Here is a 117516-nt window from a genome sequence, read left to right on the forward strand (position 1 = left end):
CATCCACACCCCTCTATATTTCACCTGCATCCTGCAAGGCTTTGTACAGGCCCCATATTATGAAGTGCACGGCGTATTACCATACCTCCCAACTTTTGAAAAGCCCAGGGAGGAACAATGGCAGCAGTGCGCTTAGCACACCAACATTCTTTTCTTACACTAAGCCATCCCTCTAATTTAATGCTTATCTATATACTCCCAATCCCATCCAGTCTTCCTTGGGTCTTCACACAGTACTTATGCCCCTTTTGTGCCTCCACAACATAGTTATGACCCTTTAGTGCCCCATACAGTAGTCATGATCCCTTACCTCTTAACAATAGTTATGCCTCCTTATTGCACCCACACAGCAGTTGTGACCTATTGCTTGTTTGACTTCGCCTCTGCCTCATCATTCGGTCCTGCACTGTTGCTCCTGGTTACGACTCGGCCTGCTGACTATGTCTGTACCTCTGGTACCTTGCTCAGGTACCTCCTCCGCCTGGATCAGCTGCCTTGTGTGCCAATTCTCCTCAAGAGGTAGCGACCTGGTGTTCCCCTCTGGAAAGTCTATCCCCACCATCAGGGATACTGTCAAGAATGAGAGGTTCACTTAGACAACGCCCTTAGAGGAGGTAGGACACATGGCACATTGGTTTCACACCCGTTGGTTTGTGACAATTTTTCATGTGACAACTCCTTTAAGTTATAAACATAGGGAGAAGAGGCGTGCTCACTCACATTGCGCCTGACCTCTGCATGCTCCATGATTGCTGCTCTTTCATCGCTCTGCCCCTATACTGCCGCACACAGGTCTCTCACTGAGCCTGAACCAAGCATGGTCCTCTGTGCTCCTCCCATACCTAGTGATATTCTCCAGACAGCAGTGACGACCCCTTTCCTACATGCCATGCTGCTGCTGTTGTTCTGGAGGAGAGCAGGAATGTATTAACAAGTAAAGGTCCATTCACCCGTCCACAATTCTGTTCTGTATTTTGCGGAACGGAATTGCGGACCCATTCAATTTTATGGGGCCATACTACGTGCTGTCCGGATCCGGAAATGAGGATCCGCACTTCCGGGTCTGCAATTCCGTTCCCGAAAAAAATAGAACATGTCCTATTAGGCATTTTCTATTATAGTGCCAGCGATGTGCGGTCCGCAAAATGCGGAACGCACATTGCCGGTGTCCGTGTTTTGCGGATCCGCAAAACACATACGAATGCGTGAATGGACCCTAATTGTGAAAGGAATCATCCCTCACTTGCTGAGCATGATGTGCTCACACTGGCTACGTGATTGACGGGGGGGTTGTGACGAATGGGAAAACACAGCCCAGTGTATAGTGGGACATTCAGCAGACTGCCTGGGACAGGTCCGCTGGATCTGGAGCAGCTAGGACCTATGGAATTAAAGTGTGAGAAGCAGGCATTCACCAATATTTTCCTCATGTACAGTAATTTAAATCTCTACCTAAATTCACATGTATAAACTAGCTTTATTTGTAGTTGCAGTTAAGCCACTTGATATATGTCACCGCCAGTTCTCTGAGAAGGTCTGGCAGAGACGTTCTTCTATACCTCTTGCATATGTTTCTTTGTTTTGGTTTCACTTTGTCATCTCCTTTCCTTCTCCCACTGTTACCTATTTACACTAATTGCCTCCCTTTATATTCCCTCCCATACTGCTGCTCACTTTGCGTTTATACTACTTCCTGATTGAAGTGTTTGTTCACTGCTGGAGACTTCTGTACTGCTTGTTCAAATAAGTCCTTTCATGTATTTGATTTCCCTTGCTGCTTGATTCTAGGTGACCCTGACTCCCTCCGTATTAAGTGCATTATCAAAGATATAGCAACAAATGCCTACAATCTGTTAAATAATATACCTTCAGAAACACAGTGGTGGCACATGGAAAATATAGACCCATTGGGGGGAAAGTGAAAACCCTCACGCGTATCGCTAGTGCATATACTAGCTTCCTCAGAGTGCAGGCGCCGTGAAGACCAGCGTGCTGGATGAACAAACGCACATGGCGCAAGATGGCGCCCGAGCGGTAGTCGACGCCGCGATGCTTCCAAAAAGCGGAAACACATCACGGCCACTGCCAACGCCACAGAGCGCCGAGCCGCACAATTACATCCCCCAAAGGATCACTGAAGCAAAGAAAGGTACAAATAGTTCCGGTATGAAAACAGGCAAAAAAATTGTGTAGAACAAATGTCAATTAAAAGCCCAATTCATAAGATAACAATAGTATCAAAACATGATTCAATATTGTATGCCATCAATCAAAATACTCCAATTCCTGGAGGTGAGTTGCCCTATTACACCAACATTTTACCATGTTATCTAAGGTGCATAAACATTTAGACAACCCACCGGCCGACCAATTGTGGCGGCATTGGGGGCCTATGTGAACAAGCCTGTATTTATTTAGATTTCTTTTTACAGTCTTTCGTTCTGGGACTCAAATCATACATTTGTGATTTCCATGCATCTCATACAGGAATTGAGGGATGTTGTCTTGCCGCCTGGCACTTTGATGGTTACATGTGATGTCGAGTCACTATACTCCAACATTTCCCATAGTGACGGGATAACTGCTGTCCAACTCTACCACTGCGATCCAGCCCACCACACTTTTTTGGTGAGTTTACTGGAATTTGTGTTGACGCATAATTATTTTGTTTTCAACCGGCGCCTGCACTCGCGCTCGGACCATGCACCGGGAGAATCCAGGTAATACCCATGTGCGCCCCCCCCCCCCCTCCTTCCTTCATTGTTTATGTATTTGACCACAGCCATATTCGATTATTGACTAATTATAAAGGCTATAATAATGTTGAAACGCTAATGCATATTACATGGACCTCTGAGGAAGCTAGTATATGCACTAGCGATACGCGTGAGGGTTTTCGCTTTCCCCCCAATGGGTCTATATTTTTCCATGTGCCCACCACTGTGTTTCTGAAAGATATATTATTGAACAGATTGTAGCATTTGTTTGCTATAATCTTTGATAATTGCATATATATTGTTTCAATGGTGTCTCTGGATGAAATTTGTACATGATTATTACCAATTAGTGGGGATTGCTCCATGAATAGATGTTTTTAATGAGTATGTTTCAATAAATTATGTTTTTATTTTTGGCGGTGGCGGTCTAGTTGTGGTATTCTTTACTTGGTTTAGTCTATGTTTTGTTTTTTGATACCAAGGCCTGCACTCCTTTACTTTGTCTATAGGTGTGCCCCCTGCTGTTTGTTTTATAGTGCTTCAAAGCAGATAATTGAAAGCGACCAACAGCCAACTAGACCCTATGTGCAGAAAGCCACAGGGGCAAAGTGAAATAGAAGTAGTAGTGCACACAGACGCTTCCCAGCCGTACAGTGATGGGAAGAGTGCAACCTTTCTTCTCTTTAGGGCACTGCCTGGTTCTGGGGTTTCACATGACTGATGGAGGTTTGGGTGCCCTTGACAGTGATAAATTGTGAGGTGCATGGCAGAGTCCTCTACAGCAGTGGAGGCAGTTTGCAGTAGAATAGTTCTTTACTGAAGAATCAAGTTCAAAAACATCAGTGACAGTTCTCAGCATGCATGGACTCCGTACAGAAGTGCAATTTCCACAGATCTTACAAGTGTCTGAATCATTATTCCTGAATCTGCACTTTCTCTGAAGCCTAAACATTCAGAAATAAGGGTGCAAACACTTCTCACTATGCAACCATGGGCAGATCCCAACTAGAGATGAGCGAATTTCATATTTAGTTTGGGGTAAAAGGTGAATTGTGTTATGGATTCCGTTACCACGACCATAACGCAATTCTATGACGGAATGCATAACCTTTAGAGGCATTCCGTTATTCATTCCGTCATATTAGAAGTCTTTGGCTGCAAAACGGATCCATCCCCGTTTCCGTTATGCAGGGGAGTCCTTATACTGAAATGAACTTTTGCACAATATTTAAATTTTTCGAGTTTTACCTGTATAGTATGTGGGGTAGAGATGCCATGGATAGCTTCTCCGGAGGTAGGCGGCCAGATAGATGGTCTAAGGGTCATTGGAGCAGTATTACCCAGTCAGAGGCTCAAGTAGGGTCCACAGGACTTGACTACATGAGGAGAATAATAGCCATAGTATCAAAGTAAATATAGAATGGATGATGGATGGGAGGGGAGAAGTCCCTAACCAAGGTAGGGAGCATATTCACCATCCGTCGTTTTCCGGGCGCCGCAGGATCACCCCTTCGGTAAACTCGCACAAGAGTGGGATTACCGGTACTTCTCCACTGCGGATGCAGTAATGGGAAACTGGATGACCGGCGAGGTACCTGCCAGCAGGTGGTGCTACTAAGGCCTCTTCACACTTGCGTTGTTGGGATCCGGCATGCACTTCCGTTGCCGGAGGTGCCTGCCGGATCCGGAAAAACCAAGTGTACTGAAAGCATTTGAAGACGGAACCGTCTTCCAAATGCTTTCAGTGTTACTATGGCACCCAGGACGCTATTAAAGTCCTGGTTGCCATAGTAGTAGTGGGGAGCGGGGGAGCGGTATACTTACAGTCCGTGCGGCTCCCGGGGCGCTCCAGAATGACGTCAGAGCGCCCCATGCGCATGGATGACGTGATCACATGGATCACGTGATCCATGCGCTTGGGGCGCCCTGACGTCACTCTGGAGCGCCCGGGGAGCCGCACGGACGGTAAGTACACTGCTCCCCCGCTCCCCACTACACTTACCATGGCTGTCAGGACTTTAGCGTCCCGGCAGCCATGGTAACCAACTCAGAAAAAGCTAAATGTCGGCTCCGGCAATGCGCCGAAACGACGTTTAGCTTAAGGGCCGGATCCAGATCAATGCCTTCCAATGGGCATTAATTTCCGGATCCGGCCTTGCGGCAAGTGTTCCGGATTTTTGGCCGGAGCAAAAAGCGCAGCATGCTGCAGGTATTTTCTCCGGCCAACAAACGTTCCGTACCGGAACTGAAGACATCCTGATGCATCCTGAACGGATTACTCTCCATTCAGAATGCATTAGGATAATCCTGATCAGGATTCTTCCGGCATAGAGCCCCGACGACGGAACTCTATGCCGGAAGAAAAGAACGCAGGTGTGAAAGAGCCCTAAAGTGGAGATCCACGATGAAGACATCCTGCTGCAGGATACAACCTGTAAAGTGAAGGAAAAAAATAAAGAAAAAAGGAAAAATATAAAAATTTGCAGCAAGACCTGCAGAGGACAGCAGTCATGTCTGACACTAAACTAAAACTGATTAGCCTAGTGCAGTGATGGAGAACCTTTTACAGACAGAGTGCCCAAACTGCAACCCAAAACCCACTTATTTCTCGCAAAGTGCCAACACAGCAATTTCTCCTGAATACTACAGTCCAATATAGTATATCTTCCATGTACTTTATCCTTTAGCTATAATAGCCTGCCTGCATTCAGTGCGCTGCCTGTGCTGTTCATAGTGGCCTTGCGCAGATGAATAGCAGAAGTCTAAGGCATATTGGTACACCCTAGACTTCATGCAGAGTGCTGCCTCTGGCACCTGGGAGGAGCCAAACATTTTTATATCTAGTGTCGCCTCCTAGTGGAAGCTGGGCATATACCCATGGTGCTGTGTCCCCCAATTACATTAATGAGAAAAGCAAGTGCTGCTTCTAGGGATGAGCGAATCGACTTCGGATGAAACATCCGAAGTCGATTTGCATAAAACTTTGTTACTTCACGAAGCAATAACTTCGGCTCATCGGAGCCAATACATTCTAATACTGTACGGAGCTCCTTCTCCGTTCAGTATTAGAACAAAGTTTTATGCAAATCGACTTTGGATGTTTCATCCGAAGTCGATTCGCTCACCCCTAGCTGCTTCCCTGTGAAATGAATGGGAGGCTGTTTTGAGGCAGAAACGATTCTAAATAAGCGCTGAAAAACTCTGTGAACTGCTCTAAGGGTGGTAAATTTGTGTGCAGAAAATCCACACAAATCTGGACTATTTATCGCGTTTAGGTCTCATCCTTCCAATCCCCATAAGAAATACGCAACAACGATTGACACACTTTTTTAACCCTCAATTGTTCTTCTACTACGCATTCTGTATTAAAGACCTGTGGTGACGTCACTGTGCTCATCACATGATACATCACAAGATCCATCACCATGGTGATGGACCATGTGATGAGCTCAGTGAAGTCACCACAGGTCCTTTGACAGGTCCTGAAGAAAGAACAGGAGACCGGCAGCTACACGATCAATTGGAGGAGGTGAGTTAATTATTTTTTTATTTTTAACCCTCAATTGACCTTGTACTAAGCATTCTGTATTAAAGAATGCTATTATTTTCCCTTATAACATGGTTATAATACAGTGAATAGACTTTCATCCTAGCAGCCATGCGTGAAAATCGCACCGCATCCGCACTTGCTTGCGATTTTTTTTTTTTATGCAGCCGCATTCACTTCTATGGGGCCTGCGTTGCGTGAAAAACGCACAATATAGAGCTTGCTGCGATTTTCACGCAACGCACAAGTGATGCGTGAAAGTCACCGCTCATGTACACAGCCCCATAGAAATGATTGGGTCCGGATTCAGTGAGGGTGCAATGCGTTCACCTCACGCATTGCACCCGCGCGGAAAACTCGCCTGTGTGAACCTAGCCTAAGGCCGAATGCACACGGCGGTGTTCCGCGGCCGTGAACGGTCCGTGGTATGCCGGCCTGGATTCCTGCTGACAGGAGCAGGAGCGCACGGCGTCATTGGTTGCTATGACAGCGTGCGCTCATGCCGCCGCTGCACTACAGTAATACACTCGTATGATCTATACCAGTGCATTCGGCCTAAAGCACAGTGTACCTTACAATTGTCTAATCTCATTCACTTTGCTGGTGCAGTGTTATGCCTCAGGCCTCATGCACACGACCGTTGTGTGCATCCGTGGCCGTTGTGCCGTTTTCCGTTTTTTTTCGCGGACCCATTGACTTTCAATGGGTCCGTGGAAAAAACGGAAAATGCACCGTTTGGCAGCCGCATCCGTGAGCCGTGTTTCCTGGCCGTGAAAAAATATGACCTGTCCTATTTTTTTCACGGCCAACGGTTCACGGACCCATTCAAGTCAATGGTCCGTGAAAGAACACGGATGCACACAAGATTGGCATCCGTGTCCGTGATCCGTGGCCGTAGGTTAGTTTTTATACAGACGGATCCGAAGATCCGTCTGCATAAAAGCTTTTCAAAGCTGAGTTTTCACTTCGTGAAAACTCAGAACCGACAGTATATTCTAACACAGAAGCGTTCCCATGGTGATGGGGACGCTTCTAGTTAGAATACACTACAAACTGTGTACAAGACTGCCCCCTGCTGCCTGGCAGCACCCGATCTCTTACAGGGGGCCGTGATCAGCACAATTAACCCCTTCAGGTGCGGCACCTGAAGGGGTTAATTGTGCTGATCACGGCCCCCTGTAAGAGATCAGGGCTGCCAGGCAGCAGGGGGCAGACCCTCCCCCCCCTCCCCAGTTTGAATATCATTGGTGGCCAGTGCGGCCCCCCCCCCTCCCTCTATTGTAATAATTCGTTGGTGGCACAGTGTGCGCCCCCCCCCCTCCCTCTATTGTAATAATTCGTTGGTGGCACAGTGTGCGCCCCCCATCGGCCCCCCCCTCCCTCTATAGCATTAACAACATTGGTGGCCAGTGTGCGGCCTCCCACCCCACCCCCCCCCCATCATTGGTGGCAGCGGTGTTCCGATCGGAGTCCCAGTTTAATCGCTGGGGCTCCGATCGGTAACCATGGCAACCGGGACGCTACTACAGTCCTGGTTGCCATGGTTACTTAGCAATAGTACAATAGTAGAAGATTCATACTTACCTGCTGCTGGCTGCTGCTGCGATGTTCGTGTCCGGCCGGGAGCTCCACCTACTGGTAAGTGACAGGTCTGTGCGGCGCATTGCTAAATGAACTGTCACGGCCGGACACGAACCTCGCAGCTCCCAGGTAAGTATGAATCTTTTACTATTGTACTATTGCTAGTAACCCGCTGCCACCAATGATCGGGGGGGGGGGGGGGAGATGGGAGGCCGCACACTGGCCACCAATGTTGTTAATGCTATAGAGGGAGGGGGGGCCAATGGGGGGCGCACACTGTGCCACCAACGAATTATTACAATAGAGGGAGGAAGGGGGGGGGGGGCGGACACTGTGCCTCCAACAAATTATTACAATAGAGGGAGGAAGGGGGGGGGGGGCCGCCCTGGCCACCAATGATATTCAAACTGGGGAGGGGGGGGGGGTCTGCCCCCTGCTGCCTGGCAGCCCTGATCTCTTACAGGGGGATATGATAGTACAATTAACCCCTTCAGGTGCGGCACCTAAGGGGTTAATTGTGCTGATCACGGCCCCCTGTAAGAGATCGGATGCTGCTAGGCAGCAGGGGGCAGTCATGTACACAGTTTGTAGTATATTCTAACTAGAAGCGTCCCCATCACCATGGGAACGCCTCTGTGTTAAAATATACTGTCGGAAATGAGGTTTCACGATCTAACTCATATCCGACAGTATATTCTAACATAGAGGCGTTCCCATGGTGATGGGGACGCTTCAAGTTAAAATATACCATCGGATTGGAGAAAACTCCGATCTGATGGTATAAAAGGGACTCCAGACTTTACATTGAAAGTCAATGGGGACGGATCCGTTTGAAATGGCACCATATTGTGTCAACGTCAAACGGATCCGTCCCCATTGACTTGCATTGTAATTCAGGACGGATCCGTTTGGCTCCGCACGGCCAGGCGGACACCAAAACGACTTTTTTTTCATGTTCGTGGATCCTCCAAAAATCAAGGAAGACCCACGGACGAAAAAACGGTCACGGATCACGGGAAAACGGAACCCGTTTTGCGGACCGCAAAAAAATACGGTCGTGTGCATGAGGCCTCATTCACATGTCAGTGTTTTGGTCAGTAATTTCCATCAGTGAATGTGAGCCAAAACCAGGATCGGAGCCTCCACAGACCTAGGGTATAAGTGAAAGATCTGCACCTGTTCTGTTTAGAGCCGCACCTGGTTTTGGCTCAAAATCACTGACCGAACACTGACGTGTGAATAAGGCCTCATGCACACGACCGTATTTTTTTGCGGTCCGCAAAACGGGGTTCCGTTTTCCCATGATCCGTGACCGTTTTTTCGTCCGTGGTCCTTCCTTGATTTTTGGAGGATCCACGGACATGAAAAAAAATGTCGTTTTGGTGTCCGCCTGGCCGTGCGGAGCCAAACGGATCCGTCCTGAATTACAATGCAAGTCAATGGGGACGGATCCGTTTGACGTTGACACAATATGGTGCCATTTCAAACGGATCCGTCCCCATTGACTTAATGTAAAGTCAGGAGTTAATATACCATAGGATGGGAGTTTTCTCCAATCCGATGGTATATTTTAACTTGAAGCGTCCCCATCACCATGGGAACGCCTCTATGTTAGAATATACTGTCGGATATGAGTTAGATCGTGAAACCTCATTTCCGACAGTATATTCTAACACAGAGGCGTTCCCATGGTGATGGGGACGCTTCTAGTTAGAATATACTACAAACTGTGTACATGACTGCCCCCTGCTGCCTAGCAGCATCCGATCTCTTACAGGGGGCCGTGATCAGCACAATTAACCCCTCAAGTGCCGCACCTGAAGGGGTTAATTGTACTATCATATCCCCCTGTAAGAGATCAGGGCTGCCAGGCAGCAGGGGGCAGACCCCCCCCCCCCCCCTCCCCAGTTTGAATATCATTGGTGGCCAGTGCGGCCCCCCCCCCTTCCTCCCTCTATTGTAATAAATCGTTGGTGGCACAGTGTGCGCCCCCCCCCCTCCTTCCTCCCTCTATTGTAATAATTCGTTGGTGGCACAGTGTGCGCCCCCCCCCCTTCCTCCCTCTATTGTAATCGTTGGTGGCACAGTGTGCGCCCCCCCCCCCTTCCTCCCTCTATTGTAATAAATCGTTGGTGGCACAGTGTGCCCCCCCCCCCCCTCTCCCTCTATTGTAATAATTTGTTGGTGGCACAGTGTGCGCCCCCCCCCTTCCTCCCTCTATTGTAATAAATCGTTGGTGGCACAGTGTGCGCCCCCCATTGGCCCCCCCTCCCTCTATAGCATTAACAACATTAGTGACCAGTGTGCGGCCTCCCATCTCATCCCCCCCCCCATCATTGGTGGCAGCGGGTTACTAGCAATAGTACAATAGTTAAAGATTCATACTTACCTGGCTGCTGCGATGTTCGTGTCCGGCCGGGAGCTCCTCCTACTGGTAAGTGACAGTTTATTTAGCAATGCGCCGCACAGACCTGAGGCTGTCACTTACCAGTAGGTGGAGCTCCCGGCCGGACACGAACATCGCAGCAGCCAGCAGGTAAGTATGAATCTTCTACTATTGTACTATTGCTAAGTAACCATGGCAACCAGGACTGTAGTAGCGTCCCGGTTGCCATGGTTACCGATCGGAGCCCCAGCGATTAAACTGGGACTCCGATCGAACTCCGCTGCCACCAATAATGGGGGGGGGGGGGGGAGATGGGAGGCCGCACACTGGCCACCAATGTTGTTAATGCTATAGAGGGAGGGGGGCCGATGGGGGGCGCACACTGTGCCACCAACCTATTATTACAATAGAGGGAGGGAGGGGGGGGGCGCACACTGTGCCACCAACGAATTATTACAATAGAGGGAGGGAGGGGGGGGGGGGCGCACACTGTGCCACCAACGAATTATTACAATAGAGGGGGGGGGGGGGGGCCGCACTGGCCATCAATGATATTCAAACTGGGGAGGGGGGGGGGATGTCTGCCCCCTGCTGCCTGGCAGCCCTGATCTCTTACAGGGGGATATGATAGTACAATTAACCCTTTCAGGTGCCGCACCTGAAGGGGTTAATTGTGCTGATCACGGCCCCCTGTAAGAGATCGGGTGCTGCCAGGCAGCAGGGGGCAGTCTTGTACACAGTTTGTAGTGTATTCTAACTAGAAGCGTCCCCATCACCATGGGAACGCTTCTGTGTTAGAATATACTGTCGGTTCTGAGTTTTCACGAAGTGAAAACTCAGCTTTGAAAAAGCTTTTATGCAGACGGATCTTCGGATCCGTCTGTATAAAAACTAACCTACGGCCACGGATCACGGACACGGATGCCAATCTTGTGTGCATCCGTGTTCTTTCACGGACCCATTGACTTGAATGGGTCCGTGAACCGTTGGCCGTGAAAAAAATAGGACAGGTCATATTTTTTTCACGGCCAGGAAACACGGCTCACGGATGCGGCTGCCAAACGGTGCATTTTCCGATTTTTCCACGGACCCATTGAAAGTCAATGGGTCCGCGAAAAAAAACGGAAAACGGCACAACGGCCACGGGTGCACACAACGGTCGTGTGCATGAGGCCTAAGGCATTAGGCCTCATGCACACGACCGTGCCGTTTTTCGCGGTCCGCAAACCGCGGATCCGCAAAAAACGGAAGCCCATTGTAGAAATGCCTATTCTTGTCCGCAAAACGGAGAAGAATACGACATGCTATATTTTTTTTGCAGGGCCTCGGAACGGAGCAACGGATGCGGACAGCACATGAAGTGCTGTCCGCATCTTTTGCGGCCCCATTGAAGTGAATGGGTCCGCATCCGAGGCGCAAAAAATGCAGCTCGGATGCGGACCACAACAACGGTCGTCTGTGGTTCTTCCGCACGTAATCCACAACGCATGCAGGAAGCCTAAGGTTACCTACAAACGTTACAAATTATGTGCAGATTATGGTGCAGAAAAGCCACAGTGTACAAGCAAAGTGCATGAAGTTAGACAAATGTAATATACACTTTGCTTTTTTCTGCCCTGCCGCGTGGATTAAGGCCACCTGCACACGTTGTGAAATATGCAGTTTTTCCACACAGATTTCCCAGATTACACAATTCTCATGTACACTTTGTGGATTTTTTCTGCACAGTTTTATGAGGATTTTTACCCTTTTCGGCCTCATGCACACGACCGTATTTTTTCACGGTCCGCAAAACGGGGTTCCGTTGGTCCGTGATCCGTGACCGTTTTTTCGTCCGTGGGTCTTCCTTGATTTTTGGAGGATCCACGGACATGAAAAAAAAAGTCGTTTTAGTGTCCGCCTGGCCGTGCAGAGCCAAACGGATCCGTCCTGAATTACAATGTAAGTCAATGGGGACGGATCCGTTTGACGTTGACACAATATGGTGCAATTTCAAACAGATCCGTCCCCCATTGACTTTCAATGTAAAGTCAGGAGTCCCTATTATACCATCGGATCTGAGTTTTCTCCAATCCGATGGTATATTTTAACTTGAAGCGTCCCCATCACCATGGGAACGCCTCTATGTTAGAATATACTGTCGGATATAAGTTAGAAACTCATATCCGACAGTATATTCTAACACAGAGGCGTTCCCATAGTGATGGGGACGCTTCTAGTTAGAATATACTACGAACTGTGTACATGACTGCCCCCTGCTGCCTGGCAGCACCCGATCTCTTACAGGGGGCTGTGATCCGCAGTGCTGCACCTGAGGGGTTAATTGTGCATATCATAGCCCCCTGTAAGAGATCAGGGGCTGCCAGGCAGCAGACCCCCCTCCCTCCCCAGTTTGAATATCATTGGTGGCCAGTGTGCGGCCCCCCCTCCCTCTATTGTATTATCATTGGTGGCCAGTGTCTGGCCACCAATGAAATTAAAACTGGGGAGGGAGGGGAGTCTGCCCCCTGCTGCCTGGCAGCCCCTGATCTCTTATAGGGGGCTATAATATGCACGATGAACCTAAAATGCACTCTAACCTTTACAGGTGAATGTATTGTGACTTTTGAATGCACATGTCCAACTGTTCAATGTTTCAGTACTTTTTGCACAACTTGCTGTTCTCTAACAAGGAGCTTAAGGGCAAAATTCACAACAGGTGTTTGATCCATGAATCGCCCAATAAATTTCCTGGTTCAATTAGAATTGGTATTTAAACAGTCCTCATTATGTTGTTCACATTTTGACATCATGAGACCAAGATGACGCCTAATAATTGATCAACAGTACCTCGCCATTGCGAGGCTTCAAGCAGAATGTTCTCAGATGGAAGTGGCCACTGAGCTTAGCGTATTATCAGCAGGTTGTATCAGAGATACAGAGAGACTGGAGGAGTCACAGAAAGGCATTGAAGTGGACGTCCTTTGGCCACATCCCACACTGATGACCGCTTCATTGTGAACAATGCGCTGCAGGACTGGATGATGAATGCCACACAACTCCACGCACATTTAAGGGAGGTGAGAGGCACCCAAGTGCCACGGCAGACAATTCAAAAGCGTTTACATCACCGTGGTCTCTGTGCTAGACGACCTGCAAGGGTACCTGACCACACACCAGGCACCGGCATCATCGTCTTGCATCTACGCTGAAGGAGGGACCATTGGGCCTCAGTGCTGTTCACTGATGAAAGTCGATTCACGCTGAGCAGAAATGATGGCCGCCAACGATGTTGGAGACTTCAAAGAGAGTGCTATGCATCAGCCACTGTTTGCCTTTGGTGGTGGTGGTGTTACAGTGTGAGCAGGTGTGTCTAGTCAATACAGAACTGCTCTACCCTTTGTGAATGGTACAGTGACAAGCCCATACTACTTGAATAACATAATTAATCCAGTCATTGTGCCTCTGCATGAACAACACAGGCCTAATTTCATCTTCATGGACGACAATGCACCAGCTCATCGAGGTCGCATCATTAGGGAACGGCTGCTGGAGACCGGGGTACCTCAAATGGAGTGGCCTACACTTTCTGCAGACCTGAATCCCATTGAAAACCTATCGGATTAGCTTATTCACTGTGTAGAGGCTTGTAACTCTGTACCCCAGAACCTCAATGACCTGAGGGCCGCCCTAAAGAGTGGGATGCCATACCTCAGCAGACAGTAAGTGGACTTGAGAACTACGAGACATCGTTGTCAAGCTGTAATTGATGCTCAAGGCCACACGACAAGTTATTGAGACCCTGACATTTTTGTGGGGGTATATCCACCAATATTGTCTGGTTTTGTTTTAATAACTTGTTGAGATGAGGAAATCACCACTGCTGCTTCTGATTAAATGCCATACTTTTATGTTGTGATATCAGTGTAGAGTGAACTTTTTACGTTTTCCATAAATTTCACCTGAAAACCAAATATTCCTAACTTTTTGTGAATCGTGTAAATCCGCAGGAAAACTTGTGCGGATCTTATGTGCGTTCACTTTGGAAATCCTCAGAATATATCACCTGTTTGTGCTATTCCAGGCCTTATATAGCACCGTTTTCCCCACAGACTTCAAAGGAGTTAACATAAAAAATCCACACTAAAACCGCTATAGTATGGATTCATATGGATTTTTTTTTTTATCATAGATTTTTTGCATAGAAATCCCTCATCACTCCGCCTGTGCGATATTACTGGCAGTCGTGTAAACCTTCCTGTCTCCCGCACATGCAGCACGCCCTCCCGTAACACAAGTCATCACTGAGCCCAATCAGCTGCCACAACGCTAAGACCCGCCCACGTGCGTAATAGACGTCCTGTACGCGAAGCCGCCCCCTCTCCGCAGTGAATCCTGGGAACTGTAGTTCTTGCTGTCTGTCAGGTCTAGGTACTTCTCAGTGAATAGGACTACAAATCCCATAGAGCGCTGTTTGTCCATGTGCTTGGGGCTTTGCAGTGCGTTGCATCAGCTGTGGTTGGAAGAGCCAGTGCCGGTTGTAGGTGGTGTGTGCAGAGAGCCGACATGAAGCTGTATGTGAGCGATGGGAACCCTCATGGGTTAAAGGTCCTGGCTGCTGCAGGGCTGTGGGCTGGTGGTGTAGAGATCCAGAGGTTACAGCAGGAGGGTAAGAGGAGCCTGTGTGCAAGCTCCAGACATGGCTGCTTTATTAGGATCGTGTGTGCAGCCCAGGGCTGAATCCCCCCCATCATCCTATCTGTAGGGTAATTCAAGGGGTTATGCTGTGAGGGCATCCTCTGTCCATATGTGTGACATCTAATCCTATACAGCATGTCTAATGGTATATACAAGGGACGCCCATCCTGCGACCCTCCAGCAGTTGCAAAACTACAACTCCCAGCATGCCCAGACTGCGTACAGCCATCAGCCTACAGAGGGGCATTGTGGGAGTTGTAGTTTTACAACAGCTGTTGAGCCGCAGGTTGGCCATCCCTGCAGTCTATACCATGTCTAATGCTATATACCATGTCCCAGCTGATCAGTGCTGGGGGAGGGAAAGACTGCTGAAAATTGTATTTTAATGAATGGATGATGGTTTCCACCCACAATCATATGTATTTCATTAAAGCCGTTGTCCCGGTTATTTAACCCCTTTCCGATACAGTGATTTTTCATTTTTCACCTTCCAGGAGCCATAACTTTTTTTATTTTTCCGTTCACATAACCGTACGAGAGCTTGTTTTTTTTTGCATGAACACTGACCGTGGGGGAGCCGCAGCGGATCGCAGACCCATTAACTTTAATCGATCCGCCCGTTCTGCAAAAAGATGGGACATGTTCTATCTTTTTGCGGGACGAAACCCCACGGAAGCCCTCCGTAGTGCTCCTGTAGGGTTCCGTTCCGTGCTTCCGTTCCGCATCTCCAGATTTGCAGACCCATTGAAGTGAATAGGTCCGCATCCGTGATGCGGAATGCCCACGGAACGGCACCCGTGTATTGCGGATCCGCAAATGCGGTCCGCAATACGGCAAGGGGCAGCAGACGTTCGTGTGTAGGAGGCCTTATACCTTACGTCTGTGGAGGCTCCTATCCTGGTTTTGGCTCACATTGACTGATGGAAATCACGGACGTGTGAATGAGGCTTATGATTGGCTACAGTGGTCTTGTGTGGTCTCCTCTACAATCGGGACAACGAAGTGTGGCACTTAATGGACAAGGTTCTGGATGGCGAGTATATTTTTTATTTTAATTGATTTAATATACTTTTTTTTAAATTTTTTGCAGAAAAAGTCGTGCCCTTCCTTTCACAAGCAAAACTGCCTGCCCTGGAGCTTACTAATGGGAATTACCTGTTCTCTGCCAATGCAATTTGCAGGTGAGTACTGGCATTGAGGAACTAGTTCTGCCCAGCCAGCGGGCACTTGAAGGGCTGTTCAGAAGATGTACTTGCACGCAGTTTTTTAACTTTACTATGTTCAGGTATAGACGTAGTGTTGCATTTCATCTATAAAATGAACCTTCAAGCTCTTAACGATAAATATGCTGCGTAGTTTGTCTGGTACCGATCCTGGGTTAACATCATGCATTGTAGTTCAGTGCTGAAATCTCCCAGCATTCCTGGCTGGCTCGATCTGTGCAGAAACTGTTGTGGTGCTGTACAGTAATCTAATGTGTAAGAAGATAAATGTCCACGTATACAATAAAACCCTGGTGCGTCTGATGACATGACTGTTTCCAGTGACAACAAGCAGAATTGTGAATGCAGCTGTGGATTACAATATAGGCGATCTATCTGACATATACGCTTTAAAGGGGTTCTCCGGTCTTAGGAGAAAATATTAACTCTGCCTACAATAAAGAAGTTATAATTACTTGCATAACAGATCCATCACACTCTGGTTCTCCAGGCCGGGATCAGTTTACCTGGCAGAGGCAGTGTCGTCATGTTGACAGCACGTGACCACTGCAGCCACGGACAAGAATAGGCATTTCTATCATAGTGCCGGCCATGTGTCGTCCAGTGTCTGTGTTTCGCGGATCCGCAATTTGCAGACTGCTTCACACTTGCGGACGTATGAATGGACCCTAAGGCCTCTTTCACACGGGCGAGATTTCCTCGCAGGTGCAATGCGTGAGGTGAACACATTGCACCCGCACTGAATCCGGACCCATTCATTTCTATGGGGCTGGGCACATGAGCAGTGATTTTCACGCATCACTTGTGCGTTGCATGAAAATCGCAGCAAGCTCTATATTGTGTGTTTTTCACGCAACGCAGGCCCCATAGAAGTGAATAGGGCTGCATGAAAATCGCAAGCAAGTGCGGATGCGGTGCGATTTTCACGCATGGTTGCTAGGAGATGATCGGGATGGGGACCCAATCATTATTATTTTCCCTTTATAACATGGTTATAAGGGAAAATAATAGCATTCTGAATACAGAATGCATAGTACAATAGGGAGGTAGGGGTTAAAAAAAAATTATTTAACTCACCTCATCCACTTGTTCGCGCAGCCCGGCTTCTCTTCTGTCTTCTTCTTTGATGACCAGGACGAAAAGGACCTGTGGTGACATCACTGCGCTCATCACATGGTCCATCACGTTGTCCATCACCATGGTGATGGACCATTTGATGAGCGCAGTGATGTCACCACAGGTCCTTTTCCTGCTGGTCATCAAAGAAGAAGACAGAAGCGAAGCCGGGCTGCGCGAACAAGTGGATTAAGGTGAGTTTAATTTTTTTATTTTTTTTTAACCTCTACCTCCCTATTTTAGTAAGCATTCTGCATTAAGAATGCTATTATTTTCCCCTATAACCACCATGTTATTAGGGAAAATAATCTACACAACACCTAACCCAAACCTGAACTTCTGTGAAGAAGTCTGGGTTCGGGTTTGAGTACCAAAACACATTAAAATTCTTTGCACTCGTGCGGAAAAATCGCGCATTTTCCCGCGACGCACCCACATCTTATCCGGCCCTCAGGGTAATGTCTGTTCTGAAAGAGGCCTCAGGGTAATGTCTGTTCTGCCTCGCCTTCATACCTCGTTCTTGTTTCTTGAACGCTCGGAGCATTTTCCTGTATTTCACAGGTATCATTTTGCTTTTCTCTCCTCTTACAGGTATTTTCTATTGGCGGCTGGAAAGGACCAGGATGACCTAAATAATCAGTGGCTGGAATGGGAGGCAGCAGAGCTCCAGGCATGATAGTACACAGTATTCTGCCACTTTACCGTTTCAGTTTGTATAATTTCTAGTCTGTAAATGACTTTCTTTTATGTCTTCAGCCGGTGATCTCGGCGGCCTTGTATGCCAATATAGTTCAGGGAAAGAAAAAGGAAGAAACTCTTGCAACAGTCGGCACGCAACTTGGACACATTTCTCAAAGTCTCGCCAAGAAACCGTATCTTACTGGGGTGAGTACAGCGCATATACATACATCGCACTATTACCTGCCCTTCTGACACAATATGGGAGATTTACTAAGCAAAAAGACTGGCGGACCTTCTGCGTGCAGAATATATGTGTGTTAGACATTATATGCTTTGAAAAATGTACGGCACTGAGAGGGTTTTTAAATATGGCGCCCACTAGCCGGCAGGTCTCTGCTGTTTCAAATGACAGAGGCCCGCGGCTGATGTCTGCGACTGGCAATCAATCGCAGACGTTTAACCATTTAGATGCCGCGGCCAAGCATGACTACTGCATCTAAATGGCGAAAAACCCGGAAGAACAAGCTTCCGGGTTAAGACAGGCTTAACCGTGCGGCGTTCGGGGACACCTGTCCTTCATTCTAAAATGCTGAGTCTTTCTTTTTTTTTTTTGTTTATTCAGATAATTTTTATTACTTTTTCAGTTTTTTAGCATCATCATGTTATGCTTTAAACAATAAGTACCCGTATATACTCGAGTATAAGCCGACCCGAGTATAAGCCGAGCCCCTAATTTTACCCCAAAAAAATGGGAAAAATGATTGACTCTAGTATAAGACTAGGGTGGGAAATGCAGCTATAATGCAGAGTGTATGTGTATATAATGCACACACTCTACATTATATACACACATCTGCAAGAGGGTGACTCCCTGTATTTAATGCAGAGTGTGTGCATTATATACACACACACTCTGCATTAAATACAGGGAGCCATCCACAGATCTCCCCCCTAAACAGTGCCATCCACACATCTCCCCCCTAAACAGTGCCATCCACAGATCCCCCTACAGTGCCATCCACAGATCCCCCTACAGTGCCATCCACAGATCCCCCTACAGTGCCATCCACAGATCCCCCTCCCCGACGCTCACAGCAGTATGCTTACTTTGTCTTTGCTCCGGTAATACAGGCAGTGCGGGGAGCGGCGCTCACTCACTGACGTCACGCGCCTTCTCCCACTAGGCGGCGCAGGCGCGTGACGTCAGTGAGTGAGCGCCGCCCCCCGCACTGCCTGTATTACCGGAGCGAAGACCTAGACTCGAGTATAAGACGAGGAGGCTTTTTGAGCACAAAAATATGTGACAAAAAACTCGTCTTATATTCGAGTATATACGGTAGATTCATTGTAAAAGACATACAGCAATTGTAGTATGGAACACGTAGATACATATTCAAGTTATATATCCAAGTATAGAGTATTGCAATACACAAGCACATAAACCGGTCAATAAAACCTCCCAACAGCAAGTAACCCCCCCCCCACCAATACCAGAGCAGGACAGAGCAACAATAATCCCAATAAGATTCCTCCTATAAGAATTAAAGATGTGTATCGTTGATAACACAAGGCCCTCCACTAATATTATAAACTTATTTTATTTCATCCCCCGGGGCGTCGGCACCACAAACCTTAATTGTAAACCATCGCACAGCACTGATTCCCATATGCACATATAAACACAATGCATCCATGCAAACTGTGGGCTGTACCATAAATCCATTTTGGTTGGTATGTTAATACCTTCGACATACACACCACACTAGCAATATCCACAGTACCCTCCCCCCGCTCTTATTCCTGGCCCATATCTATCCTCCTCGATCAGTGCATTTACACAAAGCGCAATAATCCTCTTGTGAGCGCCAACCAAGGACTACAACATCCAGAATTATCGATCCAGGCTCCCCATATCGCCTCAAATTTAGATAGATTATTTCTTTTTTGGTATACTCCTCTTTCCAGGCGAACTACCATATTCAATCTACTTACATACTCCGATATATCTGGAGGTATCGGTTGTAACCATTTTGCCGCTAACGTTTTCCATGCTTGGTACACTATTCTATCCTCTGGTATTATACCCAATAAGCACAACTTGGGGTCAGGAGCAAAATGGGCACTATACACCTTGTTTACTAAGTGTACCACCGCCCTCCAATATGCTGTCAATAAGGGACATGCCCATAGCATATGGAACAAGTCTGCCTCAGCATTCCTACATTTAGGACATTCCGGACTGTCTCTACAGCCAACTTTATGTAGAAACCCTGGGGTCTTATAGACTCTATGGATTAAATATAGATGGGATAGACGCGCCGCCTCACTGAGGGATAGATTTGGGGTGAGATCTAATATCTCCTCCCATTGCGCCTCTGTAATACTACCCACATCTCTTTCCCAGTGGTATCTAATTTTAAGAGGATATTTCTTTACAAAGTCTTCTAGCAAGGCCTGATACACCGTGGAAATCACTCCCTTTACCGGCCCTGCACTCACCGTTGCGTTTAGCAGCTGACTAGATTCAAACGTCACCGTAGCTATTTTAGACTGAGCCTCCAAAGCATGTCTGAGCTGCAGATACTTATAAAACTGTGTGGAAGGTAAGCTAAATTCAGAACATAACTGCTGGTACTGCTTTAGGATTCCATTTGAGTAGATATGGCCTAGATTCCAAATCCCTTTATTTTTCCCACTGTGAATACCCATTTAAGCCAACCAATTCATGGAGCGCCGGGTTGTTCCATATAGGCGAGATATTGACCAAGCCCGATATTCCTAGAATATCCTTTGCCTTAACCCAAACCCTTCTCATAAGTTGTAAAGTTGGAATACGCCCAGCTTCTCCTTTTACTTCTCCCTCTATGGCTGCTAAGGGGGAGACCTACCCGAGACCCACTCCATTAACTGACCACTCCTTCCCATTTCACCCTTTACACCCCAGCCCTTGAAATGTTGTAATTGAGCAAAAAAAAAAGTATAACATAGGATTGGGCAGTGCCAGACCACCCGCATTCTTATTTCTCTGTAAGGTCTCATATTTGATCCTACCTCTATTATTTTTCCAGAGAAAAAACGAAACAGCTGCTAAATCTTGTAAAAATAATTTGTAGGAATCCATACAGGGGAGTTGTGCAAAATATATAACAACTGGGGCGTCAGAATCCTCTTTAATAGGTTACCTCTCCCTATCATCGATAATGGTAACTTATTCCAGGTGGCAACCTTATTTTTGAACTTCTCTATCAAAGGCAATAAGTTATTAGCAATATATTCACCAGGGTCCATCGAAACTACCACCCCAAGATACTTAAAGGAATACACTACTTTGAGCTCATAGGAAATGGCATCATGCGCTTGTAAGTGCGGAGATATTGGGAGGATCACTGATTTATCCCAGTTTATAAAAAGTCCAGACTGGCCACCAAACTCCGAAATTATGGAGATTATAGAATCTAGGGAGTGAGCTCAATCACCTACATATATTAGCATATCGTCCGCATAGAGAGATGCGCGTTCTTCCATGGTACCCCTCTCCAATCCCCGCACCAATGGTGTGGACCTTAGCAGACATGCTAACGGCTCTATCGCCAATGCGAACAAGAGGGGGGACAGCAGGCAACCTTGCCTCGTCCCTCTCCCCAGAGCCAGTGCAGGCGACAGCTGACCGTTCACTCTAATTCTAGCCCTAGGCTCACAATATAGAAGCTTAACCCAATTAAGAAATCCTGAGCCAAAGCCCATCCTATTCATAACTGCCCAAAGATATTCCCACTCGACGCTGTCAAAAGCTCTGGCAGCGTCGAGTGAGACCACAGCAGCTCCACTATCTTGTCTATCTCTCCCCTCAAGCTGAAGAATAACCATCTGAGATTTAGAGCTGTGGATTTTCCAGGCATAAATCCAGATTGATCATCATGGATAATAGTTTGAATTACCTTAAGTAGCCGATTGGCCAGAACTTTAGCAAGAAGTTTTGCATCCACGGTCAGGAGCAAGATGGGTCTATAGGAGTCTACAAGAGTGGGATCCTTGCCTGGTTTGGGCAGCACTACTACCATTGCCTCTCTCATGGAGCAAGGCAATTTACCCTCCCGAAGGGCATCTTTAAAGACCATTAGAAGCTGTGGAAGTAATAGCTCCCCATGTTTTTTTATAGAATTTCGCCAGGCAGGCCATCCCCTCCCGGCGCCTTATCATTAGGGATAGATTTCAGCGCCACCTCTAGTTCCTCTAAGGATAAATCTTCATCCAGGAGCAGCTTCTTTTCCTCTGACAGGACTGGCATATCTATCCCTGCCAAATAATTGGATCTATCGGATGCAGTGGTGGCCAGTCTGGACCTGTACATCTCCCTAAAATGAGCATAAAACTCTCTCAGAATACTTTCATCTCCTGTTACCAATTGTCCCCCAGATTCTCTAATCGAGGCTATACAAGAAGGGCCAGATTGTGCCTTAATCACGGTAGCCAATAAATGTCCCGCACTTTCCCCTTCAGCAAAGTATCTCTGAGACGTAAAAAGACGTTTGTCCTCAGCTTTACCTTGTATGTTTTCTTTCAATAGATTTTGGGCTTCCTTCTAATTTGCCTCGTTAATCGAAGTGGCCTGATCTACATATTTAGCTTCTAACTGCGTAACTCTATCCGAGAGCTCTCTAAACAGATCCCGGCTCTTAGATTTCCTTACACTGATATGTTTAATATATAACCCCCTAACATACGCTTTTAGGGCGTCCCAAACTATCGCCACAGATGCAGAGCCTACATTAATAGCTAGATAGTCAGCAATGGCCCCAGAGATTTCACTTCCAGTATCCACCAACGTGAGCCAGAATGGGTTCAAGCGCCAAATAGGCCGAGTTATGTGCAGCTGCATTCCCACTACCAATGTCAGATATACTGCGAGGCAGATATGAAATCTCTTTTGTCAGAGCCACCAAGGCTGAGGATCCAATTGCTAAATCTATTCTGGATAAGGAGTTGTAAGAAGGAGAGTAACATGAATATTGACCAGGATGAATAGTTCTCCAAATGTCACATAGACTCAGCAACTGCTGGAGGAAGTGGATCTTTCTTTAGAGACCCAGCGTATTAGAACCGCAGGTCCTATGTCGACCTGCAGGTGGCAAGCCAACATAGGGTAACAGCAGATTGAGCTTATACTGTAGTTTTATGGAACTACAGTACGAATATACTATAAGAAGTCTTGCTAGTGAATATTGTAGCCTCTTAGAGGGGTGAAAAAAAGTTTAAAAAAAATTAGTTTAAAAAATAAAATGAAAAAATAATTTAAATCACCCCTTTCCCTAAAATAAATACATAAACAATAAAAAAAATACTTAACTTGTGTTGTGTTGTTGTTTTTTCCCCACTACCTTGTATGCCATATTAAATGGTGGCATTAGAAAGTACAACAAAAAAGTGATTAAAAAGTCATGCACATAATGGTGTCAGTAGAAACTACAGATTGCCCAGCAAAAAAATTAGCCCTCAAACAGTTCTGTAGATGTAAATATAAAAAGTTACGGAGGTCAGAATATGGTGATGCAAAGAAAAAGTATTTGTTCTGAATGGTTACCATGGCTGGGATAATTAATTTTTTTTTTTTTTTATATATATTTTTTTTTTTTCTGTTTAGTCTAGATTTATATGGTCTAAATTTAAGACCTTAATAATAAATCTGCCCCTCATCTGACATAGTCCCCCTGCCACTCACACTAGGTAATGGTGGTTCTAGCGATTACATACAGTGGGTCATCAGTATCTGGTCTTTTACAATCTGTGCACCAGAACAGTAAGTCTATGGCAGCTATGAAATAGCAAAGGTTTTGCCTTAGGGCTCATGCACACGGCTATTGCCTGGCCGTGGCCGTATTGCAGCTCGCATACAGCAGGTCCGCAATACACGGGCACCAGCCGTGTGCATCACGAACTGCAGACCCATTCAGTTCAATGGGTCCGCAATCCGGGAGATGCGGAACGGAGGCATGGATCGGAAGCACTACTTTTTTACTGTGCGGATCGCGGACCCCATTCAAGTGAATGGGTCGGTGATCCCCATGCGGCTGCCCCACGGTCGGAGCCCGTGCATTGCGGACCGCAATTTGCAGTCCACAGCACGGGCACGGAGCCCTTACATTCGTGGGCATGAGCCCTTATACTTCACCCTCATTTCTGGCGTAATTATAGTAAGTCTGTCTGTGGAAGGCCACGCCCTCTCTTACGAAGCCCTGCCTACTTTGAACAAATTTGGCGAGAGCTTATTGTGTAAAAATGTGCAACTTTTGCTAGTCGGAAAACTGACGGCCAGGATTTGGTAAATTCCCTCCAGTGTTTCCGTTATTTTCTGGCGCGCTTTTTTTTTTTTTTGTAGTGAAAACCTCTAACCATCCAGTGTGACTATGGTGGTCATTTGCTGACTTTAGTCTTTATTTGTAGGATGCTGTGTCCGTTGCTGACATCGTGGTTTGGGGGGCCATCTTTCCTTTTCTTTCAGATGTGTCTACTCTGTCGGGTAAGTTACAGCTTCGCCCCCATTAGTGAAATGGTTTCCCTGCTTAGAATGGAGGAAACTAAGGAGCTACTTTGTCTAAAGAGATTTGTAGTGACCAATGTGCAGATAAGATGACTATAGGGCACTTACTAATATAACCTTCGCTGATATTCTCTGCCGTTTGCTATATTTCATAAGCCACGTCCCCTCGTTGGTCAAATCTTATGTGCCGTCTGCGTAGAGGTCCTGTCCATAAGATGGACGCTGATGGGGGGGGTTACGTGACCAGACGCATCCGTCTCCTCCATTCAGCAGCCATGTTATGGACAGAACATCCATGTGGGCAACACAAAAGACTTTGCCAACAAGGGAGAATACCATATAAAATATAGAAAATGGCGCAGAATATCAGCAAAGGCCGTATTAATAAGTGCTGTATAGTCATCTTACAAACACACTGACCAACAGTAACCAGAAAGTGGCCAACCCCTTTATAACATCCTAAGGGTACTTTCACACTTGCGTTTTTCTTTTTCGGCAACGAATTCCGTCAAAAGGGCTCAGGCCTCTTTCACACTTGCGTTGTTGGGATCCGGCATGCACTTCCGTTGCCGGAGGTGCCTGCCGGATCCGGAAAAACGCAAGTGTACTGAAAGCATTTGAAGACGGAACCGTCTTCCAAATGCTTTCAGTGTTACTATGGCACCCAGGACACTATTAAAGTCCTGGTTGCCATAGTAGGAGCGGGGAGCGGGGGAGCGGTATACTTACAGTCCGTGCGGCTCCCGGGGCGCTCCAGAATGACGTCGGAGCGCCCGATTGGCATGGATCACGTGATCCATGCGATCACATGATCCATGCGCTTGGGGCGCCCTGACGTCACTCTGGAGCGCCCGGGGAGCCGCACGGACGGCAAGTATACTGCTCCCCCGCTCCCCGCTACACTTACCATGGCTGCCAGGACTTTAGCGTCCCGGCAGCCATGGTAACCATTCAGAAAAAGCTAAATGTCGGCTCCGGCAATGCGCCGAAACGACGTTTAGCTTAAGGCCGGATCCGGATCAATGCCTTCCAATGGGCATTAATTCCGGATCCGGCCTTGCGGCAAGTGTTCCGGATTTTTGGCCGGAGCAAAAAGCGCAGCATGCTGCGGTATTTTCTCCGGCCAAAAAACGTTCCGTTCCGGAACTGAAGACATCCTGATGCATCCTGAACGGATTTCTCTCCATTCAGAATGCATTAGGATAATCCTGATCAGGATTCTTCCGGCATAGAGCCCCGACGACGGAACTCTCTGCCGGAAGACAAGAACGCAGGTGTGAAAGAGCCCTAAATACCGGGAAAAGAACTGATCAGGCATATCCCCATGCATTCTGAATGGAGAGGAATCCGTTCAGGATGTCTTCAGTTCAGTCTTTTTGACTGATAAGGCAAAAGAGAAAACTGTAGCATGCTACGGCTTTATCTCCGGCCAAAAAAAACTGAAGACTTGCCTTGACTTGCAGGATCCTGATCAGTCTTACAAATGCCATCAGTTGGCATACGTTTTGCCGGATCCGGCAGGCAGTTCCGGCGACGGATCACTCTGCCGCAAGTGTGAAAGTAGCCTAAGGACTCCTTCAGACGAGTTTTCAAATGGACTACACTTGGTCATGTGGAAAGTTTTGTGATCGCTTACCCTGACAAAGGCTTTTACAGAGCACCTGTCGTCAAGATGAACACAATTAAACCAGGTATACTGCCTGGTAGGGTTGATCCTGCTGATTAAAATGGTACCTGTCTGTACACTTTTATTCTTAATGCAAATGGGTGACTTCAGTGCACGGAGGGGTGGGGCATAGCCCCTTGGTGCACATCAGTTTTCCAGTGCTGGTCACACCCCTTGATGCACCAAAGCCTTCATTTACATAAATAATATGAATCTTTTGCGTTTTTTTTATTTTGGGGAATGCTGCAACCGGTTTTCACAAGACAGGTATAATATAATTTTTTTAAGATGGGTTGATCCTGCTGACAGGTGCTCTGTAAATACATGGATGTCTGTTGTGATTTGTTTGAGGATTTGACTGTAGTGACTTTTCTTTGCAGAAGACCTGTGTTCACTAAAGAATTGGTTTAAAAAAGTGACTGAAATGGAGCCATGTCAAAAAGCTGCGGAATCGCTCCTTAAAGGTCAGGGAGCTTCAATATTTAAAGGGTATCTTCAAAAAATGCCGGCGCCTGTTACCACGTCTGCCCCCTCTGCCTGCAATGAGCCGGAGGTTAGTATCTAGTTGTAGGCTCTTCACCATGTGCCCAGTCAATGTATAAAAACTGTCCCTACGAATCGCTATCGGTGCGTTAATGCGTCTCCTGCTTGATGTATTACACACCGTTATATACAGTAATCATTTGTTTTTGTTTTTTTCAGGCCGGAGATACTACAGTCCTAACCATCTCTGAGGAGGACATTGCAGCTGCCACAGAGGCTTGGTCAAAGGGTCTTACTAATGCTCCAAGGCCAAAGCAGATACAGCATCCTATGTGAGTCTTTGTTTTTGGGCCTGTAATCTTGGACCGCGGCCTAGAACAGTTGCTGTGCTGTGTACTGCGCATGAAACTTTGGCCACACTTGATGTCTGACTCCACAGTCCATGTGAATGGTCATTTACTTAGATGTTTTGTCCAACTCGCCAGAACTACTGCCCATCAGCTGTTTTAAGAGGCCTGTGACGTCATCTCCATCGGTCACATGGCCGTTGTGGGGCTCAATCCTATTCGGGTGACTGAGCTCGGTACAGTTCTCATCCAGACGCTGCAGCCTCTTTAAACAGGGGTGGTGCTGGAGGTTGGATCTCCACCAGATCTTGATGACCTAGCCTGAAGATAGGCTATCAATATTTAATTCCCAAGTGTTTAATGACCTATCCTCAGGACATCTCATCAGTATTTGAGTGGTGGGGTCCAGCACCTGGCACCCTCGCTGATCAGCTGTCCGATGAGTGCTGCTGGCCTCCACACAGCTTACCAAGCCCACTGCTGTCCATTAGATCACAGATCAACCCCATTCACTTGAACAGGACTGAGCTACACCTAAGCCATATGGCCAATGAATGTGACATCGCTGGCCAAAAGAGGCTGCAGCGCTCACAGGCCTGCGCAGCAGCTTTAGTCCAGCCGATTCTCGCCATATTTGCTTGGTTGCAGTCGGACGTCCCCCTTCAGGCAGCTTCCAGCAATGGGAGATGTCAAGCGCTAGTATGAAACTAGCCTACCTGTGTAAAAGGCGCCTTAGCCGCGTTGTTATCCTGTTTTTGTTGAGTTCCATCAGTTTCTGTACGGCTTTCCTTTATTTTTCAGCTTTTTGTGCTGTCAGAAATGCCAGAAAATGGCAAGAACGTAAAGGGATCCTTCAGGATTCGCCAGAATCTGTTAGGGAAACCAGTCAGAATAGCTGTCATAGGTGAATGATACGAGTGTGAACAGAGAGTAAATGTTTTTTTTTTTTTGTTTGTTTTTATATGCTCCTGAGAAAACATTTATTCTCTGTTCACACTAAGGGTCCAGTTACACGGGCGTTGCGGGAAAATGTGCGGGTGCGTTGCGGGAACACCCACGATTTTTCTGCGCGAGTGCAAAACATTGTAATGCGTTTTGCACTCGCGTGAGAAAAATCACGCATGTTTGGTACCCGAACTTCACAGAAGTTCAGGTTTGGGTTCGGTGTTGTGTAGATGTTATTATTTTCCCTTATAACATGGTTATAAGGGAAAATAATAGCATTCTGAATACAGAATGCTAAGTAGGTGATCAATTGAGGGTTAAAAAAATAAATAAAAATAAACTCCCCTTCTCCTCTTGTTCGCGTAGTTCCCAGTCTCTTCTTTACTTCTTTAATGATGAGCTGTGGACTAAAGGACCTTTGGTGACATCAGATCACATGCTCTAATCACATGGTCCATCACTGTGGTGATGGACCATGTGATTGGAGCATGTGATCTGACATCACCACAGGTCCTATCCGATAGTTCATCTTTTAGGAAGTAAAGAAGAGACCGGGAACTACGCGAACAAGAGGAGAAGGTGAGTTTATTTTTTTTATTTTTTTTTAACCCTCAAATGATCACCTACTAAGCATTCTGTATTCAGAATGCTATTATTTTCCCTTATAACCATGTTATAAGGGAAAATAATACAGTGAATAGACTGTCACCTAGCAACCATGCGTGAAAATCGCACCGCATCCGCACTTGCTTGCGGATGCTTGCGATTTTCACGCAACCCCATTCACTTCTATGGGGCCTGCGTTGCGTGAAAAACGCTGAATATAGAGCATGCTGCGATTTTCACGCAACGCATAAGTGTTGCGTGAAAATCACTGCTCATCTGAACAGCCCCATAGAAATGAATGAGTCGGTATTCAGTGCGGGTGCAATGCGTTCACCTCAGGCATCGCATCCGCGCGGAATACTCGCCCGTGTGAAAGGGGCCTAAGGGTCCATTCACACGTCCGTAATTTGGGTCCGCATGCGTTCCGCAATTTGCGGACCCATTCACTTTTAATGGGGCTGGAACAGATGCGAATCCACATTTTCGGCATGCGTTTTTTCGGGATCCGCAATTCCGTTCCTGAAAAAAATAGAACACGTCCTATTCTTGTCCGCAATTGCGGACCAGAAAAGGCATTTTCCATAGCATCACCACGACGGCCATACAAGGAGATTGACCCCTGACCTCTGTAGGGGCACGAAGAAGAGAAAGGTTTAAATACCCTCCTCCCACCACCAAACACCAGTGTTTCCTGTCCCTACAGAGGACAGGGGCGGAGAAAGGTCTCCATGTGCAGCCGCCGTGGAGATGAAGGTCCTGAATTGGATGCGGAGTCGCGTACCTGCCCCGGCGGGACCCCCCTGTCAGCCCGCGGTCTTGTACTAACGCCGGGCAGGGGGGAAAGGGAGAGACTCGCCTCCGGTTGATCTGGGGCCTGCTCCTGAAGCGCAGACACCCGCTGGTTTACCAAAGCCACGGCCGGGTTGCGCGCCCAGCGCCATGCGGTGCTATACCAATTCGTCACTTCCGGCCAGCAGTGACGTTTCCGGAAGTGACGCGGCCGGCTTCTGGAGGCGGGCGAATTCAATGGATCCCTCCTGCGGTGAGTGCTTACTCTCTCTGGCTATCCTCCAGGATGTCTGCGTCTGAGCACACTGAGGCCTCTACCCTGCCGTCCGTAAGTTCCCCATAGGGGAGAGTTTTTTCTTCTTCTCTCACCTGGGCACACTATTGTGGATATTTTCCCTGGTTCTAATGGGTTTTTTTCTTGGCTGTTCCAGACTGCAAAAGATCCTCTGAGAAAGCCCAAGAAATCTTCAAAGTGTATTTCATGCTTTAAACTTTACCCGATGACCATCCTAAGAAGTTGTGCGGGGACTGCATTTCTAAAATTGTCCGTGAGGAACAGCCGTCCCTCATGGACGAAATTTAGATCTATGATGCAGGAAGAGATTAAGTCCTCCTTTGCGGCCATTTCTACACTTCAAACAGAGAAACCCATTTTAACGGAGCCCCCCGCCAAACGCCACAAATCAGGCGATTATGTTTCATCCGTTTCTGAAGATTATGGTGGTTCGGCTTCCTCTTCTAGATATATGGAGGATGAAGATAAACTCTGAGCGAGAATTTTCAGAGAGCAGAAGGAAATTTTATTTCTCTTCTGAAGATATGCCTGAGCTTTTAAAAGCTGTTAGGGCTACTATGGGGGTAGAGGAGGTGCATTCTACTCCATCAGTACAAGATGAGATGTTCGGAGGTCTCAGGGTGAAGAAGTCCAAGGTCTTTCCTATTAATGATAACATCAAGGGGATGATTTTGGATGAATGGGCAGATCCGGAGAATTGGCTAGGAGTTGCCAAATCCTTCCAAAACCGGCTTCTTTTTGATCAGGAAGAGGCTAGGACCTTTAATGCCATCCCTAAAATTGACGCCCAGGTAGCTAGGGTCCATAAAAAAAAACAGCCTACCATTTGAAGATGCCTCTCAGCTCAAAGATCCGTTGGATAGGAAGGCTGAAGGTCTATTGAAAAAGTCATGGGAGGCGGCCATGTTCACGCTTAAATCAAACATAGCGGCCACATCAGTTGCCAGATCTATGTACGTCTGGCTCTCAGAGTAGGGCTTCCAGCGATTCCACAACAACTGAGATTTTGAGTGCTATTCCCCTGTTAAAATCTGCTACTGCTTTTTTAGCGGACGCCTCCGCTGAGTCGGTATGCTTTGCAGCAAGGGATGCGGGTCTGTCCAATGCAGCTCGCCGTGCCTTGTGGGTTAAATGCTGGTCGGGTGACAAAGTGTCAAAATCCAGACTGTGCCATTCCTTTTTCTGGGGAGTATGTCTTCGGCCCAGAATTAGACAGAATCTTAGAAAAAGCCTCTGATAAAAAGAAAGGGTTCCCGGAGGAAAGTCTATGAGGAAGTATCCCTTTCGTGCCCCTTCCAACCAAAGTAATGAATACAGTGGTAAGGGCAAGTCAGGCCGTTTCAGTTATCCCAAAGGGGGAGGGGTAAGGCTCCCGCCTCTGCCCCCCAAAAAGGAAACGAAAATCAGTGACATCAGGGTAGGGGGGAGATTGAGGATGTTTTTTCCCCGTTGAGAGGAAATATCAAACTCATGGGCTCTGAGGATTATAGGGTCAGGATACAGAATACAGTTCTCAGATCCTCCCCCAAAAAGATTTATAGTCACCAAAATTGCGGTCCCAGACCCCAATCATCCTATTCACGTGGGCATTCGAGAACTACTCGCAAAAGGGGTAGTGGCGAAAGTACCACGATCCGAACAGGGAAAGGGGTTCTATTCGAACCTCTTCCTAGTGAAAAAGGAGGGATCCTATTGTACAATAATAAGCTTAAAGCGCCTGAACAAGTACATTACCTATCAGAAATTCAGGATGGAGACCCTAAAATCCATAGTTCCTCTGCTCCAGAACAATTCAGTAATGTGCACGGTCGATCTGACCGACACTTACGATCATGTCCCAATACATCCCAGCTCTCAGCGGTTCCTGAGGTTCGCGGTCAGTGACCATCTGGGCAGATTTCTCCATTATCAATTCACCTCTCTCCCCTTCGGCATATCCTCTGCCCCTCAAGTTTTTACAAAACTAATGATCGAGGTAGTCTAAGGAAGAAAGGTCTGACAGTTTTTCCATACTTAGACGATTTTCTGATCTCAAACAGTTCTGCTCTTCTTCTACAGAGAGATCTGAATTTCTTCCGTCAGACCCTAGAGGGATTGAGTTGGTTGATCAACATAGGAAAATCACAGTTGGAACCGACAACAAAGATCCAGTTCTTGGGGGTTATTCTGGATTCCCAGAGACAGCTAACTTGTTTGCCTCTGAGCAAGATACAGGACATCCAAAAGAGAATCTCCATCTTCAACTCCAAGATGTTCTACTCCATCAGAGACTCGGAGTCTCTTAGGGATCCTCACATCCTGCATACCATCCGTTCAGTGGTGCCAGATCCATTTCCGAACCCTGCAGATGTGGATCCTAAGGGTCTGGGACAGAAGGGAGTCTTCCCTAGACCAAAAGGTGATCATCCCTCAAAAGATAAAAACCTCCCTTCTTTGGTGGAAGAACAGGCTCAATATCTCCAAGGGGGTGACGTGGTCAAAGAATCCCTATGCCCAGATCACCACGGATGCAAGCCAGTACGCTTGGGGAGCGAAGGTCAGAGATGTTTACTACCAAGGAGTCTGGCCAAAATCGTTCAGTCTCCAGTCGTCAAATTTTTGAGAATTGATGGCAGTCTGGGAAACTCTAAAGCAAGCCAAAATTCATCTTCAAGGCCATCACGTAAGAGTCCTGTCAGACAATACGACAGTGATGAGATATTTAAATCATCAGGGAGGCACGGGATCAAGCAGCCTGCTGGATTTGTTGGCAAAGATATTCACCTGGGCAGAAGCGAATGTTCATTCAGTGTCTGCAGTCCACCTAAAGGGGTCCCTAAATGTGGAAGCAGACTACCTCAGCCGGGCAAAGATAGATCACTCAGAATGGTCCTTAAACGAGGAAGTTTTCCTGACTATGTCGGACAAATGGGCGAGACCAGCAATAGATCTCTTTGCCACTCGGGTAAACTCAAAATTGGCAGTTTTTTGTTCCCTAGATCCCAGAGACAGCCCGAAATTTCTGGACGCATTCTCTTTCAGATGGAACCGAGGTCTTCATTACGCTTTCCCTCCTCTTCCGCTAATACCGAGGGTGGTACAGAAAATCATTCAGGACAGGACTTCAGTCATTCTAGTAACACCCTACTGGCCAAAGGAATGCTGGTTCCCAATCTTGTGGAACCTTGCCAGCAAGAAGAGACATCCTTCACCAAGGTCCGATTCTACACCCAGACCCGGACTTCCTCAACCTAGCAGCCTGCATCCTGAGACCCAAATTCTAAAACATCAGGGACTATCGGATGCAGTAATTTCCACCCTAAAAGCTTCCAGAAAGAAAGTCACCTTTTCAACTACCTGAAGATCTGGAAACGGTTCTGCTCGTTGTCAGGTTTGCCCTCACCAAATACCTCCGCTCTAAATATCCAAATAATTCTGGACTTTTTACAAAAAGGATTTGACATGGGATTGAGACCATCCACACTCAAGGTCCAGGTATCAGCCCTCAGTTGCTTTTATGACACCGAATTGGCAAACCATAGGTGGATAAGGCGATTCATGAAGGCAATAACGAGGTTACGTCCGACTCTAAGGTCCCAGGTCCCTACTTGGGATTTAAACATTGTCCTTAGGGGACTATCACATCCTCCATTTGAGCCTCTGAGTGACTGCTCCTTGAAACTAAAACCTTACAAAACTGCTTTCCTGATGGCCATCAGCTCAGCCAGAAGAATCAGTGAGCTACAAGCACTATCGATTAGAGAGCCCTACCTACAGGTCTTGGACGACAGGATAATTCTAAAACTAGATCCGTGTTTTCTACCGAAAGTGGTCTTGAGTGTTCATAAAGACCAGGAGATCACTCTACCTTCACTGTTTAACAACCCGTCTAATGATTGGGAATCTACCCTTCATTCGCTTGATGTTAGACGGGCAGTGCTTGATTACTTAGAAACCACAAAAGACTTCAGGAAGTCAGATTGCCTCTTTATCCAGTTTGGAGGAAGAAACGAGGGTCAAAGTTTCCAAGTCCTCCATTGCCAGATGGATTAAAGCTACCATCGCTTCTTGTTATTCCTTACAGAATCTATCTTGCCCTGATAATATCAGAGCCCATTCTACTAGGGCAATGTCGTCTTCTCAAGCAGAAAGAGCGAGTTTCTCCCTTGAGGAGATCTGTAAGGCAGCTACTTGGTCCAGCATCCATACTTTTGCCAAGCATTATAGATTGGACCTTTTCAAAAAGACTGATATGTCTTTTGGACAAAGTCCTTCAGTCTGTGTCCCCCCTCTTAAATTCATATTTGATATACCTCCTTGTATGGCCGTCGTGGTGATGCTATGGAAAGCCGGAATTAGTACTTACCGGTAATTCATTTTCCATGAGATCACCACGACGGCCCGTATTTCCCTCCCTGTTCGTTACTTTGGGGTTGATATGAAGAAATATCTTCTCCTATTCATTTTATTTTTTTCACGTGTGTATCCACCACCTCTTACTCTGGTATTTTGGAAGCACTGGTGTTTGGTGGTGGGAGGAGGGTATTTAAACCTTTCTCTGCTTCCTGCCCCTAGAGGTCAGGGGTCAATCTCCTTGTATGGCCGTCGTGGTGATCTCATGGAAAATGAATTACCGGTAAGTACTAATTCCGGCTTTCTATTTTAAGTGTCTGTGATGTGCGGTCCGCAAATTGCGGATCGCACATTGCAGGTGTCCGTGTTTTGCAGATCCGCAAAACACTTACGGACGTGTGAATGGACCCTAATATCGTGCTTCTGAGAGACGTGTGGTATGTATCAAGCCCCTTTATGCCAGAAAAGTGTCATGAAAAAGTCAAAGTTTTGCACAAAGTGCAAAAAAAAAAACTCTCGCCACTTTTCTGAAAAGTGGGTGTGGCTTAACAAGAGAGGACATGGCCTCCCATAGCCAAGTTTACTCTAAATAATGTCAGAAACTGGTGTAATCTAGAAGTCCTATCTACACTGCTCATAACTTTCTCATCTGTATTATTGGGGACACAGACTTGACCATGGGTATAGCTGTTGCCGCTAAGAGGCGGACACGAAGCACAGAGGGATGACACCGGAAAGACTGATCCGGCATTTCAATGCATTTTTCTGACTGATAAGGCATTTTTAAGACTGATCACGATCCTGATAAGTCTTACAAAGGCCATCAGTTGGCATACGTTTTGCCGTATCAGGCAGGCAGTTCCGGTGACGGAACTGCTTGCCAGATCACTCTGCCGCAAGTGTGAAAGTAGCCTAAGAGGTCGGCCGACAAGTCTGCCGCGGACCAGAAGTGCAAACCTCAAGCCTCTCCCTTCCTGGCGTCCCCGTCAACAGGGCTCCAAGTCCTATACCCCAAGACCTCTTTTGCATGACGTGCGGCTTCCGGCGCCCTCCAATCAGGTGGGCGGCCGGCTTCATTTATTTCGGCATGTCTGGCTGGCTCACGTCTTGGATGCTTGTGTGAGAGAGGTCATTGCAGAGGGCTACAAGCTGGAATTCAGGTCCTCCCCTCCGTCCTGATTATTATTATTATTTTTTTTTGGGTAGTCTCCTCCAACCTCTCCCTCGGCCACAATATCCTTTTTTCAGGCTATTCACACACTTCTGCGGCAGGGAGTGATTGTCCCGGGTTCCTGCATAAGGCAGTTTTCGAGGGTTTTACTCCAATCTCTTTGTGATCCCCAAAAAAGAGGGGATGGTCCGTCCCGTTCTGGACTTCAAGGCATTCAACCGCTTCCTTCGGATCCGCAGTTTCCGGATGGAATCCCTGAGATTGGTCATTGCGTCCATGGAACTGGGGGAGTACCTGTCCTCGATAGACATCAAGGACGCTTATCTTCACGTTCCCATCTGCGTCAGTCATCAAAAATTCCTCTGGTTCGCAGTGGGTCCCTTTCACTTCCAGTTTGTGGCCCTCCCGTTCGGCCTGGTCACAGCTCCCAGGGTTTTTATGAAGATTCTGGCGGCGGTCATAGCCCTGCTCCATGCCAGGGGGGATTATGGCAATCCCTTACTTAGACGACATCCTGGTAAAGGGTTCGGCATTCCGGGCGACGGCGGACAGTCTGCGCATATTCCTGGACACCCTGGAACACTTCGGATGGATCCTGAACAGGCAGAAGTCCTGTCTTTATCCATCGCAGCGGCTGACCTATCTGGGCATGGTGCGCGACACATTTCAGGCCAAAGTACTCTTGCCGCCAGAGAAACTATCCACTCTCTGTCTTCAGATTCTCCCATTGTTGCGGCCCTGTCCTCTTCCCATTCGTCATTGCATGCGGTCTCTGGGTCATATGGTCTCTGATTTCAAAGCAGTTCCCTATGCCAGAACTCTTCAGCGAGCCATTCTGCCCAGCTGGGACCGTTCCCTAGCCTCCCTGGATCAGCCCATAGGTCTGTCGGCCCCGACTCGCCGGGCCCTCAGGTGGTGGTTTACTTTGGGCCGCTCGTTTCTTCCTCTCTGTTGGATGGTGTTGACAACAGACGCAAGCCTCAGGGAGGGGTGTTGGGAAATCTCTCCGCTCAAGGCATGTGGTCAGACGAGGAGAGCTCCCTCCCAATCAACGTTCTGGAGTTGAGAGCGATTCGTGTCTCTGCGGCTATGGACCGACCGTCTCCGGGGATGTCCGGTTCGAGTTCAGTCCGACAACTCCACGGTGGTGGCCTACCTCAATCACCAAGGCGGCACCCGGAGCCTGTCACCCATGGCCGAAACTGCTCTGATCCTCAGCTGGGCGGAGAACCATGTTCCGGCGCTGTCGGCAGTTCAGATTCCCGGTGTCGACAACTGGATCGACGATTTCCTTGGCCAGCGGCGTCTCGATCCCGGCGAATGGGCTCTTCACCTGCAGGTTTTTCTAAACATCTGCGAGCGATGGGGTCGGCCGGATGTGGATCTCATGGCCTCCTGCTTCAACCACAAGGTCGAGGACTTTGTTGCGCGGTCCAGGGATCCCAAGGCCATGGCATGCGACGCTCTAGTGATTCCGTGGAGTCGGTTCACGTTTCCTTACATGTTCCCGCCTCTTCCTCTCATTCCGCGTCTCCTCGGAAGATCAGGTCAGAAGGTCTGCCTGTTATTCTCGTGGCCCCCGATTGGCCACGCAGAGTGTGGCATGCATCTCTAGTCACCCTCCTCGCCGACGAACCCTCTTCGGGAGGACCTCTTGTTGCTATATTTAACTGCTGTTGAAGCTGCCGTACTAAGAGCTCGGAGTTTCTCGGATGCTGCGGTCCAGACAATGATTGGTGCCAGAAAGCCGTCGTCTTCCCGAATCTACCACCGGACCTGGAAGTCCTACTTTAGTTGGTGCGAGCATCATCAGCTGTCTCCTGTTCGTTTCTCCTTGCCGCGACTCTTGTCTTTCCTGCAGTTGGGTATGGATTTGGTGCTGGCTCTCAGCTCCCTCAAAGGGCAAGTTTCAGCTCTCTCTATTCAGCTGAATTTGGCTTTGCTTTTGGCAGTTCAGACTTTTCTGCAGGGGGTGGCGCCTTTCCGTCATCAATTGGATCCTTGGGATCTTAATCTAGTGCTCAACGCTATCCAGTCTTCACTGCTTCCTGTCCTACAAGGTGGCATTTTTGGTGACAATTGCGTCCATCCGTAGGGTGTCGGAACTCACGGCTCTTTCATGTCGGTCGCCTTTCCTGATCCTCCATCAGGATAAAGTAGTCCTTCGCCCAGTTCAGTCCTTCCTTCCGAAGGCTGTGTCGGCATTCCATCTAAATGAAGAGATTATAATCTCTTATAATTATTCTCCTTTCATTTTGTCCTGACCCGTCTCATCCTCGGGAGCAGTCGCTCCACACACTGGATTTGGTACGAGCTGTTCACATCTATCTGTCCCAGACATCATCTTTCCGGCGGACGGATTCCCTGTTTGTGATTCCAGAGGTCGAACTTCCATTTCCCGATAGATTCGTTGGGTAGCTGCTTATTCTGCTCGGGCAGTGTGGGCCTCGTGGGCAGTGCATCATGGGGCTTCGGCCCTTCAGGTGTGTAATGTGGCTACCTGGTCGTCTTTGCACACCTTTTCCAAGTTTTACAGAGTGCACACCTTTGCATCTTCAAACGCTTCTCTGGGGCGTAGAGTTTTGCAGACGGTGGTTCTCTGATTGGCAGGACGGTTTCTTGTTACACCCACCCTTGGGACTGCTCTATAAGGTCCCATGGCCAAGCCTGTGTTCCCCAATGATACGGAAGAGTAAACAAGATATTTGTACTTGCCATAAAATCTGTTTCTCTTCCGTTCATTGGCTCCCACCTGTTTTCTTGTTTACGGGCCTTTTCTGGCCTGTGTGGTTCTGTGTATATTCTGTACATAGTGTGTGTTTTTTTTTTTTTTTTTTTTTTTTTTTTGTTGTCTTGCTTCTCCTACTGCTTTTGCGCTAACTGATTTAGCTTAGTCCCTGTAGGAAGGGTATAGCTGAAGGGAGGAGCTCACACCTTTGTGCTTAGTGTCGCCTCCTAGTGGCAACAGCTATACCCATGGTCAAGCCTGTGTCCACCAATGAATGGAAGAGAAACCGATTTTACAGTAAGTACAAAAAATCAATTTTTTTTGGCACACTGACTGCCAGAATAATATATTGGGCACATCTCACTTTGTCACAAATTAGAGACTGTATGAATGCCAGTTGTAATAATTCTCCCCCCATGGTATTTGATTATGTAGTGGCACGCAGTAATGCACAGGTTGTAAAAAAAAGTCTTGTAAGGGCTTTAGTTGCCCTGTAAGATGCTTATGAGATGCTCTTCGCATTGAAGATCCCTAATATTCATTAAAATGTAGCAGACAGTTATCAGAGTTCTCATTCTAAAAACTTTTCTTCTAGACTTCCAAGAGATGGAGAGAAGAATCTGTTGATCACCAGCGCCCTGCCCTACGTTAACAACGTTCCTCACTTGGGAAACATCATTGGCTCCGTTCTCAGTGCTGACGTCTTTGCCAGGTGAGATCTTGTTTAAGTGAAGAGTCCAGATGACTAGATTTTATTTTATTTTTTAAATCAGATCGTTTTTATTGACAGACAATCTAGATAATATTACATCAGTCATAAAGCTCGACCGTCATACATTGCAAATAAATTGTTGAAGACGACTCATTGTGAACTGTCAGTTTCATCGATAACTGCAAGAATAACCCCAAATCTCCTCCCACCCGCCCCTGACATGACACATTACCTTTACCATCACATATTAATGCGTTGAGCAAGTAGCCAATTACCCCACAGTTTCTCAAATTTTTGGGGACAACCTCTCGAAAAACCGCCTTCTCACATACCAGCATATCATGTACTTTGGCCACATTCTTCCTTGGTTGGAGGACACGACTGCATCCAGTGTAAAGCAACAAGCTTCCTGGCCACATATAATAGCCTACCCACCGCCGTTTTACTATATTCATCAGCCCCTAAAGTGGAGACATAGCCCAAAATACAAACTTTAGGGTCTTTTTCAACTCTAACCGTCATACACCGGAGAATTACCTCTAATACCTCTACCCAGTACCTCTCTATAATACTACAACTCCATAGCATATGAAGCAGATCCGCTGGTTCCACCCCACACTTTGGACAGCAGGCATCAGACCTTACAGCAATGCGGTGTAAAAATACTGGGGTTTTGTACACCCTATGAATAATAGAGTTGGGATAATTTCCCTTGCTCACTGAGAGAAACCAACGGGATCACCTCCAATACATCATTCCATACTTCACTTGAAATATCCCCAAGGTCCGACTCCCATTTCTTCATTCTGGACAGTGGATGGAGAGCCAGAAACGTATCCAATAACATAACCTACAGCATGGATATCATTCCCTTTTTATCACAACCTGTAAGTATATACTTTTGATCCGCATCCAACTTGACTACCTGAACCACCGTCTCCCTCCCTCCTCTTCTCATGGCATCATATGCGTGTCGTACCTGTAAGTATTGGTAAAAAAGCGTACGGGCCAGCATGAATTCCTTCTGAATGTCCGAAAAGGCTTTAAAAACTCCATCAACCAACTAAGTCTCCTATCCTTAGGATACCCCCTCCTTCCACACCCAGAAGCCTGATATGGAAAGAAACTCTGGGAGGAGAGAGTTATTCCAAAGCGGAGTAAGCTCACAAATACCCACTATTCCCCTCACCTGCTTAACTTTGGCCCACACTTTACGCATAAGAGTAATCAAAGGCAACTTGGCTTCTAGAAATGCCAGCCCTGCTCCCTCCAATATCCACATAAGGTCATTTTTACCTAATTTATACTTCAGAATTTGACCAGTAACGTTACCCAATGTGTAAGATTCCCAACCCATAAAGTACTGGCATTGTGCTGCTAAGTAATACAGCCAGGGATTTGGTACCGCCAAACCTAATTTGATTCTGGGACTACCCCCCCCCCCCCCCCCTTCCCCCAATCTCCAAATGAGATCTCTGAAGATAGATGGCTAGATTTTAATTCAGACCTTTACTTCTGATTGTCCATCAGTCGGTCACCGGCATGAAATGGATCTTCTAGCTTCAAAAAATAAAACTAACTTTCAGTTATCTTCATAGGGGACGTCACCTTTTGGCCAGCATGGAGAGCAGATACAAAGGTATCTCACCTTGTGGGATCTGACCTGTATGGTGGTTACATGGGCAGTAGAGATGAGCTAACTGATTCATAAAAATCAATCCATCGCAACAAGCATGGTTCTGCACCTGTGACGGAGCATCACCGAAACGGACATTCGCTCCCACCGCGACTTGAGAGAGTCGGACATCTCGGCCGCCCCTGACAATGTCGCACCTGTACCACCAGAGGCTCTGCTTCCACTACTGGAGCAACGACTGTGCATGAACCGTCAATGTTCCAGAAGCAGAGTCTCTGGGCTGGCTTTGCCACGCGGAGCAGTGGCACAGGTGTGAGATTGTCAGGGGCGGCTGTCAATAAATCAGCAGGTGAGCGCCCTCAGCTTCAGGGACACCCCTTCAAAGGTGTAGAAATCTGATGAGATGAATCGATTCTTACAAATCAATTTGCTTGTCTCTAAAGGGCAGTCCATTGCCTTCAATGGAAACTGTGTAAGGCCTCTGCTTAACCACTCGCTGCCAGGTTCCCCCACAGATTATGCTCCGGGGGCTTGTAGCAGAATGTAATCATAGGCCTGATTCACCTGATGGAAGGCAAAAAAAGTGTCCTTTTGGCTTCCATTGGAATGGTGTATGTCTCCATAGAAGTGTGGAAGCTTATGAACGAACGTTCGTGTACAGGGACATCTATCATGGCCGTCTGTGGAGGTATATGTTGTGGAATCCTCTCGACAGGAAGCTTGAACGTAGTCTGAACAGAGGCTTGGGCCTCTTTCAGACGGGCGTCCTGGGTGCATTGCGAGAAACCCGCACCAATGCGCACGCAATTTCAGTCAGTTTTGACTGCAATTGCGTTGCATTGTTCAGTTTTTCCGCGTGAGTACGTGACAAACTGAATGTGGTACCCAGACCCGAACTTCTTCACTGAAGTTCGGTGTTGTGTAGATGTTATTATTTTCCATTATAACATGGTTATAAGGGAAAATAGCGTTCTTAATACAGAATGCTTACTAAAATGTTGCTTGAGGGGTTAAAAAATTAACTCCCCTCATCCACTTGATCGCGCAGCCGGCATAGTCTTCTTTGAGGACCTGCAAAAGGACCTTTGACGTAATCTCGGCGCAGGTCCTGCTGAATGAAGATCCTTCTATGTTCATTCAGCAGGACCTGCGCTGACGTCACCGTGCTCACCACAGACTATGCCGGCTGCGCGATCAAGTGGATGAGGTGAGTTAATTATTTTATTTTTTAACCCCTCAAGGAACATTTTAGTAGCATTCTTAATACAGAATGCTTATTATTTTCCTTTATAACCATGTTATATGGGAGAATAATACAGTGAATAGACTTTTATCAATTAATTAACATCTCCTAGCAACCACGCGTGAAAATGGCATTGCATCCACACTTGCTTGCGGATGCTATGCGATTTTCTATGGGGCCTGTGTTGCGTGAAAAACGCAGAATATAGAACATGCTGTAATTTTTCACGCAACGCACAAGTGATGCGTGAAAATCACCGCTCATCTGCACAGCCCCATTGAAGTGAATGGGTCCGGATTCAGTGCGGGTGCAATGCGTTCACTTCACGCATTGCACCCGCGTGGAATTCTCGCCCGTGTGAAAGGGGCCCTACAGCTGACCATTAAGGGACAGGCTGCTAGCAGCTTTTCATCAGTAGACCCTTCTAACACAACTGAATTGTCTGAACGTTTTAGATTTTTTGATTATTATTTTTTTGCTTCAGAGACAAATTGGATAACGTGTAAGTTTGTAATATGCAATTAGTCGACAACGTGATTTACAACGTCAGTCGAAATGGCTTCTTTCCAAGAATACTGAATCCGATTAACAGATGTATGTAACTCTGCACGCTTTCTTTGTACGTTGGAGCAACGCATTAGATTAATATGTCATATGACGTACAGAACTGCCCTGTGACTTCTGCCCTGTTAGGAAATTGAATCTTCCATTCGTTCCTTCGTTATATAGTAAATTCTGGTTAATTAGTGTGACTTGGTCTCAGAGTTCATACACGGAGTAGCCAGTGTATCCTGCTAGAAATAAAGTAGTTATACATGGGAGGGGAATTATCATCGCCGAGACCACTTTTCCAGTGTAAAAAGAAAATTTGTAAACCCTAGGTTTGGGAATTCTTTTAAACCCCATTGTGCCTAAACCTAAGTGGAAGTGGCGTTTCTACACCACCGTCACCACTTTTTGGAAAGTGAGTGAAGCCCTCATCCCCAACACATTGATCATCATTTACTCCAGAAAACTGCTGTAGATTTCAGTCTACGGACTGGCTGAGAATGCGCTTAATTTATGACTAGGTGTGTGCGTCGTCATAAATAAAGCACATCGTCCTGCGGCGCAGGGGGGATATCCAGACTGATGTACAAATGAGGAAGCAGGTTATTTATACTGTTGCCAGCCATCCCAAGATGGAGGAAATTCATTGGGCGAGTGAGTTTCATGCCATTACTGGTTTTTCAGAATACTATGGGGGTCGTTTATTATCAGGTATACACCAAATTTGTCGCAGATTCGGTCGCAAAGGGGATTTGCGGCCGAATCTGTGACTTTTCCCCACTCATGCCAGGTCTACATAAGAGGCTGGCCGGGCCGCCCCATCTCATTTATCATTTTCTACAGCTGTTTTGGGCGTAGAAAATGTATCTAAATCTACACCAGCAAGGGAGTTGGCGTAGATTTAGACAGGCTGTGGAGGCCGGCAACTCTGCATAACTTCGGCGCATCCACCGCCAGTGCAGGGGTTAAAACGTCGATCTTAATAAATGACCCCATATGTTTCCACAAGGAATGTGTGCGTGTAGAGGGAAGCAGATTGATCTGAAGTTTTGGGTTGGTGATTTTCAGTAGGTAAACCATGGCACTCGGTGCATGTTGTAATCCTTCACATTAGTCACTGTCCCCAGTAGGGTCACAAGTTATTGCCCATCTCCCACACACTAGAGACAATTGAGTTGGAAGCCAATGAACCAATTCAAGTTTATCTTTATTGGTCTAGTGGAAAGAAGCACAAGAAGTGTATAGCAACAATACATGCATGTTGTAGTGATGAGCGTCTAGTCCACTATGGGTTTAAAGGGGTTGTCCAGGATAAGAAAAGCAGGACTACTTCCTTCCAAAAACCATGTGGTTTTGCAGGGCAGCACCGTTGGGTTCAGTGGAGCTGAGCTGCAATACTACATACAGCCCGTGGACAGGTGTGGCGCAGTTTTTGGAATAAAGCAGCCATCAGAAGTACATTTTCTATATTCCATAACCAGGACCTCGCTTAACCACCTCCGGACCGCCTAACGCAGGATCGCGTTCCGGAGGTGGCAGCCCTGCGCAGAGTCACGCATATATGCGTCATCTCGCGATGGGCGAGATTTCCTGTGAACGCGCGCACACAGGCGCGCGCGCTCACAGGAACGGAAGGTAAGAGAGTTGATCTCCAGCCTGCCAGCGGCGATCGTTCGCTGGCAGGCTGGAGATGTGTTTTTTTTAACCCCTAACAGGTATATTAGACGCTGTTTTGATAACAGCGTCTAATATACCTGCTACCTGGTCCTCTGGTGGTCCCCTTTGTTTGGATCGACCACCAGAGGACACAGGTAGCTCAGTAAAGTCCCACCAAGCACCACTACACTACACTACACCCCCCCCCCGTCACTTATTAACCCCTTATTAGCCCCTGATCACCCCTGATCACCCCATATAGACTCCCTGATCACCCCCCTGTCATTGATCACCCCCCTGTCATTGATTACCCCCCTGTAAAGCTCCATTCAGATGTCCGCATGATTTTTACGGATCCACTGATAGATGGATCGGATCCGCAAAACGCATCCGGACGTCTGAATGAAGCCTTACAGGGGCGTGATCAATGACTGTGGTTATCACCCCATATAGACTCCCTGATCACCCCCCCTGTCATTGATTACACCCCTGTCATTGATCAACCCCCTGTAAAGCTCCATTCAGATGTCCGCATGATTTTTACGGATGCACTGATAGATGGATCCGATCCGCAAAACGCATCCGGACGTCTGAATGAAGCCTTACAGGGGCGTGATCAATGACTGTGGTGATCACCCCATATAGACTCCCTGATCACCCCCCTGTAAAGCTCCATTCAGATGTCCGCATGATTTTTACGGATGCACTGATAGATGGATCCGATCCGCAAAACGCATCCGGACGTCTGAATGAAGCCTTACAGGGGCGTGATCAATGACTGTGGTGATCACCCCATATAGACTCCCTGATCACCCCCCTGTCATTGATCACCCCCCTGTAAAGCTCCATTCAGATGTCCGCATGATTTTTACGGATGCACTGATAGATGGATCCGATCCGCAAAACGCATCCGGACGTCTGAATGAAGCCTTACAGGGGCATGATCAATGACTGTGGTGATCACCCCATATAGACTCCCTGATCACCCCCCTGTCATTGATCACCCCCCTGTAAAGCTCCATTCAGATGTCCGCATGATTTTTACGGATCCACTGATAGATGGATCGGATCCGCAAAACGCATCCGGACGTCTGAATGAAGCCTTACAGGGGAGTGATCAATGACTGTGGTGATCACCCCATATAGACTCCCTGATCACCCCCCTGTCATTGATTACCCCCCTGTAAAGCTCCATTCAGATGTCCGCATGATTTTTACGGATGCACTGATAGATGGATCGGATCCGCAAAACGCATCCGGACGTCTGAATGAAGCCTTACAGGGGCGTGATCAATGACTGTGGTGATCACCCCATATAGACTCCCTGATCACCCCCCTGTCATTGATCAACCCCCCTGTCATTGATCACCCCCCCTGTCATTGATCACCCCCCCTGTCATTGATCACCCCCCTGTCATTGATCACCCCTCTGTAAGGCTCCATTCAGATATTTTTTTGGCCCAAGTTAGCAGAATTTTTTTTTTTTTTCTTACAAAGTCTCATATTCCACTAACTTGTGTCAAAAAATAAAATCTCACATGAACTCACCATACCCCTCACGGAATCCAAATGCGTAAAATTTTTTAGACATTTATATTCCAGACTTCTTCTCACGCTTTAGGGCCCCTAGAATGCCAGGGCAGTATAAATACCCCACATGTGACCCCATTTCGGAAAGAAGACACCCCCAGGTATTCCGTGAGGGGCATATTGAGTCCATGAAAGATTGAAATTTTTGTCCCAAGTTAGCGGAACGGGAGACTTTGTGAGAAAAAAATTAAAAATATCAATTTCCGCTAACTTGTGCCAAAAAAAAAAATTTTCTATGAACTCGCCATGCCCCTCATTGAATACCTTGGGGTGTCTTCTTTCCAAAATGGGGTCACATGTGGGGTATTTATACTGCTCTGGCATTCTAGGGGCCCCAAAGCGTGAGAAGAAGTCTGGTATCCAAATGTCTAAAAATGCCCTCCTAAAAGGAATTTGGGCACCTTTGCGCATCTAGGCTGCAAAAAAGTGTCACACATCTGGTATCGCCGTACTCAGGAGAAGTTGGGGAATGTGTTTTGGGGTGTCATTTTACATATACCCATGCTGGGTGAGAGAAATATCTTGGTCAAATGCCAACTTTGTATAAAAAAATGGGAAAAGTTGTCTTTTGCCAAGATATTTCTCTCACCCAGCATGGGTATATGTAAAATGACACCCCAAAACACATTCCCCAACTTCTCCTGAATACGGCGATACCACATGTGTGACACTTTTTTGCAGCCTAGGTGGGCAAAGGGGCCCATATTCCAAAGAGCACCTTTAGGATTTCACAGGTCATTTACCTACTTACCACACATTAGGGCCCCTGGAAAATGCCAGGGCAGTATAACTACCCCACAAGTGACCCCATTTTGGAAAGAAGACACCCCAAGGTATTCCGTGAGGGGCATGGCGAGTTCCTAGAATTTTTTATTTTTTGTCACAAGTTAGTGGAAAATGATGATTTTTTTTTTTTTTTTTTTTCATACAAAGTCTCATATTCCACTAACTTGTGACAAAAAATAAAAAGTTCCATGAACTCACTATGCCCATCAGCGAATACCTTGGGGTCTCTTCTTTCCAAAATGGGGTCACTTGTGGGGTAGTTATACTGCCCTGGCATTCTAGGGGCCCAAATGTGTGGTAAGGAGTTTGAAATCAAATTCTGTAAAAAATGACCTGTGAAATCCGAAAGGTGCTCTTTTGAATATGGGCCCCTTTGCCCACCTAGGCTGCAAAAAAGTGTCACACATCTGGTATCTCCGTAATCGGGAGAAGTTGGGGAATGTGTTTTGGGGTGTCATTTTACATATACCCATGCTGGGTGAGAGAAATATCTTGGCAAAAGACAACTTTTCCCATTTTTTTATACAAAGTTGGCATTTGACCAAGATATTTATCTCACCCAGCATGGGTATATGTAAAAAGACACCCCAAAACACATTCCTCAACTTCTCCTGAATACAGAGATACCAGATGTGTGACACTTTTTTGCAGCCTAGGTGGGCAAAGGGGCCCACATTCCAAAGAGCACCTTTCGGATTTCACAGGTCATTTACCTACTTACCACACATTTGGGCCCCTAGAATGCCAGGGCAGTATAACTACCCCACAAGTGACCCCATTTTGGAAAGAAGAGACCCCAAGGTATTCGCTGATGGGCATAGTGAGTTCATGGAAGTTTTTATTTTTTGTCACAAGTTTGTGGAATATGAGACTTTGTATGAAAAAAAAAAATAAAAAAAAAAATCATCATTTTCCACTAACTTGTGACAAAAAATAAAAAATTCTAGGAACTCGCCATGCCCCTCACGGAATACCTTGGGGTGTCTTCTTTCCAAAATGGGGTCACTTGTGGGGTAGTTATACTGCCCTGGTATTCTAGGGGCCCAAATGTGTGGTAAGGAGTTTGAAATCAAATTCAGGAAAAAATGAGGAGTGAAATCCGAAAGGTGCTCTTTGGAATATGGGCCCCTTTGCCCACCTAGGCTGCAAAAAAGTGTCACACATCTGGTATCCCCGTACTCAGGAGAAGTTGAGGAATGTGTTTTGGGGTGTCTTTTTACATATACCCATGCTGGGTGAGATAAATATCTTGGTCAAATGACAACTTTGTATAAAAAAATGGGAAAAGTTGTCTTTTGCCAAGATATTTCTCTCACCCAGCATGGGTATATATAAAATGACACCCCAAAACACATTCCCCACCTTCTCCTGAGTACGGAGATACCAGATGTGTGACACTTTTTTGCAGCCTAGGTGGGCAAAGGGGCCCATATTCCAAAGAGCACCTTTCGGATTTCACTGGTCATTTTTTACAGAATTTGATTTCAAACTCCTTACCACACATTTGGGCCCCTAGAATGCCAGGGCAGTATAACTTCCCCACAAGTGACCCCATTTTGGAAAGAAGAGACCCCAAGGTATTCGCTGATGGGCATAGTGAGTTCATAGAACTTTTTATTTTTTGTCACAAGTTAGTGGAATATGAGACTTTGTAAGAAAAAAAAAAAAAAAAAAAAAAATCATAATTTTCCGCTAACTTGTGACAAAAAATAAAAAGTTCTATGAACTCACTATGCCCATCAGTGAATACCTTAGTGTGTGTACTTTCAGAAATGGGGTCATTTGTGGGGTGTTTGTACTGTCTGGGCATTATAGAACCTCAGGAAACATGACAGGTGCTCAGAAAATCAGAGCTGCTTCAAAAAGCGGAAATTCACATTTTTGTACCATAGTTTGTAAACGCTATAACTTTTACCCAAACCATTTTTTTTTTACCCAAACATTTTTTTTTTATCAAAGACATGTAGAACTATAAATTTAGAGCAAAATTTCTATATGGATGTCGTTTTTTTTGCAAAATTTTACAACTGAAAGTGAAAAATGTCATTTTTTTGCAAAAAAATCGTTAAATTTCGATTAATAACAAAAAAAGTAAAAATGTCAGCAGCAATGAAATACCACCAAATGAAAGCTCTATTAGTGAGAAGAAAAGGAGGTAAAATTCATTTGGGTGGTAAGTTGCATGACCGAGCAATAAATGGTGAAAGTAGTGTAGGTCAGAAGTGTAAAAAGTGGCCTGGTCTTTCAGGGTGTTTAAGCACTGGGGGCTGAGGTGGTTAAGCTTGTGACCTTAGTTCTCCTTTGGCTTTGATCTTTCTTTTAGATACTGCCGGCTGAGGAATTGGAACACCCTGTTTGTCTGTGGGACAGATGAATATGGAACAGCCACAGAAACCAAAGCAATGGAGGAAGGGGTAACTCCGCAGCAGATCTGTGACAAGTACAATGCTGTTCATACCGCCATATACAAGTGGTTTGATATTTCCTTTGATTATTTTGGAAGGACTACCACTCCACAGCAAACCACGTGAGTACTAAACTGCTCTTTCACCTTTCCCTCCTTCCCTGTTCACTGGTGCCTCTGACAGTTCCCCTCTTCCCCCTGGTTCTACATGGAGTCTCTGGTGACCTAGAATGAAAAATGGTTTAGGACGGTTAATGATATATGCCTGTGTGTATCTATCTATTAAACCTGGAAGGCTCTGGTGAACAATAATTAAATTATACAATTATATACCGATAGTTTACTATATGATTCAGAATAAGAAAGTAGTCCATTTGAATAGTGGCAGAACCCGAATAGGGTCTCGCGCTTTGTTTTGCTCATACTGAGGGCCAAATCCCTAGCTTCCCTTCTCATCCTGTTAAAGGGAATGTGCAATAAAAAATGACTTATTGGTTAAATTACATTTTTATGTTAAAAAATGTTTGGTCTTAGAGGGGTATTCCCATCTCAGGGGTATATTGCTAGGTTATGCCCCCATTGTCTGATGGGTGCGGGTCCCTCCTTTGGGACCCGCACCTACACTGAGAATGGAGCAGGGAAGGTGGTGGCCAGAGGATCCCGGGTTTTCCAGAGTCCAAACACCGCCAAGCACTCCCCCCATAGGATAGAATGGGAGCGCACTGCTCCTGCGCAGCCACCGCTCCCATTTATTTCTATGGGGCCGATGGAAGTAGCCAAGTCAGCACTCGGCTGTTTTCGGCAGGCTCATAGAAAATAATGGAGGGAGGCTGCGCATGCGCATTGCGCCCTCCACATTCTTTAGGGGTCCGCTCTCAATGTAGGTGCGGGTCCCAGAGGTGGGACCTGCACCTATCAGAGAATTGGTGGCATATCGCTATGGGAAAACCCCTTTAACATATTTTAGACCTGGAGGCCAGTGTGAAAGTTGCAGGATTAGGCCGGTTGCGCGGCCGAGAGCGGTCCGTAGTATGCCGGGCTGGATTCCTGTTCAGAGCAGGAGCGCACAGCGTCATTGGTTGCTATGACGCTGTGCGCTTCATGTCGCCGCTGCTGTACAGTAATACACTATGAGTTTTTTTTTAATATAGAGACATGGAAAAATAAAAAAATAAAATTCTAAAAAAAAGTGTTTTAACATAAAAAAGCAATTTAAACAATAGAGGGAGCAAGCCACATAAGAATTTTATAATGTTCCTGTGTTGTGAACTCGAAAGTCACTTTTTGCACTACTTGTGTTGCGGACAAGAATAGTTATTTCTAGAGCTGGAACTGAGAAAAATGCGGATTACACACAAGGTGTCTATGTTTTGCAGATGTGTGTGTAGGAGGCCTAAATCCTATCCGGTATTTTTTAAGAATATTCTGGGACTATACCATAAATACCTTTCACTGAAAAACGGTTTTAGAGGTATGCGTCTCAATTTGACGATGATATCAAAGTTGAGAATAAAGAGGCTCTAAAAACAATTACTTTATTACTTAATAAAAAAATAGGGGGCAATGATGTCCGTAGTAAACACTTAAAAACAAAAAGAAGGACCACACGTGAATCCAGTGTAACCTGGTAAACCGCACTTTAACGTTAGCTGGTAATCGCCACAAAAATGCAGTCAAAACAAGAGTGCGGGTCTACCAAAGAGCTGGGCCAGTGGTGTGTAACCGTGTGGCAGAAAAATGGTAATAAGCTAGACCTGGCTGAAATAGCAAACTAGCTATATACACCAATTAGCCCCAGACTACTGGTAAACTAAGCCCCACTGCCTAACTAACTGCCCAGACTAAGACCTATCATTCCCACATATGGCGTCTGAGAAGAGCTCGACGTGTTTCTTCACTGGGATTCATCAGGAGCCAAAATAATAGTGCACAATGTGAGAAGAGGTAAAACGCTGCCACAGGTGATGTGTGGCAGGCTGGCAGCGTATCGGCGCTATGATGGCCGTCGGTATAATTGGGGGCTATAGAAGCGCCCCCAGGAGGGACTGAGTAGATGTGCATCCAATGGGAATGCCCAATGCTCTACACAGTAAATCCACATCGGTCCTATTCTAAAGTCAGTACAGGGGACTGAGCCAGCAGGGAATATAATGCGGCAACAAGGAACAAACAAGGGGGGGGATTATTTAAAGTGGTGATCAAGGCATAATGAATTGCCGATGTTGGCAATGTGTGGGAACAATTTGGAAACAAACCCACATAAGAGGCTGTATAGGTCTTTGTGCCATTTGACACAAGTAACATACACCAGGTGCCCAAGATGTAAATTGGTCACTATGTGTCACCTATGGTGCATAAACGGTTGTAAATATTATGTAAGGAGCATGTCGAAAGCCAATATGTCAAGTGACCCATTGCCATAAGACATAAAAAAATGGGTCACCAAACAAAAGCACCAGTTATCACTAATGACAGTTGATAGGAACAATCCTATTTTGCACATTGATGTAAAAAATACAAAGCTTCCAATAATGTGTGGTGCTGGTTACAGAAAAAACGGACCAGAGCAATTTATTGATCAATGAAACACGCATTAGAGATGTGATCATTGAGTCCCGACGGGCGGACTGTACCCAGCCTGAACGTCCATTGAGCCTCTTTTTGGAGGACACGCTGGTTAAAAGGACCACCCCTCGGGGGACGGTCTTACGATCTCGATTCCCTGAATCTGCAGTTTGTGAAGCATCTGATATCATAGGACCTGGAAGTGGTTGTGCTTACAAATGTCTGACCAGTTTTAATGGAATCACAGGCAATACATCCACTACAGCGAAAGGTTTAACCACCACCGGTTTGACAGAAGCTATGCACCAGCCTATCTTTAAAATTACGCCCCCTTACGATAAGTGATGGCTGGACGATCACTTACCAAATGCTCAATATCGGGGTCCATTTTCAAAATGCCCCAGTGTTTACGCAAGATCTCCTGAGCCGGCGCATTAGCAGCATCAAAAGTGGCTATCGGACAAATCTGTTCCTCGTCCACTTGTTTCCCTCTGGGTTTGAGCGTGACCCGCGTGAACATGCCATAGAATATTCATATGCTGAAGTAAGAACCTTTCATATTTGCCAACATCGGCAATTCATTATGCCTTGATCACCACTTTAAATAATTTCTCCCCCCCATTGTTTGTTCCTTGTTGCTGCATTATATTCCCTGCTGGCTCAGTCCCCTGTACTGACTTTAGAATAGGACCGGTTTGGAGCTATGGGTATCCATAGCTAATTGGTGTATATAGCTAGTTTCCTATTTCAGCCAGGTCTAGCTTATTACCATTATTCTCCCACACGGTTACACACCACTGGCCCAGCTCCTTTGTAGACCCGCACTCTTGTTTTGACTGCATTTTTGTGGCGATTACCAGCTAACGTTAAAGTGCGGTTTACCAGGTTACACTGGATTCGCGTGTGGTCCTTCTTTTTGTTTTTGGGTTTACTACGGACATCATCCACTGTGAGACTATGCCGTAAATGCCTTTTTCTAATATTTTGGTTACAAGATTTTATGCAATGTCCTCTTTCTAGAATTGCTCAGGACATCTTCAACCGACTCCTGGAAAGGGACTTGCTTCTGAAAGATACAGTGGAGCAGCTCCGATGTGAGACCTGTCAGAGATTCCTTGCAGATCGCTTTGTAGAAGGAACCTGTCCATTCTGCAACTATGAAGAAGCCAGGGGGGACCAATGTGACAAATGTGGCAAGCTCATTAATGCTGTAGAATTAAAGGTACCTCCAGATAGTTGCTGTTTTTTTTTGTTTGTTTGTTTTTTAAACCATGTCATTTTTCATATTCATCACATCAGAGGAGGAGTGCATATGTTCCTGCAGAAAAACACTTCGCTTGCAAAAAGCGCAATAAAAACACATGTGCTAAAATGCAAAAAATGCACCAGAAGGCTGATGTTTTTGGATACTTCTTCTCTTTGAAAATAAATTGCAAACCTAAAAACGTTGGGAGATTTATCAAACTGGTGTAATGTAGAACTGGCTTAGGCTACTTTCACACCAGCGTTTTTGCTGGATCAGTCATGGATCAGTAAAAACGCTTCCGTCATGATAATACAACCGTCTGCATAACTTTTTAAACGGATCCAGTTGTATTCTCTTTAACATAGTAATGACGGATCCGTTCCCATTGACTTACATTGTGAGTCAAGACGGATCCGTCTTGTTCTGCATCCCAGGACACGATGAGGCACCACTTGTGTGCGTCATGGGAACGCAAAGGAATGCATCCTGGTGCATGTCGTTCAGTTCAGTTTTATCCCCGTTGATAATGAATAGGGACAAAACTGAATCGTTTTCCCCGCTATTGAGACCCTATGACGGATCTCAATAGCGGAAAGGGAAAGCGCTGGTTTAAAAGTAGCCTTAGTTGCCCATAGCAACTAATTAGATTCCACCTTAAATTTTTCACAGTTCCTATGGGCAACTAAGCCAGTTCTACTTTATACCAGTTTGTTAAATCTCCCCCATTGTGTCCTTAGGCCCTGGTTGACTAAGACTGAGATCTTGTACACCAGTCTTAATAAATGTGGTGCATCCCGATTACTAAGGCCTCTTAATAATTTTGGCACATTTCCAGTCCTAAACTGGGCTCTCCTGCACCTGCAATGACCAGTTTTAAAGGCCATGTACACATTTGGAGGCACATTTTTTTATGATTGCATGTTACTCCATTTTTGGCCAAAAATCTTTTTTCTCAATTGGCCTTTTTTTTTTAAATATTGAGCTGTTCTGTCACAAAGGGTTAACTGGTTTTCTAACTGTGTGACTGGTACATTCACTTTCTGTCACCTAATAAACCTTATCTCTTAACTACTGAGGTCATAAACACTTATTTAAGCCACATTCTTATCAATAAGATAAGAACTGAGCTCTGAGTGTTTGTTTATAATGCCACAGAGCAGAGATAAGGAGCCCGTCAGCTCCTGGTCTGACGGGAAAGACAGGGAATCAGAAGGTTGCTACTAGAGCATGTCGGCTATGTACAGAAAAAAGGATGCCATATTTTTTAATAAAGACCGATTTTAATTTTTTTTATTTTTAGCTCAAAATGAGTACAATGCAATAATAAAAAACATTTTCCCAACGGTGTACAAAGCCTTTAAAAAATCTGCTGTGTATGGTGTAAGGCCTCATGCACACGACAGTTGTTGTGTTCCGTTCTGCAAATTGGAGTTCCGTTGTTCCGTGATCCGTTTCCGTGTGTCTTCCTTTATTTTTGGAGGATCACCAGACGTGAAGGAAAGTAAAAAAAAAATCTAAGACAGGTTTGCTATGCAAATGATAGGAAAAAAACGGACGCGGATGACAATCTTGTGTGCCTCCGTGTTTTTTAGCGGTCCCATTGACTTGAATGGGTCCACAAACCGTTTTCCGCAAAAATAATAGTACAGGTTATATTTTTATGACGGACTGGAACCACGGATCACGGACGCGGATGACAAACTGTGCATTAGCCGAGTTTTCAACGGACCCATTGAAAGTCAATGGGTCCGCAGAAAATCACGAAAAACGAAACAACGGACGCGGAATAAAACAACTGTCGTGTGCATGAGGCCTAAAGAGGAGGAAAATCCGTTTTTGAAACTTTTGACTTCCAAAAGTTGGAAAAAGTGACCTGCTTTATGCCAGACATGAGTGACCAGTTCATGACCCGTCAGGCCCTTAGTGGTTTATGCTATGTTCTCCAAACATTCATTGATTTCACTCTTTTTCAAGTGCAGTACTACTATGTGGTTTTCAATAGAAGTAGTAACCTGCCTATCTAGTCCCCAGCAGCACAGCCTCCTCTTACTAATCATAGAGGCCTGCACTGCTGTAGTGAAGAGCTTGCTGTACATGCTGTAGTGGCCAATGTGAAAACTGCTCATTTTATATGGAAAAGAGTTATTTTAAATCGTGTTTTGTGTCCTTTTCTAATCACAGATTTTACTTAATTCTGGAAATGAATGACATTTTTATTTTTATTTTTTAAACAGAAACCTCAGTGCAAAGTCTGCAAACGGTCTCCTGTAATCAAATCCTCTCAACATCTCTTCTTGGATCTGCCAAAGGTGTGTTATGTATCACTGCGCATTTGATTGCTGAGATGCTTGTTGCTAAAGGGCCTTTTACACAGACGGATATTATCAACGATCTGGCACAGGGATCGGCAACCTTCGGCACTCCAGCTGCTGTGAAACTACAACTCTCAGCATGCACAAGGCTGTTCTTGTAACTCCCTTTGAAGTGGAAGGAGGATTCTGGGAGTTTTAGTTCCAGAACAGCTGGAGTGCCGGAAGTTGCTGACCCCTGATCTGTTTAGTACCTATAAATGGTGCAGTCATCCTACTGTTTACATAGGGGATGTGCCGTCGGCATTTTACTCCTGCATGAAGGATGCCTTCAATGACAGACTAGCGTTTGCTTCCTGGGTGATTACACAGGGCAGTGACTGATGACGTTAGTTCGGCAGATCATTGACCCAGATAAAAGGGTCTTGGGTTAAAGCATTTAGCATTAAAAGGTTTGGCCCACTAACAAGATTTATTACTAGTGTTGGACGAACTTGTGTTTCAAGTTCGGCGTACAAGGTTCGGGTTGTCTAAGAATTCCGCTACCACGGACCATAAGTTATGATCATTGGTAGCTGAATCCATAACGGAATTCTTAGATAACCCGAACCCTGTACGCCGAACTTGAAAACAGAATTTCCTCGTCCCTATTTATTACCTATCCACAGGGATCCCCACTAGTCACAAAAACGGGGGTCTCCGAGTCCCTTTTGTGGATGGAGCAGTAGTGCACCTGTGTGAGCACCGCTCCATTCACAGTCTATGGGATTGCAGAGTACAGAGCTCAGCTGTCCCATAGAATTGCATAAAGTGGTCGCACACGAGCAGTACCGCTCCATCCACACAGCGGACCCCGTTTTCATGATCAGTTTGGTTTCCAGCAGTGAGATTTCCCGCAATCATAACTTTATCACCTACCCTGTGTGTAGTGCTATTCGTGGGCCAACCGCTTTAAAATAGGGATTCTTCACGATGTTGATGGCCCATCCTTTAGGATAGGTCATTAACCCCTTCCTGCCCAGTGCCATACATGTAACGTCGATCGCAGACATGTAACCTTTTCAAATGCTGTGGTCAAATGTGCCCACGCTATCTGGTAGATATAAAAAAAAAAAACAGGAACAGCTCCCTCTAGTGGGGATCAGGGGAGCCGAACACTGTTTGCAGCAGCCTTGGTCCTACTGAATGAGCCGAGGCTGTCGCAGTTATGTTCCTATGGAGTTCCTAGGATACTACCTGTTCGTTATTACATTATATTGTATACTGCAAGGGCCCCGCGGATAGGACTATAATAGGTTTTCATATTTACCAAAACACTATGCCTTATTGCCAGATAGTGCGAGTGCCATCCTTTTAGTAGCTTCCTACCACATCGTATGCACGGTGCCATTAGAAATGACCACTTGTCCCACAAAAAAAAACAAGCCCTCATACGGCTATGTGAACTGAAAAATAAAAAAGTTATGGTGAAAAACAAAAAAAAGCAAAAATGAAAAATCCTCTGTCCTCATTAATGGTCCAAAGCAAACCAGAACTATAGTATGATTTGTCAGAGAGGGGGAGATGACGCATTGTGCTTGAGGAAATGTTTTCTCGTTGTTTTCCATAGTGTATAATGAAAATCCGATTTTCACCTTCTTTACGATGTTTTATTGTACATATGTTAAATACTACGCGTTGTGTTACTAAGTGCTATTCATATACGTCCTTGACAGCTAGAAGAGCGCTTGGAGAAATGGCTGGAACAGTCCTTGGCAACTGGAGACTGGACAACAAATGCCCGTTACATAGCGCGCTCCTGGATTCGGGATGGTTTGAAACCCAGATGCATCACTAGGGACTTGAAGTGGGGCACCCCTGTGCCTCTGGAAGGTTTCACGGACAAGGTTAATCTTCTCTTACCACCCACCGAATTCACATGCGGACGATTTGTAGTAGAAATTTTTATAACTGTCCTGCTCATTTGAAGAAACAGAAATGACCCCATTCAGATGACGGAAACCGCCGGTTAACTGTGTCATAACCAATACTTCTGTTTTTCCAGGTGTTTTACGTCTGGTTTGATGCTCCAATTGGGTATATTTCCATTACTGCCAATTACACAGACCAGTGGGAGAAGTGGTGGAAAAATCCTAAACAGGTTGGAGTGCAGTCTATATTCTTATTAGATTGCGTCTCGCGATGAGTGAATCGATCAACGAGGGGCTGCCCCCACTACTCGAGAGGCTTCTCCCTGCCACTTGGACATCTTGCCTGGCCCTGACGGTCTCGCACCTGCGCTGAGGCCCAGAAGTGCAGCAGCTTTGGTAGTGGCAGCAGAGACTCTGTGTGCTTTTGCCATTACCGGAACAACTTCGCAGGTGCAGGATTGTCAGGGCCGGGCAAGAAGGTGGTAGGAGATTGCAGGGACAGCCCGTCGCTGACCCAATCAATTTGTACCAATCGATTTGTTCATCTTTTAATTGCGTCATTTGAGTCTGAAATATTTGTCTCTATTGTATATACAGAGTGAAAGAGACAGACCTACTTGCGGATGCATCCATGTCCAATAGTAGGAGACCTCTTTCTCATCTGACAGACAACACTGGTCTATATTAACCCCGCACAGTGCCGGATGCTGCACCCAATTTAGGACGAGGCGTGCACCTCATCATAAATTAAACGCAGCCTTTCGCCAACAATGCAACTGAACTGAAATCTACGAAAGTCCCTGGCTGCCATAGATTTCAGTCATCTTCCACACCACAAAACTGGAGTAAGGCTACTTTCACACTGGCGTTTTTGCTGGATCTGGCATGAATCGGCAAAAAAAACGCTTCCGCATCTGCATCTGTTATGAACGGATCCGGTTGTATTATCTTTAACATAGCCAAGACGGATCCGTCATAAACACCACTGAAAGTCAATGGGGGACGGATCCGTTTTCTATTGTGGCAGAGAAAACGGATCCGTCCCCATTGACTTGCATTGGGGGTAATGGAGGATCAGTCTTGCTCCGCATCCCAGGACGGAAAGCAAACTTACAACATGTTGCGGTTTGCTCTCCAGTCTGAGAACACAACTAAACGGAATGCATTTTGGAGCACTCCATTCTGTTCAGTTTTGTCCCCATTGACAATGAATGGGGACAAAACAAAAGCGTTTTTTTTCGGTATTGAGCCCCTGTGATGGAACTCAAAACCGGAAAACTTAAACACTAGTGTGAAAGTACTCTAAAGGAAGATACATGTGCCCTAGTGGCAAAGGCAGCAGTGAAATGTTATTCGCGCAAAAAAGTTGCACAAGTGGTGGTGAAAAAAAGTCATAAACATGCAGTTTGCAACTTTTTCACACCAGAAAATTTAATTGTTTATTAGACATTTTTTGGGCACTTTTTTTAATTAATTTGTTAGATTTGATGTAATGCTTTGCATCTCCTTTTCCTCTATTCTGATCAGGATATGTGATATCTCATTACATAGCAACCTCACATCCTGTATTTTCTGACACATGCTATGCTTACTATTTTTTGATTTTATTTTAGCTCAGTTTCTACTTATTGTCTGTCTTAGGTCCAACTCTATCACTTTATGGCGAAGGACAATGTTCCATTTCATAGTATTATCTTCCCGTCCTGTCTCCTGGGTACAGAAGACAACTACACTCTAGTTAACCACCTTGTGGCTACAGGTAGGTGGCTTTGTCTCAAAATACATCCTATAGCGTTCCTTAGGCTGACTACAACTTGGTACACGTTTCTGACACATTTGTGTCATTGCATGTTTTCATCTTGCAGTGTAATTTTAGAATAGCAGCTATTTTCTAATCTACGGTCTCAAAAGGGAGCCTATCGTCCGTTTTGAAAGTGCTAAACTGCTGACAGCACTATGTAGAGCAGGAAAAACATGCCTTTTCTCGCTCGTATCATTGAGGGACACAGGCGACCATGGAGTATAGCTGCCGCTGCCACTAGGAGGCGACACTAGGCAAAAAAAAAGTGTTAGCTCCTCCTCTCATATCCCTCCTGCTTGCACTGAACTAATCAGTTTTAGCTTAGTGTCTGTAGGAGGCAGACCTCCCTGCTTTGCAGGGCGTCTTCTTTTGTTGTTTTTCCTTTTTTCCCTTTTAGGTACAGGAAACAGACGCCCGGCCTCTCTGTTTATCCGGGGAGGAAGGCTGGTGTCGTTTCCCCTCACCACCCGACCTCCCCCAAGAAGGCAAAAGTAGACCGGGGCAGCGCAGCTCCCCTGCATCCCGCCAGCCATCGGGTCACCTGCATTTCTGCAGTGCCCCCCTTCCACTCCAGCCTCACTACGACCTCGGTGCTAGTCGCTGAAGAGGTGACCCTGCTGGTATTCCAAGGGGAAGGGGGGGGGGGTGAACAGAAGAGGATGAAGATGGTGTGAGTATTGTGAACACAGGGTGAGTATACCCTCCTCCCTTCTCCAGCCCTCCATTCCTCGGCCAAGTGCTGTTTTCCTACTGCATTCTCCCCCGGCCCGGATTCTCTCCTTGGGCCCCCCCCCCCCCTCTCTCCACCCCCTTCCTGTGGGGCCTACCAGTACCATTTCTCAGCGGTCACATCCCCTCCTGGGGCGACCACTGCATCCAGCTACCGGCCGTCTCGTACCCCCGTCCCAGGTCTCCTCAGTCTGGGGTTGGGAATCCCATGGCCGTTCTTCCCGGCCTTCTGTTCCGGTCGGCCCCCCGGCTATGCTAGGCCGCAACTTCCATCCTGGAGTTTGGTGGGCGGGGACTGAAATCTCGTGCCCAGACATCCCCCTTCTCCAGGAGCCTGCTGAGCTCCACCCCGGCCTCTGTCCAAAAAAACAAACAAACCTTACTTGCCTGCCACCTTACTGAGGCTGGCTTCCCCATTACATGGCTGTGTAGTTTAAAATGAATCCCTTCTTGCCTCCAGTTGGGGTTAGGGGTGTCAGTTTTTGAATACACGACTATGTTTATATATAAATAAAAAGTACACTGGCACTATCAATTGCTGTGTGGTCTGTTGCCGAATTAACCCCCTTTAAGGTGTGCATGCGGTTACTGCCGCGCCTCCCTGCAACAAGTCCACTGGATGTTTTCCACTGGCGCTGTACATCCTGTTGCGTTCCCCCTTCCTTAAGTGTACATCCATATTTCCCTCCTTCCATAGATGGAGTAATGGCACTACCAATGTATACCGTGCGTCCCATCATAAGACCTTCCATCCATAGACGGACTAATTGCACTACCCACGTAGATCATACATCCTGTCGTGTTATTCACTCCTCGGGTGGAGTAATTACCACTGGATGCCTCGCACTCTCTTAGGTGGCGTAAATGCACTACCGCTGCATACTGTACAACCTGTCGCATTACCCCCCTTAATAGGCGGCGTAATTGCACGACCACTTGCTACTGTACAACCTGTCGCATCACCCCCCCTTCCCCCCTGGATAGGAGACGTAATTGCACAACCACTGGATACGTTACAGCCTGTCGCATTACTCCCCCTCCATACGTGGCGTAATTGCACTACTACTGCATACTGTACAGCCTGTCGCATTACCTCCCTTCATAGGTGGCGTAACTGCACGACCACTGGATACGGCACAGGCGGTCGCATTACCCCTTTCCATAGGTGGAGTACTATCAGTGAATAGTATTTCCTGCGTTACCTACAGTTGCAAGAAAAAGTATGTGAACCCTTTGAAATTATATGGATTTCTGCACAAATTAGTCATAACATGTGATCTGATCTTCATCTAAGTCACAACAATAGACAATCACAGTCTGCTTAAACTAATAACACACAAAGAAATAAATGTTACCATGTTTTTATTGAACACACCATGTAAACATTCACAGTGCAGGTGGAAAAAGTATGTGAACCCTTGGATTTAATAACTGGTTGAACCTCCTTTGGCAACAGTAACTTCAACGAAACGTTTCCTGTAGTTGCAGATCAGACGTGCACAACGGTCAGGAGTAATTCTTGACCATTCCTCTTTACAGAACTGTTTCAGTTCAGCAATATTCTTGGCATGTCTGGTGTGAATCGCTTTCTTGAGGTCATGCCACAGCATCTCAATCGGGTTGAGGTCAGGACTCTGACTGGGCCACTCCAGAAGGCGTATTTTCTTCTGTTTAAGCCATTCTGTTGTTGATTTACTTCTATGCTTTGGGTCGTTGTCCTGTTTCAACACCCATCTTCTGTTGAGCTTCAGCTGGTGGACAGATGGCCTTAAGTTCTCCTGCAAAATGTCTTGATAAACTTGGGAATTCATTTTTCCTTTGATGATAGCAATCCGTCCAGGCCCTGATGCAGCAAAGCAGCCCCAAACCATGATGCCCCCACCACCATACTTCACAGTTGGGATGAGGTTTTGATGTTGGTGTGCTGTGCCTCTTTTTCTCCACACATAGTGTTGTGTATTTCTTCCAAACAACTCAACTTTGGTTTCATCTGTCCACAGAGTATTTTGCCAGTACTGCTGTGGAACATCCAGGTGCTTTTGTGCAAACTGTAAACGTGCAGCAATGTTTGTTTTTTTTGGACAGCAGTGGCTTCCTCTGTGGTATCCTCCCATGAAATCAATTTTTGTTTAGTGTTTTACGTATCGTAGATTCGCTAACAGGGATGTTGGCATATGCCAGAGACTTTTGTAAGTTTTTAGCTGACACTCTAGGATTCTTCTTCACCTCATTGAGCAGTCTGCGCTGTGCTCTTGCAGTCATCTTTACAGGATGGCCACTCCTAGGGAGAGTAGCAGCAGTGCTGAACTTTCTCCATTTATAGACAATTTGTCTTACCGTGGACTGATGAACAGCAAGGCTTTTGGAGATCCTTTTATAACCCTTTTCCATCTTTATGCAAGTCAACAATTCTTAATCATAGGTCTTCTGAGAGCTCTTTTGTGCGAGGCATCATTCACATCAGGCAATGATTCTTGTGAAGAGCAAACCCAGAACTGGTGTGTGTTTTTTATAGGGCAGGCCAGCTGTAACCAACACCTCCAATCTCATCTCATTTATTGGACTCCAGTTGGCTGACACCTCACTCCAATTAGCTCTTGGAGATGTCATTAGTCTAGGGGTTCACATACTTTTTCCACCTGCACTGTGAATGTTTACATGGTGTGTTCAATAAAAACACGGTAACATTTAATTTTTTGTGTGTTATTAGTTTAAGCAGACTGATTGTCTATTGTTGTGACTTAGATGAAGATCAGATAACATTTTATGACCAATTTGTGCAGAAATCCATAACATTCCAAAGGGTTCACATACTTTTTCTTGCAACTGTACTCACGCAAGTTCAGTATTCACATGAACGGGTGAAGTAGTTGCACCACCATTAGATACTATGTCTTCTACGCCACAGCACCAGATACTATATTTCCTGTCATATTCTTCCTTCTCCAGGGGGGTGTATGCCAAGAGACAGTATCTATTACCCGATCCTTTCCCACAAGCGGAATACGGGCGCAACCACTGGATACGGCACCTACTACCGCATTATCCCCTTAGTTTTTTGTTGTTGGTTTTGAATGCCGACATGGCAGTCCCTGTCCTCCCAGGGTGTATCCCCAAAACACCACTTTAAGTCCTGGTGGGACTCCCCACTACATGATTGGTCATGATACTCGACACCTACTTATGTGGTGTGTCTGCCCTAGACGAGAATTCGGTGGTTAACTACCAAGCGAATTGAATATTACACTGCCTCTGAATAATGTTTCCACTTCTAGCTCTCCTCCTTTTCAGGTGACGTATTTAGGCTAGCACTCCATTCCATGGCTACTATTGTACGTCCTCTTCCGCAGGTGGAGTGTTTACGCTAGCACTAGCGATCGTAGTGTAGGGCCTCCTTCCCAAGTGGCGTGTCTACACTGACTTTGGATTTTGTGGCTACTACGGTATAGCCTCCTTCTCAGGGGGAGTATTTACGCCAGCGCTACATATCATGGCTACTACTGTATGGCCTCCTCGGGTATTGCGCTAGCCCTTGTTTCGGTGGTTACTATCTGTATGGGCTTTTTCTCCGGGGAAGGATTTGTGTTGGCACTCTATGCCATGGCTCCTACTGAACAGTCTTCCCCTTGGGTGGAGTATTTGCGTTAGTATGCATGCTATAGCTGATGAGCCATTCATTTATGGTGCGCACTTTTGCGGGGTTCTCCCTGGTTGGCATAACCCCCTGGTTTCTATGACATTGGTCTACCACACAGTTCTCATTTCAAGTGGGATATTAGCACTAAGGCCCCTTTCACACGGGCGAGTATTCCGCGCGGATGCGATGCGTGAGGTGAACACATTGCACCTGCACTGAATACCGACCCATTCATTTCTATAGGGCTGTTCAGATGAGCGGTGATTTTCACGCATCACTTATGCGTTGCGTGAAAATCGCAGCATGCTCTATATTCTGCGTTTTTCACGCAACGCAGGCCCCATAGAAGTGAATGGGGTTGCGTGAAAATCGCACCGCATCCGCAAGCAAGTGCGGATGCGGTGCGATTTTCACGCACTGTTGCTAGGAGACTATCGGGATGTAGACCCAATCATTATTATTTTCCCTTATAACATGGTTATAAGGGAAAATAATAGCATTCTGAATACAGAATGCATAGTAAAACAGCGCTGGAGGGGTTAAAAAAAATTAAAAAATTTAACTCTCCTTAGTCCACTTGATCGCGTAGCCGGCATCTCTTCTGTCTCCTTTGTTGAATAGGACCTGTGGTGAGCATTAAATACAGTTACAGGACCTTTGACGTCACTCCGGTCATCACATGGTACGTCACATGATCTTTTACCATGGTGATGGATCATGTGATGACCGGAATGACGTCACCACAGGTCCTGTTGCTGCACAAAGATCAGATGAAGCCAGAAGGAGATGCCGGGCCGCGAACAAGTGGACTAAGGTGAGTTAAATTTTTTTTTTTTTTTTTTTTTTTTTTTTTTTTAAACCCCTCCAGCGATGTTTTACTATGCATTCTGTATTCAGAAAGTATTATTTTCCTTTATAACATGGTTATAAGGGAAAATAATAGCAATCTACAGAACACCGATCCCAAGCCCGAACTTCTGTGAAGAAGTTTGGGTACCAAACACGCGCGATTTTTCTCATGCGAGTGCAAAACGCATTACAATGTTTTGCACGCGTGCGGAAAAATCACGGGTGTTCCCGTAACGCACCCGCACATTTTCCCGCAACGCCCGTGTGAAAGAGGCCTAACTGTTGATGCTGTGACACCATCAACACTGCCTCTTTTAAGAGATGAGTAATAGATTCTTGTCCTTATGTAGGGGACATATACTGTGCATCAACTGCTTTTCCCCCCTCACCGGACAGGACTATGGTGCTGTCGCATGTTGTCATTGCTAATAGATGTTTCGTTGCTGGAACGCAACACCCTTTCTACGTTATGCCCCTCCGCAAGAAGACTGATTGCACTCCCCCCAGATTATGTTTCGGTCTACCTGGCCAGTATCTATACTCCTGAGGTTGGATTCTTACTGTTCTGGAACACCTGCATTATTTATTTATTTTTTTCTTATAGGTCCAGATTTTCTCAGATGTTTTTGTGACGTCAGACTTAGGCTACTTTCACACTAGCGTTCGGGTGTCCGCTCGTGCGCCCCTTTTGAAGGGGCTCACGAGCGGCCCCGAACGCATCCGTCTGGCCCCAATGCATTCTCAGTGGAGGCGGATCCACTGAGAATGCATCAGTCTGCCAGCGTTCAGCCTCCGCTCCGCTCAGTGAGCGGACACCTGAACGCTGCTTGCAGCGTTCGGGTGTCTGCCTGGCCGTGCGGAGGCGAGCGGATCCGTCCAGACTTACAATGTAAGTCAATGGGGGCGGATCCGCTTGAAGATGACACCATATGGCTCAATCTTCAAGCGGATCCGTTCCCCATTGACTTACAATGTAAAGTCTGAACGGATCCGCTCAGACAACTTTCACACTTAGAAAATTTTCTAAGTTTTAATGCAGACGCATCCGTTCTGAACGGATGCGAACGTCTGCATTATCGGAGCGGATCCGTCTGATGAAACATCAGACGGATCCGCTCCGAACGCTAGTGTGAAAGTAGCCTTAGTCATCACATTCTCTCCTGGAGAAGTATTTCTCCCATCTCAGACCAATCTGTGCATTCCGTTGATGACCGCATTGTCCCCTTCAGGCAGAGTCGTTACACGGTGACAGTAGATGGTCTTTGACGAATCTACACACCTCTGTTATTTTTGGCGTCAGCTTTGCTTCTACCCATCTCTACGGTATTTTTGTTCTTCAGCCTGCAGTTGGGTCTGTCTGATTCAGGCAGTTTGTGGAGTATCAACCAGCTTCTTTTGTTAGAAGTCTCACGACAAGCCTCTACCGCTCTGGGGGCATCTGTCTTCCACAATACCTGCTTTTTAGGGGGCATTTCCTTTTTAAGCGGAGATGTATGCTGCGAACCTTACCTTTTGAATCGGCTTCCATGAGTGTATTCCGGCGAGTGTATATGCTCTCTCATGTATTGTTACCTGCTCTCTTTTAACAGTGCGGGTTGCTTAGTTTCCTCAGGCTGTCTAATGCCAGTCATGATATGGTCCTGGTTCCAGCATCACTCGCAGTCTTCTTTTTGTCCAGTGGCGGAGGTTGCTTTTGCTGCACTCTTCTGCCGCATTGCTCTCTGCTGCACAACTGTGATGCTTTTGATCCCCGGGGACGCAGTCTTTTCCTCTTGGACTACTCCCCATTTGTCTATGGTTTTTCATTTTCTTCCTCTGATTGGTTCCCGTTGTGGCTTTTTGTCCCCCTTGGCCATCCCTTATCTGTTTTGATGAGTGATCATATTCCATACTTTTTAGTCTCTTTTCGTGCTGGATTCTTTACAAGGAAGTGGCTACTCGCTATTTTCTTTTACAAATTGGCCCACAGGGATCTCCTCACGTACCTGGGAGATCCCTACAGGACTAGTCCTCTGCCAGTTGCCCAGTAATTCTTTCCAGTTTTCCCAGTTTTTTTCCTGGGTTGAAGTATTCCATCCTGATACTTACACATTTGGTAAGGTCATGTCTAGGTTTTCCTGTTGCTCGTTCGCCAGGTCTCATGCATACCCAGGTTCTACAGGTTCATTTCTGTTGAGTAGACACCCCTCGGTTTTCCATGGGGCCTATTTCCATGCAAGACATCCTGGGTTTCCAGTCCAGGTCCCCCCAGCAATTCTGTGGTCCTTGTTATCCGGCAGTACCTTCCACACATCATCTTCAGTCGTCAGACATGCTTATCCTTCTTGTGGATAGCAGCACATAATATCCACATCTTCTGAAGCCTCTCGAGCCCTTGGGCTTCGTTTAACTGGGTTTTCCTCTTTTGGCCCAGTCTAGGACGTTGTGCGTTCTACAATCTCTAGCTGGCCTTCCTGGTTCATGCTCTTCCTGTCCTATTCAGGGTTCCTGTGCATCCTTTCCCCACATTTCTGTGCGGGGCCTTATGATCGGCCTTAGATTTGTTCTGGTCTTTTTATTCCCTCCCCATGGTACTGCTTTGGAACGTCCCATGGTCTCCTCATGATACGAGCAAGAAAATAGGATTTCTTTGTGCTTACTTGTAAAATCCTTTTCTCGCTGAGTTCATTGGGGGACACAGAACCCACCCAGTAAGTTCATTGCTGGTTCTTTTTGGTGGGTCCCACCTGTTCTTGGTTCTGACCCATCTCCAGCTCTTTCATACAATTTGGTTTCAGTTGGCTTCTCCTGGCTGCTCCTACTGCTTTTGTACAAACTGATTACCTCAGTGTATGCAGGAGGGGTATAGCTGAGAGGAGGCACTAACACTTTTTTGCCTAGTGTCACTTCCTAGTGGCAGCAGCAGCTATACCCCATGGTCTCCTGTGTCCCCCAATAAACTCAGCGAGAAAATAATTTTACTGGTAAGCACAAAAAATACTATTTTTGTTGATCTTTTATTATCAGGAGTAGTGTGAATATGAACTTGTATTCTGCCCAGGAGGCAGGGCTTCCCTATGGAGTGCTCTCTGCACTGAGCTGCTTCACAGCTCCTCCTGTCTGCTCTGAGTGACATCTGTAGTGGTCTCCTGGTTGGATGCTATATCTGTAACTCTGAGCAGGGGGATGCTATAAAGCGGCTCAGTGCAGAGAGCACTTCACAGTGACGCCCCGCTTCCCGGGCACCTGCGCGAGCAGAATTTGTCAAGCTCACAGCTTATATTCTCACTACTCCTGTTTGTCCTCCTTTTCCCGGCCTCTACCTAGTGCTGTCGGCCGTTTAGTATTGTCAAAACTGCTGACAGATTCCTTTTAAAAATAAATAAGGTAAAGTCATTAAGGTTCTTCTGCTTAGTTTACCTGTAAAGCTTTTCACTTTGCCTTTCGTCAAGCTGTTTTCTATTTGTTGCTAGAAAAGTTTCTACAGACCTTGGAGTTAATCACTATAGGAAAACTCCAGCCATGCTATTCTGGGGTGGCCAAGATAAGTTTTGCAAGGCATATTAGGGGGTACAACAAGCCCCAGTTTGACATTTTGAACACCAGTGTTTAATAAGTGCATGCAGCATTTGTAGATTGCCAATGACTGGCATAAATGACGACTGAAATCTACTCCAGCCGGGGGAGTATGTCAAAAGTTTTTTTATAAATTGACGCTTTAGCATGGTTTTGCTACTAATATTTTCTCTCGCAATCCTGCATCAGAGTACTTGAATTACGAAGATGGAAAGTTCTCCAAGAGCCGTGGAGTGGGTGTATTTGGTGACATGGCAAAGGACACTGGTATTCCCGCTGACATTTGGAGGTTCTATCTGCTCTTCGTGCGGCCCGAAGGACAAGACAGTGCATTTAGCTGGGGTGACCTGATGCTGAAGAATAACTCTGAGTTGCTTAACAACTTGGGCAACTTTGTTAACAGGTAAATACTTTTACAAGGTGATGGATGCGGAACAACATTTTCCCTATAGAGGACACATTCGTTAGAACATGCTAACGTTGTTTCAAGCCCTAGGAGATTTCATGCAGTAGCTCGAACACAGACATTGGGCTACATTTGGCACAAACGGTGTCAAAATGTGTTGCAAGTTGATGCATCTAGTATTAGAAAAATCCACAGCGCCTAGCTCGACAAGGAGACACATCAGAAAAGAGAGGGAGTTGGCCTGAGATGCATTTTGTGGCTAAATCGCACCACAATTCTCATATAAAACACTATTACCAAGTAAGCCAACCATTAGCTGGTACAAAGTTAGGCAAACTTGTGTGCCCATGCACCAAATTTATCATCAACCCTGAGCCCCGTGATAAATGTGATGCAGCCTGTCTAAGATTACACCATATAGGACTGGTAAGTCTAATGTGTGGAACTGTGCAAAATTCGGATAACCCATAGGATCGGTGTGCTGTAGGGCACTCCTGTGATAGATCTTTGTGCTCCTCTTTGGTGTACTTTTTACTGCACAATACTGGAATGTAAAATAGAAAAGCAGGGCTAATCCACCAGTGATGTCCCTCAAAATTCACAGGTTATCCTGGTAAATATAATAGTTACTTATCCTTAGGATAGGTCATCATTATCAAATAGGCGGGGGTCCAAGTCTTGGACCCCTGGCGATCAGCTTGGTGGATTTGATTTAAATCACTAGTCAGTAAGGCTTGATTTAAATCATAGTTTTCTACATAGAGACTAATTCTTGCTGGTATAACTTATAATATGCAAGTAGATGAAGATTTTTAGAATAACAACTTTTCATATTAGTTTGATTAGGTTGATTCTGCATTCATAGGTTTGTAGAAGTTAGGATTAAGGTCTTTTTCTAAACTCTGTTCATGTTATAACATTTTTGCTGTGAAGAAGAGGCATGTGATCTCTGCTGAGTCAAATTCCGTTTTGAGAACTGCAAAAGTAAACCAAGCATCTGTGATAATATCTTGTAGGCAGAGAAACTGCCCAATAATCTTACAAAAACCTCTGGAAGAGCATGACATTGTGAATGGATTAATGGAATTTATTTACCCCAAAAATTAATTTTTATTTCATGATGGAATAACCTTTGGATGGTAATATATTTTCCTCAAAAAGCATTTTAAATAAAATAAAAAATCTGATTTAAATTTAAAAAAAATCAGCTTTTTTTTTTTTTGTTTTATTTTAAATCATGGATTTTTATGCACCCTGACAGGGAGTCTCCAAGCTCCCGACAGCTCTCCAAGCACCGTTCTTTACATCACCCCAATGGGGCTGTGCTGCAACCAGGCTATGGGACCACTGTATGGTGACCCCACATGGCCTAGGAAGAGGCCACAGCGATCACGGAGCGCTGGCCTCTTCTAGCAGCTGATCAGTGGGGGTCCCAGGTGTCAAACCCCAGCCGATCTGATGTTGATGACCTATTCGGAGGATAGGTCATCAGTACTAATTACCAGATAACCCCTGGAAGATGAGGTTTCTTCTTCCAACATGAGTGTTTGTTGTTATTGAAACAAATTCAAATGTAGATACTACAGGTAGCTTCCTCATTTCATGTCTGAAGTAGGCATTTTGTCAGGTTGAATTTGTGCCTGTGTCTAGTTCAGGCACAAAATGTGGTTCAATTATTACTTCCATAAATCCCCCTGATGCTGGATCAAGAAACTTGATCTGTGAAGTTTGTAAAGAACAGGTCCAGCTGTCACTGTCATCTTGTCTTTACATATATTGTATGGGCAGTCAGCGGATCCAGGAGGCTTACTTTTAATAACGGCCCGATTCACACGTCCGCAATTTCGTTCCGCATTTTAAGGAACGGAATTGCGGACCCATTTATTTCTATGGGGCCGCACAATGTGCGGCCCGGCTCCGGAAATGCGGACCCGCACTTCCGGCTCTGCATTTCCGTTCTCGAAAAAAAAAATAGAACATGTCCTATTCTTGTCCGCAATTGCGGACAAGATTAGGCATATACTATTAGTGCCGGGATGTGCGGTCCGCAAAATGCAGAACGCACATTCCCGTGTCCGTGTTTTGCGAATCCGTGGATCTGCAAAACACGTTACGGACGTGTGAATGGACCCTAAGGGGTTCTCAAGTTAGGAAGTCCATACACAGACTTTTAAACATATCATTTTGTTTCAGAGCTGGCATGTTTGTGCAGAAGTTTTTTAACGGACATGTTCCCAAAATGGAGTTGGTTGCAGAGGACAAAAGACTTCTGGCTCAGGTCACAGCTGAGCTACAACAATATAACCAACTGCTGGAGAAGGTTCGGTATGTCTTGTTCATCGGGTTGATAAGATCTGAACTTTGCATTTTCATCTTTGTTTTTAGAAGATTTAGCATTAATGATGTCCCATTTTTCAGAATTCGTGATGCCCTGAGATCTATTCTGAACATTTCTCGTTATGGAAACCAATACATCCAAGTTAATGAACCATGGAAATGCATCAAGGGGACCCTACAGGAACAGTAAGTGGATTTGTTCCTAAAGTAGCTTTCCAACTCACCACCAATATTCTAGCGTTTTTAAACTATTTCACCCCGGCTCAGTTGCACCCATAGATTTTTTTATCTTTTCATTATGGGCTTTTAAATTATGTGAACACAGTCTGACCACCAGTCCAAAGCATGTTCCCCTGTGTAGACTACAGGATTACCCCAGTATCTATCAAATCCATCCTGGAGGCTTATGTCAAAGATGTTTCTGTGAGCCAGAGAGTTCAGTTTGTGGCGTACTTTGGTTTTTGCTGCCTAGTGTGATTATGTACTTTTAATGGTGGGGTTGTACCGCAGGACACGCGCAGGCACAGTTACTGGCCTGGCAGTAAACATGGCAGCTCTACTTTCCATCATGCTGAAGCCATATATGCCCTCGATAAGTGCTGTCATCCAAGAACAGCTACTTGTGTCCCAAGAGGCTAGCGTACTGACCAATGATTTCCACTGCATCCTACCACAAGGACATCTCATTGGAACTGTGAGTATTTGGCATCATAACACTCAATCAGAATTGAATATAATTTGAGACTAAATTGGTTGCAAACTAAGATAAACGGATATAAACTCCCAGGGAAATCCAAAGAAATTAGTCAGTTCCTTTGGATGGGGCCCAGTATGTATAGATGGAGAGCGTGATTACTAAATTACTACTGCAAGCAGTATTTTTTTATTTTATTTTTATTTTCCAATTTTCCACCTATTATCACTATTTGGCTATGTCTACGCGACGACATTTGACGTGCGACATTATTTTGCGCGACAATTTTTATAATGGCAGTCTATGGTTTCACACTGCAACCTGCAACATACTGCGACGCAACAGTCGCAGAAAATCCATTCGTGATGGATTTTTCTGCGACTGTTGCGTCGCAGTCGCAGCATGTTGCAGTGCGACACTATAGACTGCCATTATAAAAATTGTCGCGCAACATTGGTGCAACAAAATGTTGCGCTACAAATGTTGAAGTGTAGTTGTGCTCTATCTGTCGCACGACAAATGTCGTCGTGTAGACGTAGCCTTAATGAAATTCTTCTGGGAACCCCTTTTGATTTTGCCAGGCAGGTTGCAGGGGTTAGACAAGATCCTCCCATCTCCGGTTCCAGCACTGGGCCCACTTCTCCTCAGCTTCCAGTCCCCACTGGACTGGAAGTGTGATGTGCCATCTACACACACCTCACCGCTGCTAGCTAATCAATATGTGCATGGCATCTGACGTCTGCCATGGCTGGTAGTGGTGACATATGTAGATGGCACATCACACTTCCAGTCCAGCTGGGACTGGAAGCAGAATAGAAGAAGGATAGGCGCTGTAACTGAAGTGCATTATTTTTTTTCTCTTAGGCCTCTTTCACACGGGCGTTGCGGGAAAATGTACGGGTGCGTTGCGGGAACACCCGCGATTTTTCCGCGCGAGTGCAAAACATTGTAATGCGTTTTGCACTTGTGTGAGAAAAATCACGCATGTTTGGTACCCAAACCTGAACTTCTTCACAGAAGTTCGGGCTTGGGTTCGGTGTTGTGTAGATGTTATTATTTTCCCTTTATAACATGGTTATAAGGGAAAATAATAGCATTCTGAATACAGAATGCTTAGTAGGTGATCAATTGAGAGTTAAAAAAATAAATAAAAATTAACTCACCTTCTCCTCTTGTTCGCGTAGTTCCCGGTCTCTTCTTTACTACTTTAATGATGAGCTGTGGGCTAAAGGACCTTTGGTGACGTCAGATCACATGCTCCAATCACATGGTCCATCACCGTGGTGATGGACCATGTGATTGGAGCATGTGATCTGACGTCACTACAGGTCCTAGCCGGTAGTTCATCATTAAAGAAGAGACCAGGAACTACGCGAACAAGAGGAGAAGGTGAGTTAATTATTTTTTATTTTTTAACCTTCAATTGATCACCTACTAAGCATTCTGTATTCAGAATGCTATTATTTTCCCTTATAACCATGTTATAAGGGAAAATAATAGTGAGTAGACTGTCACCTAGCAACCATGCGTGAAAATCGCACCGCATCCGCACTTGCTTGCGGATGCTTGCGATTTTCACGCAACCCCATTTACTTCTATGGGGCCTGCGTTGCGTGAAAAACGCTGAATATAGAGCATGCTGCGATTTTCACGCAACGCACAAGTGATGCGTGAAAATCACCGCTCATGTACACAGCCCCATAGAAATGAATGGGTCGGTATTCAGTGCGGGTGCAATGCATTCAACTCACGCATCGCATCCGCGTGGAATACTCGCCCTTGTGAAGGGGGCCTTAATGTAACCCTTTCATCCTGCCTAAAGGCCCCTTTACACTGCCTGAACATTGGGTAGGTCATCATTAAGTGTTCATAGGAACGCTCGTTAGCGATAATCTGCTTGTGCATAGGTGCCGCCGATTACCTGATGAAAGAGAGAAACTCTTGTTCAACGGGTAGTTGGATCTTTCATGCGGTCCCCTAAATCATTGTTTGCCGGCAGCAGACCGTGCCGTCTAAATGGCTTCTGCTGCCGACAAACAATGATTATGTATGGGAATGAGCAATGGCATTGGTGACCATTCCTCTGCATGTAAATACAACAGTCTCCTTCGTTGACGAGCAGGCGATTGTCTGGAAGGAACGCCTCAATCCCGACAATCGTCAGCTCAGTTGAGCAGTGTAAAGGCCCCTTAAGGGCAAGGGTAGACCACTTGGATATCTTGTCCTCTGACTTGTAGGATGCCCAGTATGGTCGCATAGGTCATTTTGCCTCAATAGCTGCTTTATTTAATCTCTCAGGTGAGCCCATTGTTTCAGAAGTTGGAAAATGACCAAATTGAGTCTCTGAGGAAACGTTTTGGAGGTGGACAGGTAAGTTATAGTAGATATGTACAAATGAATGTAATACTGGTTTCTTCAGAAGGTGTTTTCTATATAATATTATTTGCTTTTCAACTTTGACAAGAGGTAAAATTGACCTATTCCATAGGAATGACTGATATGTCGTATGTATTCATCATAATATATAGTTCTTGTCTTTGGGTAGAAAAAAAATCTCCACGTTTTATGTCTACAGCTCCTATGCAGACTTGGTTATAAATTACAAACAAACACTCTTTGTAGTATGAAACCTCCCTATGGGTCATTCTCAGTCGGTCCTTTTTGCTATGATCCACTGTAACACTTTTCAGTCTGCCCACTCTTCTACTGTCTGTAGTTAAGAAAACTACACAGGGTTTGCTTGTAGTCTGTAACCATGAAAGAAAAGATCTCCACAGGGGCTGTATACACAAAATTGTAGAGAATTTAAGTGTATTAATAAAATAAGCTGACTTTTGTTAAAAAAAAATAATAAAAAAAAACTGCCTCCAAAGTGTTCCATTAGCAACTTTCTTACTGAACGTTGCTAAGAAAACTCTACCTTCAGCCTGCATCTGGTCTCCCCGTCTACAAAGTAGTTTCCTTTTAAAAAAAAAAATAGGCTTTTCACTAAGGCCCCTTGCAGACGAGCGTTCCTCCCGCAGCGAGTCCGCATCGCAGCACCTGGCCTGACCTCCCAGCACTGACAGGATTCACATAGCATTATATTGATTTATGATGCTATGTAACCTACAGTTCTGGAATGTATTGGAGAACACTGGCAGCATTATATTATCAATATAATGCTATGTGACCCCCGGCAGCGCTGGAAGGTCAGGCCGGGAACTGGGTTGCGGACTCGCTGCGGGAGGAACGCTTGTCTGCAAGGGGCCTATCTAAATGTGCTACAGATCGCTTGATGAACAAGTGGAACACTCGTTCATCGGGTGATCCTGTTTGTGCAGTCACATAAGTTGTGTCTAAACAGCGATCTGCTGTCCAGAAACGATGCATCGGTATGAGGACGTGCCATAGCAATCGCGATCCCTTGTCCTCATACTGTGGAGGCGATCGCTGCATTCAGAGGTCTCCTTCACTGAACGAGCAGCTGACTGTTGGGAACACTTCCTTCCTGACAGTCTGTTGCTCATCTGTGCATATAAATGCGCCTTAAGGGCCCTTTACACAAGCCGAAAATTTAACAGATCATCGCTAACGAGCATTCATAGTAACTCGTTAGCTATGATCTGGCGTTGTAAATGCACAGCCAATTACTTGTTTCGCTCGTTCATCGGGTAATTGGATCGTTTGTGCAGCGCAAAATATCCTTGTTTCCCGGTGACAGATTGTGCCGTGTAAACATGATCTGCTGCCGGGTAACAACGAGTAGTTATGGGGAAGAGTGGTGACATTAGTGATCGCTACTCCCCATACTCTGGAGGAGATTTCAATATGTAAATGCAGTGGTCTCCTCCACTAGCGATCAGCAGATTGTCCAGAAGGATCGCTTCCTTCCCGACAATCTGCTTTTACATTGTCCTGTGTAAAGGGACCTTAAGCAGGGAAGCACTGGGCGGATAGACGATGGGGCGATAGCAGTCAGCACTGACACACAGGGACACTGTATGCTTACGGTTAGCGCTGATTGTTGTAGATACATGAGAATGGCCTGCTAGTGATCAGCCCTTTCAGCAAGTCAGATAGGCAGGGACTCTTAAAATCCACAGTCTTTTAGTAAAATACATTTTAGACATTTGTGGGGGCAGGAAGACCAGAGGCAGGCTGAAAAGCCTTCCTCTAACAGGTACCAGTCTTCAAGCATTCAGTAGATTCCATCGGAACGTTCAGTTACAGGGTTACTAAGAGAACACTTTTTAGAAGCAGTTTTCTCATAAAAGTCAACATTTATATCACGGCAAGCACCGATTTTTGTCCGGCAGAATACTGGCACTGGTATTGCAGAAAACAGACTGGATCCCCGCTAGGCCCCATCATAGTCAATGGGGCTTTGCGACGCTAGCCAATGTGAAACTAGCCTTAAGGTGCCTATATGCATCAGTCTAAAGTTGATCAAAACTAAAAGGATTGTGTCTCAGGTAAAATTGAACAACAACAATGATTTTAGACAAACGGTGATTGTCATAGTCTGGAAAGAAGTTGGCAGTGTTTAAAGTTTTTCATCCAGTCATCACTAATCAGAGTTTTCCTTGAAAGATGTTCCAGGAAAGATTATTTGTCGTTCACCTCGTGTTACTGAAAATGTGTGACCGGTTTGAACAACTGTATCAGTCAGCACAGCCTAAAATGTGTATGACTGCATTGGTTTAATGCTCGTTCACCAGACAATCGTCTGTTCAACCATCAACCTACTTCTGCCCAATGTATATAGCCACCGTTTTAAGTTGTCTTTCTGTGAGGTCTCATTCTTCTCCTATCGTTCTTGCTTTCCTTTCCAATCCTCCTTCCTTCAGCTGAATGGTGACTGCACAGAGAAGCAGGTAACTCTTCTGTATGCTCGGCTGCAGATGCATGCTTGCTCAAAGTGACCCTCCAGTTCAAGGAAAAAAAACGTCACATTTACTGGGGAACAAACGGAATGCTTACATGGTGGTGGTCCTTCATCTTTTTTTTGCTGAAGATCCATCAATTCCCGGGAGCCCATTAAAGATGGCCACACTGCTTCTCAGACTGTGCGTTTGGTAGCCCAAGACACTTCCTGCTGCCCTTGGATTGGCCAGTACGTCTCATGTGAACAGTGCTGGCCAATCCAGGAGCAGGGCTGGACAAGTAGGAAGTGTCTTGGGCTACCAAATGCACAGTAAGTATGCATCAGGTAGTCAGAGAAGCAGTGCGGCCATCTTGGATGACAAAAGAGCCCAAGAACTGACAGATCTGTGCCTGAAAAGAAGGGCACCAGGTACGTGTTCTGTCCATCCCGCAGTTAATGTGATTTATTTTCTTAAACAGGAGGGTCTATTTAATGTTCTCCCCTCGCCGTACGACAGTTCTAGTTGCTGAAAAAGCAGCAATCCACCTGATGTCTTTTTATTTTATATATAATTTCATTTTCCATACTCCATACTAATTCTACTTTTTGAAGAAACTGGAGCACCATTTTATGGGTTATTCCCATAACCCATAATGATGTTGCCTATCCAGTGTCTGATCAGTGGGTGTATGACTGAGGAGGTCCCATGTCGCCCAGTTAAATGGAGTGGCAGAGTACAGTGACCTCTTGCAGTGGCACGGAGTTTGAATGGAATGGCCGCGTGCATGCGTGACTGCTGCTCCTTTCAGATGAGACGCATGCCCCCTTTCTAGCTTCCGCTCTAGTCTCCTAGATCCACGCATGCAGTTGATAAGGAACATGGCAAGCACACATGGAAGGAGTGTGGATACGTTTAATTTAGTATGGTTTTTGGGTTTCTCTTTGGGCTCACTGAATGGGTATCGGCTGTGATGTGCAGGCACTGAGAGCTGCCCAGAAGGGAAGAGCCTACAAGACGCAGGGTTATAGCATGCAGGGTTTTATGGGAAATGTAGTCCCATCATGAGAGCTCATGCACACGACCCTATGTATTTCGCTGTCCGCAAAACACTGATCCCCAAAAAAAAGGATGACGTGTTGCATCCGTTTTTTTGTGCGGATCCATTGTAACAATGTCTGTCCTTGTACCCAAAACAGACAAGAATAGGACATGTTCTACTTTTTTGCGGAAAGGACATACGGAAATGGAATACACGTCATTTCCGTTTTTTTGTGGACCCATTTAAGTGAATGGTTCCTCATACGGGCTGCATAAAAACGGAATGAACACGGAAAGAAAATACGGTTGTGTGCATGAGCCCTGAAGCGGAGCTTAGAAACACACTCCACAATAAGAACAAGCAAAGGGTGCATGCTGGGAGTGCCAGTAATTGACCCCCCTTCCCCAATTATAGGATCCTCATGTGTGTGCTTCATAGTGAGGACTTGTCTTGGCATTTTTATTTATTTTAGGAGTTTTTTTTTCTGTATCTTCAAAACCTCCTTTTAACACTGCAGGAAATGGCTGGTTGTTACTGGGCTGTACAGAAGACGTTTCGAAAATAACATCCATTCTCAGCAAGTAAAAGTGTCAGTGTGTTACTGGTAGAACATGCTGGCAGTTTCTACTAAGAAGCAGAGTCCAAAAATTATATTTCTAGGATTCAAATTCTTTATTGTTTTGTATGAGATGAGTGTTTTGGGTGTTGTGCATGACCTTGGCTGTTCTGGATTTCTGGGATCAGGTCGTTCAGATTCTAATCCATCTCCCTCCAGGCTTTCATCAATCTAACTTTTTATGCAGGTGAAAGCTGAGCCTAAAGCATCCTCACCAGTGGCAGAGCCGGCCAAAGAGTCTGCAAAGGTCGGTGATCCTGAGAGGATAAAAGTGCTATTGCAAGAGATGGAAAAACAGGTATGATGAGAGGTTTCGTATAAGAATCCATTCAGAGGGGAGACACGTCCTCTGTAATATTGTACCTCATGTCTCATGGGCTTTCACTTCCTACACTGATAATTGTTGCTTTAATTACGTATAAATGTGCATTAAAGAATTATTTAGAAAGGGGATAGAGCAATGGGGGAAGATTTTTTATTTTTTTTTAACCGGCAGTACATATTGCATATTTTCAATAGGTCCAGGGCTTTGGAATTTTAAAATGTAACTTTTATTTACATAATAAAACTCCATGGTGTCCTCGGGGGTGGGGGGGGGGACGACGACGCGTTTCAAGCCCTGTTTTTTCTCTCTACATATTGCATATGCAATAACTGCCAGGCAATGAGTGGAAAAAGCTAGACTCAGAGCATTCTGCAATTTGAAAAAAGACTGACCCCACACACAGAAAAAAAATTGCACCCCAAGAAGGGGGGGGGGGGGGAGGAGAACATAGCTACAAAAAATACCTCCTAATTGTCCAGCATTTAATCATTCCCATAGACTTCCATGCAGTAACTGGAGCTGACATTTTTTTAATCTAAAAAACAACCGGAAATTAAAACACGGCAAAAGCCCTCAAAAACACCAGAGAAGGCATATGCATGACCAGCCTTAAAATTACATGTGCCCACATACAATAATTTATCAAATGCAAAATGTGATCAAGATTTTTGCTACTCTGCAGATTTTATTGCAGAAATTAGCTGGTGGACTGCCTGAGCCCCCCTCATGGCTACCAGCCTTATAAGTAATGACCTGTTGCTCCCAGAGTTGATTAATGCTGGGGCCGTCAAGTAGTTATATACCTGGCCAGCGACCACAGATACCCTCTTGACTCCTGAAATCAACTGTATTGCCATCTCGAGGTGCCTGGAGTAGGACGACAGAACATGGCAGCTGTCGCTGGTCACTAGAGGGACGACTTCTCAGGAGGTATTTTGTGGTGCACTGTGGTCTGTCGCTCTGCTGGGGCGGTATTTTGTCCGAATAGTATTGCTGGCCCCTCCTACTTGTGTTAGACCTGCCTACAACACGGGGCCACTTTTATTCAGAGTCCACCCCTGGGCTTCTGCATGTTGAATAGTGTTTATTACCATCCTCAATTTTCTTACATAATTTAACGTTTTTAGGGAAACCATGTTCGGGAGTTAAAGGGCAAGAAGGCAGAGAAGTCACTGATTGACAGCGAGGTCCAGAAGCTTCTGGCTTTAAAGAAAGAACTTGCACTGGCAGAAGGAAAGACGCCAGAACCGCCGGCTCAGAAAGGGAAGAAGAAGAAATAACTGCAAAACAAACGGAGCAGCCCTGGAAGGGTTAATTGTGTGAACAGTCTTTTAAATAAAGTATTCTGGTCCTTGTTTACATGCGGGTGTCTGATATAGTGCGAGACTGTAAGGTATTGCAGAGGATTGCATGGCTCGCTGTGCACGTGTAACCAGGGAAAGATGTGTCTGCTTATTACACTGAACCAGGAGACAAATAGAGCAGTGTTATAGCAACACCAATTACTGCGCCGCTGCATCTCCCCGTAGGGTACCGCGTACAGGCAACGTCTGCCTGCCATTGATAAAGAAGCAAAACACTATGCTGCACAAAAGCTGGATTATTGCACTTAGTATAATCTGGACACAATATCCCATCTTCTCTTACATATAGACCTTTTTTTATTAAGGGTCTCTCACAAAGTATGACGTAAAATACACAGGCTGATGGTTTTAATGTTTTTTGTGTTTTTTGTTTTTTTGAGATGCGACGTGTCCGTTTCAATAAATGGTGGGGATGCGTCCGCAATCTGCAATCTGAAAGATAGGACATGTCCTATCTTTTGTGGAGCGGAGGCATGGATCGGAAGCCCACGGAAACACTCCAAAGTGCTCCCAAGGGCTTTTAGGTCTGTGCCTTTGCACCGCAAAAGATAGGACATGTCCTGTCTCTTGCCATAGATTTGCGGCTCACAGACCCATTCAAGTCAATGCGGGATTCACACACAGCCGGTGCCCATGCATTGCAGGCCGCTATTTGCGGCACGGGCACGCTAGCCCTTACGTTCGTCTGAATGAGCCCTCACTCTGTATTGCTTCTCTATTATTCCAGCTAGAAAGTTAGGAATAATATGACAGCTGGTGATTCCAGTTAAAGGGAATGTGTCATCAGAAAATGACCTTTTGTTTAAATCACATTTTTATGTTTAACAAATTTTTAAAGAATTTGTAATGTTTTTAATTTGCCATGTCAAGACCTGTATGTAAACAAAAACCATAAAATCCTGTGATTTTCACGTTGGCCACTAGGTGCTGCTTCTTAATCTATACAGATCCGTTACCTGCTTATCGGTCATTCTAATCCTGCCTGTAATGGTATCACCTCTGTGTATAGATAAGACAGGATCCTCCAGTCACAATAGGTGATTGTCAGAGCTTATCTATTCTTTCCTTGTACAATGACCTCTGCACAGGTCACAGAGCATGCCCAGAAAACTCTCCCATAGAAGTCAATAGACGAGGGTGAACTGGCCATTAACCCTACAGCAAAATTTCCCAAGGGCCACCCCTCCTCACCACTGCTGGCTGGATACCTTAAAGCTAGAAGCATCAGGTACTTATGCAACTGGCTGGCGGCCATAGGTCCCCTCCTAAATTCAACCATATTGCCATCCTCAGGACAGAATAAAGCCTCATGAACACGGACCGTGTGATACCGGCCTGGATTCTGAGTGCAGTATGATCTATACCAGTGTATTACTGTACAGCAACCAATGACGCTGTGCGCTCCTGCACTCAGAAGAAATCCATGCCGGTATCACACGGTCCGTGTTCCACGGACGCGTGCATGAAGCTTAATGCAAAAGGGACATCAGTATTTTGTGCTGGACTGTGGTATTTGGTTCTGTGGGGAGGTATTTTGTATTGCACTAAGGTAATGGTGACTCTGCCTACTTCTGTTGCCTTACCCTCTGTCAATTTGAGACATAAGAATAGATGCTCCAGAACTGTTATTACACGGGGAATGCATGGAGCTATTAAAACTGGCATGTCAGGAGCGGTGAAAGGACCTCTTTAAAAACAGCTTATGCAAGATGTCCGCCCCCATAATCATGTTCAGGAAATGGAATAATTAAATCTGTAGTCGGAACATAAAGAGATAGGGATATGTACTACTATATGGTTTTAACTGGCATATACATTTTTGGTGACACATTTCCTTTAAGGGTATGTTTCTGTACTGTCCAATCAGGGGTGCCAGTATCAAGCTGGGTAAGGACACGCACCTGTTTACAAGATGAATGGCAATTCCTAGTTGTCATTATTCAAAAATATTCAGGGGGAATACCAGAGGAACCGAGCAACACAGAGCTATGAAATAGGTGCTCCAGAATAGTTATTTTATGCCAAACCATTACGTTTTACTTTTTTTTCTTGCTTCACTAGGCCAGGGCTCCAGTGCAAATGTATAAAATGCTAATTTTAAAAAAAAATACAGCTGTTGGATTTTTTTTTTTTTTGGGGAATCTGTACATGTAATCTCATGCAATATTGTAACGAGGTTCCTTGCTGCAGACGGTTATTGCGCACATAGTTGCCGTGGAGCTTAAGCTGCAGGAAGTAGTTAATTAGAGAGACAGCTACATGTCATCTACGACATGCTGAACTTAAATTGCCATTAACCCCTTCCAGCCTGAGCCAGTTTGTACCTTCAGGACCAGGCCTATTTTTTTTTATTTTTTTTATTACAGATCTCACATGTGTCACTTTATGTGCTAATAACTTTGGAACGCTTTTACTTATTTAACCGATTCTGAGACTCTTTTCCCATGACACATTGCACTTCATGTTAGCGGTAAATTTAGGTTGATATGTTTTACCTTTATTTATTTTTTTAAATACACAAAATTTACATTGCTCTGATTTTCAGACTAATTCCTTATAAAATTGTTATAAATCAATCACGATCATCATATGTCTTTTATGTTGGCATCATTTTGTAAATGTCTTTTTATTATCTAGAAGACTGAATTTTAGAAGCAATTTTTCAAGATGTGTTTCATAGAATTTAGGAACACTTTGGAAAAAAAAAATATTTTTCTTTTTCACAGCAATCTAATACCACATTGTTACGCATTTTCTCCTGAATATTTTAACACCCCATATGTGATCATAAACTGCTGTTTGGGCACCCTGCAGGGTTTAGAAGAGAAAGAGCATCTGAGGTCTAGTTTGGCGATTTATACAGCACTGGTGAGGCTCTGAGGTTAAATAAAATAAAAAAAACCCCAAGAAGGGACACCATTTTCGAAACCACACCCCTGACAGAATTAACCAATCATAGTGAGCAGTTTGACCCCATGGGTGTTTTTGCAAAAAGCCATTCACAATAGATTGAAAACTGAATTTTTTATGCAGATATTCCATTTCAGTGCCCAATATGTTGTGCCCAGTCTATGCTAGTGTGAAAAGCAAGCCCTCTTTCACACGAGTGCGATGCGTGACATGAACGCATAGCACCCGCACTGAATCCTGACGCATTAATTTCAATGTGTCTGTGTACATGAGCGTTTTGTTTCACTCATCAGTTCTGCGTTGCGTGATTTTATGAACACCTTACATGTGACCCTAATCTTGCCTGAATATACACCAGGGATCAGGAGTGGAAGAGCGCCATGTGCATGCGAGGCCCAATGTGCTGATTTATGCATCTTGTGCTGACAACTGTAGAGACTCTGGGGTGAAAAAAAATAAATGGAACCACCAATAAATTACCCCCCATTTTACGCACATTATTGTATTTAAGAGTCGAGTAGCCATTCAGATTCGCAAAACCGGAGACGCACAGGACACATTCCAGCCGGCATTTTGGGGGGGGGCGCGCGCAACGCTGCGCCGTCACGTCATGATGTCCACACCCTGTATTTGAGCAATGACAACCCTTAAACAATGGCGTTCCATCACCGCGGCCCCATCCTGCTTTTTGATGCGACAAGTATTTTGCAGGAATTAATGTGCAGCGGACCGAAAATTGCAGGCTTCTACTGGGTGCTGAAATGCCCTAATGTGGCAAAACTGCTGTTTGGTTACTCTCAGGGTTCAAAGGGGAGAGACCAACTTTGGCTTTTGCAGCTCAGATTTTGATTGGTTTATGTCACCATGTTGCTTTTGATCAGAGGGACCAGTAAAGCCCTTTTTGTAGAACCATACATTTATTTTTCTCAACTGAGCTGTGTGAGAGTTGTATTTTTTTGCAGGATGAGTTGCCACTGTCATCAGTTCTACTTTGGGGTACATACAACTTTTTATTGCACTTTTTGGGAATCGGGATAAAGAAAATATGGCAATTCTGCCATTGCTTTTTGGGTTTTGTTATTGTGGCATACACTATGCAGGAAAAAAAATGTACGGGAACCGTTCTGTCATGTGACCCGGGTGCCAAAGGTCGATCTGTTCCATGCACGCAATCTCTCACGCCCCTACACACAGGCCTCAGATTGAACCTAGATCACACCCCAACATGCTGCCACCATTTATATTTAAATTATACCAATTAATTGGGCTCATGGAAACCCCACAGCACCCGACTCGCAAGCAGACTCACAGTAGCACAGGCCACACTTATAGCAAATACACGGTAACGCAAACCGCACTCATACACTTAAAATGGGGGTTACTGGGCTCATTCAGGGCACAAGGCAAAACCATTAAAGATGTGCTTTAATGTACTAAAAAGGGTACAGTACTTAGTTTTAAAAATTAAACCAAATAAGAGACATGCATAACGTGCACTTTAAAACAGTTATAAAAATAAAAAGATAAAAACAGGTTCTTACTACTCAACGGATTGTGTGATCAGAGTCCGTTCTGGTTATGGGGACAAAAGGATGTGGAACACAACCCAATGTGTATCGGATCCCCAAATTGTGTCAATTAAATGTTCTCATTCATTGGGGAGAGGGTGGAGCTGAGAGGGGTCTCCATCCTATTTTTGTCCCAGCCTTCTGGGAAGGCCTTCACGCTCCACCTCCCTTACTCAGCTGGCAGACATGAAATATAAATAAAACATGGCTTCCCGTCCAACACTATTGGATATTTGGGCCCCGACCGTTTTTTGTTTTTTTTAAGAAAATTTTATTAGTCATCCATCAATGCACGTTGTATAAAAATATTATTACTAACATTTATCATCCTATTTTTCTTTATATTGCTGACAGCTCGCCTTGGCCAGCTCACCCAGTACCCAACATTCAGCGGAAAAAGGGATCCGCACCTTCAGTTTCCCCTCAATGTATTTATGAATAGTTCCCCAGTACTGTTTCAGCTTTGCACAGGACCAAAACATGTGCAGATAGTCCGCTTCAGGGACATCGCACCTGAGACAGAGTCTTTCCTAATCCCACATCTATTAAGCCAGAGAGGTGTAACATAAAGTCTATGTAGAATATTAAACCGAACCACCACGTGATTAAAATTATGTGAAACCAATTTTAAGTTCAGAGTTACCTTCTCCTGGTCATCCAAATAAACCATTGGACACTCATTTTTCCAAGTCCTGGAAAAAATGAAGCAACTACAAATCGTGTTATTAATAAATTTTTATAAAGGTGAGAGAGCTTCATCTTCTGGTCCAAGTTCCCTATCCATTCATTAAAGTGTGTATTTGAAGCCTATTTTTTTTCTGTATACTCAAAAGTGCCGATCTTAACTGTAAATACCGAAACCATAATAATTTCTGTGCTTTTTCTCTCTGTGATAATTCTACAAAAGAAATAATATCTCCATTATTTACTACCTGTGTCAAATATACAATATTACTTTTTTGCCAGTATTGTTCCTTAACTAGTGCATCTAAAGTTTTGAAATGCTGATTATACCCTAAAGGAGTGCATCCTAGTGAGCCTTTCACTCCACACCATAGTCTAATAGCCTGCCATGACTTCACAAATAGATCCCTGGCTGATCTAAATTCCCTATCGAAGTTGGTCAATTGACCAGACTCCAGAAGAGTAAAAAAATTATCATATGGAGATCTATTAACTAAGTCCCTGCATAGTGGGCTATCTTTCCATTCACGGAGAAATCAAAACTGTGCAGCTAAAAAAATATCCCTTAAAACAAGGGAGGTTGACTCCTCCACTCTCCAGGGGCTTATACCAATGCTCTAATTTGTCTAACCCGTTTCCTGCCCCAGAGTAGATCATTAATAATTATTTCGATCACCTTAAAATACCTATCTGGGATCCAAACTGGTGAATTCCTAAAGAGATATAGAGAAGATGGTGATTCTCCCTCAGTTAAACTAAAGATATTCTATCTGCCTTTGATAGAGAAAAACGAAGCTATGTTGTTATTTTTAACCTTAACTTATTTATCAATGGCATCAAGTTAAGCGGAATGAAATCTTCCACCCTAGGGGAGACTGTAATGCCGAGATACTCAAAGGAGTCTGCAATTTTCAGAGTGTTCAGGGGACTATCCTTGGGAAATAATAATTTATCTACAGGGAGTGCAGAATTATTAGGCAAGTTGTATTTTTGAGGATTAATTTTATTATTGAACAACAACCATGTTCTCAATGAACCCAAAAAAATCATTAATATAGTTTTTATATTAGTATTAATAATAGTTTTTAGTTTGTTTTTAGTTTTAGCTATTTTAGGGGGATATCTGTGTGTGCAGGTGACTATTACTGTGCATAATTATTAGGCAACTTAACAAAAAACAAATATATACCCATTTCAATTATTTATTTTTACCAGTGAAACCAATATAACATCTCAACATTCACAAATATACATTTCTGACATTCAAAAACAAAACAAAAACAAATCAGTGACCAATATAGCCACCTTTCTTTGCAAGGACACTCAAAAGCCTGCCATCCATGGATTCTGTCAGTGTTTTGATCTGTTCACCATCAACATTGCGTGCAGCAGCAACCACAGCCTCCCAGACACTGTTCAGAGAGGTGTACTGTTTTCCCTCCTTGTAAATCTCACATTTGATGATGGACCACAGGTTCTCAATGGGGTTCAGATCAGGTGAACAAGGAGGCCATGTCATTAGATTTTCTTCTTTTATACCCTTTCTTGCCAGCCACGCTGTGGAGTACTTGGACGCGTGTGATGGAGCATTGTCCTGCATGAAAATCATGTTTTTCTTGAAGGATGCAGACTTCTTCCTGTACCACTGCTTGAAGAAGGTGTCTTCCAGAAACTGGCAGTAGGACTGGGAGTTAAGCTTGACTCCATCCTCAACCTGAAAAGGCTCCACAAGCTCATCTTTTATGATACCAGCCCAAACCAGTACTCCACCTCCACCTTGCTGGCGTCTGAGTCGGACTGGAGCTCTCTGCCCTTTACCAATCCAGCCACGGGCCCATCCATCTGGCCCATCAAGACTCACTCTCATTTCATCAGTCCATAAAACCTTAGAAAAATCAGTCTTGAGATATTTCTTGGCCCAGTCTTGACGTTTCAGCTTGTGTGTCTTGTTCAGTGGTGGTCGTCTTTCAGCCTTTCTTACCTTGGCCATGTCTCTGATTATTGCACACCTTGTGCTTTTGGGCACTCCAGTGATGTTGCAGCTCTGAAATATGGCCAAACTGGTGGCAAGTGGCATCTTGGCAGCTGCACGCTTGACTTTTCTCAGTTCATGGGCAGTTATTTTGCACCTTGGTTTTTCCACACGCTTCTTGCGACTCTGTTGACTATTTTGAATGAAACGCTTGATTGTTCGATGATCACGCTTCAGAAGCTTTGCAATTTTAAGAGTGCTGCATCCCTCTGCAAGATATCTCACTATTTTTTGACTTTTCTGAGCCTGTCAAGTCCTTCTTTTGACCCATTTTGCCAAAGGAAAGGAAGTTGCCTAATAATTATGCACACTTAATATAGGGTGTTGATGTCATTAGACCACACCCCTTCTCATTACAGAGATGCACATCACCTAATATGCTTAATTGGTAGTAGGCTTTCGAGTCTATACAGCTTGGAGTAAGACAACATGCATAAAGTGGATGATGTGGTCAAAATACTCATTTGCCTAATTCTGCACTCCCTGTAAGGGCGTCATTGTGGTATCTAGTGGCATAATCGTAGTTTTATCCCAATTTACATCCAAACCTAAGGCTTCTCCAAAAGAGTTTATCGTTTGCATAATAGTTAAGAGAGTAGGTTTTGCCTGTTGGACATAAAATAAAATATCATCAGCATATAAAGAAATGCGATCTTCCGTTCCCAATACCCCAAAACCTAATATCCTAGGATCTTGTCTAACCCTGGCAGCAAAAGGTTCGATCTAGATATCGAATAGAAGAGGAGAGAGTGGACATCCCTGGCGAGTGCCCCTAGTCATGGGAAAACTTCTTGTAAAACACCCATTTATATTTAGACTTGCAGTAGGGGATCTATAAAGAAGTTTAACCATGTTAATGAACCAACCTAGGGCCAAAGCCCATACTATAAAGCACTCTCCATAGAAATCCCCACTCAACTCTATCAAAAGCCTTAGACGCATCTATAGACAAAATAGATTGTGAAGGCCCCCCAGAGGTCTGTATATTAGCAAAAAGACGGTGTATATTATAATGAGTCCCCTTATTGGGAATAAAGCCATTTTGATCTGGATGTATAATTGATGACATAACACTAGATAGCCTCGTAGCTAAAATTTTAGAATAAAGTTTAACATCTGTGTTAAGGAGGGAATTTGGTCTATAAGATCCCAGCTCACTAGGGTCCTTACCCTTCTTTAATATTACTATGATCATGTCATTGTTTCTGGGAGGACTCCCTCCTTTATTAAGTCAGAGAGTGTTCTCCCCAAGTGGGGAAAAACAATCTCCCCGTATTTACGATAAAACTTGTACGGGAGTCCATACAATCCAGGGGCAGAGTTACCTGAGCAGGCCTTCATTGCATCTTCTATCTCCTGGGGAGACAAATCCATCTCCAAACGTTCCTTTTGCCTATCTGTGAGAACCGGAAGGGAAATAGAGTCCAAGTACAAGTCAATCGCTGCCTCTGAGAGGGCACTCTCTGCCTCATACAATTCACTGAAATATTTTATAAATACTTCTAATATTCCCTCCTGATCTTCCACCATAGTACCATCAGGCATATGTATACTACAGATCTCTTTCTTTGGATCCTGGCTTGCTATTACTCTAGCCAGCATCTTCCCAGGGCGACCTGCCTCTGAAAAATATTTTTGTCCTCTAAAGAACAGCTTCTGTTGTGCTTTATCCAGAAGGAAGTCAGAAAGAGCCTGGCTTGTCCTCTGCATATTCTCTCTATCTTCAACCGTTTTCTCCTTAGCATACCTAGCCATTCCTTCAGCGGCTGCTTCCTCTAGTTCTTTCTCCTTCATTGCATACTGCTTGCTCAAATTTGCAATAGTACTAATGAAGATCCTTTTCATAAATACTTTAAACGCATCCCAAATGTACTGAGATTTAGCTGAGGCATAATTCCTCTCCCAAAAAGAGATAATTTCCTTTTCTATCTGATTATGGTTATCTATTATCAATAGCCAGTGGGGATTCAGTCTGAATGGGGGTTTCACTCTAGAATCATTCCCTGCCATACATAGCTCTATTAAGAAGGGGACATGGTCTGAAACGGATCTGGCCTCGTATTTCATATGTCTAACAGAATTTAGATAGCCTTTATTTATCAAGGTCAGGTCAATTCTAGACATAGAGCTTCCAGATTTACTAACACAGGAAAAAGCTCTCTTTTCTCTAAATAGATACTCCCAGACATCCACCTCTTGGCAAAAACAAGCCAAGGGGGATCCCTGGAGCGGGGAGGACCCATTCCTCCAGTAGAGATCCTGTCTACCTCTGGATTCATCACACAATTAAAATCCCCATTGACTATCACCAAACAATCAGGCCACTGGTCCACAAAAGGACAACAAACAATTCAATACCTGCCTGGAGAATGGAGGGGGGATATAGATAAACGTCAAGATACATAGCTTTCCATCAAGCCTACCATAAAGAAAAACATATCTCCCCTGTTTATCCATAGAGGATGCAAGGCATAAAAAATTAATCAGTTTGTGACTCCTCTACAGTAAGTAGTATATGTGGCGTTATACACATGTGTAGCCCACCTCCCCCCCAAGTCGGGGTATCTTCTCCTGTGAGAAATGAGTTTCAACCAAACAGACAATAGCTGGCAGGTGTCTCCTTACCAGATCTAATACCGCCTGTCTTTTTACCTTCTCCCCTAAACCCTGAACATTCCATGTAAGTATTCTTGTAATCATTAATTAATCCTAAATTCACCAAGTACCATCCTCCTCAAGATTCACTCCGTTCCCCACTTCAATGTTAGACGCATCGCAGGATACCCTACCCTCCATCCCTCCCGACACCTCCCCCCACCCAAAAACCACCTGCCCCCCTTGATCTGTAATTGGAAAAAAAAAAAACAGCCTCTTAACTAGGACCATCCCTCCCCCACTCCCCCAGCCGGATCTCCATCCAAGAAAAACCCCCAAAAAATGAAAATCTCAAGGAAGGAAACATATTTCAGTCAACATTCCTGTCTAACCAGTCAGTGGTAATATCTGGAGTGTCAAAAAAAAAAGTACTGTTTCCTTATGTACGATCCTTAATTTGGCTGGGTACAAAAAAAGAATACTTAATGTCCTTGCTCTGAAGGCGTTTTTTGACATCTAGGAAGGTACGCCTCTTATCTTGAACTTCTTTTGAAAAATCTGGAAAAAAGGAAAGTTTACACCCGTTGTAGGAAATTGGAGATACATCTCGTGCACGTCTTAGGATCATGTCTCTATCACAAGCTGCAAGCATCTTAATTATTACAGTTCTTGGGAGCTTCCCCGGGATCGATTTACCACCGGGGATTCGGTGGGCCCTTTCAATTAGAAACAAAGCTGAAAAAAATTCTTTCCCAAAATTAAAAATTATGGATTGTATCGTTCCTGCCAAATTTTTTTCTCATCAGGGATTTCTGTTAGGCCCAAGATTCGTACATTACATCTTCTTGACCTATCCTCAAGGTCCACAGTTTTTTTTTCTCAGGTAGTTAGTCCTTTTTTACTGTACTGTTCTCAGCCTTTAACATTTTCACTTCTTGTTCCAGTTTGTTCACTATGATTTCCAATTCCTTAGTTCTATCGCGAACCTTGGTCAGATCATCTTTAATAATAAGTATATCTGACCCCAATTGTACAGCAATATTTTCTATCGCTTTTCCATTATTTTTAACAATCAGTAAAATCTCCTCTACTGGAGTGGAGCCTTTTACCTGCTTCTCCCCATCTCAGTTAGCCGGATCTGCCTCGTGTGGATCCTCCGATCTAAACACAGCAATATTTTCATGGACAACATGAATTAAAAAAAAAACACTTCAGGTTCCAAGGAGAGTTAGGAGACGTTATAGTGTATGGGGGCAGCCACAAGGAGATGTTACACTGTATGGGGGCAGCCACAAGGAAACATACTGTAAGGAGTCAGGACAACAATTTTTGAAGCCCCTCCCTCCTCAGTATAATAGTCTTGTGGCTATCATACAGTAATGTATATTTCTTCTTGCCCTAATGCCTGCTTTTGGAGATCAATGTGCAGCTTGCAGGCAGGAAGGGAAGGACCAGGGCCATAGAAGACAGACACTATCACCTTTATTTCTTTCTGTCTGTGACCACTTGGGCTGGTTATAATCTTCTAACTAAGCTTTATACACTTACTAGGGTCGGTTCCTATAACTTTTAAAAACTACTGGCAGGCGAACTCTGTTTGAGGAGGCCGGAGGGTGTCTGGACTCTGGAGAAGCTTTTCCCGCGGCTGGCTTGCTCCTGTGCTCCGATTCGGAGATCAGATGTCTGTGGGTGGAGTCATCGGGAACATGAGGGGGGGGGGGAGGAGCTGGGGACGGTGGCAGCCGCTGGTAATCAGGGCGAGGGGCGGAGACTGGGAGCAAGAAGAAGCTGTTTTTGCTGTGCGAGATGCAGGGGCAGGCCGCAGACAGACACATTTATAAGCGCCGCACAGGTATCAGCAGTGGTATCAGGGAAATTTGCACGAGTACAAGTACTCATGCAAATGTCCGGTATCAGTCCCGATACTGGTATCAGGACATCCCTAATAGGAATGACGTGATCTGTATTCTGCTGGTCAGTATGATTACAGAAATACCAATTTTATATTCTTTTTTACATTTTAACACTTAGTTTTGCGCTGCTATTTTCTGAGAGAAATTTTTTATTTAAGAATTTCCGATGACGGTCTTGTGTGTGCTTGTTTTTTCATTTGTACCATTTTAGGGTATATAGTACTTTTTGATCTCTCGATATTATGCCTTTCCTGAGGCAAGTTGACAAAAAATAAAAATGGCTGTTCAAGCAATGTATCCATTTCTTTACGGCATTCATGTGGTAGGTGGTGATTTTTATAGAGCCTGTTTTTACAGACGCAGTGATATCCAATATGTCAATTTTTTTATTTCTCTTTTAAAGAAAGCTGCGCTTTTTTTTTTTCCTTTTCTCTTACTGGGATTGCACCTGCGACAGTCAGGCAGCCTCAGACACTGAGTTGTCTGCACAGATTTAACCCACGAATGTTGTGGGTTGAAACCAGGCTAGGATCACATTCCCAATGTACGACAGGTGATCCCAGAAGGGCCCGTAATGCTGCCATTGCACAGGCTGGAGGGGGAAGGGGGGGGGGGGGGACTTGCCACTCTCATACTTCATTATAAAATACTTATAAGGCTGCACGCACACAACCATGTGCAATATAGGAACCACCACATCTCCTGGACCAAAGGCAGCTCCTCTGCCATGAAGTCAGTGCATCATAGTGATGCCCTGAGGTCCTGTGTGCCTACAGATATATTGTATTATACTTGCATCATGTGAGTACAATAGACCCATGGTCTGGAAGATGTGGCTGACACATGGGCTGTGTTTCTGGACTGAAAACGGTTTTGTGCACATGGTCTGAATGTGCATAGCTTTGCAGGAACAAATCTCAAAACTATTAGAATACTGTACAGAGCAAGCGCTCCTATGAGCCGAAGTTATTACTTCACAAAGTCTCGTGAGACAGTGTAATAACTTCAGAAATTTCTACTGTAAAAAACTTAGACGGAACTCGGGTTCGTTCCATACAGTATTCTAACAAAGTTTTATGCAAATCGACTTTGGATGTTTCATACGAAGTAGATTCGCTCATCCCTAGTCAGCAGCTAAGACATTTTCTTGGAACTGAACGGGGATGTTAGCAGCACAGGTTTCAGGTCCATTGCCCTGTAAATCAGGAGCATACGGTCTAGTTTCTAGTTTCACACCTGCGCTGAGAGTTTCGGCAGAATTCACTGCTTGATACATTTAGTTCAAGGTATTTAAAAACGTATTCCAGGCACTGAACATTATTAAAGGGAGAGCAACATTTCACCAATGCCTGCCCAGCAAGAGGGCAAGTTATGGCATTAAAATGTATAAGCTGTGCGAGAGTACCTCTGGCTATTCCCACAGATTCCAGATTTACAGAGGAAAGGACACCGAGATAGAACCCTAAGACTACCCCCCAACCATCCTAGGACTTAGTCCGAAAAGTGTGGGACTTCATGCACCCACTACTGGATCAGGGTTACCACCTCTATGTGGGAAAACTATTACACCAGCATTCCACTATTTGAGTCAGCAGTACTGTAACTTCTGGCACAGTATGCAAAAATCAGAGAGGCTGCCCTAGGTCCCTGTTCATAGGAACCGCAGCTCCCCTGGACCCATATGATGTACTGCTACCCCAAAGCCAGTCTACATCCTGGAGTATAATATAACCATGAAAGGGGGGGGGGGGTTGATCTTTTAGATCAAGTGCTGAAGCCATACACTGCCATGCACTGAAATAGCCTCTTTCGAAAAACGTGCAATTTTCATCTTTCTTCATCTCTGGGAAAACACCTGTGGGGTCAAAATGCTCACTCCAAAATAGGGGTCACTTCTTGGGGGTTTCCACTATAGGGGTATATCAGGGTCTCTTCAAACGCAACATATTTCCTAAAAACTGGATACTGTGGAGGTCCCCAATAAAGGGGAGGCTGCTGTGGAGGTCACTGTTAAAAGGAGGAGGGACTGTGTAGGCCACTAATAATGGGGCAGTGGGGTACTGTGGCAGTCACTGCTAAAGGGGCAGTCGCTGTGGAGGTCTCTGTTAAGGGGGTTGGGAATGGCAGAGGTCTGTTAAGGGGTGGGTGCTGTAAAGGTGACTGTTTGGGTGCTGTGAGGTCCCATTTAAAAAGGGATGGGGCACTGTGGAGGTCACTGTTAGTGGATACTGTCAATATCTTTTAAACGACAAACATTAAATGAAATCGAATAAACTTGTGTGAAGCCGGGTTTTTCTGCTTGTCGACTATAATATGGACTGGTGGAGATTGACAAATATGCCAACAATCAGCTGGATGAGAACTGCTGTGCGCAGTGGTTTTCGTCCGGCCAATTTTCAGCATGTTTGCCAGGATGCGCTGTAATTATACCAGGATTCGCAACCACAAAATGCACCCCTATTATACCAGCGTGTACGCGGCCATAAGGATTTTCAATTGGAATACATGAGGTCTTACTGGTGTAGTAGTCTATTGTACTACTGAATGTCATCTACTGTACAAGCCTTTCAAAGGTTGATTAGTTTTCTCATCGTAGAATTAGTAAAATATAGGCACCATCTATAAATTTAACTTTTGTAAGTAGTAGCTACGCTTCATTGTGGTCCATTGAGCTCTGATACAAGATAAGAATACTTCTGATGAAAGAGGTAAATAGACTTTATTTTATATAAAGTGATACATATTATACATAAAAATATTTGAGAAGTAATATACATACCCATTTCAGAACTTGAATTGTAATATCCTGCATGCAGTGGGCATGGGGAGAATTTTAGTAGTTTGCGCTGTAGGCGCCTGTGCCAAATATCAGGATTGGATCAAGTCAGGGTAACCGTTTTCCATAAGATGTAATCCCACCCCAATTAATGAACATGTTGATGTCTCTCCAAACTTTGTGCATGTAGGCCAACTCCACATACACCATTTGTGCCGAGAATGTTGCAGATAGCAGAAATAAAAAAATACACAAATGTGATTGTGCCCTATGGTGTGTAGTGGCTTTTTCTTTTATTAGCTGAATATACAGTTTCAGCCCAGATTTACACTCGGTTGCTAAATGTTAAAGGACATCTGTCAGCAGACTTGTGCCTATGACACTGGCTGACCTGTTACATGTGCTCTTGGCAGCTGAAGGCATCTGTGTTGGTCCCATGTTCATATGCTAATAAGCCTCTAGGAGCATCGGGGTGCTGCCATTACATCTAAAGGCTGTTCTCTGCAACTGCTGTGTCCTCTCCACTTTGACAAGGCAGGCATGATGTTTTAATTGCTTGGCCTGGTCAAAGTGCAGAGGGCGCTGCAGTTGCAGAGAGAGCAGAGCCTCTAGGTGTAACGGCAACACCCGTTGCTCCTAGAGGCTCATTTGCCTATATTAAAACAGTTTTTCCAGCAATGCTGGCACATATGAACATGAGACCAACAAAGACCTTCAGTAGCCAAGTGCACATGCAATCCAGGTTCATAGGTACAAATCTGCTGACAAGAGGCCCTTTAAAAAGGAACATGGATACATAGACATTTTTGCGATGGTTAGGGCTCATGCACATTGCACCATACAGTGCAGTATCATGGGGTATGCTCCCACAGAACCAGTTCTCAGGGAGAATATAAATTGTGAAGCATGCAACAATTTATATTGTGTTGAATGTTAAGTAATCCACACAGCGGTCTATAGGTGCTGTATTACAACTCCATACAACTTGGATGATGTATGCAGCCATAATAGGTTTCTGTGCAAGAGGCCTTAATTTCTAAATACCATAAATTATACACAAGTTATATACAGAGTCCTGTACATAGTCATCATCTCACACCCCAGTGCCCATACTGTGATCCAGACATGACCGTTTTCCCATGAGCTTCTTTAAACAGTTTTATCACATTCAGGGTTAACAGTTCATTTCTTAAGATTAACCATTCTTTCTATGAGAGACTTCCTGGTCTTCTCTACCTCCAAAGTAAGACGTTCGATCTCCCTCTTCAGACGCTCATTCTCCGATGCTAAGTGAGCAACTTTCTTGTCATTCTCTTGTTCCTTTTCTTTCCTGATCTTTCCGCCTCTAGGTTGAGTGTGCCTCTTCCTCTTTGTTCCACACTGACTGCCACTAGAGTCCTCATCTTCTGTATGGGTTTGTGATGGACAGCTACTACAGCTAGAGTCCACATCAACAGCCCCATCCTGTTGGTCATTTAAAGACTCTGAAGTAGATGGATTTTCAAAGTCATTATGCGATTCCTGGGCTAAAAATTCCAAAACTTCAGAAGGCAACTGACTTACAACAGTTTCCAAAGCGACCACTTCTTCATCGGTAAAGTTCACTGGTAAAGTTGAATCTATTGACTCCAGTGTCCAGAGGTAAGGAGAGCCATCCAGAGTTTCCACCTGAGTGTAGAAAACAGAAAATACCGCCATAAGAAAACAAATACTACAAATAAGTTGTCTGAACACCACCTCTGTTATGCCTTAGGATAGAAGAATATCAGAGATGAGACCCTCTTAGGACCCCCCCCCCCCCTCTATGAGCCAGAACCAGTGTATAGTATGAACAGCCATTCACCTGGTATTGCTTCAATATACATACTGAGTCACTACCTCATTACAACACTAACCTGCTCATCGGATACCAACTGGACTGCTGCAGTATTTTTTGTTTCCGAGGACAAGATGTCTTGTAGGTCCTCATACCAGGCCTCCAGCTCCAGCCCTGACAAGGGGCCGGCGGTGCCACAGAACGGCAGAGATTCTGCCATCATTTTCGGCAGTCTTTATGCACAAATCCCCCACACTACAAAGAAAAAGCAAGAGTCAAAAATTCTATGTAGCATTAGTCATGAGTATGCCTACGATACCACTAGTTGTACTTGATGCTTAGCCTAGATCTGTACGGTACATACATTGAAGAAACCAAATGAACACTGAGCGGCCAAGTCGGCTGCATCACAAATTACAACACCTGCCAAATATTTTTCATATTACTATTGGGTGCGTGTGTAAAAGCCATCAATAAGTGATAAATGAACTTAACATATTTCTCAACTTCAGTCCCCCAACATGTCACATCTTCAGAATATCCTTCGTATTGAATATGGGATTGCCACAGGTGTTCTGGCCATCATAAACCCCAATTTATGGTACTTGTGAATAGGCCGTCTAATTAGTGATACTACTTAAAGTGTAAGTGTTTCAGTTCAGTTTCAATCTAGCGTAGGGACTGGGATGTTCAACTTTTTTTTTTGTAATATACTTCATTAGGGAAAGAGGTTTCTTTGTTCTAGAAAACAGGTCGTAAAGAGTCTTCCTAGCAAAGCTGTAACATCGCTAATGAGAGTGTCTTCAGGGTTTTACCGAGTGCTGAAGATGACTATGGAACATAGATTTTCCAGTCTGCCTCTCGTCACTACCCCAGTCCCTGACTATGTACACGTGTCCGATCAATGCCTCACTGCTTACCTGACCTGTTGCACACAGTGCTCAGAAGGCTGAAGACTGGCTTTGCTTAGCAACACTCAGTCCTTTGATAACAAGACTCTTTAAACTGAAGGAACAATTACACCTTAAAGGGGTTATCCAGGAATTTATATCCCCTGTCATTAATATATCATGGGGGTCCAACACACAAGACCCCCACCAATCAGCTGATAGAAGAGGTCAGCGCTTCGTGAGGATTGCGGCCTCTTCCTACGCCATGTGATGTCACCATACACTGGTCGCATGGCCTAGTTGCGGCTCAGCCCCAAGTTAATGGGGCTGAGCTGCAACAACAAGCACAGCCGCTACACAATGTACGGCGCTGTGCTTGGAAAGCTGCTGGGTGTCGGCTGCGCTCACCAGACCTCCGGTGAGCACGGCTGCTTCCTCAAACAACTGATCTACAGGGGTGCTGGGAGTCGGGACTCAGAACCCCCCCGATGCGATAATGATGACCATCCCGAGGATAGGCAATCAATTCCTGGATAACCACTTTAAAGGATCCAAAACACATTAGACCATTGCCAGTTGAACCCAACAATGTAATATGGATGGGAGATTATTTTCTTCTTGCTGACACTATCTGTTGGGAGAGTGATGATCACCCACTTAATTTCAGCACCCGATCTTTTTGTTCTCCATTGGGGGGGGGGGGGAGCCAATCTAAGGGCTCTGGCAGCAGCTTTCATCCCCCTCACCATTGAGAACACAAATGCTTGATTGCCCATGTATGTATGTATGTATTTATGTATATCGGGGTGGGAGACGGGAGAGATTGCTTTCTGCTAAACGAATATTCCGCTGACCCCTGTTGAAGGTGTATAGGCAACTTTATAGCACAGATTGTTTGCTTTGTATGGTACAGCTTAGTATATATTTTTAAAGACACTAGGTCCCCATATTTCTTGGCTAGTTCTTAATGTCAGTTTGGCATCTGCCTGCCAATCCTGATCCAGTAGCAGAATGATGCAGATTCTGTTCAGGAGAGCAGTGATCATACATGCACCCTTCTACTCCACGGACCCCCATCTATGGGGCTGATCAAAACAGCAGAGCGCTGTACTCAGCCCCAGTCATTGAACTAAGCACCGGGGCACACGTGTGACCACCTCTCCAATAACACAGGGGACCCTGCTCTTGTGATTGTGGGGTTCCCATTGGTAGTAACCAAACATGTATCACCTGTCCTCTTTAAGGCCCTATTACACTGGCAGATAATCGCCAAGATCACTAAGCGTTTATATGAGCACTCGTTAGCGATGATCTGGCAGTGTAATACTGCCACTGATTACCTGATGAACGCTAGTTCATCGGGTAATTGGAGTCTCTCAACAGGTTTAAAAATTATTTGCTGGCACAGATTGTATGCCGGCAAACAGTATGGGGACGATCGATGGCATTAGTGATCACTTGTCCCAATACTGTGGAGGAGATCGCTGCATGTGATAGCAACTGTAACCGCCGCTACCGAGCAGGAGATTGCAGTAAAGAACGCTTCCTTCCCAAAAATCGGCAGGTGTAATAGGGCCTTTAGAATTTACAGCTATTAGGATTTATATAAAGCCAGTAAACCCAGTAGATGCTGGCGTATTAGGTTCATCACAAGCTAAAAAGACTAGTCTGTCCAACTCCGCTGCACAAATGAGAAACAGAATAATCCAGTTCACTGTTTTCCCCACATCATTTAGTCTCACACACAAAGAAAAGGCGCAGCACAATACAGTACCAGCCAAATCTCACGGACACCTTCTTCTGTGTGGAAAGTGACCCGTTTTGTGGATTTTAAAATCCGCAGCATGCCATTTGTGCGATTCCGCACCTTCCGTAGAGTGGTTCTCCCCACAGACAATAATGGGGTTGTTAAACAGAAAATCCATGATAAATAATGTGAATTTATGTGCGGTTTTGGTGTGGATTTCATGCATAGTCGCTCTTAAGTAAAATGACAGATTACCTCAGGTGTGATGATGAATAAAGATGGTCTTTCTCTTCCAACACTGAAAAAGAATAGGACAGAAATACATTAGCTGCTGTCCCGGGAAAAGTAAACTAAGACAAGTAGAAGCAACAATAGAGGGCCAAAGACATTTGGATTTGGTCTCCGGTATCACCCAACAGATGGGGCATGCTGCAAATCTACAATCCACTGGGTCATCAACAGCATGCGTTTCCAGTACTAGGTCCTGCTGTGGGTCCCCGGCCCAGATCTCGCTGATTAGAGCAGGGATGGCCAACCTGTGGCTCTCCAGCAGTTGCTAAACTACAACTCCCAGCATGCCTAGACTGCCTACAGCAATCAGCAGGGCATGGTGATAGTTGTAGTTTTACAACAGCTGGAGAGCCACTTCCATCAAAACGGTTACATATTAACAGCCTATGTGATATTTGTTTTTCAGTACGACCATCCCGGTGACCAGAGAGGGAAGGGGGATAAGTGACTCAATTAGAGAGTCACACTGAATCGTACTGCTCTTCTGATGGTATCTTTATCCAGTCTTTTCAAGAGACTAGAGCAGTTGACTGTCTTCCCAAAAAAACTATTATACTAGCAGCACATTTCCCTCACAGCAGCAGTAAAGCGGTCTGTGCCAACCCCTACAGAAGGTCAATACTTTGTACCACTGATGACTGAATACAAGGTTTACATGAAAAAGACAATCCCTTTAAATCTAGTAACGGCAGTTGTGGAAAGTGGAAGTCTATTCCTCAAGTCCAAAAATATACTGGACTCAAACCTTGGTGAGTGGTACATATACATATACACACACAACCAAAGGAGAAATGTTTTGCTTTTTTAAGCCTGTATTACACCAACAGATTATCCGACCAATATCTGTCCAATCAGACCAGTAGTTGGTGTGTAATTTGCCATTTGACCAATGATTGGTCAGATAATCTGTTGGTGTAATACAAGCCTTATGCCCCCTGCACATGAACGTGTGCGCCCCGTGGTAGTGCTGCGGCCCGCAATGCACGAACACAGTCCGTGGGGCAGCCGCAACAGTTCGGACCCATTCACTTAAATGGGTCCGCGATCCGGCCATTCCGCAAAAAGATAGAACAGGTTCTATCTTTTTGCGGAACTGAAGTACGGGACGAAACGCCACCGTAGTGCTTCCGTTCCGCATCTCCGGACCCATTCAAGTGAATGGGTCCGCATCCGTGATGCCCACAGAACTCAACCTGTGTATTGCAGATCCGCAATACGGCAATGGGAAGCACACATTCGTGTGCAGGGGGCCTTAAGGTGGATTTACAGAGTTCCTTCCTGACTGTCGGCTGCTCGCTCAGTGACGGAGACCACTGCATTTACATGCCATTGTGAGCGCTCGTCCTCATGCAGAATGATGGCTTCTGAGCAGCAGATCACTGTTTAGACCACACGATCTGCTGCTCAGAAACTACAATTGGAGGTGCCTGCATGAACGACAGGATCACCCAGATCAAAACCATTATTGATCCCCCATCGATCTCCACTCCCTAGTCCCAGGCTGCTGCAGGTCACCACTGAGCGGGCCTTCCAAGCCAGGACTAGCAGTAAGGATCAGTCAGGAGATCAAGGATTTATTTATTGCTCTCCAATCTGGGACCCTTTCTGGCCCTTTAAAATAAAAAAATTGAAATGAATTCACTCTTAGGGTAGGCTCACACTTGGTATCATTTTAGGATGTTAATCTGAAGCCATTAGTGAATGCAGCAGGAGAAGTATTTTATGTTCCATCAATTCATAATCTAAAGATTACTTCATGTTGCCCATTCCTCCGCCTTCATTGGAAAACCCGTCTCCTGCACTTTTGTTCCATCTGTTCTTAATTTCCTTAGTCTGACCAACCCAGTTTCTGCTAAATCTGGAGCATTACTGACTACATGCCCAGACCTGATTATAGGGAAATACAGCCACAATGCAGCCGTCATTTCTACATGAGACCTTCACATAAGATTTACTCCGTCAGATGGCCACAGAGCAGACCGCCGTTTTCATGCCTTTTCTAAACCAGTGTGTGTGTGTGTGTGTGTGTGTGTGTGTGTGTGTGTGTGTGTGTGTGTGTGTGTGTGTGTGTGTGTGTGTGTGTGTGTGTGTGTGTGTGTCATTTCTCACCCTATAGAGAAGATGTCAAAATGCCAGAAAACATCAAAAGCTTCAATATACTGGATTTATAAAGAACACAATTCGCCACAAGATGCTGGTGTGTCCAGGGTTTCACATTTCCCCACAGACTTTCAGATAACATCTGGAGCTGGTGTTTTTACCCCAAAAAACTGCCATTAAAAACCTGTGTGAACCCAAGTATTGCTATAAACTATGCTCGTCATAGCATGACCTCTGTAGAGTCATCTCCCTCATTATCCACAGTATCAGTGACGCAAACAAGTGCTATGATCAGTCAAAAGTTTCTAAGCAAGTCAAAAGTGCACTTCCTGTTCTGTACCGATGCCCAGGTACCACAAGTCACAGCAAGCACTCATTCTCCATCCTTAAAGTGCAACTGCCATTCTATTTTTTTTGTGTAATGTACAGGGCCAGTCATACTGACCATTTTTTGTGATATACTTTAATTACTGAAATCTACTAGAAAATAGCTCTAAAGTGGCCTATTTTAAGCCTTAGCGACGCTCTTCTTCTGTTTACATAACTGGAGACTTGCTCAACATGGACTGTTATGTAAACAGAAGAGAGGAGCATCACTAAGGCTTAAAATAGGCCACTTTACAGCTATTTTCTAGTAGACATGTATGATTTCAGTAGTTAAAATAAATTACAAAAATGGTCAACATCACTGCCACAATAATAATAACAACAACAATCCCGTTACACTTTAACCATCTAAAAATCAGAGATCCGTTTCTATATGACATCTTTTCAAGCCAGTAGCAGCTATATGCAACAGAATGGACACCACGTAACAAATTGGAGCACTGAAGGCTAAATAAAATGTGTTTGCTGGGTTATCAGAAGAGCTCCTTGAGGGGTTAAAGTGTAGAATACTTTGTAATGTACTTGTCTTATGGAAAGCACTTGGGACCTCTCTGCTTACAGAATGTATGCAAGGGTGTGATGTCACCAAGCACATCAGGTACATTGGGTAAGCAGAGAGGACGTCAACTGAACCCAACTGAAAGATGCCCTAAATTGTAGGGGGGGGGGGGGGGGTCTATCCCAATGAATGCTAGAGGCTTGATAGTGGACATCAAGACATGAACTTGAAGACAAGCTCTCCAATCTTAGCTAAAGGATAAAATAGTCATAGAATGGACATTAGGAAAGCGCACAACTGTTACATGAGCGATATACTGGAGTATGCACAAGCTGGCCCAAGAGTTAGGGTACTTTCACACTTGCGGCAGGCAGTTCAGTCACCGAAACTGCCTGCCGGATCTGACAATACAGACGCAAACTGATGGCATTTGTCAGATGGATCCAGATCCGTCTGACAAATGCATTGAAATACCAGATTAATCTGGTGTCATCTGGAAAATGGATCCGGTATTCATTTTTTTTTTTAGTATTTTTTAAAGGTCTGCGCATGCGCAGACTAAAGCCAGGTCCGTTTTGCCAGGAAAAAATAAATAAATGAATGCCAGATCCGGCACTAATACACTTCAAAGTAAATTAACGCTGGACCCGGCATTCTGGCAAGTGTTCAGTATTTTTGGCCAGACACAACTGCAGCATGCTGCGGCATTTTCTCAGTCCAAAAAACATAAGAGGGACTGAACTGATGCATCCTGAACGGAACACTCTCCATTCAGAATGCATTAGGATAAAACTGATCAGTTATTTTCCGGTATTGAGATCCTGTGATGGAACTCAGTCCCGGAAAACAAAAAACGCTAGTGTGAAAGTACTCTTAAAAAGGAATCAATATTTCATGATAAGTCCTGTATGACCAATCACTGCGACACATGTGTACATCATATAGCATTCAACAACAAGGACCAGATCAGAACAGATTACAATTCTATTCAGTTACATCCAGTCCAATTATCTATCAGAACACAAGGCGCCACATAATTTGCACGGATACAAATAAAGTAACATTTCCATTCTATTAAACAAAGAAACGCCTGTTCTCAGTAACCACTACAACTGTAATTAAGAGAAACCTTTAAAAAGGTTACTAATTGACCTTTCCAACCAACAGAAGGATTCCCATTAGATCTTATTACCATAAAGCCATTGTAAGGATCAGATCAGCTGATCACATCCTCAGTGGTGGCCCCTAGACAATAGATGTCTGTTGACAGATCCATATAGCTAGTGGGATCTGTCAACAGCCTTTAATCTATAGCAACCATCCAGACTCATACCATACAGTAAGTCAATACATAAACGTTATGTAATCAGCCTCAATACACACTAGGAGGAGTGTCTCCAATGAAGGACAATGACAGCTGAGAGCGGAAATGAAGGGGACAAGTGACAGTTCACCTTTCTCCACGTAGGGTCTGTTCTCTGGTGATACGGACAGTGACCGCGGCGGCGCAGGGTGGTGGTGAGTGGGTTCTCGTTTGGAGACCAGGAGCTCATGTTAATCATCGTCTGCGTCTTCAGCAAAACGACTGAAGGACGAAATGCCGAAACCTGACTTATATACGAAGGATTCAGCCAATGACAAAGCTAATACGCGGCACGTGACCGCAGCGGACGCCAGCCAATCGTGCGTCTCGGCGGGCCACCCCTTCACTATGTTTCTCAATGGAGCGTGTTGTTATACCTTATAAGGCTAGCACAACCGGCCAATGAGAAAGCAGGCCTGGAATCGAGATCGAGGCTTGGGACGCAGAGAGAGGCGTGTCCGGGTTTGCGTAGCTTGCTGACGGAGAGGGGATGTGGTGGGGAAGTGTCTCGTTGGAAGTCACGAGTTAGGATGAGTCAGAGCGGATGATGCAACATCTGGCAAACCGTGGCCAAGACTTGGTGGTAGATCCAGAGGGACTTTCCGGGCTGGAGCTTCTCCTCGCACTGTAGAGCCGCCATGTTCCCAGTGTTTGCTGGTTCTGGGTGAGGTTCTGCTTCTATGGGGACTGAAGCTGTGTCCAGTATTGAAGGTTCTTGTGTGAGTCATTATAGTCTGTGCCTACTGGGGCAGACTAAAATGTATTGTGATTCTCCATATTGCCTCCTTTGCTGGCTGGATTCATTTTTCCATCACATACACTGCTCGTTTCCATGGTTACAGACCACCCTGCAATCCATCAGTGGTGGTCGTGCTCGCACACTATAGGAAAAAGCGTCAGCCTCTCTGGTGGCCGGGACCGTGGCAGACATCCCAACCTGCAAAAACCCATTTCAGGGAGGTGCACTTCTCATTTCAGGGAGGTTTTCTTTTTTTTTTCTTTCACAAACTTTTTATTACATTTTCCAGACATATGCAGTATCTGCACACTTTGCTCTATGGTGTGGAGGACTGGGCTCATTACCCTGCCCCAAATTATCATATTCATGTATATGATTAAAGCATCCAGGGGGTGTGAATTTAACACTGGGGTAAATAATATAATTAAAATTGAGGGTTAAATGTGTAAATGTATTAAAAAAAATCTCTCTCAATAGTGCTATAGCTACTGAATGAGACAGAAGAAGGGATACCTTTAACATATATATCTCCTTGAGAAGCCAATTTGACCCTAAAGGGTTAATTCAACCTGTAATCTAAACTCTGTCCTGTCACTTCTCTTATCTCTCTGCTCTGCTATCAGTGAACCTTTCCGGGATATATTGTTTCACATGCGGGCGTCAGGGAGCCGCTATCTAATAGCGGGAGACTCCCTGAACCTCCGGGAGACTTGAGATCCCTGCCGTGGGAGCGCACATAGGCCGGTGCTTTTTCCTATATTGTGCAAGCTCGACCACCACTGATGGATTGCAGGGTGGTCTGTAACCATGGAAACGAGCAGTGTATAATGTGATGGAAAAATCCAGCCAGCAAAGGAAGCAATATGGACAATCCCAATACATTAGTAAGTGCCTTGTATTAACTTTCTCTACATGATAAATACCACTTGCTGAAGTTAGACAACCCCTTTAATGTGGACCTGGAAAAATCCTAAAAGTGGCCCCACACTGTAAAGGGGTCCAAATTGACAACAAAGGTGGGTCAGCAGTACCGTAGTGAAAAATACAGTCCCATCAGAACCATATAGCACAGTGCAGGTGTCCCTCTGTGGTGGCCATCAGTAGCTGCCATTTTCTGTCCTTCTCCTCAAGTTCTCTCTGATTAAGGGCTCATGCACACCACCGTATTTATTTTACAGCCCGCAAAATACGGTTCCCCAAAAAATGCGGATGACGTTCGCGTGCATTCCGTATTTTGCCGAACGGAACAGCTGGCCCCCTAATAGAACAGTCCTATCCTTGTCCGTAATGAGGACAATAATAGGAAATGTTCTGTTTTTTTGCAGAATGGACATACGGAAACAGAATGCACACGGAGTAACTTCCATTTTTTTGTGGACCCGCTCAAATGAATGGTTCTGCAAACGGAACGGATCCGGAAAGAAAATCCATTTGTGTGCATGAGCCTGAGATGTGGAGCAGGAGGCTTAAAGGGAGTCTTTCACGCCGATTGACCCTATTAACACACTTATGTCCACGGCATCCCCCCTATTAAAGCTGTTCTTGCCGTTAGTTCCCTGCTAGCATCGTTCGTCCAAAATACGCTTTTATTCCGTATGCAAATGAGGCTGTGAAGGTGCCCAGGCCCCTGGGTCATTTTCATACCAATTCACTCCCCCTCCTCCGCTTCTGCCCGCCCATCCGCCGCGTCTGCCCGCCCTTGGTCTCTTCTCTATCTTTCCTCCTACTGTCCGTAATCCCGCGCATGCGCCGATGACCGCGATATCGGCGCGTGCGCATTGAATGACCACAGTCTGGCCGGGGCATCACAGTTTACCATGCGCATGCGCCGACCCCGGCCTAACTTACGTTCTTGCCGTGATCACAGCATCACGGCAAGAACGTAAGATAGGCCGGCGCATGCGCACAGTAAACTGTGATGCCCCGGCCAGACTGTGGTCATTCAATGCGCACTCGCCGATATCGCGGTCACCTTCACAGCCTCATTTGCATACGGAATAAAAGTGTATTTTGGACGAACGATGCTAGCAGGGAACTAACGGTAAGAACAGTTTTAATAGGGGGGATGCCGTGGACATAAGTGTGTTAATAGGGTCAATCGGCGTGAAAGACTCCCTTTAAGAGGCGAGATCTGGGCCAGAGAGGTTGAAGTACCTGATTCTCAGAGTTAATTATTACTGAAAGCTCATAATGTACCCTACCAGCAGCAGAGAGGAGGGTTTGGGTGGCCCCCTGGGAAATTTCCCTGTAAGGTCTATGGCCAATTCGCCCCTGGGTGGGTGCCTATATAAATTATATCCAGGGTTGTGAGGTAGTATCTAATATAGTGTAGGTACCCGCCACCCCATGTAACAAGAAAATGACTTACCCCATAAAAGCATGGATACCTCAAGACCACTGAAAGTGTCCTGTGGTGTCTGGTGCCACGACATTAGTCCTTTAAAGGGGTATTCCGGTTTCATGATATTGCTGACCTATCAGGATACAGAAAATCAACTTCCCACAGCACTCCAATGGCAATCAATGAATTCTTTATTACTCCAGCCGAAACTAGTACATTACAGTAGCAAAATGTTTCAGGCCATAACATGATTGGGCCCTTTGTCAAGGCAGCTGATCCTGAGCAGGGTGCAAACATAAACTGGCTTGACAAAGGGCCGGACCGTGTTGTTGCCCCAAACGTTTCGCTACTGTATTGCGCTATCTTCGGCTGGAGTTATAAAAAATGTATTGCAATTGGAGTGCTGTGGGAAGTCGTTTTTCTGCATCTTAGTCACAAGGTCCTTAGGTGGAGTAGGACCAGAACAGGACAAGCACCCTACATAAGCCCCAAGTTGGATGAGTGCTGTGGCCAATATATTTATAGAAATTGCCAGGATACGTGATCAATCTCAGATTGGTGCAGGGCCGACCATCAGCACCCCGCCAATCAGCTGTTTGAAGGGGCTGTGGCAATAGGGTATTTAGTTGGTAAAATCGAGGTATATAAGCCCTGCCGCCTGGAACGCCCCAGAACCTCCCACTTATGAGCGGGGTTTTAGTTAGTTTTGTTAGACCTGCCCATTTTCCTTTCGGGACACTGCGAATTTGCAGGGACTGTCTTTGAAAATCAGGGACAGTCCCACCAAATTCGGGGCATTTGGCAGCTATGTGTTTACCTGCAGGCCGTCTACATTTGTGGAGCAGTGTAATTACAGCTTCCTCTTATGTTCACTTGAATGGGACAAATGGTTACAGTTACACTGCTCCGCTACTACAATGTAGACGGTGTAGACTTAGTAAGCAATTGAAAGGATGCAGCTCTTGCACTGGCGCCACAGCCCCATCAAACAGTTGATCGGTAGGGTTGCCAAGAGTCAGACCTCCAGCAATCTGAAATTGACGAAGTATCCTGAGGTTAGGTCATCAATATCATGAAACCTTTTAACCCCTTTCTGGTGTGAGGTGAGGCTTCAATGGATCAGGCATGTTTGAGATGTCATACTAACACTGCAGTTGGTAAATTTGGGACAAATAGACTCTGCTCCTGGTAAAGCTGATGATAGCTGGTAAGGGTGGGTTCACACTAGCGTTATGGAGTCCGTTATGGCTTTCCGTTATAACAGGGTTATAACAGAACATAACGGAATCCATAAGACGAAAGAACTATGCTGCCTATAGACTTGCATTATGACGGAATGCAAAACGGACGCCTTTAAAAGGCATTCCGTTTGCTCTCCGTCCTAATAGAAATCTATGGGAATCAAAACGGATCCGTCTGATTACCGTTATGCAAGACGGAAAACAAAGTCCTGTCGACGGGACTTTGTTTTCCGTCTTACATAACGGGACCCAGACAGATCCATTATGTCTTCCCATAGACTTCTATTAGGACGGAGCAAAACGGAATGCCTCTTAAAGGCTTCCGTTTTGCATTCCATTCTATGGATTCCGTTATGTTCCGTTATAACCCTGTTATAACGGAAAGCCATAACGCTAGTGTGAACCCACCCTAAAGTTCATGATAGGGAACAGTGCAGCCCTGTACTCTACCCACGCCACTGTCCTTACCTATTTGGACAATCTGCCCTAAACGGTGGCCCCCAGCTGGGCGACGGTCCCTTCCTAAGTGCATGGGACCTAATTTGGTAGACAGACAGAACCAGGAGAACACAATAAAGAACAATTCAGAAGACAAACACAAAATCAGAAAAATCTTCAGTCAAAAACCAGAAGGCAACATCAAGACCGAACAAACTATATCCATTAACTTGCATGATCAGCACCAGGAGTCACATCAAGGTAAAATCGACAGTCAGAGGCAAGGTCCAAAAGGTAAATCCAAAGTCCAGAATCCAGCAATCTGAGAAAGAGCACAAGGAACGCATGTGAGGTGGTAAGACCAATCACAGGCGACTGTGGCCGGCAGTCACCTGTTCAAATTGGAGGCAGGGACACTGGCATTGATCCTGATTGGGCCGTCATCCTTGCACACTCCTAGGTCGACCTGTCCTGCTGATTTTAGCTCCTGGTGTTCAGTGGAATAGTTAGTTCTTGATCATTGGTAGTCAGTGGAATATTTAGTGCCTGGTCCCTGATGTTCAATGGAATATTTAGTGAGTAGTTACTGATATTTATTGTGGTTGGTCTATGGTGGTCAGTAGAAGTTTTAGTGACTTGTCTTTGGTGGTAAGTGGAATATTTAATGCCTGGTTCCTGGTGGTCAGTGGAATATGTAGTGCTTGGTGGTCAGTGGAATAATTAGTGTTTGATCCCTGGTATTTAGTGGAATATTTAGTGATTGGTCCTCTGTAGTCAGGGGAATATATAGTGTTTAGTCCTTGGTGGTCAGTGGAAAATGTAGTGCTTTGTGCTTTTTAGTAACTGGTTCCGGGTGGTCAGTGGAATATTTAGTAACTGGTTCCTTGTGGTCAGGGGAATATTTAGTTATGCCTAGTAGTTATCGCAGTGAGTTCCTGGTGGTGACTGCCAGCTGAACATATATCAGCAGGTTCTTAGTGAATTAAGTCATCTCGTGGTCTTTGGCGGTTCATGGTATCCACCCAGTATTTGATCCCTGGTGGTCTTTGGCATTCTCTAATACATTTAGCATCTATCAGTTTTTATAAACCATGCTGTCTTTTCAACTTTTTATCTGTTCTTTGTTATCTGGTGCCCAAAGTTTGATATCCCAGCAACATCTCCACACTCAGACTGAGAGATCTAGTAATAGTTTAGCTCTAGATTGCCAGTGATGGATTGGTCCTGTAGGTCCCCTCAGCTACCCTGTCCTGTCCAGTTGCTACCTTGATAGTGTTAGTGCTCCTCCACATATTTTGTTCCTGAACCATTTTTTATTATTAAAATGCTACCAGTTATTAAAGGGGTTCTACAGTTATTTTAAACTGCTGATCTATCCTCTGCCTAGATCATCAGCATCTGATAGGTGGGGGTCCGACACCCTGGGCAGGGCTAATCTCCATTCAAGTGAACAGAGCTTAGCCCCACCCAGGCCAGTGATACTAGTTGTGACGTCACTGGGCCTGCGGTAAACCGCGAGAAGACTGCGGGGCTATTGCCTGCACCGCTGCCTTCTCAAACAGCTGATCGGCGGGGGTCCCGGGTGTCGGACTCCCGCCGATCAGATGCTGATGATCTATCCAGAGGATAGATCATCAGTTCAAACAAACTGCAGAACCCCTTTAAATTTTCAATTAACAGTACTTTACATGCGCAAGAAAGTAACATGTAAAATGCATCTTGTGACTAGTCAGCCGCCTGGTCACACCTCGTTACTCCTGAGTCCTTGGTTCAGCCTTGACTTGGAATGTCATTGACAACTCCTGCAGCACTATAGATACAGAAACTGATCTACAAACCTGTTCACAATAAAACTAGAATATCAGAAATGAGAGTTCAGTTTATTCATTATTCATACAATGTCAGATTAGACTTCTTGTGGATGACACAACGTGTAGACATGTGTCTTCATGCCCCCTTGATAGGTTAATAGGATAATCCACATCTGCTGCCAGTTGAAACCTGAGCCCTACAGTAACCTGAGAAATCACTGTATTGTGTCCGTAACCTCTCTACTGGTACAAATGCACATGTGATAAGGCTGTAAAATAAGGGCGGTGCACGTTTTATACAGCGCTTTTCCATTGAGAATCTGAGCGAGACATCCTTTTCATAAAAACGAGTGAGAGGGTACAATATGTAAAATATAACGCTTTCCCTGGGATGCTCACTTTTCATTAAATGTTCATATAGAGAAAAATTGACTAAAAGATAAAACATTACTTTTGTTGTTTAATTGGAAGTAAAAAACCTATTATAGATAAATAAAATCTCAGATAGATGGCTGAATAAGTGAGCGAGTGCGCTCTAGAGAGACTGCTGCATATGGCTTAGTGTGCATAGAGAGGTATACTGTTACACCCTAAAGGCTACCTCAGTAGTGGAGTGTTGCTAAGCCCTATTTTGGATGCACCCGCCCTGATAAGGGTGAACCCCGGTCCGATTCTCATACCTAATTTCTGAACTTGAATTTCTGATGCATATTGTCCCAAAGCGTTTCGCCAGTTATCTGAACTGGCTCCTCGGGCTACCTAGCAGAATGTTTAGCTATGACTAAGGAGAGTGCAGTGGAGTTCAGCACCACTCAGTGCCTTTCAGGCGGTTGGTTATGCCTCTACACCAATCAGACAGTGGGGCGCACACTGAGTTAGTCCCCAATTGGCTACAGGAAGCAAGCGTCCAGTTGGAAATTGACACATTATGGTATGTACAGTCGTGGCCAAAAGTTTTGAGAATGACACAAATATTAGTTTTCACAAAGTTTGCTGCTAAACTGCTTTTAGATCTTTTGTTTCAGTTGTTTCTGTGATGTAGTGAAATATAATTACACGCACTTCATACGTTTCAAAGGCTTTTATAGACAATTACATGACATTTATGCAAAGAGTCAGTATTTGCAGTGTTGTCCCTTCTTTTTCAGGACCTCTGCAATTCGACTGGGCATGCTCTCAATCAACTTCTGGGCCAATTCCTGACTGATAGCAACCCATTCTTTCATAATCACTTCTTGGAGTTTGTCAGAATTAGTGGGTTTTTGTTTGTCCACCCGCCTCTTGAGGATTGACCACAAGTTCTCAATGGGATTAAGATCTGGGGAGTTTCCAGGCCATGGACCCAAAATGTCATCGTTTTGGTCCCCGAGCCACTTAGTTATCACTTTTGCCTTATGGCACGGTGCTCCATCGTGCTGGAAAATGCATTGTTCTTCACCAAACTGTTGTTGGATTGTTGGAAGAAGTTGCTGTTGGAGGGTGTTTTGGTACCATTCTTTGTTCATGGCTGTGTTTTGGGGCAAAATTGTGAGTGAGCCCACTCCCTTGGATGAGAAGCAACCCCACACATGAATGGTCTCAGGATGCTTTACTGTTGGCATGACACAGGACTGATGTAAGCGCTCATCTTTTCTTCTCCGGACAAGCCTTTTTCCAGATGCCCAAAACAATCGGAAAGAGGCTTCATCGGAGAATATGACTTTGCCCCAGTTCTCAGCAGTCCATTCACCATACTTTCTGCAGAAGATCAATCTGTCCCTGATGTTTATTTTGGAGAGAAGTGGCTTCTTTGCTGGCCTTCTTGACACCAGGCCATCTTCCAAAAGTCTTCGCCTCACTGTGCGTGCACATGTGCTGACACCTGCCTGCTGCCATTCCTGAGCAAGCTCTGCACTGGTGGCACTCCGATCCCGCAGCTGAATCCTCTTTAGGAGACGATCCTGGCGCTTGCTGGACTTTCTTGTACGCCCTGAAGCCTTCTTAACAAGAATTGAACATCTTTCCTTGAAGTTCTTGATGATCCTATAAATTGTTGATTGAGGTGCAATCTTAGTAGCCACAATATCCTTGCCTGTGAAGCCATTTTTATGCAACGCAATGATGGCTGCACGTGTTTCTTTGCAGGTCACCATGTTTAACAATGGAAGAACAATGATTTCAAGCATCACCCTCCTTTTAACATGTCAAGTCTGCCATTTTAACCCAATCAGCCTGACATAATGATCTCCAGCCTTGTGCTCGTCAACATTCTCACCTGAGTTAACAAGACGATTACTGAAATGATCTCAGCAGGTCCTTTAATGACAGCAATGAAATGCAGTGGAAAGGTTTTTTTTGGGATTAAGTTAATTTTCATGGCAAAGAAGGACTATGCAATTCATCTGATCACTCTTCATAACATTCTGGAGTATATGCAAATTTCTATTATAAAAACTTAAGCAGCAACTTTTCCAATTTCCAATATTTATGTAATTCTCAAAACTTTTGGCCACGACTGTACAAGCAGAGGATACTTTGGAAGGCCCATGGGGATGTGCACGCATAAGAGGAGTAGAAATTCATCTTCATGTAGAGTAAGGTAGGTGGTCGAAAGAAAGGACCATCAATGAGAATGGGCTGAGCTGCCGACATCCTCCATTGTATGCATTTTTTCTGGGGATTGCCGTTAGCAACGGACCACATGAGGAGGATTTGATCCCCCGGTTCTAAATACCGCTACAGTATTTGGGGTTCTGAGCACTTCCTCCCATTTTGGCCACTTTAGGGTCCATTCACACGTCCACAATTTCGTTCCGCACCCATTCATTTCTAGATTGCAGACAAGAACAGGCATATTCTATTAGTGGCGGCAATGTGCAGAACGCACATTGCCGCTGTCTGTGTTTTGCGGATCCTCCGTGGATCCGCAAAACACGTTGCGGATGTGTGAATGGAGCCTTATTCAGTGATTTGACTTTTAAAGACTCAGCAATCAACAGCCCCTCCCTAAATTAACAAGGCCAAGCTAGGCAATAACCTGACCAGCATCCAGGTGCAAGGTGGTTTCAAAGTAGACAGGCAAGGAGGAGGCAGCAAGAAAATCCCAGTTTGTAACAGGTTCTACAATGAAGGGGCTGCCATGGCCTCCTCTTTCTGTTGATTTGTGAAGGACTCAGAGATCACATCTCTATCAGTGTTATTTCCCCTATTATTACTCCATTAGCTGCATTCATTATTTCCCAGATATTAGGGATAATTACATTTGTATTCATTTGACCTTTTTGTGTTTTTTTTTTTTTTTGTTTTTTTTATTTAGGTGTGGAAATGTTATTTAACCAGTTCAAGACCCGGCCATTTACCCCCTTCCTGACCAGACATATTTTACCATAGTTTTTTTAGTACATGCAGTTGTGAAAGCATTATTAAATAATTTTTGGCTTATTTTTGGATTATACATGTGCTTTATTTTTATTCTATTTTTGCTATAGATTTTTTGTTTTATTTCTTAGAGACAGGATAATGTCAAAATGGGAAAACAAACTGTTTTAAACATTTTTTTTTATATTTGAATAGCACAAAGTGGGACTAAAGTACATTTTTAAATTGTGTCCCCTTTTAGTTTTGGTTGTTTTGATATATGGCAGGGATTGGTAAGGTGCAGCATGCATGCCACGGATGGTGCCAACCTGGAGGAAGCATATGATGGGTAATTGATTCTGTGTTGCTGATGCTTTGATAATTTTGGCACTATGCACTTGCACTTTAGTGTTAATATATGTGGATATCATATTGAATCACTGCCCTTATGCCTTCCTCTATGGATGCCGCCTTTCCCTGCATCCATTCTCTATGTATGTATTGTTCCTTATGCATTTTGTTAATAAAATTATTTATATCCTATGCGGTCTGGTAGTTTTTGTTAGGTATTTATTTGCTACATGGTTGCATTTTTGTTTATCCCATTTTCCCGATGTGACATAGGTCATCCACATTTGGCAGTGAAATTCTGTTTTTGTGTTTTTCACCTTACGTCAAAGGTTATTTTCAGTCCCAGGCCTAAATACACGTGACACTTGAGAGATTAATGGGTTGTGCCAAGTTTCAATGTTATTCCCTGACGAAAAAGGTCCAGACTGTAAGTTAGGTATGATGTACTTTAAAAAGACATCATCTGAGATGAGAAAAAGGCTCTTTTTCTCCAGAGACATAGCCATTCTTGTCAACATCTGTAGAATCACAGACTGTTGTAAAATAATAGGAGAGTTTTTGTCCAGCATCCATATGAAAAAATGAGGCATTATTTTTATTTTTTTAAAGAAATTTGGGCAGGTTATAATTATAGTAATTATTATCATTGTACAGTTCACAGTAAATTTGGTTAATATGTGTATGAGTATTGTTATAGGCATGTATTACATATCATCTCTATGATTATTTTTCTCCCGTTGTTTCCTATTTCTCTGTAAAAATTAGATTTTTTGAAAGAAAAAAAAAGAGGTATCGTAAAATCACTCAGTACTCGACAATCACAGTTACAGGAGTTGGCCACTTTCTGGTTACTATTGACCAATATGTTGTTAAGATGAGTATATGGCACTTGCTGATATAGCCTTAGTTGAAGTTCTGCACCATTTTCTATATTTCATAAACTATTCCCCCTTGTTTGACAAGCCTTTTTTGCTGTCCACACAGAGGTCTTGTCCATAAGATGGCTGCTGATGGAGGGTCATGTGACCAGGCAAATCAACTCCATGTGATGTCTCCTCCAATCAAATACACTGCCCCTGCCCCACTGGCATTGTTGGGAGTTTAGTGCAGGTGCACTGTGTTTCAATAGAGAAGACTGTGTAAGTGATGTGTCTTGGTCACATGACCCTCTGTCACCGGCCATCTTATGGACACGATCTCTATGTGGCCAGCACAGAAGATTTGCCCATCAAGTGGGCATGGCTTATGAAATATAGCAAACAGAACAGAATATCAACAAAGGCTATATTAGTAAGTGCCATATAGTCGTCTTTTATTCACGTTAATCACAAGTAGCCAGAAAGTGGCCAACCCCATTAAAGTAATTTTTTATTTATCTTCAGGGCATTCCAAGAAAAATGTGAATGTTTTGGTCTTACGACATACTTGCTAACTCTCCGGGAGTGTCAGTGAGGCTCCCAGAAAAAGGGGAGACCTTCCAGACTCCCGGAAGAGCTGGAAGACCGTCTGGGGTGGGTCTGAGGGTCCAGTCATGTACACAGTTCTTTTAGTATATTCTAACCTGAAGCGTCCCCATCACCATGGGAACGCCTCTGTGTTAGAATATACTGTCGGATCTGAGTTTTCACGAAGTGAAAAATCAGATCTAAAAAGCTTTTATGCAGGCGGATCCGTCTGTGTTAAAGTAGCCTACGGACAAGGATGACAGACGTGGATGGCAATCTTGTGTGCATACGTGTTTTTTCACGGACCCATTGACTTGAATGGGTCCGTGAACCGTTGTCCGTCAAAAAAATAGGACAGGTCAAATTTTTGTTGACGGACAGGAAACACGGATGCGGCTGCAAAACGGTGCATTTTCCGATTTTTCCACGGACCCATTGAAAGTCAATGGGTCCGCGAAAAAAAATGGAACAACGGCCGCGGATGCACACAACGGTCGTGTGCATGAGGCCTAAGTGTCCTGCATGTTCTTCTGTCCACAGTATTCTCATTACTTTGCAAAGGGCTGAGCTGCATAACCCTTGGACAGGAGTGGCATGTTACTAGATAAAAGCAGGCACTATGAGGGCGATTTATCATAAGTCAGTTTGCGTTGGAGTACTTTGGGCCAAATTTATCAGTCGCATGTTTGTTAAATTTGATGCATCTTTAAATCTACCACTTTTGTCTAGAAATGCTTCTCCAGTTTTTTTAAACCACCCCCTATTGAGTTTTAAAGCCCTTTTATGCGACTTTTTGAAGCCAGACTTGTGGAGGGCACAACTTGTTAAATTGACCCATATATTCCAATTTGTTTCTAAGCATATAAAGAAACCTTTTGTGTGCTACACTAGACAGCATTTTTGAACGCTTAACGGTACCTTCACAAATGGTAGGTTTTGTTGCAGACATTTTTGCTCAAAATCTATTTAATCATTTGAATGAGGCTTGCATAAACTCATGCGCTTGCTGCTTATTTTCAGAGTTCTACAACACAATCTCCTTCATGTGAAGGCTTCCTAAAACTGCTCATAAAAGATTAGATTCATACGGTATTAGTGGACTGTTCGGTAACGCCAGAAGAGTATAGCAGTAAAGCACCAGTATTATAAATCGCATATGGTAGCTTGCGGGCCTTGCTACTGAATTTTCTATTTGAGCACAGGGGTTTAAAGTGAGGGTAGGTTCACACTTGCGTTAAATGAGTGGACTTTGTCCGTCCAAAAGCTAGCATTTTGCTAGAAAGTGGCTGGATCCTGATATAGTCAATGTATTCTGCCACAGATGTACGTTAGAGAAGTCTCTGACTGGTTGTGAGTGGTAATCTCTGTACAAGCAATGGTAGACAGCCGAACTCACTAATATCCCTAGGTCATGGTACCAGTTGCATGTGATAATCCAGTGAAGAGAATACAATGGAAATGCTTTGGTAATTTATTGAGTTTACCTTGAGCAAAGACACGTAGAGGACATTACAGGTCAAAACAAAATGCTCTCACCAGCTCTGAGTCTGCTGCAGAAAAAGAAAGACACAGGACCAGAACAAACAGGATATGATGTCACCAAAAGGGAGGAGTAGACAGAGAGCAAAGGCAATGAGATTTCCATAATACATTCAGAAACCTATAACAAGAATGACCACAGGGTGGCAGCATTACATAACATGGTGTTAATATGATAACACAAATACAACAATTTATCTTAGGCTACTTTCACACTAGCGTTCGGGAGTCCGCTCGTGCGCTCCGTTTGAAGGGGCTCACGAGCGGCCCCGAACGGATCCGTACTGCCCCAATGCATTCTGAGTGGATAAGGATCCGCTCAGAATGCATCAGTCTGGCAGCGTTCAGCCTCCGTTCCGCTCAGCAGGCGGACACCCGAACGCAGCTTGCAGCGTTTTGATGTCCGCCTGGCCGTGCGGAGGCGTGCGGATCCGTTCAGACTTTCAATGGAGACGGATTCGTCTGTCCTGGCTCCACTTTGACACGGATCCGTTCGAAACCGTTCACGTCTCTGCGCATGCCCAGTAACTTCCTGTCCCTCCCCCTCATCGTCGGCCATTTTGGATTATCGACTTGGTGAGACTGGTAGGTAGGAAGTTTTGTCTGTTTGTCTATCTTTCTTTTTTTTACTATCTATCTATCTCTCTATTTCTAGGGTGGGGGGGCTGCTGGCACTTGGTAAGGGGTGTGTGTCTGGAACTGTGGGAGCCGCTGGCACTGGTGGTGTGGGCTGCCTTTATGGGGGGCTTCTGGCACTGGGGGGGGGGGCCTGTGTGGCTGGAACTGGGGGGGGTCTGCTGGCAATGGTATGATGTTTGTGGCTGAAGCTGTGGTTGCTGCTGGCACTGCGGGGGTGTTTGTGGCTGGAACTGTGCGGTGCTTCTGACATTGCGGCGGTGTTTGTGGCTGGAACTGTGCGGTGCTTCTGACATTGCGGCGGTGTTTGTGGCTGGAACTGTGTGGTGCTTCTGACATTGCGGCGGTGTATGTGGCTGGAACTGTGCGGTGCTTCTGACATTGCGGTGGTGTTTGTGGCTGGAACTGTGCGGTGCTTCTGACATTGCGGCGGTGTTTGTGGCTGGAACTGTGCGGTGCTTCTGACATTGCGGCGGTGTATGTGGCTGGAACTGTGCGGTGCTTCTGACATTGCGGCGGTGTTTGTGGCTGGAACTGTGCGGTGCTTCTGACATTGCGGCGGTGTTTGTGGCTGGAACTGTGCGGTGCTTCTGACATTGCGGCGGTGTTTGTGGCTGGAACTGTGCGGTGCTTCTGACATTGCGGCGGTGTTTGTGGCTGGAACTGTGGGAGCTGCTGGCATTGGGGGGGCTGAGGGCACTGTGGGAAGGTTGTTTGGAACTGGGGGCCTGATGTCATTGTGGGGGGCTGCTGTCTCTGGGGGTGTTTATGGCAGTTGGGGGGGGGGGGGATCATGGCTCCTGTCGGATTCATTTTTTTAATCATTTTATTATTAGGGTCGTTCCCAGAAAAAGAAAAAAAAAAAAAAACATCTGCGGTGGGCAAGCCCAGATCCATATTTTAAAAAGTAAGTATTGAAAAAAAAAAATTGTTGATATATGAGGAAATAGTGCTCTACAAGTTCCTTTAACGTTATCTGCATTTTGTCTGGTATTCTGTTGCGTACAGATGTCATCAAAGAAGACATCCATAGACTGGAGTGACCCACCCAGAAGGCGCCGCCGCCGTATTCAGTGGCCGGTAAGTATAAAATCAACATTTGGAGTTTTTACAGTTTGATTCGTTGCATTAATCAGTATGTGCTCTTATTATAGATTTCTTCATCATCGTCTGTGGAGGGCTCTCCATCACCTGCCGAATCGCCAGCGTCCAGGGGAGGTGAACCAAGCCCGGACCGGGGCTGTCAAGAAGTATATATATATATATATATATATATATATATATATATATATATATATATATATAGATAGATAGATCTTAATTTTTTTTTTTTTATTTAAGTACAGTCTTCTAAAAAAAAAAAAATTAGTTTTTAGCAATCTGCACCTAGAGCCGCCAGTGAGGATCCCCCAGTCGCCTCCAGAGTCCGCGGGAA

At 45.0% G+C, this 117516-nt stretch overlaps 2 protein-coding genes across 3 annotated transcripts; one reads left to right on the plus strand and one right to left on the minus strand.

The window, feature by feature from the left end:
* Nucleotides 1-14687: 14687 nt before the first annotated feature.
* Nucleotides 14688-78628, plus strand: LOC120996061 (methionine--tRNA ligase, cytoplasmic-like). Of its 2 annotated transcripts, XM_040425740.1 has the most exons (22): nt 14688-14879; nt 15999-16089; nt 17839-17917; nt 18004-18132; nt 24370-24445; nt 26513-26685; nt 26835-26947; nt 38424-38540; nt 48324-48527; nt 51990-52191; nt 54450-54524; nt 56240-56410; nt 56569-56664; nt 58076-58193; nt 67195-67408; nt 69605-69736; nt 69830-69934; nt 70259-70442; nt 72741-72812; nt 75272-75298; nt 77132-77242; nt 78397-78628. In XM_040425740.1, the coding sequence occupies exons 1-22, from the start codon at nt 14777-14779 to the stop codon at nt 78547-78549; spliced, it is 2745 nt and encodes a 914-aa protein (XP_040281674.1). In that variant the 5' UTR covers nt 14688-14776; the 3' UTR covers nt 78550-78628. The 2 variants fall into 2 exon arrangements, with proteins under 2 accessions (XP_040281674.1, XP_040281675.1); XM_040425741.1 differs by lacking the exon at nt 75272-75298.
* A 15209-nt stretch (nt 78629-93837) lies between these two features.
* On the minus strand, nt 93838-102424 carry DDIT3 (DNA damage inducible transcript 3). Its single transcript, XM_040425742.1, has 4 exons — nt 102296-102424; nt 97820-97862; nt 95007-95182; nt 93838-94779 (listed from the first exon to the last, which is right to left on the minus strand). Exons 3-4 carry the CDS (start codon nt 95148-95150, stop codon nt 94294-94296), a joined length of 630 nt encoding a protein of 209 aa, XP_040281676.1. The 5' UTR covers nt 95151-95182; nt 97820-97862; nt 102296-102424; the 3' UTR covers nt 93838-94293.
* Between the last annotated feature and the right edge of the window lie 15092 nt (nt 102425-117516).

Source organism: Bufo bufo, chromosome 3 (genome assembly GCF_905171765.1).
Source record: "Bufo bufo chromosome 3, aBufBuf1.1, whole genome shotgun sequence".
Taxonomy (NCBI): Eukaryota; Metazoa; Chordata; class Amphibia; order Anura; family Bufonidae; genus Bufo; species Bufo bufo.

Coding starts and splice junctions, on each gene's coding strand:
- LOC120996061 (XM_040425740.1), top strand. CDS start 14,777: ATGAAGCTGTATGTGAGCGATGGGAACCCTCATGGGTTAAAGGTCCTG. Junction 38,541..48,323: donor AGTGCTGACGTCTTTGCCAG/GTGAGATCTTGT, acceptor TCTTTCTTTTAG/ATACTGCCGGCTGAGGAATT. Junction 58,194..67,194: donor TAACCACCTTGTGGCTACAG/GTAGGTGGCTTT, acceptor ATCCTGCATCAG/AGTACTTGAATTACGAAGAT.
- DDIT3 (XM_040425742.1), bottom strand. CDS start 95,150: ATGATGGCAGAATCTCTGCCGTTCTGTGGCACCGCCGGCCCCTTGTCA. Junction 94,780..95,006: donor AGTTGGTATCCGATGAGCAG/GTTAGTGTTGTA, acceptor TTCTACACTCAG/GTGGAAACTCTGGATGGCTC.